General features: G+C 38.7%; 1 non-coding gene across 1 annotated transcript; it reads left to right on the top strand.

The window, feature by feature from the left end:
• The first annotated feature begins 65495 nt into the window (after positions 1-65495).
• Positions 65496-65601, top strand: LOC122018267. The gene has a single exon (XR_006121694.1). It is a non-coding gene; the product is annotated as a small nucleolar RNA R71 (small nucleolar RNA).
• Positions 65602-144179: the final 78578 nt, after the last annotated feature.

Raw genomic sequence — 144179 nt, 5'->3', positions numbered from 1 at the left:
TGAGAAGCAACTCCCTAGCCAGGTCTTGACAGACTGAAGCATAGGGATGTCCTTCCCAATGAGCAGTATGTCATCCACATACAATATGAGGAAGACAACTATGTCCCCTACAACCTTCTTATAGACACAAGGTTCATCTTCGTTCTTGATGAAACCAAACTGTTTGATTGCATCATCAAATCGAAGATTCCAGCTCCGAGAAGTTTGCTTTAGTCCATAAATGGACCTATGCAGCTTGCATACTCTACTAGTATGCTGTGGATCGACAAAACCCTCAGGCTGTGTCATGTACACATCCTCGAGTAGTTTTCCATTCAGAAACGCAATTTTGATGTCCATCTGCCAGATCTCGTAATCGTGGTAAGCTGCAATAGCAAGCATGATCCGAATAGACTTAAACATCGCTACTGGAGAAAAAGTCTCATCATAGTCAATACCATGAATCTGCTTGAAACCTTTAGCTACCAAGCGACCCTTATAGATAAGTCCATCCATGTCAGTCTTTCTCTTAAAGACCCACTTACACCCTATGAGTTTTACCCTTTCAGGTGGATCAACCAAAGTCCATACTTGGTTGGTGTACATGGATTCCATCTCGGATCTCATGGCTTCTAGCCATTTCTCAGAATCTGGTCTCATCATAGCTTCCTGATAGGTGGTAGGCTCATCCTCTATGAGCACAACGTCATCATGGTCAGACAAGAGAAATGAGTATCTCTCAAGCTGATGGCGTACCCTATCAGACCTGCGAAGAGGTATGTCTACTTGAACTAGTTGTTGTTCCTCAACTCTTTGTGGAACAACATCATCCACAACACTTTGTGGTTCCAGTTCAACTTCCATCGAGGCATCAGTGCTATTGTTCGTATCTTGAACTTCTTCAAGATCGAACGCGCTCCCACTAGTCTTTCTAGAAACAAAGTCCCTTTCTAGAAAGACCCCAGTCTTTGCCATAACTACCTTGTGCTGACTGGGAATGTAGAAGTAATATCCCTTAGTTTCCTTGGGATATCCAATGAAATGGCACTTGTCGAATTTGGGTCCTAATTTGTCTGAGACTTGACGTCGTACGTAAGCCTCACAACCCCAAATCCTCATGAAAGACACCTGGGCATCTCTCCCAGTCCATATCCTATATGGTGTCTTTATCACGGCCTTTGATGGAACTCGGTTGAGTATAAAAGCTGCCGTGTCTAGAGCATAGCCCCAAAGGTATGCCGGAAGATCTGTGTGACTCATCATAGATCGTACCATATCTAATAGGGTACGATTCCTCCTTTCGGATACACCATTTCACTGTAGTGTTCCAGGAGGAGTTAGTTGGGATAGAATCCCACACTCAGCTAGGTAGTCACGAAACTCATGGCTAAGGTATTCTCCACCTCGATCTGATCGAAGTATCTTAATACTCTTGCCAAGCTGGTTCTGTACTTCATTCTTGAATTCTTTGAACCTTTCAAAGGATTCTGACTTATGTGTCATCAAGTACACATAACCATATCTACTAAAATCATCAGTAAATGTGATGAAGTACCTATAACCACCTCTAGCAGCGACATTGAAAGGGTCACATACATCACTATGTATGAGTCCTAACAAATCAGTCGCTCTCTCACTGTGCCCACTGAAGGGAGTCTTGGTCATCTTGCCTCTTAGGCATGACTCGCATACCTCATATGATTCTAAATCAAATGAGTCCAGCAAACCATTCTTATGGAGCTGGGATAAGCGCTTGTCATTTATATGACCTAAGCGACAGTGCCAAAGATAGGTTTGGTTCAGGTCATTTGACTTGAACCTCTTGATATTTATGTTATAGATAGGGCTCTCAAGGTCTATAAAATAGAGTCCGTTTATCAGAGGTGCACTACAATAGAACATATCGTTTAAATAGACGGAACAACATTTGTTCTTTATTATAAACGAGAATCCTTTCTTGTCTAACAAAAAACTGAAATTATGTTCTTAGTCAAGGCAGGCACATAACAACAATCATCTAATTCTAGTACTAGCCCAGAGGGAAGAGATAGATGGTAAGTTCCTACAGCAATAGCAGCAACCCGTGCTCCATTGCCTACTCGTAGGTCTACCTCACCCTTCGTTAATGCCCTGCTATTTCTCAGCGCTTGTACATTAGTACAAATGTGCGAAGCACATCCGGTATCTAATACCCACGATGAAGAAATAGAGATGTTGACTTCTATAACATGTATACCTGAAGTAGAAATCTTATTTCTCTTCTTCTTAAGATCTTCCAGGTATTCTTTGGAGTTCCTCTTCCAGTGCCTTGCTTGTCCTTGATATAGGTGACAAAGATGTTCAACCATATCGTAAGCACTCATCAACTCATGTTGCTTCTAAAGCTCAGAGTTCATGGTCGCGAGCATAAGACAGGACACATCTAATGCGTCATCTTGATGCTTCTTGTAAGTATCTCGGTCTGCTTGCGTGGCTGTGGCAGGAGGAGCCTCCGGAACGTACAGTTTATGTTCTTGGGTGAGAACTATTCTCAGGTTCCTGTACCAGTCCAGGAAATTTGCTCCGTTGAGCTTGTCCTTCTTAAGGACAGATCGCAGAGAGAAGGTGTTCGTATTCGACGTCATGAAAATTCTACAACAGAAATAAATGCAGAAATAAGTATCATATTCTTAATCATTTAATTAGGCCTTTAACTAAATGATGCTCCCACTGAATTCTATAATTCATGTGGGACAAGATCCACATCATACTAACCCTTGAGTTAGCTTTAGCTAATACACCCAAGATTTAGTATGATCGGTAGGTAACGATTACCAATTACATCTCTATGCAACTCTTGTTTATAGGATGAAATCCGCATTTATATTAAAACTCGAGTTAGCTTTGGGTAATATGCCCGAGAATTAATATAAACGTGATTTGGTCCTACCTTTCCAACCATTGGAAGAATGTCTATAGTTGTACTCGATCCAACCGAGTAAACTAGGAATACTCAATCTAATTGGGTTTGTACTCGCCCATGCGTTGATAGGCGGGACCAAGATTGTCCCTCCGTACCCTATCAAGATAGTATGTGTTGCTCTGCTTTGGCAGATTCAACAACATCATGCGATCGAGGTAGTGGTAGGTATCATGGCATGGTAAGTATTTTGGGTTGTCGTGATTTAGATCTAATCTAAATGATGTTGTATCATATACATGAAATAGATCTAGTCTAATCGATAGAGTGCATCTTGTACACGATGTAGATCTAATCTAATCGTAAGGGTGCATCTTGTGCACGATTTAGATCTAATCTTAATCGCTAGGCACTAATTAATTACTTAATTAAACATGCATCATATAAGTAATTAACTAAGTTTTGTGATTAGTCATGGCCCTACTACGATCTTCTCAAGCCAATGAGAAGATCGGATGGTCAACCTAAGGTCAACTTCTCAAGCGCCTTCCTTTTGACCACCTTGTGTTGCTCGCGCCTTCCTCGTAACTCCGTCTCGAGTGGGCCTTCCACAGCTCCAATTTTGTACATTACAATTTTGAAACTCGAGTTACATTCGAGTCTAAATCTAATTTACAACCAGAATAAAAGAAAGGCACGACGCGCAGGTCGCAAAAAATAAAATAAAATACAACACGCACATCACATCACGGCGCGCAGGCCGTATTATGAATTACAACACAAATTGTCCAATCAAATTGGGTCTTTGGGTCATGACTATCACAAAATTAATATATAATTCAAAATTATATACTTTTCATAATTTTCTGCAATTTTTCATAATTTTACAGATTTTATGAGTAAAATTTTCCCGGCGGTCCCGATTAGCGATTTCGGGCGCAATCGCGGAGCAAATCCCCTTGCGGGGTTAGGGGAAGTACCCCTACCCGTGATCTAACCATCGCGAGTTGCTCCTAAGCGATCCTATAGCGCCTAAGTCCGCTGTCCCAAAACGATTTGGGTCGAAACATTGTCGTTTCGAAAAATTCTTCTCGGTAGTCGAAGCCTACAAGTGTAAAAACACTTGTGCTTCGCTTCTACGAGAAAAATACCCATAAAATCATAAAAATTAGGAAATTCACAGAATGTTACAGTATGCATATTTTTCATAAAAATATGAATCTATACTCGTACTCGCTTCGCACGTGACTCTGATACCACTGTTGGATTTTTCGGGCCGCGAAAACCGCTTTTTCGCGTCGCGGAAACCCCGAATCACCCTAGCCATTGGATCCGTGAGAAGAAAAATTTCGAAAACACGAGTATGAGTTTTAAACTATGATCTACAGTAGATCTACAAAGGAAAAACATTTTTACCTTCAAAGCGTGCCCTCGCAAATCCCGCTCGTCCAACGGTACACCGTATCTCGAAGTTGTCAACATAGACAACTCTCTAGTGATATCCACACGAACAAGAGGTGTTCTCTAACACTCAAGGATGGAGAAGAGAGCACCCAAGTGTGTTAGCACTCTCTAGGGCTCTCGGGTAGGATTTAAAAAGGGAAGAAAGGAGAGAAAGAAAAGGGATCTCACATAATCCACTAGGTACCCTCCTTTGTGACCTTCACTTCACCCTTTTCTTGGAACACAACTCATACACCTTCTTGCCTCCCTTGAAACTCACGGCAACAGCAAGAGAAAGGAGGAAGAGAGCTAGGAGGAAGGAGAAGCATTCAACACACTTGAATGACACAAAATGAAAACCACCTACACCATTAGTGTGGCCGACCACACACATGTAACCTCCCCATTTAATGTGGCCGGCCACATTAAATGGAATGGGAGGTGTAACCTCCATGAGGTGGCACACCTCATGAGGTGGAGATGATGTGGCTGCCATGTAGGATGAGTCATCCTCCATGAAGTGGCAATACATCAAGTCAAACTTGATGTTTCAACTTCCCATTTTGGTTAAGTCAAAATTGACCAAATCTCTTCCATGTTGAGTTGAATTCATTCTTTGATTCAAGCCAATTTCAATCTAATGAATCTCAATTCATTAATATAAATTGACTTAATGAATCAAATTTAAATTAGACTCATTCAACAATTGAATCTAATTGAGTCTAACTCAATAAGTCTAATTTAAATCAATCCGAATCTAATTGGTTCATCATATGAACCTAATCCAATTGGTTCATCATATGAACCTAAACTTCATCCACTTGTTCTTTGTGTGTGACCCAATAGGTTCTTGTAACGTTGACAATGTTTCTAAACTCCTTTAAAAACATAAGCAATGAGTGGCATCTAGCAATACATCATTGCTACCCAAGTTACAAGAAATGTTGAGATCCAACATCACCTTGTGACTATTAATTGTGACTTCTCACAATATATTGTTGGTGCAACCTTAGGTCAAGGTTGACCTGGTTGACCCGACTCGAGGTGACTTGACTCGAGTTGTATTTTGATGTTTGACTTGGGGAGATTGTCGGTGCAACCTTAGGTCAAGGTTGACCTGGTTGACCCGACTCGTGGAAGAATTGTATTCTTGATATGGGACAAGAATAGATGTTTGGGAGATTATTGGGGCAACCATAGGTCAAGGTTGACCTGGTTGACCTGATTCGGGAAAAAGTCCAAGTATGGAGACTTGGCAACGGAAAAGTCCAAGCAGGGAGCTTGGCATTAGAAAAGTCCAAGTATGGAGACTTGGCACTGGAAAAGTCCAAGCAGGGAGCTTGGCACGCGAAAAGTCCAAGTATGGAGACTTGGCACTAGAAAAGTCCAAGTATGGAGACTTGGCACGGAAAAGTCCTAACTGGGATGTTAGGCAGTGTGGAAAGTCCTGGTGAGTGAAGCTGTAAAGTACCGGAAATTAGGCGAATGTTAATAAGGGATTCTGAAAGGTTGGGAAAGTCTTCGGGATGTTTAGGAGCTCGTATAGTGAAGCTAGGTGAAAGTCCTGGTGAGTGAAGCCGGGCAAGGGAAAATCCAGATGGATCAAGGGTGATCGGACATCTGGTGATGGGAAGTCCAAGTAGGTCATAGGAGTGACCGGATACTTGGCACGAAGAGGAAAGTCCAAGTGGGTCAAAGGGATTGACCGGACACTTGGTGGGAGTCTTAGCAGGTCAAGGGAGTGACCGGATGCTAAGCATGATGTACCAATAGGTCAAGGTTGACCGGATATTGGTTTGAAAGATTTGGGACTTGGTTTGGGAAAAAACCAAGCTTTGGATCGGTCTGCAGACCGATCCAGCGATACGTGTGTATCTGATCGATCTGGTGACCGATCAGATAACAAACAGAAGGCAAAGCGCAGTTCTGTGAGCTTACTGATCGGTCTGGGGACCGATCAGCATGAAGCCTGATCGGTCTCCACGACCGATCAGAGACGCAGCCGAGAGAGGTGGGATCGGTCTGTGGACCGATCCAGCTGTGGCCTGATCGGTCCACAGACCGATCAGGAAACGAACAGAAAGTTGGGCACTTTCTGTGGAGCAATCTGATCGGTCTAGGGACCGATCAGCCCAGGGCCTGATCGGTCCCCAGACCGATCAGAAGGGTTCTGGACCGATCAGGGTGGAGCCTGATCGGTCCACGATTCGACCGTTGAGTCACAACGGGTCGCTCCGTCTTCTCCGCTGGCTTCTGTCTTCGCTGTGCAGGTTCGCAGGTTATAAAAGGAGATCAAGGCTTTGGTGCAACTTCTTCTTCTTCCTTCTTCCTGTTCTTGGTGCTGCTAAGCTTGCTGTTGAGCTTTGTTGAGCTGCTTTGAAGCTTCGCGTGAGCTTCCGGCTGGGTCACCTGCTGTTGTAGGCGCTTGGAAGCGGCTGCTTCTTCCAGTCGAAGAGAAGGCAAGAAAGTTTACATTTGTATTGTACTTTATTTCTTGTTTTCCTTGTACTCTTTTCTTGCTGTTGCAAGAAGTTTCTGTGGCGAGGTTTCTCCACCCAGAAGGAGAGTTTTTATTAGCTTGTTTTCCGGGGACTCATCCACCGACGGATTGATTGGGTTCGTCCACCTTACGGACACGCCGAGGAGTAGGAGCATCATCTCCGAACCTCGTACATCGCTGTGTTAAGGTTTGATATTCTTCCTTTCGTTTCTAGTTTATTTTTCTGCTGCGCTAACGAATTGTTGGAAGAAACGAGCGATTTGGGGCGGCTATTCACACCCCCCCTCTCTAGCCGAGTACGTAGGGTCCTAACAAGTGGTATCAGAGAAAGGTTTGCTCTTCATCGGATTAACACCCGGGGAGCACGAGCTAGAGGATGGATCTACTCGGAGAAGATGTTACCATTCCACCCTTCTACGAATGTGGCGACTTCGCGTATTGGAAGGTAAGGATGAAGTACTTTCTTATGACTAACATAATGAATTGGTTTTGTGTACAAGAAGACTTTTCTCCTCCGGTGGATAGGGAAGGAAAACCTCTTGAGAAGAAGGAGTGGACCGGAGAACAAATTCACAAATCCGAAATCAACGAAGAGGTAACGAGAATAATTGAATTTTCATTGCCTACTAACATCTTGTGTAAGATAGGTTACAACAATGCCAAGGAATTATGGGATAACTTGGCCAAGTACCATGAGGAGAGCTCCACTTCAAGCCATGAAGAGGAGACAAGTGAGTCATCAAGTAGCTCACATCATGGAGGAGAGGAATTAGAAGTTGAGGGTTACTCAACATCTAAGGACGAAGAGGAGGAGAGTTCTTCTTCAAGTTCGGAGCAAGAAGAAGAAGCTTCTACCTCCGAAAGGGATGAAGAAGAGAGCTTGCATCCACCCTCAATCCTAGGTAACTCAAGCAATTTAAGCTCAATTAAATTACACATTATGTGCTTTGAGTGTAGGGAACATGGACATTACAAGAGTAAGTGTCCAAAGAGGGTAAGAAAGACTCCACCGGCGCCAAAGGTCAAGGAAGCCGGAGTCCCGAAACGCAAGGGCAAGGAGCACATCGTGTGCTTCCAATGCAAGCAAAGGGGACACTATAGGAGTCAATGTCCAAGGGGGAGGCAACCTCACAAGGGCAAGAGACCGGGCACATCGATAGGGGGAGCTAAGGCAAACCCTAAGGTAACCTCTAAGGTTCGTTTTTGCAATCCTAATAAAATGCATGCTAGGAATTTTATTGCACGTGTCGATAATAACAAGCATGATAACCTTAGGAATCAATACATGTGCTTAGGAGCTAAACATGTGAATCTAGATAAGGATAATTCTAGAAAGGCTAACCCTAGGATCAACCCATCTAAGGCTAAGGATAACCTAGGTAGGAATCCCAAATCAACTAGACACATGCCGAGGAATGCCTCAAAGAACAATGACAAATTAAAACTTGAGGTATTAGGGAAGGAGAATCTAGTCTTGAGGTCAAGACTTGATACTTTGGAAAAGGCTCTTAAGAACTTGGAGAAGTCATCTCTAGGGTTTAAGGGTCAAAAACCAATGTCCAAGGACAAGAAAGGTTTGGGTCGCAAACCTAAGTCCCAAGTGGTCAAGCCCACTTACCACAATGTTCCATTCGATTATGGAACAAAACATAGGGCTAGGAAGACCATTACCAAGGTTACAAGGGGAGTCACCCCTATAGTTGACCTTGATGAGACCCAAATGACCAAGGCTTTAAAGCCTAAGAGGGTCATTAGGAGGGTTGCTAGGGAAGTTATCCCTAGTGAATATTTAGTGAACCCAATGAGCTCTAATAGGTATTGGGTTCCTAGGAGCATCTTCTCTACCCCATAGATGGGTTAGAGAGTGTCAACTCCAATAAGAAGGGTAGTTAACCCAACTTTGAGGGAATTGACACTCAAGGAGCATTTTCAAGGTTTTTGGGAACCTTTGAAAATGGAATGGAATAATCTTTATCATTCACTCCTTGGAAGAGTAAAGTGTGCCAAAGTGAGAATATATTAATCTTACTTTAAATTGACACAATTTGGAAAAACCTAGAGAAATATCAAATTGGGATTTTGATATTCTCTTAGGTAATCAAGGCAAACCGGGCCTTAATTTAGAAGTGCTACTCTTGTAGAATTTTTAAATGGTATAAATCAAACAAGAAATCAAGAAATGCCAATTTGGGTCTTGACATTTTCTTGGAGCACTTTGGGCAATCTAGGATTAGAATTTAAGTTAGCTAAGTGATTAAGGATACTTAGATAGGTAATCTAGGTATTTTATTTGTGTTAACTTACCATGGTTGTTTGCCATATGCCATGTCATGGCATCATATTTAATTTATGATCATTTGAAATGTCATGATAATGCTTAGGTTATTTATATGTCATGTTTATTTAAGTTTCAAACTTTATGCCATGACATCATGACATTGGCACATGTTTTCATTTATGATATTATTTCATGCCATGTCATCATCTCTTGCATTAAGAATCAATGAAATTGATTTAAGGATAAAAACACATTTTGATATTGAGATCAAAGTGTAGTTTAGAAAATGCATGAGAACTTAGCCTAAGATGACCTTAACCCATATCTCACATCAAATTGACTTGAATGTGTTTTGATACACCTTAGATGTGTGTGAGATATTAGGATCATGAGTTAGGATCAAGGTGCATTGTTCTTGTACCTAGATGGCCCTAATTCAAGAAATTGGGGATCATAGGGAAAGCTTGTGTACAAGTCATGTACATTTAGCCCTAAGATTATGGTCCTAAATTCAAATGGTTTTAAAAATATTTTAAAATTGATTTGAAAAACCTTGATGAAGCTTTCCTAGTGATAACATTCATCATTGAACATTGTGATACAAAGTTGAGTTAAACTTGAACTATTTCAAAGTTTTTGAACTTTGTATCAAGATTGAAAAATGGAAACTATTTTCATAGAAAACTATTTTTCCTTGATAGTGTATGTTATGAGGAATGTATCCTCAAAATTTTACAATTTTTGAAATTTTCTGTGATTTTCTAGAGGTTTCTGAATTTGGGGAGAAGAAATCAGAAATCTGATATCAGACTTGTGGACCGATCAGGAGGTTGCCTGATCGGTCCAGGGGATGCTGGATCGGTCACTGTGACCGATCCAGGGAATCCCTGATCGGTCTGGTGACCGATCAGGGCGTGCCAAATGCTGATTTTTCGACTGTTTTGTCTGAAATTTCAGCTGGGAGTTGGTGCTTTGGATTTCTAAAGGTTTGAAACTCACCAAGACATTGTTGGTGCAATGGTCAAGGGGAAGTTAACCTTTAGGGGGAGTTTTACCTATTAGTCAAGGGAGAGTTGACTTTTAGGGGGAGTTTTTACTCCTTAAGACTTTTGAGGATTAGTGATATGGGATTATCACTAAGTTGATTGTTGAGTTTAGTATCAAGGGGGATATTAAGAGTTTCAATGAAAGGTATGGGACTTTCATTAGGAAGAAACTCTTGACCTTGATACCCTCCTTTTTCTTTTTGATGTGTGTCAAAAAGGGGGAGAATTATTGGAGAACCCAAGTTAGGTTATCAGGTTAACCTAAGCTAGGGGAATAATGTCAAGGAATGTTCGAGAAAAGAACATTGGAATTCTTTTTGATGTGTGTCAAAAAGGGGGAGAATTATTTGAGAACCCAAGTTAGGTTATCGGGTTAACCTAAGGGGAGAATGTCCGGAGAATGTTCAAGGAAAGAACATTGGACATTGGAAGATGGATGGAAAACCTAAGTTAGGTTATCGGGTTAACCTAACTTGATTATGGGTTTTGTCAAACATCAAAAATGGGGAGATTGTTGGTGCAACCTTAGGTCAAGGTTGACCTGGTTGACCCGACTCGAGGTGACTTGACTTGAGTTGTATTTTGATGTTTGACTTGGGGAGATTGTCGGTGCAACCTTAGGTCAAGGTTGACCTAGTTGAGTTGCATGTTGATGTTTGACACTCGTGGAAGAGTTGTATTCTTGATATGGGACAAGAATAGATGTTTGGGAGATTATTGGGGCAACCGTAGGTCAAGGTTGACCTGGTTGACCTGATTCGGGAAAAAGTCCAAGTATGGAGACTTGGCAACGGAAAAGTCCAAGCAGGGAGCTTGGCACTAGAAAAGTCCAAGTATGGAGACTTGGCACTGGAAAAGTCCAAGTAGGGAGCTTGGCACGCGAAAAGTCCAAGTATGGAGACTTGGCACGGGAAAAGTCTAAGTATGGAGACTTGGCACTGGAAAAGTCCAAGTATGGAGACTTGGCACGGAAAAGTCCTAACTGGGATGTTAGGTAGTGTGGAAAGTCCTGGTGAGTGAAACCAGGCAGTGAGAAAGTCCTAACTGGGATGTTAGGCAGTGTGGAAAGTCCTGGTGAGTGAAGCCAGGCAGTGGGAAAGTCCTAACTGGGATGTTAGGCAGTTGGAAAGTCTTGGTGAGTGAAGCCGGGCAGTGGGAAAGTCCTGGTGAGTGAAGCCAGGTGAAAACCCTAGTGAGTGAAGCTAGGTGAAAGTCCTGGTGAGTGAAGCCGGGCAAGGGAAAATCCAGATGGATCAAGGGTGATCGGACATCTGGTGATGGGAAGTCCAAGTAGGTCATAGGAGTGACCGGATACTTGGCACGAAGAGGAAAGTCCAAGTGGGTCAAAGGGATTGACCGGACACTTGGTGGGAGTCTTAGCAGGTCAAGGGAGTGACCGGATGCTATGTATGATGTACCAATAGGTCAAGGTTGACCGGATATTGGTTTGAAAGATTTGGAACTTGGTTTGGGCAAAACCAAGCTTTGGATCGACGATCGATCCGATAGTGTATCTGATCGATCCGGTGACCGATCGATAACAAACAAGGCAAAGCGCAGTTCAGGAGCTTACCGATCGGTGACCGATCAAGATGAAGCCCGATCGGTCTCCACGACCGATCGGGACGCGCCCTGAGGGATCGTGCAGGACCGATCGGTTGTACCTCGGTCCACACACCGATCAGGAAACGAACAGAAAGTCGGGCACTTTCTGTGGAGCAATCTGATCGGTCTAGGGACCGATCAGCCCAGGGCCTGATCGGTCCCCAGACTGATCAGAAGGGTTCTGGACCGATCAGGGTGGAGCCTGATCGGTCCACGATTCGACCGTTGAGTCACAACGGGTCGCTCCGTCTTCTCTGCTGGCTTCTGTCTTCGCTGTGCAGGTTCGCAAGTTATAAAAGGAGATCAAGGCTTTGGTGCAACTTCTTCTTCTTCCTTCTTCCTGTTCTTGGTGCTGCTAAGCTTGCTGTTGAGCTTTGTTGAGCTGCTTTGAAGCTTCGCATGAGCTTCCGGCTAGGTCACCTGCTGTTGTAGGCGTTTGGAAGCGGCTGCTTCTTCCAGTCGAAGAGAAGGCAAGAAAGTTTACATTTGTATTGTACTTTATTTCTTGTTTTCCTTGTACTCTTTTCTTGCTGTTGCAAGAAGTTTCTGTGGCGAGGTTTCTCCACCCAGAAGGAGAGTTTTTATTAGCCGGTTTTCCGGGGACTCATCCACCGACGGATTGATTGGGTTCGTCCACCTTACGGACACGCCGAGGAGTAGGAGCATCATCTCCGAACCTCGTACATAGCTGTGTTAAGGTTTGATATTCTTCCTTTAGTTTCTAGTTTATTTTTCCGCTGCGCTAATGAATTGTAGGAAGAAACGAGCGATTTGGGGCGGCTATTCACACCCCCCCTCTCTAGCCGAGTACGTAGGGTCCTAACATATATGACAAATGTCCTTCTATCCTAGACATCTAGATTGATCAATATGAGGCATAGACCGTGTCATCCTCTGATCAATCTAAATCCTGAACTCCAAGTAGACTCACTAAATCAAATGAGCTTAATATCTCATATTGACTCATTTGGGCATGACCATGCACTTCGTGGTCTCACTCTATCAGGAATACCGATGTCTCTTCCGTCATATAGGAGGGATAGATCCCATCTACATCACTCACATCTCTCCGCATAATTTGTTACATACCCAGTAGTCGCCTTTATAGTCCACCCAGTTACGGGTGACGTTTGACGAAACCAAAGTACATAACTCCTTATGTAGGGAACCATGGTGATTTCAGGTCTAAGGACTAGTAGTCATACTAATAGTCACATGAGAAAGTATATGACACTCATATAACGATCCATGATACTTTCTCATGGCGGGTCATTCAGTATACATTCTCTAATATATACCCATGTGTCAACCTGATATCTCTATATCCATGACTTGTGAGATCAAGTCATCGAGTTGACCTACATGCTAGTCTTATTGCATTAACATTGTCCCTGAATATTAATACTCTACTAGGAATGATTAAGAGTAGTGTTCCCTATATCATCTCACTATCGGTTCAACTAACCGATTGATATAGGTGATAACCATCTACTCAAGGACATTACTATACTTAGTTTATTTGACACCAATACAAGTAAGTATAATAACCAAAATCCAAATGCCTTTATTTATATAGAATATGATACAATAAGTCCAAAATACAATCATCAAATGATTGGCTCTAGGGCTCTAGCTAACACATATAACGATCCATGATACTTTCTCATGGCGCGTCATTCAGTATACATTCTCTAATGCATACCCATGTGTCAACTTGATATCTCTATATCCATGACTTGTGAGATCAAGTCATCGAGTTGACCTACATGCTAGTCTTATTGCATTAACATTATCCCTGAATGTTAATACTCAACTAGGAATGATTAAGAGTAGTGTTCCCTATATCATCTCACTATCGGTTCAACTAACCGATTGATATTGGTGAGAACCTTCTACTCAAGGATGCTATTATACTTAGTTTATTTGGCACCAATACAAGTAAGTATAATAACCAAAACAAATGCCTTTATTTATATAAGAATATGATTCAACAAGTCCATAATTCAATCATCAAATGATTGGCTCTAGGGTTCTAACTAACATAAAGTACCTTAGAGGGACTAGAGATTATATGCTAGTTTATAAGGAAGATAATTTAATCCCTGTAGGTTACAAGGATTTTGACTTCTAATCAGATAGGGACAATAGTAAGTAAACCTCGGGGTTTTGTGTTTACTTTATGAGGTAAAGCCATAACAATGGAGGAGTGTTAAGCATATATGTTATCAGACTCCACCATAGAAGCTGAGTATGTAGCAGCCTCTGAGGCAGCTATAGTAGCTGTATGGCTCAAAAACTTTATGATGGACTTAGATGTGATTCCTAATTTGCCCAAAATTATTACAATGAATTGTGATAATAAGTAGTGCAGTAACAAACTCGAAGGAGCCATGAGTCCATAAGATAAGTAAACACAATAGAGCTCAAGGACCACCCAATATGAGACATCTTATAACGAGGAGAAGTTATTGCCGCCTAGATTGCATCAGGTGATAACCTATAGATATTTTCACTAAGGTCCTTAAGGCAAGAGCTTTTGTTAGACATGTTGAAGGGTTGGGAATCAGATGTATGCACTACAACAAAAACCTTCATAGACATCGGTTTTCCACCGGTGTCTATTTCATTTTCGACCGATGTCTATGAAGCCGATGTTAAAAGTCTGCCATTTTAGACATCGGGTTAAAACCGGTGTAGTATCACTTAACGACACCGGTCTTCGAATCGGTTATTAACCGGTGTAGAATCACGTAACGACACCATTTCATCAACGGTGTAAAACCGATGTAATATTGTATGTTAATAACACCAGTTTTGGTAGCGGTAAATGACCGATGTAATATTAGTTAATAATACTGGTTTTGCAGCGGTGGAAAACCGATGTAATATGTATATTTTTTAACAGCACAAATTTGATTTACGAAAAAATGAAAAACCGACAATAACAAAAAAAAAACACAAATATTCACAAATTATACAAATATTCTTCATTCAATAATATCCATAAAATACACAAATATTCACAAATTATATAAATAATCTTCTTACAAAAATATTCATAAAATACCCTAACATTCATTTTACATCAAAAGCTAGCTAATAGATATCAAAATCAAGGTAGAACATTCTTTTAACACATCAAGGTAGAACCGCACTTCAAATGTAATCTAGCATGCATTCACCCCACTCGAACCGCACTTCATCAATTTCAACTCTGGAGTACTTGAGATTTGTGAACTGTAAAAACACATAAATCCACCATATGTCAAATAACTAAAACAAATGTGTACATGTATCAAATAAAATAGAATACTGAGTTTTTAAAGGCTGTTGTGGAAGATTACAAATATAACATAGAATCTAAAACTTTCATATATGACACTTAGTATATGCTACTTAGAATATAACATAGATAATTTGCTCCTTCTAATTCAAGTGTACAGATTGATAATTAAGAACCAACAACATCATACAACAACTTACTAGGCATGATAATGGTTGAACAAAGAAATATGACTATACAACAAATCCAGTGAAGGAAGCATAGAAGAACAAAGCTATTATTAAAGCATACCAAACTCTTATAAGTTGATTGAAAAGAAACTTATATTCTTCTTATAATTTGCAGAAGGAAGAGAGAAAGAGAGAGAATACTCTAAATTCTACTAAAAATTCTCTGATGAATGTTGATTTAGGATTAGATTTGACTACTAAATATAACAAATATTCTACAGTATTCAGAAATCAGAAGTAAGAACTCAGAGCAATTGGTATTAATATAAGTAGAATTGTCATCCTCACAATAGCTGAATTCTGAATATAAAATCCATGTGAACAAGATTAGATAAGACGCAATGTTTTGACCAAAATGCTTAGTGATAGATATCCTGCAAAATTGTTCCATTGATCAAGAGAAGGATGCAAAACAAGCCATTGCATTGAGTTAGTACTTTAAAGTCGAACGCGTACCTTGGATGATGAAACATCATCAGCAGAACCAGGCAATTTGACCTCAATGTTAGATGTCGCGTAAACAGCAAATTCGAGTGTTATCAAATGGTTAGCTTAGAGTTATTATATAATCAACAGGTAAAGATGGGACTCAACTCCAAGACCTTGTCAACAATTATAGTAACATCAACACAACCAGTTAAATAAATTGGAGTCGACTGGTAATCTGATAACAAGGAATAAACTTAGACCATAGCTGATGTAACTAATCTCTCAAGTGACAAAGAAATACGTAACTATGAATAAACAAGAACAAAGCATTCTAGAAAAGATCAAACAAAGACCAATGCCACTGTGCTCAAAGCGACAATTAATCAAACAATACAAGTGCATCCAAAATAATGTACACAAACTAGAGGCACTGGGAACAGGGGGCATTAGCAACTCACCTTGCAGGCTTCAATCCCGAACTGGAAGAGCTTAATTCCCATATTGGTTGAAATTTTCATGGGAAAAGAGTTTGGCTTTTTGTCTTCAATGCTTTCTTTTCAATCAACTTATATGACTACACAACTTACTTCTTTTGACAATTCTTGTGGATGGTTAGGTTGTAAAGCAAAGCATGACTTGGGAAAAATTATTAAAATGAAGTTATTCAACAAGGAAAAAAAACTTAAGAGAATAAAAATCTCCAAATTAAAAAGTCACCCTATATTGTCCAACGTCTTTGAGAGCATGTCCAGCATCTTTAAGAGCATTCCCCTTTTAATGTGCAAGAAAGTCGATCATTAACTAACCTGGCTCACCATCAAGAAGGATACCACATTTTGACATATTAGACCATTATCAACTTACCAGATTATTGTAAGCTTCAATAAAAGTAGAATCACAGTTGATAGCTTGCTTGTAATGCAGAATTGCCATGTCAAGTTGACTTTGTTCATAATAGATGCCAGCAAGGTTTCCTGCGTCCAGATATCCCCAATGCATAGTTGACATAATAAACTCTCTTCAGAGCATAGTTTGCAGCAAAGTTATCCACAAAATCAAAAAGAGATTAACAGTCCAGTAGAAAAATAAGAGTTATTGAATCACGTAGCATATTCCAGTGAAAGTATTATGCAACAGTAATGTTATGAAGAACCTGAAATAAATAGAAAATGATTAAGAGTTCACACAAACAAGAACTACACATAGTAAATAAACTTCTCTTCTTTTGTATGCAAGTCAATAACAAATCATCATGTACTTCAAAACTCTACAATATCCACAGTTAACAACAAATTAACCATGCTTTTTTAGCGCATAACTTGTGGCAGAGAACAATACCACACAGCATCCTACCAAAAACTATTATATGATTCCTCAAGTCAAAGATGTCACAATAGTTCATATTTATACTCTATCAACCTGCATCCACAAGACCTACTAAAACAATGAAGAATGGCAATAAACCATGTCTTCCAAAAAAGAAGCAACTCAATCAAGACTTCAAACATCGAGGGCTTGTTCAGACTCCCAACATCATTAGCAGCTAATCGAATCACAGCAATCAAAGCTAACCGAATCTATTCATGATGAAAACAGGAGAAAGATTATGGAGGAGAATGGTTGTTTGGAATTAATAGTATATGTTCTGAGATATGGGTTAACTACTGAGGCAAGGGAAAATGCAGTTGCTACATTGTTCAGCCTCTTTGCTGTCCATGACTTCAAGAAGATGATTGTGGATGAGCATGGTGCTGTTACAACACTAGCTGATTTGCTGATGCAGGGAAGCCCAAGGGGAAAGAAATGGGCTGATTGTCTCAAGCAAGAGAGCAGTGCATCCTAGGTAATTCTCCAACCAAAAGTAAGATTAATTCACAAATTGTGCATAACACACAAAAAAAAGTATTGCAGAACATCTAGAAGCTCACTACTCTGAAAGTTATGTAGTGTGGTCAATAATAATGAAAATCCAGTGGCATTTCCAAATACTCGTTGTGCTGCATTATTTGCTCCAAGGATACACCAAAGTGAACCTAACATATCACATTTCGCATCATTTTGAAGTTTGTATTGAGATCCAGAAACACTTGTTATCATATCACTCTTGAGAATCTCAATTAGTGCGCCTAGCTCTTCTGGATGAACCTGGTAAGATATAAACTTCAACTTATGAGATGAAAGAATCAATTTGGGTAATATTCCAAACTTCTGTAAAGAATAGGGTAATTAAGTTCCACATGGAAACATTCATCCTTTTAAGAAGAATCAGATACTAATACATACCTGAAGAACATCTTCAATGATCAAACAAGATAACAGCCGAAGAACACCAGCTCGGTGGTGATCAGATATCAGGAATGGTAGAATGATGCTGACCCCATTAGATGCTCGAAATGCTTGTTGGTTGGCTTCGGCTTTCCTCAACAAAGAAAAAAAGACAATCCCATGCTATCAATATCGTACTCTCATCTTCAAATACAGAATATTTTCCTGAACCAGAACCTACCGGTTTTGGTGAAGAAAGAATAAGATCTTTGTTGTCAACGTGTTTCTTGAAGTTTGCAGTATTTGAGTTGGTCCCTAAGCCACTAGAAATCGTGTTTTGCTGCTTTGGACCAGAAAAATACCTATCCTTGATGAGCTGGATCACGGGGATGAAGAGGAGGTTCTCGTAGACTCCGTCGAAGATGATGCAGCAGCAGAGGCGCACGTCGCCGCGGACCTTGGAGGCGAGCGAGGCGAGCTCGACGTTGAATCCCATGGGAAACTTGAGGAAGCCGTAGGGGTTGGAGGGGTTGTCGGGAGGGCGAGGGTCCTCCTCCTGCTTTCCTTCGGCGAAGAGGGATCCGTACTTGATGTCGGGGTCCTCTCCGTAGTCGAAGGGGTCGAGCCAAGGGTTCTTCTTCTTCTTCACGGCGGTGGCGACGAATCGGAGCCATCCTCGCTGAGGATGGTACGCCGAGGAAGAGGATAGGGCATGGGTGTGGATTGGGGGAAGGGAATGTGTGGGAGATGGGGAAGGAAAAGCTACAGAATGAGAAGAAGGTGTTTAGGATTAGGTTTAGGCTGAGAGAGATGGTCGGAGGAAGGGGCGCGATATAGGTTTAGGTTTGGAGGGAACTTTGCAAATTTTGACTAGTGGAAAAATTAAAATATTTTATTTTGGTTTATTAACATCGGATTTTAAAAACCGCTGTTAAAACTGGTGTCTATTAACGAAAAAAAGGCGCTCATAGACATCGGCTAAAAAACTGATGTCTATGAGCGAAAATCTGCACTCATAGACATCGGTTTTTGAAAAAATCGGTGTAAAATACTCAAAGACATCGGTTTTTGCTTAAAACTGTTGTTGTTCTACCGATGTCTATGAGGATTTTTCTTGTAGTGATGGCAACATTGATGGTAGCATAGTCTTTTAGTATAAGTGGGAGATTGTTAGAGTTTATACTAAAAGCCTAGCTTTTGTATAAACATTTATTTAGAAATAAGAATCACATTGGTCAAATATCTACAATTATATATACTGAGTGTAGTCGTTCAATTAATTTATATTGTAGATAACACGGTGTGTGGTGTCACACACAAGAGATCGTGTTATCGGTTTTTTATAAATTATAAACAGTAGCTCACGACTAAGATGGAAAGGAACAAACTATTGGAATAGTCGTAGTGTAAATTAGGTATTAATTTATCTTGACTAATAAATTACACTAGTACACTCTAAGTGTATTGAGCAGAACCATTTAAGGAAAATTCTTTTTATACTGACTTAATAAAAGAATAAGTCCTTAGTTATTATGGAAGTATGTGCTCTTAATCCTAATATAATAACAAGCACATATATTTAGTATTCATTTCTTTAACTTATCAAAGGGTGAGATTTAGCTTGATAAATCAAAAGGGCAGATAAGTTGGGAAATGATATTACTTATAATGTGTGTTGTTGATTATAGAAGGAAACTATGTCCTAGTAATCTAGGTTGATAATGTCCCTAAGAGGGGCTTAGTCCGACATGACGATAAGGTTGAGTGGTACTACTCTTGGACTAAGATATTAATTAAAGAGAGTTGTCGGTAACTCATTTAATTAGTGGATATTCGACATCTTAAACACAGGGAGACTAACACACTCATAATCAGAAGGAGACCAAATTATAATTTGGGATTGGTGCGGTAGTTCAATAATAATTCTTTAGTGGTATGAATTATTATTGATGAAGTTAAGTTGTGTGTTCGGGGCGAACACGGGAAGCTTAATTTCATCGGGAGACCAAAACCAATTCCTCCTCTTGGTCCCTATCGTAGCCTCTTGTATATAGAGATTTATATTCACCGCATACGCACTCCTTACCCAACCCAAAGGGGCCGGCCAAGCAAGCTTGGAGACCAAGCTTAGGCCGGCCAAACAAAGGGTTGAGAAAAGATGGAGGGGCCGACCAATGCTTGGAGCCCAAGCATGATGTGGCCGGCCCTAATAAAATTAAAAGGATTTTATTTAAAAACTTTTCTTATGTGGAAAACATGGATTTATAAAAGAGAGTTTAAAATTTAAATCTTTCTTTTTAATAGTGTCTACAAAAGATTAAGAAAAGATTTGAAATCTTTCCTTATTTGTAGATTGAAAGAAGATTTTAATTTTGATAAAACTTTCCTTTTTTGTAACCATGTTCATGATTTAAAAAGAGAGTTTTAAAATTAAAAATTTTCTTTTATAAGTATCTACAAAAGATTAAGAGAAGATTTGATATCTCTCCTTATTTGTAGATTGAAAGGAGATTTTAGTTTTAGATAAAACTTTCCTTTTTGGAAATCATTCACATGTTTAAAAGAAATATTTTAATTTATAAAATTTCCTTTTACAACCCACCATGAAGGGGAAAATTATTGGAGAATTTTTTTATAAATTTTCGGAAATAAATTTGGAAGTTTTAATTCTTGTGTTAATTAAAACTTTCCTTGTTTAAGAGATTATAGGTGGCCGTCCATGTTTATAATGAAAAGAAAATTATTTTTTAATTAAATCAATTTTCCTTTTCATGGCAAAGGAATTAAAGAAGTTTTTATTTAAATTTCCTTATTTGCCAAGACCAAGGATTATAAAAGAGGGGGTAGAGGTGCCTTCATGGGTAACGACTCTATTCTATTTCTTCCTCTCTTTTCCTCGGTGGTGGCCAGCCCTATTGTTTTTCCCTCTTCCTTTTCTTTCTTATTTATTGGACGGACCCTATAATCTCATGGAGCTTGAAGGTGGCCGAATTCTAGCTTGGAGAAGAAGGAGAGAAAGGAAGCATCCCTTGGAGCTTGGTGGTGGTGGCCGAACCTCATCTATTCTTGGAGTACTTGTGGTGGCCGAATCTTGCAAGGAGAAGAAGGAGCTTTAGTGGTTCTCATCTCGGTAGATCGTTGCCCACACAACGTCCGGGATAAGAAGAGGAATACGGTAGAAGATCAAGAGGTTGTTGCATACAAAGGAAGGTATAACTAGTAATTATTTTCCGCATCATACTAGTTATTTTTCTTTGTAATAATTCCAAACACAAGAGGCATTAGATTCTAGTTTTTTGAATTCGTTATTCGAGTTTGTGTTTTTTTTTGTTTTTCAAATTTGTGATTCGATTGTTCTTTTTGGTTAAACCTAGAGTTATATAAGGAAATTAAATATTAACTTTCCTTAAAAGGCTTTGTCTAGGCGGTGGTGGATGTTCCCATACCCAAGAAGGCCATGTACCTCACCATGTAGTCCTGGAAGCCAATTTTAGAAATTAATATTTAATTGAATTTATAACATAGGTGGATTTGGATCAATAGTGTTAAGTTCCACTTGCGATCCAAGTCTAAACCATTAAGAACAGATAAGTTAAATTTGGAATCAATAATGTTAAGTTTCGTTTGCAATTCCTAATTTAACTTCTAAAGAACACAATAGGTTATTAGGAAAGGTTCGACACTTGTACAAAATTTTTGTATAGTGGAACCGGTACGATCTTCCTAGGACTAACCAACACCATAGGGCTGGAAAGAGCCTCCAGCCAGGCGCTTGTGGATAAAACTTTATCCACGGCCAACGACTCATTTCAGCCTGGTCAAAGGCGCCTTCCATAGCCTTGGAAGATGCCTTCGCACTGTTCATCAAAGGTGCCTTCCATCCATGGAAGGCGCCTTCTACAAAAGGTGTGAAAGCACCTTCAGTAGCCTTTGAAGGTGCCTCTAGCAGCACTTGCAGCTCTATTTCGCTCCTTTGCTATTGTGATCCTTGGGTGATTTTCGCCACCGGAATAGGGCTCACCCGAACCTAATTTTTGACCTTCTCATTGAGCAGCCTTTCTCCCGGGCTTCTCGTCCCTCGAACGTCGCGTATGTTCTTCTCTTCCACCGGTGTACTCTTCTGTGGCACCTCGTCCCTCAGACGCATCGAGCCTGTCAGCTCTCTCCCATGTCGTCCTTCTCGCTAGCCACATCTTCTGCTCGACTTCCTGTGCTCCTAAGCTCCTGCACACTTAGACACGGGGATCAGAACATAATAGGACCTAACTTAACTTGGTTGATCACACCAAAAACAACCTTAGGGTTCCAAGAATTTTATTACCTTGATTCTATTCATATTGTTCCTTGAACTTGATACTTATGTTGCTTGACATTAGAGATGATCCATTTTATATCTTTGCAGTCTCATTATTCTTCATGCTTGATTTTTATATATGTATGATATTACCATACCATAGTGTAGGATGTTTACTATTTTGCTAAACCCCTAGTTGATGACTTGAGCTTGTGCTTATTGTTAGATAAATCATACTGTAGTATAGGATATCAAGTGTCCTACTAGATTCTTGTTTTTTATTTAGGCTCATGTCTATACACTAGTAAGGTTAGACCAAGGTGTGGTTATAGAGTGTTTGTATTGGATATGATTATTCATTTTCTACTTATCGTTACGTGGTTATATGTAACGACCCACCTCCTATTGACTAGGCTGCGAGGCCGATCGTTACGTAATGCTGTGCTAAATTACTATTGCAAAAAATCTGGATTGATTAAAATTTTTACTAAACTAATTACTATAAACTGAACTTAATATTCTAGGTGTACCTAGGAGTCGTACACATGCTAGGGGAGATATTCTATGCCTTTCGGATGTCCTGCTAGCTGTAATCAGGCATTTCAATCGATCCATGGATCGATTGGGCTGTCGGATCGATCCCGTGATCGATCCAGCTTGATACTGGCACGGAAGGAGGCTCTGGATCGGTCGGCTGACCGATCCATGTACACTGATCGGTCGGTAGACCGATCCAGTAGCTTACTGATCGGTCGGCTGACCGATCAGTGAACCTCTGTACTCACTGTTCGCCTCTGGATCGGTCGGCTGACCGATCCATAAACTCTCTGTTCGCTCTTGGATCGGTCAGCTGACCTATCCAGCGGCACAACCCGGCTCTGATCGGTCTGCAGACCGATTTGGGTTCTGATCTCACCCTGAAACTCTGATTTCAGCACTCTGGCGTGTCAAAACCTCACACAACAATTCTAAAATCAATTGGAATATATTCTAGCAACTATTAACCAGCATTCTAACATAATTACTAACAAACTAAATAAATCTCCCATGGTTTAAACATTCTAAGGTCTAAAAATGCATGAAAGAAGAAATACTAAGAATTCAACTATTTAAGCTTGCTAAAACCCCTGAGGATCTTTTATTCCAGTTCCTGCCACACACACCATCTTTGCATTGAACTCCAGCTTCCTCTGCTAGTCCATTTTCCCTTTACCTTTATCTGCAGTATAAGGAAAGTAGAATATGTAAGCTTAAAGCTTAGTAAGAAACCAACTACCTCACTAAAACATGCAACGATGCAAACATGCTTTCAAAGAATGCTATTTGAAAACATGTACTGGCATGGCATACTATGGTTGCAAGCATAAACTGAAATAACTGAACATGTAAGCTGAAGCATGGCATAGCAGGCTAATCACATAGAACAATAATAGAGAACTAAGCTAACTGAAGCTAACCTGAAGCTGAAATCAAACTCAACTAACATAACTGATTTTATGAGTTTTGAAAACTAATAGCATAGTAGCTCAAAATAATAATCATGTGCTATTGGGCCCGACAACTGTACTTACTGTGCGCGCATCCCTAACTAAACCCGGATTTGCAAGTCCCAAATTTAGTAGGGTTTACTAGGTTATCTGAACCTAGGGACGACTGTGGGAGTCCAACCCAATGGATATCTAATCCGGTACAGTGCCAACTGAAAAGTAAAATACTGAATATAGCTAAACTGTTCTAATTTGCTGTTTCTAGGTTATCTGAACCTAGAGCTAGGTTATCTGAACCCAGAGGTGACTGTGGGAGCCCACCCATTGGACCGTAGTCCCATATAAGCTAGAATAAACTGATTTACTAATTTAGATGCTTCTAATGCATTCAACTGAGCTGTTAAAATGCCTAGTTTGCATTTTTACTTAACTAGCTATTTTATCGAACACTTAGTGTGCCCCAACTCTCCTCTCTATTAGGGAGACCACTTCTAGGCACCCGACAACGTCTAGAAACCCCCCCCCCCCCACTGAAGAGGGATTACATGTCCGGCCCATCTAGAAGTGCTCACTAAATCCCTAAACCTGCGAGGAGGGTCAATTTCACGCTATGCGTTGATAAAAATCTGCATATAGCTAAACTAATGCGTAGAAAACCCAAACGGAGCTACTTATACTGCAGGTGAGGGGTTTCTTACCTCGTACGCTAATTTTCTTACAATTCTATTCGCTAGAATTCCGGTGGAGACGACTTCTCGACGATCTTCTCGCGTCTAAGCGTTCCCCTCGCGAAGGAGAGCGTCCTCGTGCCGGAGTTATCGCCGGAAGATGTCCTTGGGGCCCTAGGGAGAGAACCCTAGGTCTTCCTTGTGGTTGGCGCCGAGAGAAGGAGAGAAGAAGGGTGTTCGGCGTGAGGGTTTGGAGGGGAGGAGTTTGTCGAACCAAATTCTAAAATAAACCAAACCCAACCTAACTCTTCTATTTATATTAAGTGGATAATTGAACCCAACTCTAATATAAATATAATTGATTACTCTTTCTTTCAGCACGGCCCTGCTGGGTTCACCGGTTACTAAGGCTAACTAAAAGTTATCGGAACCGAGAGGTTCCGGGTTCGATTCCCGCCTAAGCTATTTTGCGGTTCTAATTATTTTTTGCTGCTTCCGCTACTCGGAAAATTCCGGAAAAATATCTAAAAATTCCAGAAAAATCATAGAATATTTATAATGCAGTTTCGAGAATTTTCGGGCGTTACATTATATCCTGACGACCATTGTCTCCCTTTTGTGGTTGAGAGAGTCGTTAGAGAAGGTTGGTATATCTTGTCGACCATTGTCTCCCATTCATGGTTGAGAGGGTTGCCAACAATCATGATACATACAACTACCCATGGGACCATCCATGGTAGCGTGTTATCGCATACAGTCTGTATCCACTAGACCAAATAATGGTAGTGTGAGTTTGTACGCAAATAGTGACATTTATACGCTCTGACTACCCACTAGATCAGATTGTTGGTGCAATATCCCTTAGGTTAGGTTGACTAAGTTTGCGTTGGCTCAAGCTTGAGTCTTGATATTTGGATTTTGATGTTTGACAATATATGGAGATTGCAGGAATAATTGTTCGATTGGGGAGATTATTGGAGCAATTCTTCTCTGGTCAAGGTTTGACCAGTCTGATGTGAAGAAAAGTCAAGTAGGTTAAAGGGTTGACCGGATACTTGACTAGCAAAGTCCTAACTTGAGGTTAGGTGTTATGAACCGCAAGTGTACGGTTATGTCATCAGTAATAATAAAAGATATAGTATCCACAGGAATTGGTTATAATCACTAAAGATGTCTCAAAAGAGAATTAGCTAAACAAACGATTAAAAGATCATTTACAACTAAAGATTAGATGTAAGGGTTAAATGCAGAAATTTAGTTTTATAAAGGTTCTAGGAGTCTCGCTTTCTTTATTCATCGATGTAAAGCAATCTACCAATTCTTGTCCTCAATCGAAATGCATTCATAAGAAATCACCGGTTATCTTTTACAGAAAACACCGGTCAAGGACTCACATCTAAACCCTAAGAAATCAAAGAGTCATGATCCCTATGAAGTCCGTTAGCGGGGTCGCCCTGTCATGACGCCCCTTGGTCATACGACATAGAAACACATCACTAATCAATTCACCTTAAGATATAGAATTAAGCATATCAATCCGTCCTACTTCTTTGTATGTTCTTGCTTTATCCCTAAAGGTGATCCCCTAAAAAGTCCGTTAGCGGGGCAGCCCTGTCACGACGCCACTCGGTCATAAGATTTAGCGAATTCCTCGGCAAGATTCCACAAGAAATACAAACAACCAATCAAGAATGGTAATTAGGCACAAAACATAACAATCCATACAAAATCGATCGATACAAAACATAACAATATCCTTGAATCAAGAAGATGGCAAATCCATGAATGTTACATCAAATTACATCATAAATACTCCCTCCTTCCTAGAACAAAGGATCTACTCCATAGAGAACGAGGAAAGAATGAAGACAAGAAGATCCAAAACATTCCGATCCAAATCAAGAAGAAGAATAGAAAGGAATGCTTATCTCAATACGACGAGTGATCTTCGGAACCAATCCTCCACTCTTGGAGTCAAATCTCCTTCCGAACGCTGGAAATTCGCCCAAGAACAGATCTCCCCAAAGGGAGTGTAACGCCCCGCCCCCCTCCTGCTAAGGCCACGGGGGTTACTTTACTCTACTTAACAACTTATTAACTTATTACAGCGGAAGTCTTACTTGTAATTTTTGAAACATAGAACCCATATGTCATACCTTACATTATTTCAAAACATATAGGAACTAACATTATAAATGTCATGGAGTTACAATGATAAAAATATCAAACAAGCATAACTCATATATAATGAAAGCAGGTCTTTTCTTCTTTAGCCAGTCACTACCACACACATCCTGCTAGCCCCTCCTGCTGCTCCCCTAGTCCATCCAACCTTTGCCCTTATCTGTGGTACAAGAAAGTAAGTTGTGAGCACTCATGGCTCAGTAAGTTCCTTTCCTACTCACAAAATCCATATATCATGTCAACAATCACAAAGCATATATCAAAGCATAAAGTATCATAGCATATCATACATGATCATCATATATATCATGAGCACAATCATATATATCATGGCATAATCATGGTATAAACACAAGGTAGCATGGCATATCATAACATGATCATCATATATATCATGAGCACAATCATAGATATCATGGCATAAACACAAGGTAGCATGGTATATCATAACATGATCATCATATATATCATGACATATTCATAAAGCATATGCAAGGTGAACTTTTAAAACATGCATCATGACTTTTTAAAACGTATAGCATATATACTTAAACATAATCTCAACATAAGGGGATCTCGGCTTGTACCACGTACATACATGCGTGCGTCCTAGTAGGTCCAAGGTAGCAAGTCTTGAACCCTACAAGGCATATACTAGGCTCGTTTCTTAGTCCATCGACCTAGGGGCACATAGGAGCCCATCCCTAACGAGGTCCGTTTCTTAGTCCATCGACCCCAGGGCGCTTATGGTGTAACACCCCTAGAAAGCCTAGATAAAGTAAGGGCAATGAGAGTACGAAGGTAGTGAAAAGAAGGTGTAAATATTCTAAGTTGAATATTAAGATGGGAAGGATTTAGATGATTAAAACTTTATGAATAAAGTTGAGAATATAAATCATCTATGCATGATTTATAATGGATGGAATTAATGTAGACAAAAGGAAGAAATATGAGATAATATATATATGTATGAAATATTTATGCATAATGCATAATATTGTAATATATGAATTATTATGTACAAAAGAAAATAAAATGTTAGAAGAGAGATTGAACCTTGGATCTCTTGTAAGGAACATGTATAGGATATCAAAGGGGATAGGAGAATTATTGATAAGAAGAGAAAGGACTAAGTAGTTAAGAATAAGAAAGGATTCTTTTTACTTAAAAGGAAAAGGAAGTAAAAAGAAGTAAAAAATATGTTAGGAGAAGGATTTGATCCTTGGTTCTCTTGTGGATGCATGCATGTGTTAACCAAGTGGGATAGGAGAGGATATTGTAAGAGGAGAGATAGGAATTTGTATTAAAGGAAAGAAAAGAGAGAAATTAAGGGAGAACTCAAGAAGCATCTTCTCTAGAATATTCTTAACATTAAGAAGAGAAGTAAATAAGGAGGATGAATCAAGACAAGTTTCCTCCCCTCATTTTAGTATAAATAGGCATGGAGGGGTGACTTCAACTTCATCCTCACTCACTTTTCCTCCTCTCCTCCCTTGGGTGCCGAAAACCCTCTCCCTTCCTCCTTTCTTCTTCTTGTTGCCGAGCAACACAAGAGGAAGAAACCTCTTCTTCCTCCTCACTCCCTCCCTCTTTTCTTTCTTGTTGTTGCCGAGCAACACAAGAGGAAGAGGTCTCTTCTTCCTCCTCCTCTCCACCAAAAGACCTAGCCACTCTTCTCCTCCATTGGTGCCGAGCAAGCAAGCAAGGAAGAAAGGTCCACAAGCAAGTTATCAAACCTAGGAAACTTAAGCGAAGAAGGTAAGCTTCCCCTCACCTGTGGTACAAGGCTTTTATGTGATTTTCGATTTATAAGGATTAGAAAACCTAGGAAAGAATTTAAGAAAATTCGGCTAAAGAAAAGGTTTTCAAATCTAGGATGATTTAAACAAGACCTCATTTCATGATAAGATTTTCTATGCTATGTAGAAGGATTCCTTTCCATGATTTTATATTGATATGATGTATGATCAGAGGAGTATCTAACCTTAGGATTTCAACCAAAAATATTTTAAAGAGGTGAGTAAGATTATTGTCTAACCGAACTAGTACAAGGTTCCTTCTATGAAATGCTAAGAAAATGAAATTATGTTATATGCCATGATATGTGATAGCATAGGAAATGCTATACATAATGTTATGTAATATGCCATGATATGTGATAGCATAGGAAATACTAAACATAAAGAAGAGAAAATGAAATTATGTTATATGCCATGATATGTGATAGCATAGGAAATGCTAAACATAATGAGGAGAAAATGAAATTATGTTATATGCCATGATATGTGATAGCATAGGAAATGCTATACATAATGTTATGTAATATGCCATGATATGTGATAGCATAGGAAATGCTAAACATAATGAGGAGAAAATGAAATTATATTATATGCCATGATATGTGATAGCATAGGAAATGCTATACATAATGTTATGTAATATGCCATGATATGTGATAGCATAAGGAAATGCTATACAAAATAAAGAAATGAAATTATGTTATGTATATGCCATGATATGTGTTAGCATAGGAAATGCTATACATAATGGGAAAAAAATGAAATTTATGTTATGTAAATGCCATGATATGTGATAGCATAGGAAATGCTATACATAATGAAAAGAAATGAAAAATGAAATGCATGAAAGATTGTTAGGGATATGATATGATAGTTATGCATGATAAATTATTTTTGTATGGTTTGTACCAAGGGTGGGCTCCGTAAACGCCCCGGGGTCGATGGAATAAGACTCGGGCCTCGTCAGTAATGGGCTTCTGAATGCCCTAGGTCGATGGAGTAAGACTCGGACCTAGTATGTATGTATGGTAGGGTTCAAGACTTGCTACCTTGGACCTACTTAAGAAGCGCGCGCATTATGTATGTGGTACAAACCGGGATCCCCTATAATGATGAGATTAATTTCAAGTACTTATAAGTATAAGTTTTCAAATTCATGATGCATTGCCTACATATGTGCTTGAATTATCTGATGATTAGATATAATGTCATGATATGAATATGATACCCTTGTATGTCGTATGCTTATGATACTACGCATGATATTAATATACGATGATTTTCGGTTTTAGTGAGTAGGAAAGGAACTTACTGAGCCATGAGTGCTCACAGCTTACTTTCCTTGTACTGCAGATAAAGAAGCTGGATGAGCTAGAGGAGCAACAGGAGGAGCAGATAGTGATGTGTGTGGTGGTGGCTCGGCAAAGAACGATCCGGACAAATTAATATGATTAGTTATAAGTTCAATATATGCACATTTGAACAAATCAGAATATGTGATATTATGCTTAATAAATTAAATTCTTAAAGTTTTTTTTTTCTTCCGCTGCCATAGTATAACTGAAGCATGTACGAACGTAGCGCCGCCCTAGGGTAAGAAGGGTGGGCGTTACATATGGAGCCCACCCTTGGTACAAGCCTTAAAAGTAAAATAGCATGTCATATTTACATAATCCATATCACTCATGTCATATTCATGTCATGAAGAGTGCTCTTGATCCCACTTATAGGGAAGCAACTCTTTTAGGCATAGCTTAAAGCATGTATAATTGAGCACACAACATATCATGATTTTGAGCACACAGCATATCATGAACACATGCATAATTAAGCATACAACCTTTCATGATCTTAAGCACACAGCATATCATGAACTTGAGCACATAGCATATCATGAGTTTAGGCACATATCATGAGTTTAAGCACACAGCATATCATGAACTTGAGCACATAGCATATCATGAAATTTATCACACAACATATCATAGACTCAAGCACATAGCATTTCATGAAATTTAGCACACAACATATCATAAAAATAAGCACATAGCATATCATGAAACATAGCACACAGCATATCATGAATAGGACCTAACATATATAAATGAACCTCACAGCATGTCATACTCTCCACATATCATAAAGCATTGCATGTGAAGTTCATGGAAGAACACAAAATTAGGTCTCTATCCCTAGTGAAAAGTGGTGGCCGAAACATATAGAGGTGGGTTAGGTTATCAAGCAACAAAAGAACATGTGAACCCTAAACATCTATCATTTCTTATGACATAAGAAGCATCTTAAGCATGTTAGGTATAGGTTCCAAGCTTTCTAGGTCTCTTTTCATAACCTGGCCGAAACTTATTAAGCCTCCTTTTGGGTTATTAACAACATATAAGCATGAACAACCTTAACAATTTTCATATCATATTCCATAAGAGACCACTTGAACATATTTGATATAGGTTCCAAGTTCTCTAAGCCTTCAACCCTAACATGGACGGAACCCTAGCAACATGTTTATAGGTTACAAGCAACATGAAAAGGTTAAACTTTATACTAACATATCAATACATATCATGAGAATCACCATAAGTACATTTAGTCTAAGTTCCAAGCTTCTCAAGCCTTTTAATCTAATGAGGCCGAATCTTGTAAGCATGGGTATTAAGTTCCTAGTGGCATATTAGCATGAAGACCATAAGAACTTTCCTAGCATTCATTTCAAAGATTAACATGGACCACTTAGTTTAGAAATTTAAGTATCCTAGGTCTTAAAAACAATTGTGGCCGAATACTAAAGAACAAGAATTCAAGTTTCCAAGCAACATGTGAACATTAATTTATTTCATATCTCTTCATCAAGTAGAGCATAAGTATCTTAGACTTGATTTAAACCTTCCTAGGGTTCAAGTCTTGAAATGGCCGAACCATCATATATAAGAAATATTGTTCAACTTAACCTAAGACCATGGCATGTCACATTAGCTTCATATCTTGTCTTATAAGAATCATAGCATGCTTAAATTTTTATAGGTTTAAAGCCCTTCTAGGCTCTCAACTCTATCTTGGGAGAATATACATGAATATGGAATCAAGTTTAAATTGACTTACCAGTGGGGAAAAACATCAACAACACCACTTATCATTAGGTACATATCATAAAAACAAGGTAGCATGCTTGGTTTAGGTTTAGAGCTCTTCTAACTCTTTTGTTCCTTCTATGCCGAAAATCCAAGTTATAAATTTATGTTCTAGCCAAACATTCTAGCATGAAAATATTAGTTTATCTCTCCTACATAAGGTACATAACATAAGCAAAAAAAATCATGAACATATCTTAGTTGGTTTTCAAGGTTCTTTAAACTCTCTCTTTTTTTTTTCTTTGTTTGGCCGAAACCCTTATGAAATAACCATAGGTTTTTAAGCAATACTTTTCATAACAAACATATAGCTATTGTACCACAGGTGAGGGGAACTTACATCCTTTCGCTTGTGGTTTTTCTTAAGGAGGAAAGTGTTCTAGTTTTTAAGGAAGGGAGAAGTTTCTTCCTCTTGTGCCTCCTTTGATTTCCTTTTCTTGGGGAGGCTAGAACTTGAAGGTTTCTTCTTGAAAATTGGCTTCCTTGGTGAAGAACTTGACTTAGTGCTCGGATCAAGGAGTGGGTGGATCTCCTAGTCTCGGTGAAGAAAGAAAAGAAGGAAGGAGGAGGAAGAATGAGGAAAATGAGAGGTTTACTTCTCATTTTTTTCTATTTATTCATCATGAGAGAAATTTATGCCCTCATTAATGTTCCCTTTAATTCATCCATTATTCTTCTCTTGATTCCCACGAAAAGAATGAGGAGAGGGAAGGGTGAGGAAAACAACTTGCTTCTTCTTATTCCTTGTCTTAATCAAGAGGGAGTAGAGGTGAGCAATTTGGTTTTCTCTTGCTCCTTGTTTTATTTTTCTTCTCTCCTTTAACTAATATTTTTATTCCTTCCTATGCATATGTTACTTTCTATCCTAGTGGTGACCATGCCATTAATCTTTCTCCATTATTGGTGGGAGGTTCAAGGTTCAATCCTTGGCCTCCACCTCTTACCTCTTATTTTTATTTTGTTTCTTACTCTTCTTTTTCTCTTATCCTTTTTATTTATTTCCATGCTCTTAATGAGAATAATACCTATGTATTTATATAACAAAAATTCATGGGTGTTACAGGGAGAGCCTCCCCCTTTCAAAGAGAAAGAAGCTCTATATATAGAGGAGGGCATTTGGGCGCCACACGACCCAGGACACGGTCGTGCCATGTTCCATTCCTGCTTGCTTGCACGGCCATGTGAAACCACATAGCCTGGTTAATTCTTGCCTCTAGAAGTGTTGCACGGCCATGTGGCACACACGGCCATGCCATTCTTCCGCTCTGGAATTGCTACACGATCGTGTAATCATACATGGCAGGGCAATCTCTGCCATTGGAAAGGCTACACGGTCGTGTAACCATACACGACCGTGAACTGGCTGGCTGGAGAAGGTAGTGTTCGCTCTCCGTAAGTGTACGGAAATGTCACAAGTAATATAAAAGATTATCGTATCCACAGGGACTGTTGATTAAGCACTAGTTAACTTCACACGGCGAATTATCTAGACAATCTAAAGTTGTTAACAAACTCTAAAGAGAATGAAAAGAGAAATGAGAGAAAGAAAAGAGCGTAAATGAATGAAAGGGGAATAGATACTAGGATTTCAGTTTCTCTGTGATGTTATTCAATGTAAATGATATACCAAATCTTATTCCTCAATTGTCTAACATTTGTAGAAGGTTGTCGGTTCTCTCTTGTAATAGACAACCGACTTAGGACTGAAATATGCACCTAAATGTGATCAATTGGATATGAATCTACGTTGTCCTTATACAGGATTGCACCTATTACTATGCTTCCCTCGGATATCAACATAGGAATTCATAACTTCTCAACCCATTAAGAGATTAAACAAACAATCTATCCTACCCTCTTGAATAATCCATTTCCCTTTTTCAAGGTTATCCCTCAAACGTCTTTACACGGGCTTGCACCTGTCACGTGGATCCCTTAGAAAATTGAGTGAGAAATAATCTCTACGAGATCTATAGACATTCAAACATTTAATCAAGCATGGTCATTAAGCCAAATCACAACATTCCACAAAAGATCAAATAGATACAAACAAAACAACATCATAGAAATAGGAAATTGGCAAATCCACAAGAGTTTTACATCATCATCACATCACAAATACTTCCTACATCCTAGATCTAGAGATCTACTCCATTGCAAGATAATTACAATCAAAAGACAAGAAATAAAGCAATCTACAACTCAAAACATAAGGAGAAGAGAAGGGAAAGCTTATCCATGTAGCACCAGTCTTCTTGGATGCAATCCTTGCTCCAGAGGTGGACGGATCGGCGAAGGATGGAAGATCTAGGGATCCCCCAAGGGGGAGAACCCTTCCCCAAGCAATGGGGAAGAAGCCCCAAGCAAAGACCAACAAAAAGATGTGAAAAAAGGGGAAGAAAACCCCTTTTATAGGCTTGGCACGGGCGCCACACGACCCCGTGGCACGACCGTGTGAGGCTCACACAGCCTGCACCACTTCCTTCTCCGCCAACCTCACACGACCGTGTGAGGTTGGTACGGCCATGTCCTGCTCTGCCACTGCCCCCTTGCATGGCCGTGTAGATCTACACGTCCTGCACTGCCCCCAGTTCTGGTACCCTTACACGACCGTGTCTGGGACATAGCCATATTCTTCTCCTTCTCTGTCAAAGTTACACGGTCGTGTGGATTCACACGGCCATGCCATTCTTCTCCTCTGGAAACCTTACACGGCCTTGTGGCTCACACGGCCATGGGCCATGTGCCTCACACGGCCGTGTGTAGGTCACACCCCCTTGCATGGCCCTTGTCATAGCTCTAAATTGCAATGCTTCATTTCAGCGTCTTTTACACCATCAAGATGGGGTTTTCTCTGGTTGAATTCTTCATCAAAGTTGTAGCTCTTGAAGTTATCTACAAATCGGTATAAAGAACAGCCCAAAACCCCAACCGAGTACAAAGTTATGGTCATTTTACTTTTGGTCTGATGTGTAGGAAATCTCACACGGCCTTCACACGGCCATGTGAAGTTCACACGGCCTTCACACGGCCGTGTGAAGTTCACACGGCCCCAACATGACCCCTACACGGCCTTGACATGCCCATGTGGTCTCCACACGGCCAGAACTTGGAAGAACTTAGTTTTTACATGCCCATGACACTCTGGAAGCTCTAGACTTCATTTAAGTTCCGTTTTTGCTCCAAATCACGTCCTATCAATCAAAACAAGCAAAGAGTAGATCTCCGAACAAAATATAATGGAAATATGACATTACAATGAAATAGGGTGCAATAAACATAGATTATGCTAATGAAATATAAGTAGATGTGCGTTAAAGCATGCATAAAAGTGTATATAATCTACGCACATCAGGTAGCACGGCCGTATAACTTCACACGGCCTAGGCATACCCCCTTGCTGCCGATGCTACACGACCCTCTCATGACCACACGGCCAGGGCCATTCCCCTTTGCAAGGCTGTGTGACACTCATTGCCCAAGTCATTTTTCCTCCGTTTGGTTGTAGAATTCGCTACGGACATCAATTCTTCTCCAAATTCGACTCCTGAAAGCATAAAATGTACAAAAGCAGATATCCGAATAAAGAAAAGTATTTATTCTAAAATCAAAGCAAGGAACATGAAAGTGCATAGATAAAGCATGTATAAAACATAAGAATGTGTGTCAAAACATGTTAAACAAGTGTATAAAATATACACACATCACACCCCCAGACTTAGACTTTTGCTTGTCCTCAAGTAAAATGTTGCAATCAAGATTCATGTATTCAATAATGCATCATAATCCTTAATTCAATTTCCTAACTTTGTCTAAAAGTTTCAGTAATAAGCATGATCATAGAAACAAACCAAGTATGGCTTAAGCATATGTCTTTTGTGCACAGTGCAAATAAGTAACTCAAAACCCTTCAAGTTTCAATCTTTGTCCTAGTTAAGTTATCATCCCATTGAGTTCCTAATGTTTCCAGTGATAGGCACTTACCTACCACACACTTGGTTCATATTTCTCAATTAACCTAGGGTCTCAAAGGCGTGCTCAATATCAGGAGAACCATAGAAGTCATTTCCCCAGTAACTTAACTCGGTCTCAAAGGGGTGACATGCTAGTTTCCCCTCATGACAACTATTTTTTATATCCCCTTTTTTTCAACACTTTTTTTTTCTTTTTTTTTTCATCATCATGCACCTTTTTTTTCACTAAGTGATTGCATTGTGCAACACTTAAACACATAAGTTCATAGGCACAGAAGTTGGGATATTTTAATTTTTCCAAATGAGCTTTCAAGATTCGAGCCTCATCTAGTAACCAAAATGAAGTTTGAGAAATCACCATGGAAACCAAGTACTAAACAAATAGGATGAATCATGACTATTTCAATGATATCAACTATTCAAATTCAAGTAAAGTGAAGTGAAGGTAAGATCCTAAAGGTTAAGACAAAACTCAAACTTATTTCTATATGATACTTAGCTCACATCATGCTACTCAAGATAGAGAAAAGAGGTGAAAAGAGGTACACTAAATATACTAGCATCATTTATGTAAAGTACTGAAAATTAGCGAATAATGATAAGAGATTTTTTCGGAATTTTTGGAAATTTTTCGGGAATTTTTCGGAGCTCGTATGGAAGAATTAACGGGGATAAAAAATAGGCTTCCGAGAAAGCCTGTTTGAGTTTCCCCATTTAAATGAGGAAATGCTTGATTTCTTTTTATTTTCTTTTCTTTTTCCTTATTCCTATTTCCTCCGATCCCTTACTGTGCCATTTCCTTTCTCGCGTGCCCGTGCCCCTTCCCTCACCCGATCTGTGCCCTACGGCGCCGACGCCGACCAATCGACGTCGCCAACGCTCGCGACGGTTTGCTCTCTTCCCCTCCGGTACAAGAGAGTGGCCAAAGGAATCCCTAGCGATCTTCCCCACTGCCATTTCCCCTCTTCCTCACTTCTGCCGACGCTGACTTCATTGCCGGCACCAACTCCGATCGCCTCCTCTTTCTTTCCGAGACATCGCCGACCACAGGAGTCCTAGCGCCGACCCTCCTTCTCCTCTTCCACGCCGCTTCCCTCTCCCTCACTGCCGAACCCAAAGCCGCGTGCCCTAATCGTCGCTGACCCTCTCCGCAGTCCCCCTCTGCTGTCGGTGCGGGGCAGCCAACCTCAACACCTTATTACTCTGTTCCTTGTTTCCGCGAGCAACTAGGTTGAGGTAAGTTATGTTTTGTGAATTAGAGTGAGATCGGTGATGATTTGGAGTGGTTTGTAGATCTGATGTGCAATTTAGTGTGTAAATCTCAGACATCGCCGCACTACATCCTTTGTCGGGAGTGCATCGCAGCCATCAGCGCTAGAACTTGTAGTGTTTTCTTGCCGGCACTCATAAGGTAAACTGCTGCCACTTATTTTGTGGATGTTAAGTATGATCTTAGTACTAATCTGAGGTATTTTAGGTTGGTGGACAGCCGCTTGATCAGGGCAGTGCGGTTAGGAGAGGTTCTGTTCTGTGCTGTGGGATATTCTTGTTCTGGCAGCAACCCTTCCAATAGCAATAGCCACTTAGTTCCAACATCTTGTTCGGCTGTGAATCGAGGTAAGTGTAGGAATCTTATTACAGTTTGTAATTGATGTGGTCTATGAGTTTAGAGTGGAACATGTGGTTAATCATGTTTTAGATTCATGTATAATTGGATTTAGACTTTGGATTAATTAAAAAATGATTGAGGAGTTAGATGGTCCAATTAGGGTTTATGATTGGATCTGGATTTATGTTAGTTTCTCGAGGATTTGATTTAGCTAATTTATTCATATGTACTTAGCGGAATCTGTATATCATGTATTACAGGACTTTGATTTGAGACGGTGTCTCGACGAGGATTTATTCGGATACGATCTTCTTATTGGAGGCGGGTACCTTGACTTATCTTTTTGATATGTCCTGTTGATATGTCTAGTAGGTTATTGCCTTTAGTAATAATTATGTTCGTCCTTGTTTCGGTACGTCACTACCGGATACTCGTTACATGCTTGTTTGCTCACCTGTTATGCATTTTATGCTAGTATCCATATGATTATATATATGTTCAGTGAGGTAGTGACATACCATGCTTGTTATGTTCAGGACTTAGGTTTTTGATATCCTATCTGACCTGTGTACTTTAGTTCTTCGTATTTGACCATCGATACTACGATACTCATGTTATATATATGGATATGGTTATGCTGATCAGTTTATTGCTATGCTTAGTGTCATGCATCATGATTGCATGCTGCGCGATTGTCGGCTCCACTATGGTTGAGCACATCGCCAGTTACATGTACTGCACACACCACCACTCACGAATTAGTGGTATATCAGGCAGGTGTGTGGCCGTTCTGCTGTTTGGCTCCGTTGGTCTGAGGACTCAGCGTGGTAGCCGGCAGACAGTTCTGCTCTGTTTGGCTCCGCTGGCATTTAGTGTAGCAGCGTAGTAGCCGGCAGACGGTGGACTCTGTTTGGCTCCGTTGGTCAGGTGACTCAGCGTGGTAGCCGGCAGAGATACCTCCCCGTCATCGTGTACCGGGAGATGAGAGCATTGAGCTCCCCCATTTATGATTTGGGGTCAAAGGACAGGAGTACTCCGACAGCATCCCGTCCACTCACTCACTCATCAGGTGTAGTGATGGTAGAGTGCACGGTTGTCACAGCCCTACCTACGCGGTCTCACTATTGTGTGTGAGATGACTGACTAGCGTCAGGGGTGACCAGGACGCATCATTGGCATCATACACATTTATGCATTTACTGCTTGTGTTTGCTGCACTTATTTGCTGCATTTGAATGGATGCATATGTTTGACATGCATACAGGATTTATGACACTTCCGATCTGACGACCTGATTATTCTGATAGGTGGCCCTGGTGAGTTCAGTATTCTTCAGCCTTTTTTATTATGCATTACCTTCTTTTGTTCAGGAGACTGTACTCCATAGTTATTACTATTTGTTATAGTTTACTATACATGTCAACTAGGTATCTGCTAAGTTGTTGAACTCACCCCCGTGGACACTATCTTTTCAGGTACTAGGTTATTTATGGAGACGCTTGGAGTATCCTGGCTGCTGGTCCCCACGTCACATCAGAAGCCCTGTCTCTGCCTTTGTTTATTGTTATTTTTGGTATATGTATTTGTGTACTTAGCTTTGTGTTCCGGTTTTGTGTTCGGAGTGTTGTTTTGGTTGTGTGGTGTAAGCCTAGCTGGCTTGCAGTGTTTTATTTGGTTTTGTATGGGCTTGTATTTTATGTTTATCCGCTGTATTGGTTTTGTTTCAGCCGTGTAGGCTGATTATATATATTTAACTGCGTGGTTGTGTGTATATTCTAGCCGCCTGTGGCTGATGTATATTATGCCTGTAGAAATGCTTCAGATTGTCACCCGTACAGGGGAGGTGCTGTCGAAATTTCTTCGGACAGGGACTCCTCTGGGGCGTGACAATTTAGTGGTATTAGAGCGAGGTTATGATACTTGCTATGTGTTCTGGATTTTTGAGATTTATCTGATATCAATTTATTTGGTATCAGGGATCGACTTACGAGTCTTATTTTCCCTGTATTTCGGATTTCGTGTTTTGATCTTCTCGATGTGACTTTTCGGGTTTTGGGACCTGGCAACAGCAGGACATCTCCAAGCTATAGGAGGTATGTTGGTATATGTTATCCTACCTTTTTGATTAGTTTATGCCCTGTTCACTATTACAGTCTATGAAATGTATTAGTATTCTTTATTAGTACATATCTAGTTGATATAGAATATATTTTATGTGTTAGGTAAATCACTGATTATGGTAGACTTTGATAGAGATTAAGAGTGATTTTTCATATCATACACTAGTAGTTTTTAGTTTTTGTTATTTCTAGTTGGTTAGCAGATGGAGGCACATACCTGCCTCTGCTATTATTAGCTGTGTAGTGGATAGTATCTATATCTTTATGTTGATCTAGCCAGTAGTATACCATGTTATCTTAGTTAATTTCATCCGTAGATAATAGATTACTCTTGTTAGATCGGTCAGTAGAAGATAGATTGACGTTTGTCGACTTGGGTAGTCGTGATCGATTTACTTTAGATGCTTGTAGAGGCTTTATTTATTCTTGATTAGTTAGTAGATGACCGATTAGTTTTGTTGATCCGATCAGTAGGGGATTGACCTACTTTACTTTTAGATGTTTGAATCTTGGGTTATTCGTGCTTAGTTGGATATCTTGAGCACATCGAGTACCTAGCTTATACTGACGTGAGAAAGGATTGAATTAGCCATATACTATTGACGATTTGGTCAGTCGATAGAGGATCGATGTATCCTATTCCATGGGTACGTTAATTTTAACTGTATGTACCTAGTTGGATAACTTAGAAGGTGACCCTGCCATTTCAGAATGCAAGGTGGATTGGATTAAATATGCTGATTTTGCATATCTATGTGGTAGGTACATATGATTGTTATGAGTTGTAGGAGTTCTATGATGATAGTTCATATGCAAGTAGTGTGAGTAGTCACATCTAGATATGGTTATTGTAGGTTCCTTGTGGATTATAGTTTTTTTTTTAGTTAGCTGTACGTGTCTGATTGACATATTAGAGGTATCTTATCGATCTATATCTGTGTCGTGGTATGTGCACATGGGTGTGAGTGTCATATTGGAAGTATTTTATCGATTTAATTTGAATTGTGATATGAGCATATGTGTTCAGTGTAAGATTCGAGGTATCTTGTGGATTATATTTGGTTTATGGGTACACTTGTGTTTATTATGAATTGTTGGAAGTATTACGTTGATTATACTCTTGGCATAGGTGTATATATGTCATGTGAGTGTTGTTGAGGTGTATTGTTGATTATACCTATGTTGATATATGCATACGGGTTCGGTATGCATTGTTGGAGGTATCACGATCAATTATACCTATATTGTGAGTATGTGTGGTGTGTACAAATTGGAGGATTATGTCGATCATACATATGTTGTGTGAGCACGTGCGCCAGGTGTATTGTTGGAAGCATCATGATAATTCTACTTATGATGAATGTAGAATGTTGAGTGTCTATATTATGTCAATTGTTGCATTACCCTGTCAACTAATTCTCTTATCAGTGGGTGATCAACTATGATGTTGAGAGAGTTGACAAATGATTGGATATGTTTACTAGGTTGTTATACCCTTAATTACCCACAGTGACCTATGGTAGAGTGACCTTATGCAGTCTCTAGCTAAATAGTTAGGTGCCTTGGACACTTATATATGGTTTGTGGTGGAGTGTAGCTCCCACATATTATTGGTGTTTGTGGTAGAGCGTAGCTCCCACATATTTTGGATTGTTGTGGTAGAGCGTTGCTCCCATATGTTATGGATCGTTTGTGGTGGAGCGTAGTTCCCACATATTATTGTTTGTTTGTGGTGAAGCGTTGTTTCCACATATTACGGATTTATTTATAGTGGAACATTACTCCCCATGTTGAGGATTTCTTGTGATGGAGCGTTGCTCTCACACTGGAGGATCTATTCTTTGGTGATATATATACTGTTGGTGATTAGATCTCGAATTTATTATCGGGGATCTTATAATTAATAATGTCTGTGATACGGACATTATGTGTCGTGGTTTTACCATTAGGGCTTGTCGAGCCTTAGATGTTGTTTTCAGGGCCTCGATGATTCTGGTATTTCTAGGATGTTTGGATTAGTTTCCATTGTCTTTGTTGAGGATGTTGTGATCTATACCAGATCCGAGGTGAGTCACGTACACCATCTTCGCATAGCTCTAGAGATGTTTCAACGAGAACATTTATATGTGAAGATCAGTAGCGCGTATTTTGATTTTCTTGTGTGAGACGTTTGAGACACACGGTCACCCGTAGGGGTATACGTGGTTCCACAGGAGATAGAGGTTGTTATCGTTGAGAGTAGACAGAGTCTATACAGGAAGCTCGCAACTTCCTCTGTTTGGCTCGATATTTCCGGAGATACGTTGAGGGTTTCTCTTGGATAGCTATGTCATTGGCACGCCTGACCAAGAAAGGCGTGGAGTTCACGTGGTCTGAGGACTACGAGACCAGCTTTGAGGAGCTGAAGCGGAGACTAGTGTCGGCTCCGATTTGGTTTTACCTTCTGGAGAGGACAGATTCTTGTTCTATACCGACGCATCTCTACAGGGTTTGAGCGCTGTTTTGTTTCAGCACGACAGGGTAGTCTCCTACTTCTCGGCAGTTGAAGGAGCATGAGGAGAACTACCCAGTACATGATTGGTAGATGACCACCATTATTTTTGCCTTGAAGAATTGGCAGGATTATCTATACAGTGTGACATTTGAGATTTTCACTGACCATAAGAGTCTTAAATATCTGTTCACTTAGAAAGGAACTTAATCTCCGACTGAGGAGATGGATGAAATTTTTGAAGGATTACGATTGAATCATTAGCTATCACATGGGGAAAAGCTAATGTGCTTGCCGATGCACTTAGTCGGAAGTCTAGAGGGACTTTGGCTTGCCACCGAGTTGTGGTTACGGACTTGATTCAGGGTTTCTCCGAGTTAGGCCTTGAGGAGCAGGGACCTACAGAGTAGGGTATACTTGTTACCATGGTTGCTCAATAGTCGATCAGGACGAGGATCCGAGAGGCCCAGACTGGTGATCAGCATTTGCAGTTCATTAGCAGTCAGATAGCTTCCGGGCAGCAGACCGAGCTTACACGAGACGAGGAGGGTATTATATACTTCCGAGATAGATTATGCGTACCTCAGTCTCATCCGGTCTTACAGGAGCTACTTCAGGAAGTTCATCGCTCTCGATTTACGATCCACCCAGGCGGGACCCGCATGTATCAAGATTTGAGGCGTTCCTACTGGTGGAACGGTATGAAGACTGACATCGCGGAATTTGTAGCTAGATGTCTTGTCTGTCAGCAGGTGAAGGCTGAGCACAAGAGACCTGCTGGATTCCTTCAGCGGATTCCAATTCCCGTGTGGAAATGGGAACACATTACCATGGACTTGTGGTGGGTTTGCCGAGGACACGACGAGGTCATGACGCGATTTGGGTAATCGTTGATCGATTAATCCAAATCCGCGCATTCGTTAGCGATCCAGAAGACTGATTTCCTGGTTCGATTGGTAGATTTGTTTTGTCGGGAGATATTCAGATCACGTGGTGTTTGACTGTTATTTCGGATAGAGATCCCCGGTTTACGTCTTATTTTTGACAAAGTCTACAGCAGGTCTTGGGCACGCAGCTCTGTTTCAATACAACTTTCCATCCGCATACTGATGGACAGTCAGAGCGGACTATACAGACTCTAGAGGATTTGCTGAGGTCACGTGTATTGGATTTTGAGGCAGTTGGGAGGACCATTTTCCATTGGTAGAATTCGCCTACAACAACGGTTTGCTTTCGGCTATCCAAAGGCCACCGTTGAAGCGTTGTATGGTAGGCTCTGTCGGACACCCAACCTCTGGATGAGGTTGGGGAGGCCCAGTAGTTGGGATCTCATAGAGCTCAGCATGAGGCAGAGTTGGTCCGTACTATTAGACGGAGAGTGTCAGAGGTACAGGACTACCAGAAGAGGGTTATGCTGACCGGAGTCAGAGACTCTTAGAGTTCTCCATTTGCGACCATGTATTTCTGCGAGTTTCACCCACGAAAGGGGTGAAGAGATTGACCTCAGAGGTAAGCCAACTCCGCGATACATTGGACCTTTCCAGATCTTGGAGAGGATTGAAGCGGTAGCATACTGGCTAGTACTACCACCGTCCTTGGTAGGCGTGTACTATGTATTCCACGTATCTATGCTGAGAAGATACGCACCCGACCCGATGCATTGTGCTGACAGATATATCAGTTCCCGTTCGGCCTGACGTCACTTATGAGGAGGTTCTGGTACGGATTTTTGACCGGAGAGAGCGTCAGTTGCGGAACAAGACTATCCGGCTGGTTAAAGTCGGATGGCAGCATCATTCGGATAAGGAGGCTACTTGGGAGCTCGAGGATATTATCCGAGCTCGATACCCCTATCTTTTCACTTGAGGTGTGTGATATTATTTACCATTCAGTATTTATACTCTTTACCTGTTGTTAGTATTTGCTGATGGTAGATAACAAAATTTGGGGACCAAATTTTTATTAGTGGAGGAGAATGTAAAGTACTGAAAATTAGCGAATAATGATAAGGGATTTTTCTTGAATTTTTGGAAATTTTTCGGGAATTTTTCGTAGCTCGTATGGAAGAGTTAACGGGGATAAAAAATAGGCTTCCGAGAAAGCCTGTTTGGGTTTCCCCATTTAAATGAGGAAATGCTTGATTTCTTTTTATTTTCTTTTCTTTTTCCTTATTCCTATTTCCTCCGATCCCTTACTGTGCCATTTCCTTTCTCGCGTGCCCGTGCCTCTTCCCTCACCCGATCTGTGCCCTACGGCGCCGACGCCGACCAACCGACGTCGCCAACACTCGCGACGGTTTGCTCTCTTCCCCTCCGGTACAAGAGAGTGGCCAAAGGAATCCCTAGCGATCTTCCCCACTGCCATTTCCCCTCTTCCTCACTTCTGCCGACGCTGACTTCATTGCAGGCACCAACTCCGAGACACGGGAGTCCTAGCGCCGGCCCTCCTTCTCCTCTCCCACGCCGCTTCCCTCTCCCTCACTGCCGAACCCAAAGCTGCGTGCCCTAACCGTCGTCGACCCTCTCCGCAGTCCCCCTCTGCTGCCGGTGCGGGGCAGCCAACCTCAACACCTTATTCTTCTGTTCCCTGTTTCCGCGAGCAACTAGGTTGAGGTAAGTTATGTTTTGTGAATTAGAGTGAGATCGGTGATGATTTGGAGTGGTTTGTAGATCTGATGTGCAATTCAGTGTGTAAATCTCAGACATCGCTGCACTACATCCTGTGTCGGGAGTGCATTGCAGCCATCGACGCTAGAACTTGTAGTGTTTTCTTGCCGGCACTCATAAGGTAAACTGCTGCCACTTATTTTGTGGACGTTAAGTATGATCTTACTACTAATCTGAGGTATTTTAGGTTGGTGGACAGCCGCTTGATCAGGGCAGTGCGGTTAGGAGAGGTTCTGTTCTGTGCTGTGGGATATTCTTGTTCCGGCAGCAACCCTTCCAATAGCAATATCCACTTAGTTCCAACATCTTGTTCGGCTATGAATCGAGGTAAGTGTAGGAATCTTAATACAGTTTGTAATTGATGTGGTCTATGAATTTAGAGTGGAACATGTGGTTAATCATGTTTTAGATTCATGTATAATTGGATTTAGACTTTGGATTAATTAAAAAATGATTGAGGAGTTAGATGGTCCAATTAGGGTTTATGATTGGATCTGGATTTATGTTAGTTTCTCGAGGATTTGATTTAGCTAATTTATTCATATGTACTTAGCGGAATCTGTATATCATGTATTACAGGACTTTGATTTGAGACGGTGTCTCGACGAGGATTTATTCGGATACGATCTTCTTATTGGAGGCGGGTACCTTGACTTATCTTTTTGATATGTCCTGTTGATATGTCTAGTAGGTTATTGCCTTTAGTAATAATTATGTTCATCCTTGTTTCGGTACGTCACTACCGGATACTCGTTACATGCTTGTTTGCTCACCTGTTATGCATTTTATGCTAGTATCCATATGATTATATATATGTTCAGTGAGGTAGTGACATACCATGCTTGTTATGTTCAGGACTTAGGTTTTTGATATCCTATCTGACCTGTGTACTTTAGTTCGTCGTATTTGACCATCGATACTATGATACTCATGTTATATATATGGATATGGTTATGCTAATCAGTTTATTGCTATGCTTAGTGTCATGCATCATGATTGCATGCTGCGCGATTGTCGGCTCCACTATGGTGACATCGCCAGTTACATGTACTGCACACACCGCCACTCATGGATTAGTGGTATATCAGGCAGGTGTGTGGCGGTTCTGCTGTTTGCTCCGTTAGTCTGAGGACTCAGCGTGGTAGCCGGAAGACAGTTCTGCTCTGTTTGGCTCCGCTGGCATTTAGTGTAGCAGCGTAGTAGCCGGCAGACGGTGGACTCTGTTTGGCTCCGTTGGTCAGGTGACTCAGCGTTGTAGCCGGCAGAGATACCTCCCCGTCATCGTGTACCGGGAGATGAGAGCATTGAGCTCCCCCATTTATGATTTGGGGTCAAAGGACAGGAGTACTCCGACAGCATCCCGTCCACTCACTCACTCATCAGGTGTAGTGATGGTAGAGTGCACGGTTGTCACAGCTCTACCTACGCGGCCTCACTATTGTGTGTGAGATGACTGACTAGCGTTAGGGGTGATCAGGACGCATCATTGGCATCATACGCATTTATGCATTTACTGCTTGTGTTTGCTGCACTTATTTGCTGCATTTGGATGGATGCATATGTTTGACATGCATATAGGATTTATGACACTTCCGATCTGACGACCTGATTATTCTGATAGGTGGCCCTGGTGAGTATAGTATTCTTCAGCCTTTTCTATTATGCATTACCTTCTTTTGTTCAGGAGACTGTACTCCATAGTTATTACTATTTGTTATAGTTTACTATATATGTCAACTAGGTATCTGCTGAGTTGTTGAACTCACCCCCGTGGACACTATCTTTTCAGGTACTAGGTTATTTATGGAGACGCTTGGAGTATCCTGCCTGCCGGTCCCCACGTCACATCAGAAGCCCTGTCTCTGCCTTTGTTTATTGTTATTTTTGGTATATGTATTTGTGTACTTAGCTTTGTGTTCCGGTTTTGTGTTCGGAGTGTTGTTTTGGTTGTGTGGTGTAAGCCTAGCTGGCTTGCAGTGTTTTATTTGGTTTTGTATGGGCTTGTATTTTATGTTTATCCGCTGTATTGGTTTTGTTTCAGCCGTGTAGGCTGATTATATATATTTAACTGCGTGGTTGTGTGTATATTCCAGCCGCCTGTGGCTGATGTATATTATGCCTGTAGAAATGCTTCAGATTGTCACCCGTACAGGGGAGGTGCTGTAGAAATTTTTCGGACAGGGACTCCTCTGGGGCATGACAATTTATAATATCATGAATCAAGATAGAAAACATGCTAACAATTTTACTTTTGAACAAGTAAGCATAAAGTAAGGATTGATATTTTCTTCAATGGCGATGCCACAGAATTTTTCAAAAGATAGTCAAATGACTATCAAAAACAATCCAAACAAAGTAAAACTAGTGCAAAACAAAAACAAACTGAAAGTGCAGAAAAAGAAATGCAAAAATTTTTAGGTTACGAACCACCCCCCCCCAGACTTAAACTTTTCATTGTCTCCATGAAATCAATATAGTGGTGGAGGTGGACGATGGAAAGGAGGTTTGCGTGGGCGTCCAATAGGAAAGCTGGGAAAACCTCTCAGGATCCTATGATACTCATAGAGGGCATCTACTTGTTGACTAGTAATACTCATGCCCTGCATAAATTTTCTATTCTAACTTGAAAGTATCAAAGAAATGAAAAAATTTGGTTTGACCCTGAAAATTCCTCGTAAACTAAAAATCGATATAGTGGTGGAGGTGGACGAGGGAAAGGAGGTCTGCGTGGGCGTCCAATAGGAAAGCTGGGAAAACCTCTCAGGATCCTATGATACTCATAGAGGGTATCTACTTGTTGACTACTAATACTCATGCCCTGCATAAATTCTCTCATTCTAGATTGATCAGTATCATGTCCTACACAAATTCGGCCACTTGACCTTGAAAATTCCTCGTGAAATGAAAATGATTCAATACTTCTCTAAACTGGTCATCTGATAAAGAAAAATGACTCTCCAACATTACTTGTTGGGCATCTTGCTTCTCATGAAGCGAGTTTAGAGATGCACAAAAATCAGAAAAATCAAATCTGGAACTACTCGTACCATAGGCAAAAGAGTGACTAGCAGGTTCCGGACACTACAACAAAAACCCTCTTAGACATCGGTTTTCCACCGATGTCTATTACATTTTTGACCGATGTCTATGAAGGCGATGTAAAAGGTCTGCCATTTTAGACATCAGGTTAAAACCGGTGTAGTATCACTTAATGACATCGGGTGTAAAACCGATGTCATATTATATGTTAATAACACCAGTTTTGGCAGCGGTATACGACCGATGTAATATTAGTTAATGACACCGATTTTGCAGCGGTGGAAAACCGATGTAATATCATTATTGTTTAACGACACAAATTCGATTTTCGAAATAGTGAAAAACCAATATTATCACCAAGCAAATCATAAAATTAAGTTAATATTATTAATTCACTAAGAAAATCACAAATAAAAATGCACCGATGTATCTAAACACACCAAGTCAATATCTATATAACCAACACATAAATATTCTTCTTACAACATAAAAAGATAATAAATATTGTGCACATCAAGTCAGTATCCACAAATTACACATAACTATTCTTCCTGAGGGTGACAACTGATTGGTGATTCTTTGTAAAGGAGGCTTCCATCTTAAAGGAGCCACTGGAGGCTTTGGGAACTTTGCAACATCCTTCTTGGTTGTCCTCTCACCATTTAATTGATTCTCCAGTTCTCTTACCTGAATAAAATAAAACAAAATAATCTGTTATAAGGCATCTTAAAGGGTACCATGCCATTTGGTTAAACTCGCACCTTTGGTTCATCAGGAGGATCATATTGGCCAATCCAGTCCTATGGCCAATCAACAAGATGTGGCATTAAGATTAGACAATGCATGAATATAAAAGCAAAGTTTAACTTACCACAGCAGGAATATCAAGTCCACGAGCAGCAACATCAGTGCAGAGCAGTATATACCCTTTTCAGCTTTGCAGAACTCAAAGAATGTACTAGTTCATTTCTGCTGCTTCTGCTTTCCATGGATATCGAGACAATCAACATGAATGTATCTGAGAAGCTCAGAATGGTACTTGACTGAATTGCATGAGGAGAAGAAGACCATTATCTTCTTCGAAAGGTTCCTCTTAAGAAAAGCATACAAGACCAGAAACCTTTTATTGCTAGGCACGACACAATAGCCCTGCTGGAACCCTTCGACGGTCACCTGAGAAAGATGAATTCATGTCAACCTTGCTATTGACGAAACAACCGAGTAAAAACAATGATAAAATAATCTGGAGATTACCTTCGACCTTCCATCATCAACACCTACATATAGAGGCTTTTCCTTAAATGACAAGTTCGCAAAATCCTCAACCTGCAATTTTTTTTATAAGTTAAAGAAAATGAAAACCAAAATGATTATGAATAGTAGTTAGAAAGAAATAGAAACCTGCTTAGTTTGGGTAGCTATAAATAGAGCAGTTTGCCTTGTCTGCGTATTAGGGAGTGAATGTGATAATTATAAAACATGATGCCGACTTTGCAACACTCCTGTAATAACTATAAACCGAAGGGAACAAAATAGCATACCTTTGGCATTCGCTTAAATATTTGCTCCATGTCTTCCTCAAAGTTAGCCTCCAATATTCGGTCGGCTTCATCGATTATAAGAAACTACATTTGGTGCACCAACACCCAAAATTAGTATCTCAATGTCAAACAAAGGAACATATGAAAATAATTATTGATCTCGTGGTTAGGATTAAACATGCAAGCAAATAATCATTAGCATGGATATGCGATAAGATGAAACACGCAACTAGTTGGAGAACATAAGTAGAGCTCATTAAAGCAAAAAAGAAAAGAAACAACAGATCATTTAGTAAAGGAACTCAATGAGTACTGAGGGCATTCAATGGAAAGATATACAATTTCAGTATGCAACCACTTCAAACTACATCCAGTCACCTCCACTTTGCCATTCTAGTATCTTTCTCAATATGGCTAGCATGCTGTGCTTAGTTACATTCAATTTCCAAAAACAAATTTCAATAGAACAATGATAAATGAGATTTTCAAAAAACTCTACTGCCTAAAAATGCAATACTAGAGTTCTGGGTACTAAAAGAAAGAACAATTCCTCAATCCAATAGTCAACGGTTAAGGTATTGTTTAAATCAGTTCCTCACTTCTTTTTTTGCTATCATTCCATATAATTGCATAATTTATCAAAACATAAATGACCAGGAACCAAAACACTGAAAACAAGAATAAGCCAATAATTTAGGTACATGGGATCAAATGCTTTACAAAAATAAACCATTTACCATAATTTTACTTATTTGCTCAGCTTTTTTGATCTGCAAATTTGAAATAATCTATTATACGACAACTGATTTGAAAGAAGCTAAATATAGTGATGCATGGTGTATAGTAGATTATTATGATTTTTCTTGGAATATATAAAATAATTTATTCTCACTATCTTCAAAAAGATTATACTTATATTAACATAATAAATTTTCAAAAGAATAAAATGAAAGATTCTTCCTTCATTCTTAAATCTCATAAATCTAAGCAGCATGGAGGAGGCATGATTATAATTAAACTTCAACATAGTCAATAGATGTGAATTCACATTCTGTGATCCGAATACATTAACACTAATTTATTGAAAGGTTCATTAAACATGATATTGAAAAGGAACATGAATTCTTCCAAAAAAAACAATGCTCCAACTCAAAGGAGGTGCAAAATGTGGGCTAGAGAGCACCTAGAACCTTGGCCTGCATATTCCTTGACCTCTTAGATATAACTACAATCTTGGTAAAAATTAAACAGAATTCTTACAAATGCAGAAAAAGAGGAATAAGCATTACAATAGAATTCTTACAAACATAGGAAAATAGGAACAATAATTAAAATTGAATTGTTAATCACATCAAAAGGTCCAAACCAATTCAAGTTTATCCAGTACTGTATATAACACAAATAATCATTTAAGTAATCTTCATCGTGAAATCTTTGTAAACATGAATTGCTAAAATTGAATAACCACCTAAATAAAACCAATAGGGAGGAGCTTTAAAAAAAGGCAAATCTACTAAAACAAAGGAAAATATCTTTGTTTATGTAAAGTAGATACTTTTAATTCCACATTTCTTGCATGCTTGGTTGCTTTCATCTACTGGAAATTGACAAAGCAAAATCAATCAAATGAGAAGGTAAGCAGAAAATATTTTGTAGCATATAGTTGCTTACATGATCAAGAAGTGGAGATATTGCACAAGCATTCACTGGATGTTCTATCACATACGTCTGTAGAGACAATGAAGACAAGAGGGTAATTTTCAGTCCAGGGAGGTGAGAGTATTTATGTAATTAGCATAGCACACTACAAACAGACAAGACACTATGGTGTAATTTCTTATTTCACTTTTTCTTGTGAAGTTATAGTCAAAACACATGAACTTATGTTCAATATCCTTAAAAGCATAGCGAAAAATCTACTCCTAGACAAAGAACCCTAATTGTCCCTCCAAAAAAAAATGAAGCAGAAGCAAAACCAATCAAAGATTTGTACCTCTAACCTGAGAAGTGAAGTCAAAACCAAGAATAAAAGTAAATACTAAAAAATATTAGTAGATCTACACCATCACCATAATTTAACAAGCTTTAAACCCCTCAAAAGAAAGTCTAGCCATCAAAACAACCAGCGCGAAGAAATTCCAACAAGGAACTCAAAAGTCCCAATAGATCTAGCCCAGAGCCGACCGATTTCCTCCAAGAAAACACTAAGAAACAAGCTAAGCATACAAGGATCAATGAGGGATCACCTCCGTATTTGACGAGAGCCGCCATGAGTGCAGACGACGAAGGAGCAGCCCCGAGGAGCCAAATCCGAGCACCAGCAGCGAAAACAGCAACGGAATCAAGATGATTTCCGGGGAAAAGGCCGCCGACGAATGAACGGAGAAACCAGAAAGCATGAGGAGAAGAAACCCTAAGAGATGGAGCAACCCGCGAGAGGGCAATGACAGAAGGGAGAGGAGAAGAGAAGGGGAAAGAGGATATGGATGTGGTCGTTTGGGAAAGCGGGGCATTCCGCAGACCTCACAAGGGAGGGAGTCGTGTGTTGATCCTGATCGGGAGAGGAAGGGGCGTCAATTTAGGAAGGGGAAGGACGGCGCGATCTAGGAAGAGGAAGGTTTAGGTTTGGAGGGAAGAGTGAAGTGTTGTAAATTTTGGCTAAGTATTGGTGGAAATATTATTTTATTTATCATAGACACCGGGTTTTAAAAACCGCTGTTAAAATCGGTGTCTATTAACGAAAAAAAAGGCGCTCATAGACATCGGCTAAAAAATCGATGTCTATGAGCCAAAATCTGCGCTCATAGACATCGGTTTTTGGAAAAACTGGTGTAAAATACTCAAAGACATCGGTTTTTGCTTAAAACCGTTGTTGTTCCACCGATGTCTATGAGGGTTTTTCTTGTAGTGGGATGATCGGAAGGTTGCAGATGTCCAGATGACGAGGGCTCAAGGTGGGGCTTTATGTCTCCGGATATGGAAGAAACATTCTCAGGATCTCTATCAGTGATTACCCAATTAGCAGGGACGCGGATAGAAGTGTGTTCAGGATAGGGAAGAGGTAATGGAAAACCATTCTTCTTGGGAAAAGCAAAACCATTCTCATCCCGACAAATCATCTTCATAGCAAGACATGCATCAATATCAATCATGTCATTGCCATGAATGACCTCCAACCCATCTAGATCAAGTTCCAAATTTATAGCTATTTGAGTAATCAACCCACCAAAAATAATTGATCCCGAGGATGCCCTCCCGGCTCTCACCAAGGTTTGCAAAAAATGAAAATTGGAATCGAAGTCAACCTTATGTAACATAGCCCACAGAGCATAAAGTTCTACTTTCTTTATAACTCCATCACTTTCCCCTCTACCAAAAATAGTTTTACTCATAACACTATGCAAGTATCTAAAAATGAGGTTTTGCATGTGAGAAGCTTTAGCTCTTGAGAGTTCATAAGGTTGATCTAATCCAATAATCAAATTCCAAAAATGATTCACTACAACAAAAACATTAAAAGACAACGGTTAACAACCATTGTCGTAGGCCATTTAAAACCGTTGTAATTGGCAATGTTGTTAAAAGTGGGGGCTACGACAACGGTTTTAAACCGTTGTCTTTTAATGTAAAGACAACCGTTTTGCAATGGTTTTAAACCATTGTCTTTGAATGAAAAGACAACGGTTTAAAACCGTTGTTGTTTAGAGTATTTTTATTAACATTGCCAGTTTACAACCGTTTTTCGGGCTACGACAACGGTTTTTAACCGTTGTCTTTGAGGGTGATAGACAACAACAATGGTTTTAAATCATTGTATTTTAAATTATTATCTTTTAATACCAATATATCATATTTTAATATAAATATATAATAAAGAATCATAATCACAAAAGAAAAAATATTTCCCATATCAATGTTATTCAAAATGTTACTTATACAAGAATTACAATCACAAAAGAAGAAACATGTCTAATATTCAAATAAAATTTATCCCAATACAAATAAACAAATAAACTTCATTTACAACTAATGAACAATAGAACAATAGTCAAAAGACTAGAAACTTGTGATGGTGGTTCATGCCATGTAGGATTGCAAGTAATTTTTGTCAACCCAAGCCCCATCACAATCTTCAACTTGTAGAATTTCATTGGACTCCTCTTTCTCACTTGCTAATTCTTCCATGTCAACTTTTCCAACATTCTGGATTTTTGTGAAGCAAAGTATGTGAGCAAAGCACCAAAAATAAAAGGGAAGAATAGAATACCTGTAGAAGACATAAAACGAGGTTGATAGCTAAAATTTGGAGAAATGTAGTTGCTACAACCATAATAACAGATTTGATAAATCATATACTCTTCAAGTATCCCATTCATATTGGCAAATAAAACCACAACATAAAAGCTTACATGTAGAGGTGGTGGTGTTTTGGCATAATAACATGTTGGATTGCAGTACTCAAGCTCCCCCTTGGTAGGCTCATCAGACCATGGAGAACCAAATGTTTTATAAAGACTATCTATCAAGCTCAAGCTCAGTTCTACTGTTGTTAAATCAATTCCCAATGCAAGAGTTGTTAGATCTGGATCATTCATATTAATAACACTCAATAATCCACGCATGCCAAATGGACCAGGCGGTAATTGTGACTCCTGAGTGGAATTTACATTTTGATCTCTATATGACTGGCTAACATCAGACATCTGCTGTAGTCGAAGTTGAGAAAGACTTTGTGGTTGTTGATATTGCTGAATCAGTTGCTCATACATACTCATACCAGAGGCTGGTGTAGGAGAGTTCAATGGTCTCAACCCAATACTAAGGTCTCCACTGTTTTGAATCTGTATAAATGATGTGAACCCAACGAGAGAGATATCTCAAGAACCCACAACGAATTGAAAACAGAAAGAAGGAAGGTCTAAGTCGATAAGATGGATGAAAAGAAACCTCGACCCAATGCTTAGAAAAGCACGAACCTTGGAATAGAAGATGGAAGACGCCACAACCTTGGGATTGAGGTTGATAAGTCTTCGAACGCCACAAGGAGATGCCTTGATAAGTTCAAGTTCAATGAAGAACCAACAAGTGAGAGCCTCACCGTGTTTTAGATTGAAAAATATGTCAAAGATACATGTGTGGCCGTCACCCCCTTTATTTATAGCTATAAGGTGACCAAAAAACCCTAAAAGGCCAAAAGAAAGCCCATTTAGTAAAGGCCCATAGAGACTACTTAGCCATTTTAAGCATATGACATTATTACAACCCAAATAAAGGTAAAAATGAGTCCAAATTGAGCCAACATATCCATACTACATAGATATGAGACTTAAATACTAATTTAGCTCATCTAAGGCTCGAATTAGGTTGACTAAGCCGGATGACTTGCTCTTGGTCAAACCTTCTTCAATAGTAGCTTTGGCCTTCACATCTTCAATTAGCACATTAAGTGCTTCCTTCATCTTTTTAGCCCTAGCCCTTGTAATTGGTCCTCCATTGATGCATAATGGATCATCATTAATATCTGGAGTGGATTGAGCATGACCCATATCACTAGCTTGTTGCACAACTTGTTCTCTTTCATTTATTCCATCATTCCCCCTCTCCTCAAAAGGATTCGTCCTCGAATCTTGATCACCTACATCAAAAGGAGAAAGATCAGAAACATTAAATGTAGCACTCACATTATACTCACCTGGTAAGTCAATCTTGTATGCATTATCATTGATTCGAGCAATGACTTGAAATGGACCATCTCCTCGTGGATGCAACTTAGTACGACGTTTAGCAGGAAATCTTTCCTTCCTCATATGAACCCAAACCCAATCTCCGGGTTCAAAGATCACTTTCTTTCATCCCTTGTTGGCTTGCGCAGCATATTGTTCAGTCCTCTTTTCAATTTGCAATCGAACTTTCTCATGCAGTTGCCTCACAAACTCAGCTTTTCTGGTACCATCTAAACTGGCACGCTCAGAGATAGGCAAAGGCGATAAATCTAAAGGAATTAAAGGTTTGAACCCATATACCACTTCAAAAGGAGAAAAATTAGTAGTAGAATGCATAGATCTATTATAAGCATTCAACATGTGGTAAACAATCTTCCCAACCTTTTAAATTCTTTTGAATGATAGCTCTCAACAAAGTAGATAAAGTTCGATTTACTACCTCAGTTTGTCCATCTGTTTGTGGATGACAAGTTGTGGAAAACAAAAGCTTTGTTCCTAATTTTCCCCACAATGTCTTCCAAAAGTAGCTTAGAAACTTTGCATCACGATCTGAAACTATGCTCCTCGGTACTCCATGAAGTCGCACGATCTCCCTAAAAAATAGATCAGCAATATGGTTAGCATCATTTGTTTTCCTACAAGGAATAAAATGAGCCATTTTAGAAAATCTGTCCACAACCACAAAAATAGAATCCATACCTCGTTTAGACCTTGGTAGTCATAAAACAAAATCCATTGAAATATCAACCCAAGGTTCACTAGGAATTGGTAAAGGTGTATACAGTCCATGAGGTAAAGATCTTGATTTCGCTTGCCTACATGTAATACACTTCTAACAAAATTTAACTACATCCCGTTTCATTTGTGGCCAAAAGAAATGCTCTACCAACACTTCTAGAGTTTTTTTAACTCCAAAATGTCCCATTAGTCCCCCACCATGAGATTCTTGGATTAATAATTCCCTTAATGAACAATTAGGCACACACAACCTATTCACTCTAAAAAGAAACCCCCCATGTCTATAAAACTTCCCAAATGCAGTATGTTCACAAACTTCAAACACATTTCCAAAGTCAGAATCATTAGAATATAAATCTTTAATGTATTCAAATCCCAACAATTTAGTGTTTAAAGTAGAGATCAAGGTATACCTTCTAGACAAAGCATCAGCAACAATGTATTCCATACCTTGTTTATACTTGATCACATAAGGGAATGATTCAATGAATTCTACCCATTTTGCATGACGTCTATTCAACTTACTTTGGCTCTTCAAATGCTTCAACGATTCATGATCAGTGTGAATAACAAACTCTTTGGGCCACAAGTAATGCTGCCAAGTCTCTAAAGCCCTCACCAATGCATACATCTCCTTGTCATAAGTTGGATAGTTCAAAGCTGCTCCGCTGAGTTTCTCACTAAAATAAGCAAGGGGTCGACCTTCTTCTATTAGCACAGCTCCAATACCTATTCCTGATGCATCACACTCAATTTCAAAAGTTTTAGCAAAGTTAGGTAATGCAAGTAATGGTGCTGAACTTAGCTTCTCCTTAAGTAAATTGAAAGCTGAAACTTGTTCACTATCCCAACGAAACCCAACATTCTTTTTAACAACTTCAGTCAAGGGTGCAGCTATAGAACTAAAATTTTTAACAAACCTTCTGTAGAAACTTGCCAACCCATGAAAGCTACGTACCTCAGTTATCGTTTTTGGTGTTGGCCAATCACGTATTGCCTTAACCTTTTCTTCATCAACCGCTATTCCCTTAGCACTAACAATATAACCAAGAAACTCTATCTGATTAGTGCAAAAAGAACATTTTTGAAGGTTAGCATACAATTTTCCATTTCTCAAAACAAGTAGAACTTTTTGTAAATGATTAAGATGTTCATCTAAATTTTTACTATAAATCAAGATGTCATCAAAATATACTACAACAAAGTTCCCAATATAAGCACGTAAAATATGGTTCATTAATCTCATGAAAGTACTAGGTGCGTTAGTTAGGCCAAATGGCATGACTAACCATTCATACAAACCGTACCTAGTCTTAAAAGCAGTTTTCCATTCATCTCCCTCACGCATGCGAATTTGATGATAGCCAGACTTCAAATCAATTTTAGAGAAAATGCAAGAACCATATAGTTCATCTAGCATATCATCTAATCTAGGAATAGGATGACGATACTTTACCGTAATCTTGTTGATAGCCCTACAATCAACGCACATCCTCCAAGTTCCATCCTTCTTAGGCACAAGCAAAATAGGAACTGAACAAGGACTCAAACTTTCTCGGACATACCCTTTTCTCATCAATTCTTCAACTTGCTTTTGAAGCTCCTTCATCTTCATAGGATTGCTCCTATAGGCTGGTCGATTAGGGATAGCTGCTCCTGGGATGAAGTCAATTTGGTGCTCTATTCCCCTAAGTGGTGGCAATCCATCAGGAACTTCTTCAGGAAAGACATCATCAAATTCCTGCAAAAGAGTTTTAACAACACTAGGCAAAGAAGGGTTAAGATTGTTAGTGTTGAAATAAGCCTCCTTATACAAAAGTATAATCATCGGCTGTTGAGAATAAAAAGCTCTCTTAACTTCTCTTTCTTTTGCATAAAAGCTCCCTTTTTTACTCTCTAGATTTTTTGTTTCTTTTTCATTCTTTTTTTCACTCCTCTCATCCTCACTTTTTCTTTTCTCACACTCCTTTTCTTTTGCATTTTTTTTTCTCTCACATTTTTTTCTTTTTTCACTCTCATTTTTTATCCTCAATTGATCTTCATATACTTGCTTAGGAGTTAATGGTACAAGAGTTACAAGTTTACCATGCATCTTAAAAGAATATTTATTTGTGAACCCATCGTGTATGACCCTTCTATCAAATTGCCATGGTCTACCTAAAAGCAAATGACTTGCATGCATTGATACTACATCACAAAGAACATCATCATGATACCTACCAATGGATAATGAAACCAATACTTGCTTAGTGACCTTAAAAAACCCTAAAAGGCCAAAAGAAAGCCCATTTAGTAAAGGCCCATAGAGACTACTTAGACATTTTAAGCATATGGCATTATTACAACCCAAATAAAGGTAAAAATGAGTCCAAATTGAGCCAACATATCCATACTACATAGATATGAGACTTAAATACTAATTTAGCTCATCTAAGGCTCGAATTAGGTTGACTAAGCCGGATGACTTGCTCTTGGTCAAGCCTTCTTCAATAATAGCTTTGGCCTTCACATCTTCAATTGGCACATTAAGTGCTTCCTTCATCTTTTTAGCCCTAGCCCTTGTAATTGGTCCTCCATTGATGCATAATGGATCATCATTAATATCTGGAGTGGATTGAGCATGACCCATATCACTAGCTTGTTGCACAACTTGTTCTCTTTCATTTATTCCATCAATAAAGTTGAGGGAAAAATCATTTAATCCATAGCATTAATAAAGATTAAACTATCTAAAGAATTGCATAAGCCAGGGCAAGGTACCTGTGAACGATAATTATCATGAGAAGGAAAGAAATCAGAGCCATGTGAACGTAGGTCTTGAGTGTTTCCAGTGGCAAAAGGTAGCTCACCACTATGGGCTGTGGTATTATGCAGTTGCTGTTGCTAGCTGAAGGATAGATTGAAAAGTTCCTCCTAAGCTAAATTCGCCGGATCGCGTCATCTGGTTGCTATCAAACTACCAAATGAATGAAGAAACATGATCAACATAGATAAGCCAATTCCAAAAGTTCACCACAGTTCAACTCACGGGTAAATGTTGCGACTGCATGGTAGAAATATTTTCATGAAGTTGTTCCTTTTGATGCAAATCCACCAAAAAATTTGAGCTACCACCTAAACAAGAATAAAAAATAATAATGCCATGACATTCTAATGTAACTTGGAAGGAACAACAGTCCTTACAATTTACAGACACTATAGATACAATATGATTAACATCTCTGATGCTAATAACATTCACATGACTCTAGAATCGTAAACCCAAAATTTGAAAGTTAATGTAGAACAACAATCTCTCCTAGTATTTATCCCATATGACAGAAAAATTGTAACACTTGAACAAACATAACCCATGTTTGATGACTTCTCAGTTAGAGGCATCAGATCTTGTATAATATCATTTGTTCAAGCATGGGTAATATGAAGTGCACCTACAAATTTATGGTAAAGATCAAAGGCATATGTCATCATATATGCAATAATATAGACAGAATGCCCAATAAAATCAGGTTATACAGTAAGAAATGTGTTTAGAATTGTTTAGTATAACAAAAACATATGTTACAGCTAACTGATTGAGATTCATTGAGTGACCGGAAAAAATAACTTATGCATTACAAAATAAATAAAAAATGTAATATGAAATGATAATAACCTACATTACTGAGAGCATAATAATATAACATAACCGTCACATAAAAAAATCAAGAAATAACTAAATTTAATTAATAAAAGAAGAATTCCTAACATGGTAATTATACCATAGCCTTAGAAAGTAGCAGTGTAACTAAAGTTAATACCTCAATTTCATTTCTTTTAACATTTTCTAGTGAATCATCTCTATAACCTGAATGCCTTCATCAACAGATAAAAGGAGGAGATCTAATCCATAGTTGTGTCGACGATTTGACTGTGACATAACATATGCAAGAACAGTTGACTCTGCATAGAAGAAATTTGTTATTTGTGTGAGAGGAAATTTGAAAAAAAATCCATCTTTGAACTGAGATAATTCTAATTAACTGGAGAATGAAACTATTTACTCTTGGAACATGACAGTAAAAGTTTCCAATAAACTCCTGTAGAAGCATTGTGTTAATAGAGAAGCTTCACCTTGTATATATAAACACATTTTTTGTTAAAAGGGAAAAGAATAAATATGACTTGGCATTTGATACTTGTAAGAACTTGCCATTCACCTTTTCCTTCCGAATAAATGGCAATCAATGCTCTTATATATATATATATATATATATATATAAACACCCAACCAATCAAGCTAGAGAGTATTCTTTAACAATCTTGTGACATAATAAACTAGTACACATTTTTTCTTAGGAAATAATAGCATGCCATGATGTAACCACTAGTGATAAAGAACAAATTCTTAACCACCTTGTTCCAGTCCAGTTGGTATGCATCCTTGACATTTTGATTTGCAAGTAGAAAATCAACCACTGGTCTAGGACACACAGCCATAGTAGTAGAGACATCTATATTCAACAAATAAGAAAGATAATAATATTTTAAAACAATAAAGTGATTGAATGACAATGCAAGAAAAAGCAAATAGCAGAAGTGTACAGACATTGTAAGTTCTTACCAATAATCAAAGAAAGGCCTCCTTGTGAAGTCCTCAAATTACAAGGAAAACCTCCGCATCCTATGACTCCACCACCAATGTCAATAAAATTTTTAGGATTGTTTTGAAAAAATGATTGTCTCACAAGAAGACATTCCCTAAAAATGTATTTTTGTAACTATCAAAATGCAACAAACAAACCCATAATTATGTAATCCATAATGTCAACAATAAATGATTAGAACGAAATTCACATACTAGAACGAATTACATTGGCAGAAGAAAAAAAACATCCAGTCTCATAAGCATCATTTACATCCAAATAGATGAAAGGGAAGATGAGTTAGTAATGCACCTGCCCTTTGGGTTTGAACCCTTTCAGAACCAAAGGAGAATGGAATCTTCGGCGAGCACGTCCTGCTCATAAAGGGACCTAATAATGTCAGGGAATAACTTCATCAGTTTGGCATCCTCGTAGCATTGGATCTGGACTTTGTACATCAATTCTAGTTCCAGCTTCCCACTAGTACAAAAGGCATTCAGAAGGCCCATGAGCTATCATGGTAAATTAAAAACAAATCAAGTCATTCTTTGGTAAGTCCACATATTCATATCCGCATGCAGGAACACATAATTATTAGCACATTGTTTTTAAAAACAGATTATAGAAATCCAATATTGCAAAACAAGAAAATCTGAGAAAAAAACACTAGCAGATCACCTACAATTAGGGGAATAAATATTCCACCACAAAGTGTTAATCAACCATCACCAAATAATTGGTTGAGTGAATGTCTATTTCGGTACCAATATAATTCAATGCAATCATTAGTTGATTAAATGTCTATTCCGGAACCAATACAGTTATATGTTATTTAACTTGCGTTGCTTCAGTAAAAAAGGGGGGAAATAATAACAAGATAAACAAGCAACAAGTTTTCATTGGTAAAAAAAATATAATACAAAATCATTCTCATTTCTATGAAATTTGAAAATGAAAGAGAAAAATAAAACTCAAATAACTATACATAACCAAAAACGGACCCACCCCTTACATCGACCCAAGCGTAAGTATCATATTGAAATTACAAGAATATGCTCGATGGTTTGGTGAAAAATCAATCAAGTCATTCCTTCACATATACCAGTCGATGTTGTCAACAAAAGATAGCAATAACAAAGGGCTTGTTCAACAAATCTGCATTAGAATCTTGACCCGCTCTAGTGGTGCCATATACGTCTTCGAAAATGCTCCAACAACACCTCCAGCAATCAATTCCTTGACATATACAGGCATCCAATCCAGTGTGCAGACATCTACGTCTGCTGCTGCAGAGGTCATCGTCGACTTTGGGGAAGAATCCATCACTGCAGCTAGAAGCAGAGCAAAGCAATGTTCAGTTACCCAGCCTGCAAATTAGCGAATTCCTTATCCCATCGATCTTTATAGAGGCAAAAGAAGAGGTCTTTCCCAAGGGAAAGGAGCGAGCACGAGGATCGGATGTCAGGAAACTGGAAACACTCCTTCGGACCCGAATCGATCTCGGAGAAGAGAACATCATGGTAAATTAAAACTAGTACAAAAGGCATTCTTCACCTGATGAGGTAGAAAATTGGCCCATGAGCTACAATGGTAATTTAAAACTCTGTATTGAATTGCATGAGAATATAAAATAGATCGATAACACAGAAACTAGGTAAAAGATGGAGTCAACCAATATGACCGTGCCAGGAAAGCAGGAAAATGAAAGGAAAGCTTAGAGCAAACAATAGTTTAGGGATTATTCTTCTCCTTCTCCTTGGGTGAGGGTTCACCGGTGACTCCTTCACCAGAGACGTTTTTCGGTAGGAAGGCTAAGGGAGGAAAAGATCGTATGAGGAGAGGGGTTTAGGGTTCGGGAAGGTTAAGGGGGGAAAACACGACGCCAAAAAATTTTCAGAGAGAGGAAAGCAAAACATTGCTACAACAAAAATGACGGAGGGAAAAACAATGAAAAAATAAAGTCAAAGACAACGGTTTATTAAAACTGTTGTCTTTGACCCCTAAAAAAGCACTTAAAGACAATGATTTTAGAAAATCGTTGTAAAAGGTGTTGTTGATTTTACAAAAAGTCGCTCAACGACAACGGTTTTTGCAAAACTGCTGTCTTTTATTTTTTGGTGGAGCTCAAAGACAACGATTTTGTCAAAAACCGTTGTCTTTTACCAAATTAACAATAGTTCCTTCTAAAACCATTGTCTTTATGGTGTTGTCTTTTAACATTTTTGTTGTAGTGATTCCAATTAAATCTTGAGTCAAACCTACGAGAGTTGCCAGTAGACAATCCAAAACAATTATTGAAATCACTAAATGTCCACTGAAACTTTTGGTTCATGAGTCTAAAAGTTATTTTGCCAACAAAATCATTTTCATTAGCAAAGTGAACATCTAGTGAGCTCAAAAACTCCAGTATGATATGAGGATATGTAGGTTGATGTGTATACATAATATCGTTCCAATCAAGGGACCCAATCATCCAATCTATATTGTCCCTAATTCCAAGCATGTCCAAAATAGTTGGGTCCATATAACGTGTACACGCAATATTGAATTCAAATCTAGACTTATGATCTTCATTTCTAAAAATAATATTGAATTCATTGTCGTTACCTTCGTCACGTGCTATCCTTTTTCCTTTGCTTTTTGTTGGTTGCTTCCCTTTTTCCTTGGTTGGCTCTTTTCCTCCGCTTGATCCACCGCTTCCATTGCGAAGTCTCTCCAAAATATTAGACATGTTTTCAAGCTTGAGTAAGGAAAGGTGCTGTTTGTTGGAGAAGTAAATTCTTGTGAGGATAGATCTTGAAGATAGGAGAAGAGAGAAGTGTTCTTACAATCCAGATCTTGATGAAGTTTGTGGAGAGAAACAAGTTTGAGATCTAGATCTGAGAAGATTTAGAAGAGAGATTGAAGAAGAGAGGAGTTTGGGAGAGAGGAATGTCTTGAGGATGAGGGGTGTGTATGGCCGACACAGCCTAGGTCTAGTCGTGTCTTCTAGACACGGTTAAAGTAAATAGCTCAACACGGGTCGTGCAAATCTACACGGCCCCGACCCTCTTCTTGTCGGGTTGGTCAGCACGACCGTGCCAATTGGCATGACCACATCCATCTTCTTCTCGGTCTAACTCACACGACCGTGTGTGAGGCACAGCCTCGTCATTTTCCTCTTCGGGTAGCCTTGCATGGTCGTACTGGATGGCATGGGCAGTGTAGACTCCTCTGGATTTTTACACGGCCGTGTGTGGGCCATGACCGAGCACATTTCCTCTTCTGGAATCATCACACGCCCGTGTCTGGTACACGGCCGGGCAGTTTTTCTTCTCGGGACTCCTTACACGGCCGTGTCTTAGAGACATGACCCATGCATCCTCCTTCTCTGCAAGTCATACATGACCGTGTTTGACACACGACCGAGCACTGTTTTGCTCCAAAGGATAGTTCTACTCCTTCCCCCAATGCTTCCATGCCCATGAAATAGTCATGGCCAGCTCATGGAAGCAAAATTTCAACTTGAAAACAAAAGTAACACAATTTTAAAAGTACTACTAAAAAAAACTAAAATTAAAAAATACTAAAGAAACCCTTGGGTTGCCTCTCAAGAAGCACTTGTTTAAGGTATTTAGCTCGACCGATCTTCTTAGTTCCCTTCCCTTTTACTTGCCCTAGGAGGGCAGACATATTTCTCATTTTTATTGGGAGGCCTCCTCCCAATATTGCTCGCCGTATCATGTTCCTCATCTGGTGGCCTCCTATGAAGATGGAAATTCCACTCCTCAAGTTGATAAGCGTCTGCCCCACTGCGAATACTTAATAAGAAAGAAGAGACATGGTTAGAAGAGTTAGACAAGTCATACTCCAACCTTTCCTTACCGATTACCAATGAAAGCTTATGATTTTTAATATTGATTATTGCTCCAGCAGTTGCAAGGAAGGGTCTTCCTAATATGATTGGAATCTTTGGGTCTTCTACCATGTCCAGAACTACAAAATTTGTGGGAATTGTAATCCCACCAACCTCTAACGGCACGTCTTCAATAACACCCATAGGATATCTGCAAGAATGATCAGCTAATTATAGTGTCATAGTAGTAAGTTTCATGTTTTTGAGACCTAACTTATTACAGATTGAATAGGGAATGAGGCTAACACTTGCCCCCAAATCACAAAAAGCTTTTTCTATGAATTCAGATCCTATGTTGCAAGGAATGTAAAAGCTTCTTGGATCTTTAAGGTTTGGGGACATGTTCTTCTCAAATAAAGCTCTGCATTCCTCAGTTAGTGCAATGATCTCAATATCTCCCCTTCTTCTTTTATTCGACATAATGTCCTTCAAAAATTTGGCTTTTGTAGGATTGCATCAATTAAAGGCACTTCAACACAAATTTCTTTGACTTTATCCAAAAATCTGCCAAACTCTTCATCCTTCTTTAGCATTACTAATCTCTGAGGAAAAGGAATTACTTGACTCTCTTGGTTTAGTGGAAGAGTCTCTTCAACCTTAATGGTACTCTCCTCATTTTCTTGAATTTGATTTGGTTCAAGTGCTGGAGGAGAGAGCTCTTCTTCAGCTTTCATCCCTTTTAGAGCAGTCACTTGAGAATCCCCAAGGTTCGTCCGCTCCTAAGCTCAATCCGATTGCAATGCTTTATTGGATTAACATCAGGTTTTCCAGGAAATTACCCTGGTGCTCTTGAAGATGATGAGGCTAGCTGGGCAATTTGGCTATCTTGAATCTTTTGATGCTTTTCAGAATTATCTATTCTCTGAGTTAGCTTCAAAATGTCTTGCTTCATTTCAGTTTGATTGGAGATAATTTCTTCAAGCATCTTCTCAATTTTAGAAAACTGATAGCCTTGAGAAGATTGTTATTGTTGCTGAAAATTCTGTTACCCGGATTGGAAATTCTGTTTGCCTCCCATGGATGGTCCTTGTTCTTGATTGTTTCTATAAGAGAAATTAGGATGATTCTTCCACCTAGGGTTGTATGTGTTAGAATATGGATTGTTCTGCCTTTGATTAAAACCCATGATAGCGCCACATTGCTATAACTGATTTATTTGTGCAGAGATAGCTCCCAAAGGACATGAGTCTTGAGAATGATCAGAACTTCCACATGTTTCACAACAACATACTATGGCATTTACTATATTGGTGCTAGTCCCCATGTGTTTCTAGTTTCTTTGTAAGAGCATCTAGCTTTGAAGTCATTAGAGTGACTGCACCTACATCAAATTTTCCTGATGCCTTTGTTGGGTTTGAATAAGAGTAGCCTCCACTTCTCTCTGTTTCCCATTGGTGATGATTCTGTGCTATACTCTCAATGATTTCTTCAGCTTTATCTAAATGTTTGTTCATAAGTGCCCCTCCAGCTGCTGAATCTAGGGACACTTTAGTATGATAGTTAATTCCATTATAAAAAGTGTGTAACACCAACCATTTCTCTAAACCATGATGTGGGCATTATCTGAGCATATTATTATATCTATCCCATGCTTCAAATAAAGATTCGGAATCGGATTGTCTGAATCTTGTGATAAGATTTCTCATATGAGCTGTGTTGCTAGGAGGATAGAATTTATCTAAGAATTGCTGCTCACATTGTTCCCAAGTGGAAATGTTATTTGGGGGGTAAGGAATTCAACCATTGTTATCCCTTAAAGAAAACCCAAACAGTAATAGTCTAACTATTTTTGAAGGAACACCGTTCATTTTCATGGTACCGCAGATTTTATAGAAGACCTCCAAATGCTGATTAGGATCTTCATGTGGCTCACCTCCAAACTGATTTTGCTGCACCATATTGATTATTGCAGGCTTGATCTCAAAGTTATTTTCTTCAACAGAGGGTCTTGTAATGCTTGAGCGAAACCCTATAGCATAAGGTGCTGCATAATCCTTAAGTGGTCTATTAGCCATTGTTGATTGTTCTTCTTCTTCTTGATGTCTTTGCAAGATTTTCCTTCTGTGAAATGTTCTATCAATTTCGGGATCAAGAGGAAGTAGTTCTCCTGCAAAGTTAGATCTTCGCATACAAGAACAGGATCAAAGAATTTGATACAAAGAAAAGAAAAGAATACAAGAATAGAAAGAATGTAGTTTACAAAAAGAATTAAAGAACAATGTAATGAATGAATGAAAGAATGAATGCAATGAAAGAATGTAATGAAAGAATGCAAAACAGAACAAGAAAACTATTTACAAGTTAGATGGAAAAGAAAAGAAAAGTTTAGTCTAACTCAATTGATAATCTCTAATGTTATAAGCGCAGTCCCCGGCAACGACGCCAAAAACTTATTACGAACCGCAAGTGTATGGTTACGTCGTCAGTAATAATAAAAGATATCGTATCCACAGGGACTGGTTATAATCACTAAAGATGTCTCAAAAGCGAATTAGCTAAACAAACGATTAAAAGATCATTTACAAGTAAAGTTTAGATGTAAGGGTTAAATGCAGAAATTCAGTTTTATAAAGTTTCTAGGAGTCTTGGTTTCTTTGTGATATTCATCGATGTAAAGCAATCTACCAGTTCTTATCCTCAATCGAAATGTATTCATAAGAAGTCACCGGTTATCTTCTGCAAAAACATCGGTCAAGGACTCACATCTAAACCCTAAGAAATCAAAGAGTCATGATTCCTATGAAGTCCGTTAGCGGGCAGCCCTGTCACAACGCCCCTTGATCATACGACATAGAAACGCATCACTAATCAATTCACCTTAAGATATAGAATTAAGCATATCAATCCGTCCTACTTCTTTGTATGTTCTTGCTTTATCCCTAAAGGTGATCCCCTAAAAAGTTCGTTAGTGGGGCAACCCTGTCACGATGCCCCTCGGTCATACGATTTAGCGAATTCCTTGGCAAGATTCCACAAGAAATACAAACAACCAATCAAGAATGGTAATTAGGAACAAAACATAACAATCCATACAAAATTGATCGATACAAAACATAATAATATCCTTGAATCAAGAAGATGGCAAATCCATGAATCTTACATCAAATTACATCACAAACACTCCCTCCTTCCTATAACAAAGGATCTACTCCATAGAGAATGAGGAAAGAATCGAAGACAAGAAGATCCAAGACATTCCAATCCAAATCAAGAAGAAGAATAGAAAGGAATGCTTATCTCAATACGACGAGTGATCTTCGGAACCAATCCTCCGCTCTTGGAGTTGAATCTTGGACAGAAATCTCCTTCTGAACATTGAAAATTCGCCCAAGAACAGATCTCCCCAAAGGGAGAGCCTCCACCTTTCAAAGAGGAAGAAGCTCTATATATAGCGGAGGGCATTTGGGCGCCACACGACCCAGGACACGGTCATGTGAGATCCACACAGCCAGGGCGTTCCTCCTCTTGGCCAAGGTCACACGGCCGTGTGATCCTCGCATGGCCATGCTATGTTCCATTCCTGCTTTTTTGCACGACCGTGTGAAACCACACGACCTGGTTAATTCTTGCCTCTGGAAGTGTTGCACGGGCGTGTGGCACACAAGACCATGCCATTTTTCGGCTCTGGAATAGCTACACGACTGTGTAATCATACACGACCAGGGAAATCTCTGTCACTGGAAAGGCTACACGGCCGTGTAACCATACACGAACGTGCACTAGCTGGCTGGAGAAGGTAGCACGACAGTGTAACTTCTATTACGATTCCGTAAGTACACAGATTCGTCATTAGTAATAAAGATTATCGATCCCACGAGGACTGGTTATAAGCACTAGCAATGATTCACTTAGGATTAGCTAAGCTATCGATGGTTATAAGTTATCTAAAGAAAAGAGATTGAGAAGCAGAAATGAGAACTAGTAAAGAGAAAGTAATCAACTTGTTTTATGAAGAGTTCTAGGAGTTCGGTTTCATTGTGGTGGTATTGATGTATTACGTTCTATCCTTTACTCATTATCCATCAACATGCATTCACCGGAAGATAAAGCAACTATCCTTAAGCACTAAATAGAGAAGATCCCTGTGAAATCCTGTTCCAGTTAACCCTTGTCACTAGGGCACCTTGGTAGATCACAAGAATACAACTCTAATTGGTGTCATTAAGGATAGAAATAAGGGATTGGTTTGGTCTTTTACTTCCTTGCGGAGAAGTTGCCTCTCCTTTCAATGAAATACCCTAGATGTCCATGAACGAGTTACCCCTATCACTAGGGCCCCTCGGGTACATGATCTAAGATACTCTTTCTATGAGGTTAGCAATCCCTACACAATCAATTAATACGATATGGAAATCTAGCAACAAGTCTCATGCATAGTAGTTGAAACAAAGCAAGCGAAATCATCCAATGAATAAAGGCATAAATATAAGTCTTACATCAAAACCAATCCACAACTATTCCCTAATCCTAGAACAAGGAATCTACTCCATAGACGCTAGAGCAAAACCCGAAGACATAATGTAATTAAGCATACAATCCTCAATCAAGAAGAGAGAAAGAGAAAAGATGCTTATCCAACGACGACGAGTGATCTTCAGATCCAATCCTTTGCTTATGGAGTTGATGTGGTGATGAAGGATTGCTGGACGGAAGTCTTGGATGGCGTGGAATGGTACTAAGGTAATTCTCCCTTTAACAGCTTGCTCCCCCTCAAGGAGTGTAATACCCACTAAGCTTGTAAGATAAATATATGAATGTGAGATTTTTCCTTAGAAAAATAATAGGAAGTGAGTTGAAGCAAAAATAAATAAAATGAAATAAAAAGAAGAGGAGGTCAAGGATTGAACCATGAACCCCTTATATTATATTTCATAGAATTAATTAGTAGAAACCAATTGGGATAGAGAGAAGATGTTGATAGCAAAGGAGGGAAACTCATGATAAAGGTAAGAGTAAAAGCTAGCCAAAAGAAAATAAGAAAAGAGCAAGAGAAGGGCAACTTGCCTTCCTTCTTTCTCTCCCCCTTTCTCTCTTCATTTTGCCGAAAATTTAAAGAGGGAATTAAGAGGATTCATTTCCCCTTATTTCATCATGAATGGTGAGAATAAATTAGGAAATAAAATAAATAAAATAAAAATAGAAAATGGGTTAAGGGAGAAGGAAAGCATAAATCAATTTTGCTACCTCTTCCCCCTTAACATAAAAGGGAGCAAGAAAAGAGAAAGTTATTTTTCTCTCATTTCCTCATCCTCCCTCTTCCTCACCAAGAACACCCACTCCCTCTCCTCCATCTTCGGCCCCAAAGCTAAGGGTTTTCTCCTAAGAAAGCTAAAGATACAAGGAGGACTTAGCAAGGGAATCAAGGGAAAGGAACTAGAAGAAGAGGCTACTTCTTCCATCACTATACCTTAAATCCACAAGCGAAAAGGATGTAAGCTTCCCCTCACCTGTGGTACAAGGATTTTTATGTGATTTTCAGATTTTATAAGGATTAGAAAACCTAAGAAAGAATTTAAGAAAATTCGGCTAAAGAAAGGGTTTTCAAATCTAGGAAGGTTTAAACAAGTCCTTATTTCATGATATGTTTTCTATGCTATGTAGGAAGGATTTTCTTCATATTTTTATACCTAAATGATGCTTGGTCAGAGAAGTACCTAACCCTAGAATTTCGGCCAAAAATATTTTAAAGAGGTTAGAGAAAACATTGTTTAACCAAACTAGTACAAGATTTCCTCTATGAACAACTAAGGGTCTTTTATTGGTTTTCTTGCTTGAAAGTTACTTGGAACCAAAGGAAAATCCATTCATATGTTTCGGCCAAGAAAAGGGTTTAGGGTTAGGTAGACCTTTAAATTTAAGTAACCATGTTTGTAAGATAGAATATAGAGTTCTCGTAAAGAATTGCATGTTGAACATTGCTAGAAATTCATGAACTCTTATGTGAGATTTTCGGCTATGATAAGATGGATAGTTTAAAAAAGCTTAAACAAAATTCTAATGTGCTCAAGACCTCTGTGATATTATGATATGAAAGTTGTTTAATGCTCTTATGTTTAAATTGAGTATAGAAAATTAGTTACATGATATATGACATGTAAGAGCACAAGGGTCCTAGCTTGTTTATGGACCAACTTTGTATATGATGTTCTTAGTAATTTTTGCCATGAAACTTACTTAGGTTTTCCATGATTTAGGCCACGTAAAACCTAGTTTAAAGATTAGTAGGTTTCGGCCATGAGGAAAAATAAAAGATAAAGGGAAAGAAACCTAGGAAGCCTAAGACACAATTCACATGTATGTTTATTATGCTTGTCTTTATACATGCTATGAAACTTGTATGATTTCTTATGCTTTTAGACTATTTGAAGCAAGTTTACATACTGTTGAGTTTCGGCCAAGTAGGGTTTAAAAGACCTAGAGGCCTTAGAAATGAAACCAAATGTGTTAAAAGTGCTTCTTATGAAAATAGGATAATGTGTTGATTGTGTCACATGCTTGTATAATTTTTCCATGACCTAAATGGACCATTGTATGTTTCGGCCATGAAGGAATAGATGCCCTAGAAACCCTAGAACAAGAATTAAATATGATTATGTCACTTTACATGGAATATGATAAGTAGAAAGATAAAGTTCCCATGCTATATGTTGTTTAATGACCTAATTGAGGCTAGGGTAAGTTTCGGCCATACATGTTGTATAATGTTTTGTTATGAATTTATACATGATGTTAGTTCAAGTTCACATGCTTGTATGTTTGTTTTTAGCCCTCATGATCACTTGTTAAAAGTTTGACCATGACATATGATTTAGGGCTTGAAGGACTTAGGAACTAGCTCAATATGCTTACTATGTTACTTGGAAAAAATGCTATAAATATGGGTTAAGGTTTCCATGCTTTCATGACATTTGGGACCTTGTTTATATACTGATAGGGTTCGACCACATGAGTTTAAGGTCTTGGAGAACTTAGAAACCAAGTAAATCATACTTATAATGCTTCCTATGAAATTCACGTAATGATAATTTAGGTTTCACATGCTTGGAGGTTGTTTTTACCTAAATTGAGACCTAAGGGGGTTCGGCCATGATAGGAACCCAAGGGTTTAGGAAGCTTATAACCCAAGTTAACTATGTTACCATGTTTCTTATGATAGTATAATCACATGATACACCCTTATGCTTAACCATGTATGCTTGTGATTTATACCTTTTTATGATATGATATGTGGATAGAGATATGCATATTTTAATGATATGTTATGTGCTTAGAAATATGCATGTTTTAATGATATGTTATGTGCTTAGAAATATGCATGCTTTAATGATATGCTATGTGCTTAGAATATGCATACTTTTATGATATGCTATGGGAGTAGAAATATGCATGCTTTAATGATATGCTATGTGCTTAGAATATGAATGTTTTTATGATATGCTATGTGGATAGAAATATGCATGCTTTAATGATATACTACGTGTTTAAGTGATGCATACTTTCTATGATATGATGTATGCCTAAGTGATGCATACTTTCTTAAGACATGATGTATGCCTAAGTGATGCATACTTTTTATGATATGATGTATGCCTAAGTCATGCATACTTTCTTAAGACATGATGTATGCCTAAGTGATGCATACTTTTTATGATATGATGTATTCCTAAGTGATGCATACTTTTATGACATAATGTATGCCTAAGTGATGCATACTTTTATGCTATGCTATGTGACTAAATGATGCATTTTTATACATGCTACTTTACTTTGTAAGGCTTGTACCAAGGGTGGACTCCTAATAAGTCTATAGGCCTTGCTTTGTGATCTAGGCTAATAAGGGATGGGCTCCTTAGTACGCCCCTAAGCCTTGCTTTGTGATCTAGGCTAATAAGGGATGGGCTCCTTAGTACGTCCCTAGGCCTTGCTTTGTGATCTAGGCTGATAAGGGATGGACTCTTTAAGTATGCCCCTAGGCCATGCTTTGTGATCTTGACCTAGTTCCTAGTATGATTCAAGACTTGCTACCTTGGATATACTTAGGACGCGCGCATTTATGTTATGTATGTATGGTACAAGCCGGGGCCCTGAATATGTTGATATTATGTTCAAGTATATATATGTAAGAAGAAATGGTTTTAAAGATCATGAGACATATACATGTTTTTCGGATACGTGTTTTCAAAATCATATTGCATATACTTTATGATTATGTTGTGATAATGCAATGATTTATGATATGCCATGATTAGATATGACTATGATATGTGCCATGCTATGCTTTAAGGGATGAGATGTCATGATTAGATATGATTATGTTATATTTCATGCTATGCTTTAAGAGATGATATGCCATGACTAATTATGATTTTGTTATGTTGCATGATATGATTAAAGAGTATGATATGTTATGCCATGACTAGTTGAGATCATGTTATGTTGATATATTCTTTGATTATGTAATGATTTTTGATTTTAGTGAGTAGGAAAGGAACTTACTGAGCATGAGTGCTCACAGCTTACTTTCCTTGTACCGCAGATAAAGGAAAAAGCTGGATGAGCTAAAGGAGCAGCAGGAGAGGCAAGGAGATGTGTGTGGCGGTGGCTAGGCAACCAAATAAGAACCTGCTTTAAGAACCTTTTAAGAATTACGCTTTGGTTTCGTTTTTATTTATCTTGTTATCATGTTATGGAAACCATATTAGTGTAGTTCGGTTTTATTAATCTAAGAAAAAAATTATTTTAAGTCTTCCGCTGTAGTATGTACGTAGAGTATCGTAGCCCCGTCCCTTAGGGTTAGCAGGGAGGGCGGGCGTTACAAGGAGAAGGGTTAGAACCCTTTTTATAGGCTAGGGCACGGTGCCGCGGCACGACCGTGCAGATGTGGCACGGTGCCTTCTTTTACCTCTGGCCGCATCTGGGCACTGCTCTTGGGACACGGCCGTGCAGGATTACATGACCATGCATGCCTTGGCAGGTCATGGGGGGCATGACCGTGCAGATTTGCACGGCTGTGTGCGGATCCATCTCTGTTTGGCTGCACGGCCGTGCAAGAGTTGCACGGTCGTGCACTATTCTTCCTTTGTTTGCCCACATGGCTATGCGAGGTTGCACGGCCGTGTTCTCTGCCTCATTTTGGTGCGTCGACAATTGCTGTTTTTGCTCCAAAAGTTGTCCCTGTCAACATAAAACCAAACAAAGAGCAGATCTCCGAACAAAAGAGTATTTATGATAAGTATATGGTAAGAGAGACAATCATGCAAAGACTATATACACATAAAGAAAGTGAATGTTCATTAAAACATGCATAAACGATCATAATATTTATGCACATCACACCCCAGACTTGAACCTTTGCTTGCCCTTAAGAAAAATGCTACAAACTATGTTCATGAGTTCCTGCAGTGTTTAATAATCCCTATTGCATTCGCCTAACTCTATCAGTAACCTAAGTATGGCCTAAGTATAAGTTCTTTGTGCTCAGTGCAATAAGTAACTCAAACTCTTCAAGTTTCAATTCTTTGTCTTAGTTAAGTCGTTATACAATTGAGTTCCTAATATTCCCGGTGATAGGCACTTACCTGCCACACACTTGGTTTATTTTCCTTAAATTACACAAGGTCTCAAAGGATACCACTCGGAATCAAGAGAAACATAACATTTATTTCCCCAGTAACCTAACTCGGTCTCAAAGGGGTAAATTGTTAGTTTCCACTCACGATAACTATTTTTTATCCCTTATTCAACACATTTTTTTTGGTGTTATGGAGGTGTAGAACTAATCACAAATGCGAGATGCATATGTCGGGATTTAGATTTTTCCAAATGACCTTCCATAATCCGAGTGTTGGATGTTACTCGAAATTCCGTTCTGCTTCCCCTGTACAAAAATTTGTACAAGCACAGAACTTTCCTAACAACCTATGTGTTCCTCATGAGTTAAACTTGAATTGGAAATGGAACTTAACATTTTTACTTCAAGTTCAACTCATGTGTTCTTCAGTAGTTAAAACTTGGATTGCAAATGATACTTAACATTATTAATCCAAGTTTATCTCATGTTACAAAAGTTGATTAAATATCTATTTCAAAGATTGACTTCTAGGATAAACATGGCGAGGCACTCAGCCTTCTTGGGTATGAGATCATCCACCACTTCCTAGACAAAGTCTTTCAAAGAAAGTGGATATTTAAACTTCTTACAGTAACCCTAGGTTTAACTACAGAGATCTCAATAGAAGCACAAGATCAAAACACTAAATCAAAACATAAAACTGAAACACGAAATCGCTAGCCTCTTGTATTGGTATTTCAGGATCCATACAAAGAACACAAACTAATTAATTTGAAGTGGAAACAATTAATTAGTTATACCTTTCTTTGTATCTAAAAAACCTCTTGATCTTCTATTGTATTCCTCTCCTTCTCTTGGACGTCGTGTGGGCGACGATCAACCAAGATGAAATCCGCCCAAACAACTTCTCCTCCAAGAAATTCAGCCACCAAGGGAAACCAAAATAGGAAACTTCCTACTCTTCTTCTTCCTCTCCAAGCAACCGACCACCAAGGAGATACCACTTGATGTGTCGCCGACCCTAAGGAAGCAAAAAGAAAAAGAAGAGAAGAAGAGAGAGTGTCAGCCACCAAGGAATAGAAGAGGAAGAGTCGACCCTTATGGAGCAAGAGAATTAAGAGATGTGTGTATCATAAGGCACCCTCTACCTCTATTTTATAATCCTTGGTCATGGCATAAAAGGAAATTTTAATAACAATTAAAATCTCTTTCTTTTAAATTTCTTATTGTAATGGTTACAAAAGGAAAGTTTCAAAATTAATCCCTTTCTTTTAAATATTGTAGATGACTACAAAAAGGAAAAGATTAAAATAAAAACTTTTCTTTTAAATCATGGTTACAAAAAAGGAAAGTTTTATCAAAATTAAAATCTCTCTTTTAAACACTACAAATAAGGAAAGATTTTAAGAAAATTAAAATCTCTCTTTTAATCCTTTGTAGATAGCTATAAAAGGAAAGATTTTAAAATTTTAAAGTTCCCTTTTAAAACCACGTGGATGACTATAAAAGGAAAGATTTTACCAAAATTTAATTTTAAATAAAATCTCCTTTTCTATGATGTTATGGCCGACCCCTTGCTTGGGCACCAAGCAAGGCTTGGCCGGCCACATGTTGGACACCAAGATGGGCTTGACCGGCCCCTTTCTTGGGCACCAAGCAAGGATGTGGCTAACCCCTAGCTTGGGTAAGAAGCTGGGCTTCGAGTGGATAAAAAAACTTTTAATTAAGAGGCTACAATAGGGACCTAGAGGGAAAATTGGTTTTGACCTCCTGATGGACTTGAGCTTCCTGTGTTTGACCGGAACATCCAACTCAAGTTCATCAATAATAACTTATACCACTAAAGAGTCATTATTGAACTACCGCACCAATACCATATTATATTATGGGCTCTTTCTTATCATAAGTGCATTAGTCTCCCTGTGTTTAAGATATCGAATGTCCATTAATTAATTGAGTTATTGACAGCTCACTTAATTAATATCTAGTTCCAAGAGTTGTACCACTCAACCTTATTGTCATATTGGACTAAGTCCACCTGCAGGGTTTACATGACAATCCTTATGAGCTCCTTATGGGGACATCATCAACCTAGATAACTAGGGCACAATTTCTTTCTATAATTAACAACAGACCATATAAATAATATTATTTCCTAACTTATCGGGCCTATTGATTTAACGAATAAATCTCACCCATTGATAAATTAAAGAAATAAATATTAAGTATATGTGCTTGTTATTATATCGGGATTAAGAGTACACACATCCATAATAACAGGAGTTATGTTCTTTTATGTAGTTAGTATAAAAGGAACAACCTCAAATGGTCCTACTCAATACACACATAGTGTACTAGTGTAATTTTTTAGTCAAGATAATCTAATATCAAATTACACTACAACCATTCCAATGTTTTGTCTTAATCCATCTAAGTTGTGAGTTACTATTTATAATTTATTAGGAACTGATAACATGATCTTCTATGTGACACCACATACCATGTTATCTACAATATAAATTAAATGGACAACTACATTTAACATAAATACATACATTTGACCAATGTGATTATTATTACAAAATAAATGTTCATTCAATAAATGGTTATACAAAAAGCTAGGCTTTTAGTATACATTCTAACAATCTCCAACTTATACTAAAAGACTATGCTGCCATACATCTAATTCCCATCCCCTCAACATGCCTATCAAAATCTCTCGCTGGAAAGGCCTTAGTGAAAGGATCTGCCAGGTTATCTTCTGATGCAATCTTGGCGAAAATAATTTCTCCTCGCTTCACAATGTCTCGTATTAGGTGGTACTTGCGCTCAATGTGTTTAATATCCTTATAGGCTCGTGGTTCCTTCAAGTTTGCTACTGCACCACTATTATCACAATAAATTAGGCTCGTGGATAAACTAGGAATCACATCTAAGTCCATTAAAAGTTTCTAAGCCATACATCTTCTTTGGCTGTCTCAGAGGCTACCACATACTCATCTTCCATGGTGGAGTTTGAAACACATTTCTGCTTAACACTCCTCCATGTTATGGCTCCACCTCCAAAAGTAAACACATACCCTGAGGTTGACTTACTATTGTTCCTATCTGGTTGTAAATCTGAATCCGTGTAACCAACAGGGAGCAAATCATCTGCCTAGTAAACTAGCATATAATCTCTAGTCATTCTTAGGTACTTTAATATATGTTTTACGGTAGTTCAATATCCCTGTCCTGGATTACTTTGATATCTGCTAACCATGCCCATGGTAAAACAAATATCCGGTCTCGTACATAGCATTGCATACATTAGGCTTCCTACAGCCGAAGCATAAGGAACTGACTTCATGTCCTCTATCTCCTTTGATGTTTTAGGACACATCTCTTTAGACAAAGGTACTCCATGCCGAAAAGGTAGAAAACCTTTCTTGGAGTTTTGCAAGCTAAAATGAGCTAGGATAGTATCGATGTATGAAGCTTGAGATAATCACAACATTCTTTTCTTACGATCCCTTATTACTTTGATCCCAAGAATATATCCACATTCTCCCAAGTCCTTAATATCAAACTGTTTGGACAACCATACCCTACGTTTGACAACATTTTGATATTGTTGCTAATGAATAAAATATCATCTACGTATAGTACAAGAAATACCACCACATTTCCGTCACTCTTCCTGTATACACAAGACTCATCCAGACACGGAATGAATCCATAAAACTGGATCACTTCATTAAACCAGATGTTCCAAGATCTCGAAGCTTGCTTCAGTCTATAAATAGACTGATTGAGCTTACATACAAGATGCTCTTTGCCCTTCGCAATGAATCCCTCTGGTTGCTTTATATGGATGTTTTCTTTAACACTTCCATTAAGGAAAGCTGTCTTGACATCCATTTGCAAAATTTTATAATCCATATGAGCGACAATAGATAAAAGAATCCGGATAGACTTAAGCATGGCTACCAGCGAAAATGTTTCCTCATGATTGATTCCCTCTTTCTGAGTATACCCTTTTGCAACAAGCCTTGCTTTGAAGGTTTCCACCTTCCCGTTTGTCCTTCTTTTTCTTTTGTAGACCCATTTACACCCAATGGATTTTATATCATTTGGTGATTCTACAAGCTCGCAGACCTAATTAGAATACATAGATTATATTTCAGAGTTCATTGCACTTTGTCAAGATACTGCATCTTTATCATGGAGTACTTCATCATATGTGCAAAGATCAAGTTAATGTTTACCAGGGATCAAATCAGAAGACTCTCCCCAAAATATGAATCTATCAGGTTGCCTAACAACCCTCCCACTACGACGAGACATTACTTGTAATTATGCATCATTTTTGACACGTGTTACAGATTCATGTAGTATCTCATCTTGTACCGTTGGTACTAATGTAATGCCCAACAATTTCAAATGAATTTCTTTTAAGAATAAGAGAAAATGGAACCAAAAAGAAAATAGAAAAAAAAGAAGAGTGGTCAAGTCTTGAACCTTGAACCTCTTAACAAGTAGCAAGCTTTAAGTAGTATGGGATAACCAATAGGCCAAGGGAAAGCAATGGTAGGAAGGAAAAGGGAATTGTAGTTAAGAGTAGGGATGGTGAAGGGACACCTTTCTTCCTTCACTTAGAAGAAAAGTTTATCTTTTCTTTCTCCCCTTTCATTTAGCATGAAGAGTTCATTTTCCCTTCATTTAGAATAAATGAAAGGAAGAATAAAAAGGTATTTTCCCTTCTCCCTTTCATGGAGAATAAATAGAAGAAAGGGAAAGAAAAATTATTATTTTCCTTCTTCCTCCTTCTCCTTCCTTCACCGAAAATCCAAGCTCCTTGTTTCTCTAATTGTCGAATTCAAGTAAGGGCTTCATCCCTAAGAAAACTTCACAAAAGGAAGCACTTGAAGCATACTTCTCATTACAAGAAAAGAAAAATAAGGAAAAGGGAATTCTAGAAGCGAAAAAGGGTTTCTTTCTTCTTCTTCACCAAGGGTATTCTCTTAGCAAACCCAAGCAAGAGGATTTAAGTATCTCCCTCACCTGTGGTACAAGTAGTTTATGAGTGTTATTCATGTTTTATGTTGCTTGAAAACCTAGAAATCATGCTCATAGGTTTCGGCCAAGAAGATATTAAGGGATTATGAAAGTTTAAACTCCATTTAGGTTTGCTTATGTATTTTCTTATGATGCCTAATAAGTTAGATGGTGTTAATAAGATGTTTTCCATGTTTTATGTTGCTTAAAAATCTAGAAATCATGCTCTTAGGTTTTGGCCAAGAAAGAATAAGATGAATTTAAGAAAGTTTTTAAACCTAAACTATGCTTGTTTATGGTTCCTTATAGTATGTGATTTACTATGTTATGTTAGTTAAGGTTTTCATGTTTTATAGTTGCCAACAACCATAGAACCATGCTCTTAGGGTTTCAGCCAAGAAGGAACAAAATAGATTTAAGAAAGTCTTTAAACCTAAACTATGCTTGTTTATGGTTCCTTATAGTATGTGATCTACTATGTTATGTTAGTTTTGGTTTTCATGTTTTAAAGTTTTCCAAAAACCCTAGAACCATGCTCTTAGGGTTTCGGCCAAGAAGGAACAAAATAGATTTAAGAAAGTCTTTAAACCTAAACTATGCTTGTTTATGATTCCTTATGGTATGTGATCTACTATGTTATGTTAGTTAAGGTTTTCTTGTTTTAAAGTTGCCAAAAACCCTAGAACCATCTCTTAGGGTTTTGGCCAAGAAGGAACAAAATAGATATAAGAAAGTCTTTAAACCTAAACTATGCTTGTTTATGATTCCTTATGGTATGTGATCTACTATGTTATGTTAGTTAAGATTTCCATGTTTTAAAGTTGTTAAAAACCCTAGAACCATGCTCTTAGGGTTTCGCCCAAGAAAAAAATAAGATGAATTTAAGAAAGTTCTAAACCTAAACTATGCTTGCTTATGATTCCTTATGGTATGTGATCTACTAGATTATGTTAGTTAAGGTTTTCCATATTTTAAAGTTGCAAAAAAAAAAAAAACCCTAGAACCATGCTCTTAGGTTTCGGCCAAGGAGGAATAAAATGGATTTAGGAAAGTTTTAAAACCTAACTATGCTTGCTCATGGTATGTAATCCATTATATGATGTTAGTGTAAAGTTTTCCATGTTTTATGTTGCTTAACACCTAGGATGACACCTCTTGTAAGTTTCGGCCAACTAAGAAAAAAAATTGGGTAAGAAGTCCTTCTATGTTGCTAAGGGTCTTCCATGTTAGGATGAGTACCAAGTGATGCTAGTATGATACTTTCCTTGTTTTAAAAATGCTTAAAACCTAAGGCCATACCTTGTAAGTTTCGGCCAAGAAGCAAGGAAGGGAATTAGGGAAGCTTAATTTCAACTAGACTTGCTTATATTTTCTCCCATGTTATGCTATGTTATGATGCGATGCTAATATGTACTTTTCTTGGTTAAAGTTGCTTAAAAATTTAAGTTCATGTTCATGCAAGTTTCGGCCAAGATGTGGATTAGGAATTATGGAAAGTTCAAAACCCTAACCATGCATGATAATGACTCTCTATGTTATGCTATATGATATGCTTCATGATATGACAAGAACATGATATGCTTCATGGTATGACAAGAACATGATATGTTTCATGATATGACAAGAATATGCTATGTTTCATGATATGACAAGAACATGATATACTATTTTACTTTTGTATTGGCTTGTGCCGGACCCTAAGAATGGTCCATGGGATGGACTCCTAAGTTTCCCCTAGGTCGATGGTCAAGGAAACGGGCCTAGTTCCTAGTAGGTTCGAGATTTGCTACCTCGTATTTATTTAGGATGCGCGCAATTCATGTATGTGGTACAATGCCGGGCCCTCATGTTGAGATTTATGTTTAAGTACCTATATGATATATGTTTTCCAAGAACATCTTGCATATGTTTGTTTCATGCTATATGATTATGATATATGTTTTCAAAGAACATCTTGGATATGTTTGTCTCATGCTGTATGATTATGATATATGTTTTCAAAGAACATCTTAAATATGCTTATCTCATGCTATATGATTATTATGCTTCATGAAAATGCTATTGTGTGATATGTCTATGATGCCAAAATGAACTTGCTACTACCTTATGCTTATGCTTGTTTGATTAGATGAACATGTCATTACTTTATATCAACTTCATGATGTATGTTTTTGTGAGTAGGAAAGGATCTTACTAAGCCTATGTGCTTATAGTTTTATTTTCCTTGTACTGCAGAAAAGGGTAAAGCATGGTTAAACTAACGGGAGCAGCAGGAGGGGCAGAGGATGTGTGTGGCAGTGGCATGGTGGAAGAGATCTGTTTTTTGTTTTCAGGACTTATATATATTTTAAGCTTTAGCATGTGAACTATTTCTTCTTGCTACTTTTGATGATATTAGCTTGACTTGTTGGGTGCTTTATACTTAAGTTGAACTATACTTACCTTTGCTTCCATGATACCTCGAAATGCTAAGTACTTGTTATTTAGAGAAGTGTTAGTGATCACTAGCTCTAGAGAGACGTATACATGTTTAGTTTTCTTATTATCTTAGTACACTTTATGCTTTAGTTAAGACAAGCATGTATCATGTTTGAAGTAATAGATAGTAAATAAATTTTTATATACATGAATGCTAGCATGTTCACATGTTTTGGTTATATGATTAAGTTTTAAGTTGTAAAGAATAAAAAGAAAAAGAGAAATTTTTCTTCCGCTGTAATGATTTCTTATGCATATATGTATGTATGTTCGCGTAGCACCGCCCTTGCCGACAGTAATGGAAGAGCGGGCGTTACAGTTTGGTATCAGAGCAGGTCTACCTTCCCATTACACACACACATCAAGCCTCCATCCTGCCGCTCCAAGTAAGAACTCTATACCTACTTTATTTCTTTTATGTATGATAAAGAAATATTTTTAGTCTAAGCATGCATGAATGTAAGTAGGAGTGATAATAATCTTATGCTAGCCTGGTTAGGAATAATGATAACTTATGCTAGCCTTATTGTCATACATGAAGATAAGCATGGCCAAAAGACGCAATAACCGAGTCGATGAGACAGTACCCCTACCTTATCTGATGCATGTAGTTACTGAGCTTCAGCGTCAGGTTACAGAGCAGCAGCAAGTAATTAATGCTCTGATGAATCAGCAAGGAAACCCTACCACCCCACCATGAATTAGAATCAGATGCCAGTCGTGCCTACAGCTGCACCAGTACCACCGAGAGGCCCAGCCCCGGTGGTTCGACAAGAGGCGTATCTAATTCAGTGGTAGAGGTTGAAGCCGGAAAATTTCTCTGGCACTTGTGAACCATGGGACGCTCAAGCCTGGTTCAAGATTGTAGAAAGCATAGTAGAGCTACTGGACTAGCCTGAACATGAAAAGGTCAAGTGTGCATCATTCTGCCTTTCAGGAGATGCCAGAATGTGGTGGGACAGAGTTAAAGCAAAGAGGCAAGTGAACCAGATGAGATGGACGGACATTGAAACCGAATTTTTCAAAGAATTCTTCCATATGCGTGTTACGAACAAGCACTACGACGAGTTCATCGAGTTCCGGCAAGGTGACCTATCAGTTAATGAAGCGGTGAAAAGATTCAACCGACTAGCACGCCTATGCCCAGAGTTGGTCAGCACAGAAAGAGAAAGAGTCAAACTCATGCTGAAGATGCTTAGACCCAAGATAGCTCTGAATGTGGCTGGAGGAGTTAATAGAACGTAGACCGCCGAAGAGCTGATCAACAGTGCCCTAATCACCGAACACTATCTGAAGGCGCTGAACGAAGGCAAGGGTAAAGCCCAATCGGGAGGACAGAAATCTCAAAGTATCAAAGCCGGCTGGAAAGGAAACCCCAATGGTAAGAGAAAACAATGGAACAATCCTAAGGGTAGTCCAGCAAACAAACAACCCACGTACCCTCAGTGCACTGCATGTGGGAAGAAGCATTTCGGGGTGTGTCATAAGGGCACAAATAGGTGCTTCAACTATGGACTGGAAGGACATCGAGCCAAAGACTGCCCTACCCAGGTTCAGACACCTCCTCAGCAGTACATTCAGAATAGGGGTGCTCCCTCACAGCTACTCCAGATGCAAGCTGCGATAGAAGGTACTCAGATCAACCAAGGGAGATTGGATGCCCCGCCAGTCATGACAAATGCCAGGGTTTTTTCCCTCACCAAGGAAGACGGAAATTATATTCTTAGTCAAGGCAGGCACATAACAACAATCGTCTAATTCTAGTACAAGCCCAGAGGGAAGAGATAAATGATAAGTTCCTACAGCAATAGCAGCAACTCGTGCTCCATTGCCTACTCGTAGGTATATCTCACCCTTCGTCAATGCCCTGCTATTCCTCAGCGCTTGTACATTAGTACAAATGTGTGAAGCACATCCGGTATCTAATACCCACGATGAAGAAATAAAGAGGTTGACTTCTATAACATTTATACCTGAAGTAGAAATCTTATTTCTCTTCTTCTTAAGATCTTCCAGGTATTCTTTGGAGTTCCTCTTCCAGTGTCTTGCTTGTCCTTGATATAGGTGACAAAGATGTTCAACCATATCGTAAGCGCTCATCAACTCATGTTGTTTCTGAAGCTCAGAGTTCATGGTTGCGAGCATAAGACAAGACACATCTAATGCGTCATGTTGATGCTTCTTGTAAGCATCTCGGTCTGCTCGCGTGGCAGTGGCAGGAGGAGCCTCCGGAATGGGCTGCTCCAGAACGTACAGTTTACGTTCTTGGGTGAGAACTATTCTCAGGTTCCTGTACCAGTCCAGGAAATTTGCTCCGTTGAGCTTGTCCTTCTTAAGGACAGATCGCAGAGAGAAAATGTTCGTATTTGACGTCATGGTTATCTACAACAGAAAATTTGCTGAAATAAATATCATATTCTTTTAAAATCATTTAATTCGGCCTTCAATTAAATGATGCTCCCACTGAATTCTATAATTCTTGTGGGACAAGATCCACATCATACTAACCCTTGAGTTAGCTTTGGCTAATACGCCCAAGGCTTAGTATGATCGGTAGGTAACGATTACCAATTACATCTCAATGCAACTCTTGTTTATAAAATCAATATCCGCATTTATATTAAAACTCGAGTTAGCTTTGGCTAATACGCCCGAGAGTTAATATAGATGTGATTTTGATCTATCTTTTCCAACCGTTGGAATAATGCCTATAGTTGACTCGATCCAACCGAGTAACTAGGAATACTCAATCTAATTGAGCTTTGTATTCACCCATGCGTTGATAGGCGGGACCAAGATTTTCCCTCCGTACCCTACCAAGATAATATGTATTGCTCTGCTTTGGCAGATTCAACAATACATGTGATCGAGGTAGTGATAGGTATCACGCAGTTAGGCATTTAGAGTTGGTTCGATCGAGATCTAATCTAATCGAAAAGGATGCATCTTGTGCACACTTAGATCTAATCTAATCGCAAGGGTGCATCATGTGCACGACTTAGATCTAATCTAATCGTAAGGCACTAATTAATTAATTACTTATTAAACATGCATCACATACACAAGCAATTAATTAATTTATTTGTGATTTAGTCATGGCCCTACTACGATCTTCTCAAGCCAATGAGAAGATCGATTGGTCAACCTAGGGTCAACAGCTTCTCTAAGCTCCTCCCTTTGACCACCTTGTGTTGCTCGTGCCCGCCTCGGAACTCCGTCTCGTGTGGACCCTCCACCGCTCCAATTTGTACATTATAATTTGAAACTCGAGTTACATTCGAGTCTAAATCTAATTTACAACAAGAATATAAGAGAAAGGCACGACGCGCAGGTCGCGAAAAAATAAAAACATACAACACGCGCAAACACATAACGGCACGCAGGCCGTATTATGAATTACAACACAATCCAATCATATTGGGTTTTTGGGCCATGACTATCACAAAATTAATATATAATTAAAAATTATATATTTTCATAATTTTCTATAATTTTAAAAATAATTTTTAAAATTTTACGAGTAAAATTTCCCGGCGGTCCCGTTTAGCGGTTTCGGGCGCAATCGCGGAACGGATCCCCTTGCGGGGCCCAGGGGCAGCGCCCCTACCCGTGATCTAACCATCGCGAGGGTTTGTTTGCGATACAACAGCGCCTAAACCCGCTGTCCCAAAACGATTTGGGCCGAGACATTGCCGTTTCGGAAAAATCTTCCCGGCGGATTAGTTTTAAGCGAATTCGGGTGCGATCGCGGAGCAAATCCCCTTGCGGGGTTAGGGGCAGTACCCCTACCCACGATCTAACCATCGTGAGTTTCTCCTTTGCGATCTAATGGCACCCAAGCCCACTGTCCCAAACGGATTTGGGGCGAAACGAAGCCGATTTTGAAAGATCTTTCCGGTAGCCGAAGCCTACAAGTGCCGAGACACTTGTGCTTCGCTTCTACGGAAAAATTACCCATAAAATCATAAAAAAACTAATTTTTACAGAAAATCACAGAAGGGTTTTATTTTTCATAAAAATAAAAACAAACTCGTACAAGCCTTGCACGTGGCTCTGATACCACTGTTGGGTTTCGCGTCGCGGAAACCCCGAATCGCCTAAGCCACGGATCTCGTGCAAGGTAAAACTTTCAAAAAATACGAGTACGAGTTTAAAACACGATCAACTCTTAGATCTACGAGGGAAAAACATTTACCCTTGATGCGTGCCCTTCGTAATCCCGCAACGTCCAAAGGTAACCGGATCTCGAGACCGTCAAGCGAACGGTCCTCTAGCGGTATCCACACAAACAAGGAGTGGTCTTCTACCACTCAAAGATGGAGAGGCGAACCCACAAGTGTGCTAGCACTTTCTAGGGCTCTTGGATTGGATCTAAAAGGTGAGAAAGGAGAGAAGGGAAAAAGGAACTCACACACTCCTCTAGGTACTCTCCTTTTGTGACCTTCACACCACCTAGTTGCTTGGAATCAACTCTCACTTCTTCTCCACCATGAAGCCACGACCATCAGCAAGCTAGAGAGAGGGAGAAGCACCCAAGGAAGAAGAAGCATTGAACACCATTCAATTGCCACCAAATGAAACCCTCTCCTCACTTAGTGTGGCCGGCCACCACATGTGTAACCCCCACATTAATGTGGTTGGCCACATTAAGAGGATTAATGGTGTGTAACCTCCATGAGGTGGCACACCATTATATAAGGGGATGATGTGGCATGCCATGTAGGATGAGTCATCCTCATGATGTGTCAATTCATCAAGTCAAAACTTGATGTGTCAACCTCTATTTGGTCAAGTCAAACTTGACCAATGCTCTTCCTAGTTGAGTTAAATCCAAGCTTTGATTCAAGTCAATTTTAATTTAATGAATCTCAATTCATTAATATAAATTGACTCATGAATCAAATTTAAATTAGACTCATTCAACAATTAAATCTAATTGAGTCTAACTCAATAAGTCTAATTTGAATCCAATCTTTGATTCATCATATGAATCTAATCCTATTGGTTCATCATATGAACCTAATCTCCATCCACATGTTCTTTGTGTGTGACCCAATAGGTTCTTGTAACGTTGGCAATGTTATAAACTCCTTTAAAAACATAAGCAATGAGCGGCATCTAGCAATACATCATTGCTACCCAAGTTACAAGAAATGTTGAGATCCAACATCACCTTGTGACTACTAATTGTGACTCCTCACAATATGTGAAAAGTGTCCTTCTATCCTAGACATCTAGATTGATCAATGTGAGGCATAGACCGTGTCATCCTCTGACCAATCTAAATCTTGAACTCCGAGTAGACTCACTCAATCAAATGAGCTCAATATCTCATATTGACTCATTTGGGTATGGCCATACACTTCGTGGTCTCACTCTATCAAGAATATCGATGTCTCTCCCGTCATATAGGAGGGATAGATCCCATCTACATCACTCACATCCCTCTGCATAATTTGTTATATACCCAGTAATCGCCTTTATAGTCCACCCAGTTACGGGTGACGTTTAACGAAACTAAAGTACATAACTCCTTATGTAGGGATCCATGGTGACTTCAGGTCTAAGGACTAATAGTCTTACTAATAGCCACATGAGAAAGTATATGACACTCATATAACGATCCATGATACTTTCTCATGGGGGGTCATTCAGTATACATTCTCCACTGTATACCCATGTGTCAGCTTGATATCTCTATATCCATGACTTGTGAGATCAAGTCATCGAGCTGACCTACATGCTAGTCTTATTGCATTAACATTGTCCCTGAATGTTAATACTCGACTAGGAATGATTTAGAGTAGTGTTCCCTACATCATCTCACTATCGATTCAACTAATCGATTGATATAGGTATGAACCTTCTACTCAATGACGCTATTATACTTAGTCTATTTGGCACTAATACAAATAAGTATAATAACCAAACAAATGCCTTTATTAATATACAAGAATATGATACAATGAGTCCATACAATCATCAAATGATTGACTCTAGGGCTCTAACTAACAGACCGGACAACTCTCTACCCTGACAATAACATCGACACTGTTTGATGATATACAAGAAAAGCAAACAGGTGACCCAAGCATCCAAAGGATCAAGCAAGAGGTCCAAGAAGGAAAGAACGAGGGATTTCATATCGCTGACAGCGGAATACTATACCTCAAAGATCGCTTATGTATTCCCGACGATCCAGAGTTACGAAATAAGTTATTGGAGGAGGCTCATAGAACACCTTATGCGATGCATCCTGGATCCACCAAGATGTACCAAGACCTGAAAGAGATGTTTTGGTGGTTTAGTTTGAAAAGAGATGTGGCTCGGTATTCCAGTACCTGCTTGACCTGCCAAAGGGTTAAAGTAGAACACCAGAGACCTGGAGGAGTACTACAGCTAATTCAAATTCCAGAATGGAAATGGGAAGACATTTCTATGGATTTCATCTCAGGACTACCCAAAATGACGAATGGATATGATGCTATATGAGTAATCGTGGACAGATTGACAAAGCCTGCCCATTTCTTAGCAATCAAGATGACTTACTCGACTGAGCAACTAGCTCAATTATATGTCAAGGAAATTATTAGATTACATGGGATTCCTAAGACCATCATTTCTGATAGAGGCGTGCGCTTTATTTCACATTTCTGGGAATGTGTTCAGAAGGCCCTTGGCACGAAACTGTTATTCAGTACGGAATTCCATCCTCAGACCGACGGACAAACAGAAAGGGTGAACCAAGTGCTGGAAGATATGTTACGCGCTTGCGCCTTAGATTTAAAGGGAAGCTGGTGCCGATATCTATGCTTAGCGGAATTCGCCTACAATAATAGCTACCAAGCTACTATTGGAATGACACCATACGAGGCTCTGTATAGAAGGAGATGTAGGTCTCCGATATGCTGGTAAGAAAGTGGCGAAAAGAAGGAGATGGGACTTCGAACAGATTTCATTGACGACACCACCCGTGCCATACAGAACATCCGTCAAAGAATAGAAACTGCTCAGAGCTGGCAAAAGAACTATGCAGATAAGCGGCGTAGGTCGTTGGAATTCAACGTCAGGGATTCAGTGTTTCTCAAAGTAGATCCTATGAAAGGAGTGATGAGATTCGGGAAGAAGGGAAAGCTAAGCCCGCGCTATGTGGGACCGTATCCGATCCTGAAAAGAGTTGGCAAGGTAGCTTACGAACTAGAGCTGCCTCAGGAGATGTCAGCTATTCACAACGTGTTCCATGTTTCAATGCTCAAGAAATGCATTCCCAATATAGACCAAGTGATCGAGCCGCAAACAGTGCAAGTTCAAGGGGACCTAAGTTATGAAAGTCGTCTTGTTCAGATACTGGATCGAGAAGTCAAAAGACTAAGGAACAAAGAAGTGCCTTTAGTAAAGGTTTTCTGGCAAAATCAATGATCTGAAGAAGCCACCTGGGAACGTGAGGACGATATGAAACAAAGATACCCAAAGCTATTCTATGTTCGAGGACGAACTTTTTAGAAGGTATGGGGATTGTAACGCCCAACAATTTCATATGAATTTCTTTTAAGAATAAGAGAAAATGGAACCAAAAAGAAAATAGAAAAAAAAGAAGAGTGGTCAAGGCTTGAACCTTGAACCTCTTAACAAGTAGCAAGCTTTAAGTAGTATGGGATAACCAATAGGCCAAGGGAAAGCATTGGTAGGAAGGAAAAGGGAATTGTAGTTAAGATTAGGGATGGTGAAGGGGCACCTTTCTTCCTTCACTTAAAAGAAAAGTTTATCTTTTCTTTCTCACCTTTCATTTAGCATGAAGAGTTCATTTTCCCTTCATTTAGAATAAATGAAAGGAAGAATAAAAAGGTATTTTCCCTTCTCCCTTTCGTGGAGAATAAATAGAAGAATGGGAAAGAAAAATTATTATTTTCCTTCTTCCTCCTTCTCCTTCCTTCACGGAAAATCCTAGCTCCTTGTTTCTCTCATTGTCGAATTCAAGTAAGGGCTTCATCCCTAAGAAAGCTTCACAAAAGGAAGCTCTTGAAGCATACTTCTCATTACAAGAAAAGAAAATTAAGGAAAAGGGAATTCTAGAAGTGAAAAAGGGTTTCTTTCTTCTTCTTCACCAAGGGTATTCTCTTAGTAAACCCAAGCAAGAGGATGCAAGTATCTCCCTCACCTGCGGTACAAGTAGTTTATGAGTGTTATTCATGTTTTATGTTGCTTGAAAACCTAGAAATCATGCTCATAGGTTTCGGCAAAGAAGAGATTAAGGGCTTAGGAAAGTTTAAACTTCATTTAGGTTTGCTTATGTATTTTCTTATGATGCCTAATAAGTTAGATGATGTTAATAAGATGTTTTCCATGTTTTATGTTGCTTGAAAATCTAGAAATCATGGTCTTATGTTTTGGCCAAGAAAGAATAAGATGAATTTAAGAAAGTTTTTAAACCTAAACTATGCTTGTTTATGGTTCCTTATAGTATGTGATTTACTATGTTATGTTAGTTAAGGTTTTCATGTTTTATAGTTGCCAAAAACTATAGAACCATGCTCTTAGGGTTTCAGCCAAGAAGGAACAAAATAGATTTAAGAAAGTCTTTAAACCTAAACTATGCTTGTTTATGGTTCCTTATAGTATGTGATCTACTATGTTATGTTAGTTAAGGTTTTCATGTTTTAAAGTTTGCCAAAAATCCTAGAACCATGCTCTTAGGGTTTCGGCCAAGAAGGAATAAAATAGATTTAAGAAAGTCTTTAAACCTAAACTATGCTTGTTTATGATTCCTTATGGTATGTGATCTACTATGTTATGTTAGTAAAGGTTTTCTTATTTTAAAGTTGCCAAAAACCCTAGAACCATGCTCTTAGGTTTTCGGCCAAGAAGGAAGAAAATAGATTTAAGAAAGTCTTTAAACCTAAACTATGCTTGTTTATGATTCCTTATGGTATGTGATCTACTATGTTATGTTAGTTATGGTTTCCATGTTTTAAAGTTGTTAAAAACCCTAGAACCATGCTCTTAGGGTTTTGGCCAAGAAAAAAATAAGATGAATTTAAGAAAGTTCTAAACCTAAACTATGCTTGCTTATGATTCCTTATGGTTTGTGATCTACTAGATTATGTTAGTTAAGGTTTTCCATATTTTAATGTTGCAAAAAAAAAAAAACCCTAGAACCATGCTCTTAGGTTTCGGCCAAGGAGGAATAAAATGGATTTAGGAAAGTTTTAAAACCTAACTATGTTTGCTCATGGTATGTAATCCATTATATGATGTTAGTGTAAAGTTTTCCATGTTTTATGTTGCTTAACACCTAGGATGACACCTTTTGTAAGTTTCGGCCAACTAAGAAAAAAATAGGGTAAGAAGTCCTTCTATGTTGCTAAAGGTCTTCCATGTTAGGATGAGTACCATGTGATGCTAGTATGATACTTTCCTTGTTTTAAAAATTCTTAAAACCTAAGGCCATACCTTGTAAGTTTCGGCCAAGAAGCAAGGAAGGGAATTAGGGAAGCTTAATTTCAACTAGAATTGCTTATGTTTTCTCCCATGTTATGCTATGTTATGATGTGATGCTAATATGATACTTTTCTTGGTTAAAGTTGCTTAAAAATTTAAGTTCATGTTCATGCAATTTTCGGCCAAGATGTGGATTAGGAATTATGGAAAGTTCAAAACCCTAACCATGCATGATAATGACTCTCTATGTTATGCTATACGATATGTTTCATGATATGACAAGAACATAATATGCTTTATGATATGACAAGAACATGGTATGCTTCATGATATGACAAGAACATGATATGCTTCTTGATATGACAAGAATATGCTATGTTTCATGATATGACAAGAACATGATATACTATTTTACTTTTGTATTGGCTTGTACCGGACCCTAAGAATGGTCCATGGGATGGGCTCCTAAGTTGCCCCTAGGTCGATGGTCAAGGAAACGGGCCTAGTTCCTAGTAGGTTCGAGATTTGCTACCTCGGATTTATTTAGGATGCGCGCAATTCATGTATGTGGTACAATGTCGGGCCCTCATGTTGAGATTTATGTTTAAGTACCTATATGATATATGTTTTCAAAGAATATCTTGCATATGTTTGTTTCATGCTATATGATTATGATATATGTTTTCAAAGAACATCTTGGATATGTTTGTGTCATGCTGTATGATTATGATATATGTTTTCAAAGAACATCTTAAATATGCTTATCTCATGCTATATGATTATTATGCTTCATGAAAATGCTATTGTGTGATATGTCTATGATGCCTAAATGAGCATGCTACTACCTTATGCTTATGCTTGTTTGATAAGATGAACATTTCATTACTTTATATCAACTTCATGATGTATGTTTTTGTGAGTAGGAAAGGATCTTACTAAGCATATGTGCTTATAGTTTTATTTTCCTTGTACTGCAGAAAAGGGTAAAGCATGGTTAAACTAAAGGGAGCAGCAGGAGGGGCAGAGGATGTGTGTGGCAGTGGCATGGTGGAAGAGATCTGTTTTGTGTTTTCAGGATTATATATGTTTTAAGCTTTTGCATGTGAACTATTTCTTCTTGCTACTTTTGATGATATCAGCTTGACTTGTTGGGTGCTTTATACTTAAGTTGAACTATACTTACCTTTGCTTCCATGATACCTCAAAATGCTAAGTACTTGTTATTTAGAGAAGTGTTAGTGATCATGAGCTCTTGAGAGCCGTATACCTGTTTAGTTTTCTTCTTATCTTAGTACACTTTATGCTTTAGTTAAGACAAGCATGTATCATGTTTCAAGTAATAGACAGTAAATAAATTTTTATATACATGAATGCTAGCATGTTGACATGTTTTGGTTATATGATTAAGTTTTAAGTTGTAAAGAATAAAAAGAAAAAGAGAAATTTTTCTTCCGCTGCAATGATTTCTTATGCATATATGTATGTATGTTCGCGTTGTACCGCCCTTGCCGATAGTAGTGGAAGGGTGGGCGTTACAACTAAGGTAGACGTGTCTTCTCTTATTTCTTCAAGAATAATAATAGTCATGGGCTTGTGGTTCATTACATAGTCCTCTTCTAAAAATCAGGTATTGGTGCTAAACAATGACCTTCTGATCTTTAGGACTATAAAATAAACCGCCTTTCGTTACTTTATGATAACCCACAAACAAGCGAATTTTTGTATGTGATTCCAACTTATCAGTGTCTCCATTCAGCACATGTGCTGAATTACCCCAAATCTGAACATGCTTCAGATTAGGCTTACGCCCATTCCATAATTCTGTAGGAGTAGAGGGTACTGACTTAGAAGGTACCAAGTTTAGAATGTACACTGCCGTTTTTAGAGCATATCCAAAATGAATTTGGTAATTATGAATAACTCATCATTGATCTAACCATTTCCATAAGAGTCCTATTCCTTCGTTCTTCCACACCATTCTGTTGGGGTGTACCTGGTGCAGATAGTTGGGATTGAATCCTTGCCTCTGATAAGTAACTCCTAAACTCACCACCACGATCAGACCGTAGTGTCTTAATACTTTTACCATGGCATTTTTCTATATCAGCCTTGTACTCTTTGAACTTATCAAAGCACTCAGACTTGCGGCGCATCGAGTAAATGTACCCGTATCTCGAATAGTCATCTATAAAAGAGACAAAATATTTGAAACCACCTCTTACCTGGATAGTCATAGGTCCACACAAATCAGAATGAACCAATTCCAACACATCTTTGGCTCTATACCCCTTGGCTTTAAAAGGTCTCTTGGTCATTTTTCCTTCCAAGAAAGATTCGCAGGTTGGAAAAATTTTCACCACTAATGAACCCAATGGTCCATCAGCTATTAACCTTTGAATCTTACTTAAGTTAATATGACCTAGCCTTAGATGCCAAAGATATGCTTGGTTCATTTCCGAAGGTTGCTTTCTCTTATTAGAAGATGTGCTATTAATTTCCATTTGTTGCATCGTGGGAGTTATTGAATTAAGAGTATACAAATTGCCAACCAAGGTACCAGAATAGATAACTTCCCTATTTTTCTTGACAACTACTTTGTCATAAAAAAAAATAGAATATCCATCCATAAAGTGCTTAGAAACTGAAATTAAGTTCTTTCTAAAACTTGGTACATAAAGATAATTTCTCAAAATCAATCTTTTATTCTTATCAAAAGACAAATAAACATCTCCCACTACAACAGCCACCACTTTTGTAGCATTGCCCATGTGGATGGTAATCTCCCCTTCATGTAGTCGTCGAGTTTCCTAGAACCCCTGCAATGAATTATAGACATGATCAGTGGCTCCCGTATCTACACACCAGGTACCAGTTGATAACACCACTAAACATGTTTCAACTACTAGAGAATAAGATATACCTTTATTGTTCTCCTTTATATGAGGATAGTCCACCTTCCAATGTCTAGACTGCTTGCATGTGAAGCACTTGCCCTTCGGCTTCTTCACACCTATTTTTGATCCAGTCCCTAGAGATCGATTCACTTTCTTTGTTGAGCCAACTTATTTGTTTTTCTTCTTTCTACCTTTCGGTTTAGAAGCAGAAACATTTTCAGCAATATGAATTTGAGAGCTTTGACGAAATAACCCTTCTGTTGCTTGAAATTCTGTCAGAAGTTCCGCCAATAAATAAACCCTTTTGTTCATGTTGTAGTTCAAGCGGAACTGCTCAAAACTTTTAGGCAATGTTTGGAGAATGATATCGACCTAGGTTTCCCCATCGATTTCAACCCCAAGGATATCTATCTCATTTAAATGAGCTATCATTTTAAAGATATGATCCCTTACGGGTGTCCCCTCAGTCATGGTGGTTGTCATCAAATTTCTCATAGATTGTTCCCTAGCAACCCTATTCTGGTATCTGAAGAGTTCATTGAGATTGCACATCATATCATAAACAGTTGGCATGGAGAAGAAGAAGAAGCCCTTTAGTCCGCCTTCCAATGTCCTGCCGGCTTGCAAATGAAGCACTTGCCTTTCGGCTTCTTCACTCCAGCTTTAGGTCCAATACCTAGAGATCTATTCACCTTCTTTGTGTAACACCCATGAATTTCTTAAGCTAAGTATGTGAAGATTTTCTCTTAGAAAAAAAAAAAGATAGAGCCAAAAATATATATAAAAGAAAAGGAATTGGTCAAGGATTGAACATTGAACCTCTTTAAGCTAAGGATTATGGATTGACCACTAGGCCATCATAAATTATTGTTGAATAGAGAATGGAAATTGTAGATAAAGGTAAAAATATGATTAAGAGAAGGAAGCAAGAAAACATCAAGTAGCTTTCTTCCTCCTTCTCATGATTAAGAAGAAAACTAGCAAAAGACAAGTTGTCTTTTCCTTCCTCCTTCTCTTCCATTTTCGTGGAGATGCATGAGGGAATGAGATGAGAGGAATTAAGGGGATGAATGGGGACACCTTGCCTCATTAAGGATAATTAGGAAGGAGTTAATGAGAAAGGGAAGGAAAAAACTTATCTTTGTTTCTTCCTCCCACTTAGCATAAGAGAGAAAAAGAGAAAGAGATTTTATTTTCTTCTTCTTTTCCTCACCATTACCGAACCTAGAGCCTCCCCTCTCCCAAATTTCCGAAACCCAATCTTAGTTTTCTTCCTAAGGAAAGCTAAACCTCAAGAAGAAAGCCTCAAGACCTACTTCTTACAAGCAAGAGAAGCGAAGGAAATACTAGAAGGAGGAGCTTCTTCTTCTTCTTCTCAAGGGTATCTTTATCTTAAGAAAAGACCAAGCAAGAGGATGTAAGTATCCCCTCACCTGTGGTACAAGTTGTTATGTGGTTTTTCTTCAAGTATAGATGGCTTAAAAACCTAGGGTTTCCCTTGAAACTTTCGGCCATGATGAGTTGTAAGGCTTATGAAAGCTTAAAACCAAAACCAACATGCTTAGGGTTTCACTCATGATATGGTATGAATAATTCCTTGATATTTCATGATTGTTTGTTGCTTAGAACTAAGTGAATCCTCACCTTAGGGTTCGGCCATGAAGAGATTAAAAACCCTAGGAAAGCTCAACCTCAAAACTAACATGCTTATAATCTTTCTCATGATATGTTATGAATGTTTCTTTGAGGTTTCATGTTTGTATGTTGTTTGGAACTAGGAGAACCTTACCTTAATAGTTTCGGCCATGAAAGGAATAAGAACCCTAGAGAAGCTTAAAACTCAAACTAACATGCTTATGATCTTTCTCATGATATGTTATGAATGTTTCTTTGAGGTTTCATGGTTGTATGTTGTTTGGAACTAGGTGAACCTTACCTTAGGGTTTCGGCCATGAAAGGATTAAAAACCCTAATGAGGCTCAAACACAAATCTAACTTGCTTATGATCTTCCTCATGATATGGTATGAAGATAACTTGATGTACTTAAGATTTCATGTTGTTTAGAACTAGGTTTCCACCTTGAGAACTTTCGGCCAAGATAGATTTTAGGGCTTAGGCAAGCTTAAACTCAACTCTAACATGCACATGTTTTTTTCCCATGATATAATATGGAATTAACATGATATTCTTATGCTTGTATTTGGTTGAGAACCTAGCTTCACATTTAGGACATTCGGCCACCTATGGTTTGTAAACCTAGGAAGCTTGAAACCTAAATTCAATATGCTCATGTTGTTGCTTAGAATAAATGTCATGAAAATTGTTTAGGGTTCACATGTTTATATGCTATTGTAACCTAGATATAGGCCTTGCATGTTTCGGCCCCATTATGAAGTTTAGACCTAGGAAGCTTAGAACCAAAAATTTAATATGCTTATGATGTTCCTTGGGATAAATGTTATGAAATTGATTTAGGGTTTATATGCTATTATGATTGCTTGCAACCTAGGTGGACCTTTACATGTTTCGGCCACCCTTAGTAGGTTGATATTGAGACCCAATTATGACTCTCTAGGTGCTTCACCTTGCCATGATATGAATTAAGAGATGCTAACTTATGTTCCATGCATTCTTATGTGTTCCATGTTATGTTAAATGTTCATTATGTATGCTTATGAATCATGCATAAAAATGTCTTCTATAATATGTAAAATGTTCAAGTATGTATGCTTTATGAAATGAAAATAAAAGGCCTAAGAGATGCTTCCCTATTGTTGGGACTAAGAGCACTCTTTATGACAAGCTAAGTGAAAGGCCTAAGAGTTGCTTCCCTATCAAGTGGGACTAAGAGCACTCTCCATGTTATGAAAGGTTATGAATGACATGTACATGATATGTATGAATGACATGAATATGATATGCTATGAATGACATGTACATGATATGTATGAATGACATGAATATGATATGTTATGAATGACATATATATGATATGCTATGAATGACATGAACCTGATATGCTATGATATGATATGTATATGATATAATATTTTACTTTGTATGGCTTGTACCAAAAGGGTGGGCTCCTTATGCGCCCCTAGGTCGATGGACTATGAAACGGGCCTAGTAAAGGGTGGGCTCCTTACGTGCCCCTAGGTCTAGCTACGGGCCTAGTTTCCTAGTAGGTTCAAGACTAGCTACCTTGGGTCTACTTAGGATGCGCGCATTTATGTATGTATGTGGTACTAAGCCGGGCCCCCTCATGTTGAGATTATTTTTAAGTACTATATGATATTGTTTTTAAGACATTGGCACATGACATGAAGCATGTTTTGAAAAGAATCTTGCACATGACATCATCCATGATTTAAAGGACATCTTGCATATATGTTTATGATATGGAATGATATGATATGTTGCTTACTCACATGCTATGATAGGATGTTCTTCATACGATGATATGATATGTCATGATGCTTATTTTTTTTTACGATATGACATGATATGTTATGATGCTTACTTTACATTATGATATGAATGCCACTTATGCCATGATAAGTTTAGGTCATGATATGATGTTTACTTTATGCTTGATATGATAAGTTTATGCCAAGATATGATGCTCACCTTATGCCATGATATGATTGTTATTTATGCCATGCTATGATTTCCATTTATGCCATGATATGAGTTTCATTCATGCTATGATATTGATATGATTACTTTTATATGATATGTACGGTTTTTGTGAGTAGGAAAGGATCTTACTGAGCCTTGTGTGCTCATAGCTTACTTTCCTTGTACCACAGATAAAGGTAAAGGATGGATAAACTAAAGGAGCAGCAGGAGGGGCAAAAAGATGTGTGTGGTGGTGGCTTGGCTAAAAGAAATAAATGACCTGCTTATGCTTATTTTATGTTGATGACTTGAATGACAATTTTTATTTACGCTTATGTTAGGAATGGATGATTATGATTCTTTAAGTTTATAACCATGCTGAGCATATTGGTATGATTAGTTATGCTATGATTTAAATACTTCCGCTATTTTGAAAAGAAAAATCAATAAGTAAATTATTTGTACGTACGCTATGTAAAGTAGAAAGTAAGTTACCCCGTCATCACTAGGCAGGAGTGGAGGGTGGGCGTTACACTTTACTGAGCCAGCCTGTTTCTTCTTCTTCTTGCCTTTCGACTTAGAAGTAGAAACATTTTTAGCAAAGTGAATCTAAGAACTATGATGAAATATACCTTCTGTTGCTTGAAGTTCTGTCAGAAGTTCCGCCAACGTATAAGCCCTTTTGTTCATGTTATAGTTCAGGCGGAACTGCTCAAAACTTCTGGGTAGCATTTGAAGAATAATATCGATCTAGGTTTCCCCATCGATTTTAGCTCCAAGGATTTGTATTTCGTTCAAATAAGCCATCATCTTTAGGATATGATCCCTTACGGGTGTCCCCTCTAACATGGTAGCTGTCATTAATCTTCATATTGCCTCTTTCCTAGCAGCCCGATTCTGGTGTCCGAAGAGTTCCTTGAGATTGTTCATCGTATCATAAGCAGTTGGTAAGTCCTGATGCTGATGTTGCAGCACATTTGACATTGAAGCCAAAATGTAACACCGCGCCATCTCATCTGTCTTACCCATTTCTTATGATACTCAATCTCCTCTTCACTAGAATCACTATTAGGCACATTAGGGCAGACCTCTAACACTATAAACTTATAGTCTTCAGTAGTTAGGACAATGTCCAGGTTTCTTTTCCAATCTATGTAGTTAGGACTAGTAAGTTTGTTCTCTTTCAGTATAATAGCCAGTGGGTTGAAAGTCAACCTAAGAATCACAAAATAAACTTTTGGTCAAAATTCTAAATTTAGAATAATATTGATTCCACAAATAATAATAGTTAAATTTACCAACACCTCAAAACACCGTAAATTTTACATGCCACCTTAGTGTGGACGTATACAAATTCAACATTTGTAAGAGGAGGTTATATCCATTAATTTTATTATCTTGTCATCCTAACTATATGACAAATAAAATTAATAGTTGATTTTCCTTTGGTCACACAAATAATAGCAGTGACTCCGTTGGTGAGGATACTATTAAATGCGCCTAAGTGTATACCATTACTTGATCTTAGTCCATTAAATAGGATTGTGCCTCTTCAGTTGGAGAAGATCACACGCTCCTAAATAATTTCCTATAACCATCCATAAAGGAAGTTTGATCTAGTGATCCGCAAACAAACTCATCCGTTGTGGAGGGAGACACTCAGAGCCAACATGCAAGTTTGTTGCATCACTTACAAACCAGTAATGGAGACCGTGGAATTTATTTACTAATCCCTCTCCAACTTAGTTATTTAAGGTAAGGAATTTTAACCATGCACACACACATCACAGCAAATAAAGCAATAAATATGGAAAAATAATTTTCCAACTATTATGGCCTTTTCCATCATTGTCCTCCGTGTGCTGCCAACCCTAGCTGCTTCCATCTTTAGCCACCACAATCGGGTTTAGTCGCCACATCTATCTTACTTCTTATTCCGCTGCTCCTCTGGTCCTCAAATAGTACCATGCCTTGCAAGGATACAATCCGCGACAAAAATAGAATTTTACATATATCGATCCTATATTTCACAAAAGAATGTACATGTAATCTGGATCGAAACAAAAATGTAAAATTCTAAAACTAATATAGCTCCTACTGTATTTAATACAAACAATCGTGCACACACATAAAATGTCCTCGACATGTCCGAGGGTCCAATCACACAATCACATTAGGGCCATAATAGTTGGATCTAGGATGCCTGTAACCACGGAGTTAAATCTATTTGCACATCCTACTATTATCCTGCCTAAAATATGTATGACATGTGCATAATTAAACTAAAAACCAAACACACAGAGGCAAACCCTAGCTCTGATACCAATTGTTGGTTGCTACTTGAAATATCGTACTAGTTCCCTTGTACAAAAATTTTGTACAAGTCCTGAACCTTTCCTAACAACCTATTATGTTCTTTGAAAATTAAATTTGGAATCGCAAACAAAACTTAACATTATTGATTCCAAATTCAACTTATCTGTTCTTAGAGGTTTAGACTTGGATCACAAACAATACTTAACATTATTAATCTAAATCCACCTATGATACAAATTCTATTAAATATTTATTTCAGAGATTGGCTTCCAGGTTAAACATGGCGAGGCACTAGGCCTTCTTGGGTATGGGATCATCCACCACTTCCTAGACAAAGTCTTTTAACGAAATTCAATATTTAATCTCCTTATAGTAACCCTAGGTTTAATCATTAAGAACAATCGAATCACAAGATCGAAAAATGAAAAGAAACACAAAGTCGAATCATAAATCTGAAACCTAGAATCGTTAGCCTTTTGTGTTTGGTATTTCAAGATCTAAACAAAAGAATAAACTAGTTATGATGCGGAAACTAATAACTAGTTATACCTTTTATAGCTTATAGACCTCACAATCTTTTATCGTATTCCTCTTCTTATCTCGGACGTCGTGTGGGCGATGATCTACCGAGACGAGAATCCACCCAAGCCTCCTTCTTCTCCTTGCAATTTTCCTCCACCAACAATCTCCTTGAGATGAAGAACTTCGGCCACCAACCAAGCTCCAAGGGATGCTAGGAAACAAAGTCTCCTTTCTCTACTTCTTCTCCAAGCAAAATTCGACCACCACCCAAGCTCTAATGGTTGATGCCGCCGGCCACCAAAGAAGAAGAAAAGGAGGAGAGGAAGAAGATGAGGGCTGGCCACCACCAAGGAATAGAGGAGAGGAATAATTGATGTGTTGTTGAGGTGAGGCACCTCTACCCTCTCTTTTATATTCCTTGGTATTGGCAAAAAAGGAAAGTTTTAAACATTAACACTTCCTTATTTTCCTTGCCAATAAAAGAAAATTTAATTAAATCTCCGTTTATTCTTTTAATGGCCGGCCACCTTAAATCCTCCAAACAAGGAAAGTTTTAAACACAAAATTAAAATTTCGTAATTTATTTTCGGAATTTTTTTTAAAATAAAAATTTCTCTTTAAAAAATTCCCTTCATGGTTTGTTATAAAAGGAAACTTTTATAAATTAAAATCCCTCTATTAAAATATGTGTATGATTACAAAAGGGAAAGTTTTCTCCAAAATTAAAGTCTTCCTTTTAACTACAAATAAGGAAAGATATCAATCCTTTCTCTTAATATTTTGTAGAAATTATAAAAGGGAAATTTTAATTTTTAAAGCTCTCTATTAAATCATAGCTTCCACATAAGGAATGATTTTTTTTTATAAAATAAAATACCCTTTTATTTTTATTGTGGCAGGCCACCTATGCTTGGGCTCCAAGCTAGGGCCGACCACCACTTGATCCATCCAAGGCTTACCTTGCCCGACCCTTTCTTGGGCTCCAAGCTTGGCTTGGCTGGCCACCTATGGATGGGTAAGAAGGTGGGTTTACGTGGGTATAAGACTTTATAAATAAGAGGTTACGACAGAGATCGAGAGGAGGAATTGGTTTTGTTCTCCCGATGAACTTGAGCTTCCTGTGTTCGCCCTGAATACCCAACTCGAGTTCATCAATAATAACTCATACCACTAAAGAGTTATTATTGAACTACAGCACCAATCCTATATTACTATATGGGCTCATTCTTATCATGAGTGTGTTAGTCTCCCTGTGTTTAAAATATAGAATGTCTACTAATTAAATGAGTTACTGACAACTCACTTAATTAATATCTAGCTCCAAGAGTAGTATCACTCATCTTCATTGTCATGCCGGACTAAGTCCACCTATAGGGTTTACATGACAATTGTAACGCCCACCCTCCCTGCTACTAAAAGGGACGGGGCTACTTACTTACTTAACTATTCCAGGATACACATGCATATTTAAAATTTCTTTCTAGTAACATAAAGCAGCGGAAATGTCATGAAGTTATACTGGAATGTAACATAATACACTTGGTTCATGTCAGACATAACAAAAATAACATAGCAGGTCTTTATTTGTCTTAGCCGAGCCACTGCCACACACATCTCCTTACTTCTCCTGCAGCTCCCTTAGATCATCCATTCCTTGCTTTTATCTGAGGTACAAGGAAAGTAAGCTATGAGCACACAGGCTCAGTAAGATCCTTTTCCTACTCACAAAAACTGAATCTCATAGCATAGTCATATAAGCATATAATCAATGGAGACATAATCATCTAACATTATATCATGTGAACATAGCCTCCTATCATATCATATCATTAAGAAACATCATACTCTAACATGTCATAAATAAAGGAATCATGTAATGTGAATCATAGAAGCATAACATATCATCAGGTCATATGAATCCTAAACAAAACATCTCATAACATCATGTCCTATAAGTCATAAGAGTATGGCATAACATCATGTCATATAATTCAAAAAAATGAAACATATCATATCATGAATGGGTGTATCATGCGGAATGTCTTTTTTAAAACATATGCCATGTCAAGTGCAAGATGTCTTTAAACATATCTTTTTAATACTTAAACATAATATCATCATCATGAGGGCCCGGCTTCTACCACATACATACATAAATGCGCGCAATCCCTAGGACAGGGTAGCTAGCCCCGAACCTACTAGGGATCTAGACCCGCTAATAGTCCGTCGACCTAGGGGCGTACTAAGGAGCCCATCCCTTTTTACTAGACCCGTTCATAGTCCGTCGGTCTAGGGGCGCTTATGGAGCCCACCCTTGGTACAAGCCATACAAAGTAAAATACATGTCATGCATATCATATCATCATAACTGTCATATCATATCAACATAAATGTCATGCTCTTGTCTTAACATGAAGAGTGCTCTTAATCCCAACTTAAGGGAAGCAACTCTTAGCCATTTTCTTATCATATCATAAGGCATGCATACTTGGGCACATAGTCATCATAAAAATCATTTCATGCATGGTTTATAAGCATACATAAATGGCATGTTACTTGTCTTATCATAAAGCATGCATACTTAAGCATAAAACACATCATAAGAGTCATCATCATGCATAGTTCATAAGCATACTTAAATGAGCATAAAAACCATCATAGGAAAACATAATTATACATGGAAAACATTTACTAGCATCTCCTAATTCATATCCTAGTATGTGAGACACCTAGGAAAATCATAATTGGGTCTCTAACCCTAATTCCATATAGTGGCCGAAAGTCACCATGCTTGGTTCTTGGTTACAACATCATTTAAGCTTGTGAACCTTAGATAAATTTCATATCATAAACTATAAAGAATATCATGAGCATAAGAAGTTTAGGTTCTAAGCTTCCTAGGCCTTTTAACTTAGTTGTGGCCGAACCTTTAAGAACATGAAACTAAGTTCTATACAAGCATAAAAATACCAAGATAACTCCATATCATATCATAAGGGGATCCATGAGCTTTCTAAGTTTAAATTTAAACTTCCTTGAACCCTAGAATATAGTCATGGCCGAAAGTTTCATGAAAAGGAAAAGTAAGCTCTAACAACATACAAGCATGAATATTGAATTGCATTCATATCATATCATGAGAAGATTCATGTGCATGCTAGGCTTTAATTTAAACTTCTTGGAACCCTAAAATCTATCATGGCCGAAACTTCAAGGAAAGGAAATTAAATTCCAAGCAACATACAAACATGAATACCTAGCGAAGTTCATATCCTATCATAAAGAAGTCTATGAGCATGTTACATTAGGTTTTAAGCTTCTTGAAACCCTATACCCTATCATGGCCGAAACTTCAAGGAAAGGAAATAAAACTTCCAAGCAACATACAAACATGAATACTTAGTCAAGTTCATATATTATCATAAAGGAATCTATAAGCATGTTAGATTAGGTTTTGAGCTTCTTGAAACCCTAGATCCATCTTGGCCGAAACTTCACAATAAAGGAAATAAAATTTCAAGCAACATACAAACATGAATACTTAGTCAAGTTCATATCTTATCATAAAGGAATCTATAAGCATGTTAGATTAGGTTTTGAGCTTCTTGAAACCCTAGATTCATCATGTCCGAAACTTCACAATAAAGGAAATAAAATTTCAAGCAACATATAGACATGAATACCTAGCCAAGTTCTTATCATATCATAAGGGAGTCTATAAGTATGTTAGATTAGATTTTTACGCTTCTTAAAGCCCTAAAAATATTCATGGCCGAAACATATAAAGAAGAAGATCATGCTTTAAACAACATCCAACATAAATCTTTAACTAAGTTCATATCAGAACATAATGAGATCCATGAGCATAGGTTTCTTTCTTTTATTTTTATTTTTAGGCATTCTAACCTCACGGAAATTTCGTAAGCGACTTGTACCACAGGTGAGGGGATACTTACCTCCTTGTGCTTGATTTCCTTAGGGAAGTAATCTTGATTGTGGAGCCTTCCTAAAGAGGAGTCCTCCTTTGTTTTTGGGTTTCGGCAATGGAGGTGAGGAGAAGGTTTGGTCACGGTGAAGAGAAGGAGGGAGAAGGAAGAGGAGAAAATGAAATCTCTTCTTTAATTTCCCCTTTCATTCTTCATGAGAGGACGAAGGGAAAATGCACTTTTCCTTCTCCTTTCTTTTACTCCTCCTTTAATGAAAAGAGGAAGCAAGAATCCTCTTTTCTTTTGAGAGGAAGAAGGCTACTCTAACTTCTCCTTCTACATGAAAGAAGCTCTTTTCTTACTCTTAACTATATTGTCACTTCTCTCTCTAACAATATCTTCTCTTGGTCTATTGGTTAACACATACATATATCTAGTAAGAGATCCAAGGTTCAAACCTTGGTCATCTCTTTTTGGTTCTATTTTTTATTATTTTTTTGCAAATTTACACATAAGGCCTATTTTTATTCATGATAAAAAAATATCTAAAATCTTGCTAAGTACCCTATGGGTGTTACAACAATCCTTATGATCTCCTCAAGGAGACATCATCAACCTAGATTACTAGGACACAAATTCATTTTATAATATACAACACACCACATAAATAATATCATTTCCCAACTTATTGGGCCTATTGATTTAACGAGCTAAATCTCACCCTTTGATAATTTAAAGAAATAAATATTAGGTATATGTGCTTGTTATTATATCATGATGAAGAGTACACACTTCCATAATAACAGAGGTATTGTTCTTTAATATAGTCAGTATAAAAAGAAAATACCTCAAATGGTATTGACATCCATTTGCCAAGCCTCATAATCGATATGAGCGGCAATGGATAAGAGTATTCGGATAGACTTAAGCATGACCACCGATGAAAAAGTTTTCTCATAATCGATTCCCTCTTTCTGAGTGTACCCTTTCGCAACAAGCTTTGCTTTGAAGGTTTCCGCCTTCCCATCTGTCCCTCTTTTCCTTTTGAAGATCCACTTACATCCATGGATTTTACACCATTTGGTGGTTCTACAAGCTCCCAGACCTTATTAGAATACATAGATTCTATTTCAGAATTCATCGCTCTTTGCTAAGATGCTGCATCTATATCTTAGAGTGCTTCGTCATATGTTCTGGGATCAGGTTCATGTTTACCTGGGACCAAGTCCGACGACTCTCCCAAAAAATGAATCTTTCAGGTTGCCTAACAAGCCTCCCACTACGGCGAGGCACTGTCTGTTGTTGTGTATCATTTTTGATACGTGTTGCAGTTTCTTGTGATATTTCATCTTGCATTGTTGGTACTAAAGTAGACGTGTCCTCTCGCATTTCTTCTAGAACAATTTCACTCATGGGCTTATGGTTCATTACATAATCTTCCTCTAAAAATCGAGCATTGGTGCTAACAATGATCTTCTAATTTTTAGGATTATAAAACAAACCACCTTTCGTTCCCTTAGGATATCCTACAAACAGACAAACTTCTGTACGTGATTCCAACTTGTTAGTATCTCCCTTCAGCACATGTGCTGGACTATCCCATATCTGAATATGACTCAGACAAGGCTTACACCCATTCTACAATTCCATGGGAGTAAAGGGTATTGATTTAGAAGGTACCATATTCAGAATGTACACTGCTGTTTCCAGAGCATATCCCCAAAACGAATTTGGTAATTCTGAATAACTCATCATCTATCTAACCATTTCCATAAGAGTCATATTCATTCGTTCTGCCACACCATTCTGTTGGGGTGTACTAGGTGCAGACAATTGGGATTGCATCCCCGCCTCTGATAAGTAATTCCTAAACTCTTCAAAGTGGTATTCGCCATCACGATCAGACCGTAGTGTCTTAATACTTTTACCATGACGTCTCTCCACATCATCCTTGTACTCTTTGAACTGATCAAAGCATTCAGACTTACGGCGCATCAAGTAAATGTACCCATATCTCGAATAGTCATCTATAAAAGATACAAAAAATTCAAAACCACCTCTTGCCTGGATAGACATAGGACCACACAAATCAGAATGAACCAGTTCTAACACATCTTTGGCTCTATACCCCTTAGACTTAAAAGGTCTCTTGGTCATTTTACCTTCCAATCAAGATTCACAAGTTAGAAAGTTTTCCATCACTAATGAACCCAAGAGTCCATCGGCTATAAGCCTTTGAATCCAACTCAAGTTAATATGGCCAAGCCTTAGATGCCAAAGATATGTGTGGTTCATTTCTGAAGGTTCCTTTCTCTTATTAGAATTAGAAGATGTGCTATTAATTTCCATATGTTACTTTATGGGAGTTATTGGATTTAGAGTATACAAATTGCTAACAAATGTACCAGAATAGATAACTTCCCTATTTTTCTTGATAACACCTTTGTTATCAAAATAGATCGAATATCCATTCTTGTATTATTTAGAAACTTAAATCAAGTTCTTTCTAAAACTTGGTACGTAAAGACAATTTCTCAAAACCAATATTTTATTCCTATAAACATCTCCCACTACAGCAGCAGCTACTTCTGTAGCATTGCCCATGTAAACAGTGATTTCTCCTTCATGTAGTTGTCGAGTTTCCTAGATTCCTTGCAAAGATTTGCCGACATGATCAGTGGTTATCATATCTACATGCCAAGTACCGGTAGATAACACCACTAATCATGTTCCATCTACTAGAGAATACCTATATTGTTCACTTCCTATGAGGACAGTCTGCCAATAAATGTCCAGACTGCTTGCAAATGAAGCACTTGCCTTTCAGCTTCTTCATTCCTGCTTTTAGTCCAGTACCTAGGGATCATACTGTCTTGCCTGTCAGCCCGATTATAGTGTCATAATATCTTGTCCAATAGGCATGGTCTAATGCTGATGTTGTCGCACATTTAATATAAAAGCCAAATGTAACTCCGTGCCATCTCATCTGCCTTGACCCATTTCCTATGATACTCAATCTCCTCTTCACTAGAATCGCTATTAGTCATATTAGAGTAGACCTCTAACAGTACAAACTTATAGCCTTCAGCAGTTAGAACAATGTCCAGGTTTCTTTTTCAATCTATGTAGTTGGGACCCGTAAGTTTATTCTCTTTCAGTATAATAGCCAGTGGGTTGAAAGTCATCCTAAGAATCATAAAATAAACATTTGGTCAAGACTCAAAATTTAGAATAATATTGATTCCTCAAACAATATTATTTAAATTTACCAACACCTCAAAATACCATGAATTTTGCATGCCACATTAGTGTGGACGTATACAAATTCAACATTTGTAAGAGGAGGGTCTTACCCATTAATTTTATTATCTTGTCATCCTAACTTTATGACAAATAAAATTAATAGTTGGTATTCCTTTGGTCACACAAATAATAGCAGTGACTCCGTTGGGAAGTATACTATTAGATGTGCCTATGTGTATACCATTACTTGATTACATATAGGATTGTGCTCCTTCACCAAGAGAAGATCACACAAACCTAAATAATTTCCTATAATTACCCATAAAGGAAGTTTGATCTAGTGATCCGTAATCAAACTCATCCTGTAATATCCACTAAGCTTGTAAGATAAATATATGAATGTGGGATTTTTACTTAGAAAAATAATAGGAAGTGAGTTGAAGCAAAAAAAAAGAAATAAAATGAAATAAAAAAAAGAAGAGGTCAAGGATTGAACCATGAACCTCTTATATTATATTTCATAGAATTAATTAGTAGAAACCAATTGGGATAGAGAGAAGATGTTGATAACAAAGGAGGGAAACTCATGATAAAGGTAAGAGTAAAAGCTAGCCAAAAGAAAACAAGAAAGGAGCAAGAGAAAGGCAACTTGTCTTCCTCCCTTTCTCTCCTTCTTCCTCTTTGTTGTTGCCGAAAATTTAAAGAGGGAATTAAGAGGATTCAATCCCCCTTATTTCATCATGAATGGTAAGAATAAATGAATAAATAAAATAAATAGGAAATAGGAAAAAAAAAGGCTAAGGGAGAAGGAAAGCAAAAATCAAATTTGCTACCTCTTCCCCCTTAACATAAAAGGGAGCAAGAAAAGAGAAGGTTATTTTTCTCTCATTTTCTCTCATTCTTCCTCTCCCTCACCGAAACCATCAGTCCCCTCTCCTCCATCTTCGGCCCCAAAGCCAAGGTTTTCTCCTAAGAAAGCCTAAGATACAAGGAGGACTAAGCAAGGGAATCAAGGGAAAGGAACTAGAAGAAGAGGCTACTTCTTCCATCACCATACCTTAGATCCACAAGCGAAAAGGATGTAAGCTTCCCCTCACCTGTGGTACAAGGCTTTTTATGTGATTTTCAGATTTTATGAGGATTAGAAAACCTAGGAAAGAATTTTAGAAAATTCGGCTAAAGAAAGGGTTTTCAAATCTAGGAAGGTTTAAACAAGTCTTTATTTTATGATATGTTTTCTATGCTATGTAGGAAGGATTTTCTTCATGTTTTTAAACCTAAATGATGCTTGATCAGAGGAGTACCTAACCCTAGAATTTCGTCCAAAAATATTTTAAAGAGGTTAGGGAAAATATTGTGTAACCAAACTAATGCAAGATTCTCTCCATTAACTATTAAGGATCTTTTATTGGTTTTCTTGCTTAAAAGTTACTTGGAACCAAAAGAAATCCATTTATATGTTTCAGCCAAGAAAAGGGCTTAGGGTTAGGAAGACCTTTAAATTTTAAGTAACCATGTTTGTATGATAGAATATAGAGTTTTCTTAAAGAATTGCATGTTGAACATTGCTAGAAATTCATGAACTCTTATTTTAGATTTTCGGCCATGATAAGATGGATAGTTAGAAAAGCTTAAACAAAATTCTAATATGCTCAAGACCTCTGTGATATTATGATATGAAAGTTGTTTAATGTTCTTATGTTTAAATTGAGTATAGGAAAATTAGTTACATGATATATGACATGTAGGATCACAAGGGTCCTAGATTGTTTATGAACCAACTTTGTATATGATGTTCTTAGTAATTTTTGCCATGAAACTTACTTAGGTTTTCCATGATTTAGGCCACTTAAAACCTAGTTTAAAGAATGGTAGGTTTCGTCCATGAGGAAAAATAAAAGAAAAAGGGAAAGAAACCTAGGAAGCCTAAGACACAATTCACATGTATGTTTATTATGCTTGTCTTTATACATGCTATGAAACTTGTATGATTTCTTATGCTTTTAGGCTATTTGAAGCAAGTTTATATACTGTTGAGTTTCGGCCAAGTAGGGTTTAAAAGACCTAGAGGCCTTAGAAATGAAACCAAATGTGTTAAAAGTGCTTCTTATGAAAATAGGATAATGTGTTGATTGTGTCACATGCTTGTATAATTTTTCCATGACCTAAATGAACTATTGTATGTTTCGGCCATGAAGGAATAGATGCCCTAGAAACCCTAGAAGAAGAATTAAATATGCTTATGTCACTTGACATGGAATATGATAAGTAGAAAGACAAAGTTCCCATGCTATATGTTGTTTAATGACCTAATTGAGGCTAGGGTAAGTTTCGGCCATACATGTTGTATAATGTTTTGTTATGAATTTATACATGATGTTAGTTCAAGTTCACATGCTTTTATGTTTGTTTTTAGCCCTCATGAACACTTGTTAAAAGTTTGACTATGACATATGTTAAGGGCTTGAAGGACATAGGAACTAGCTCAATATGCTTACTATGTTACTTGGGAAAAAATGCTATAAATGTGGTTTAAGGTTTCCATGCTTTCATGACATTTGGGACCATGTTTATATACTGATAGGGTTCGGCCACATGAGTTTAAGGACTTGGAGAACTTAGAAACCAAGTAAATCATACTTATAATGCTTCCTATGAAATTCATGTAATGATAATTTAGGTTTCACATGCTTGGAGGTTGTTTTTACCTAAATTGAGACCTAAGGGGGGTTCGGCCATGATAGGAACCCAAGGGTTTAGGAAGCTTAGAACTCAAGTTAACTATGTTACCATGTTTCTTATGATAGTATAATCACATGATACACCCTTATGCTTAACCATGTATGCTTGTGATTTATACCTTTTTATGATATGATATGTGGATAGAGATATGCATGTTTTATGATATGATATGTGTTTAGAAATATTCATGCTTTGATGATATGTTATGTGCTTAGAATATGCATGCTTGATGATATGCTATACGCTTAGAATATGCATGTTTTTATGATATGATATGTGTTTAGAAATATGCATGCTTTGATGATATGTTATGTGCTTAGAATATGCATGCTTGATGATATGCTATATGCTTAGAATATGCATGCTTTTTATGATATGCTATGTGGAAGGAAATATGCATACTTTGATGATATGCTATGTGCTTAAAATATGTATGCTTTTATGATATGCATGTTAATATGATGTATGCCTAAGTGATGCATACTTTTATGACATGATGTATGCCTAAGTGATGCATACTTTTATATGATGTATGCCTAAGTGATGCATACCTTTATGACATGATGTATGCCTAAGTGATGCATACTTTTATATGATGTATGCCTAAGTGATGCATGCTTGTATGATGTATGATATGTATAAGTATGACATGTATTTTACTTTGAATGGCTTGTACCAAAAGGGTGGGCTCCTTATGCGCCCCTAGGTCGAATTACGGGCCTAGTAAAGGGTGGGCTCCTTACGTGCCCCTAGGTCGAGCTACGGGCCTAGTTTCCTAGTAGGATCAAGACTAGCTACCTTGGATCTACTTAGGATGCGCATTATGTATGTATGTGGTACTAAGCCGGGATCCCCAATATGTTGATATTATGTTCAAATATATATGTAAGAAGAAATGGTTTTAAAGATCATGAGACATACACATGTTTTTCGGATACATGTTTTCAAAATCATATTGCATATACTTTATGATCATGTTGTGATAATGCTATGATTTATGATATGCCATGATTAGATATGACTATGATATGTTCCATGCTATGCTTTAAGGGATGAGATGCCATGATTAGATATGATTATGTTATATTTCATGCTATGCTTTAAGAGATGATATGCCATGACTAATTATGATTTTGTTATGTTGCATGATATGATTAAAGAGTATGATATGTTATGCCATGACTAGTTGAGATCATGTTATGTTGATATATTCTTTGATTATGTAATGATTTTTGGTTTTAGTGAGTAGGAAAGGAACTTACTGAGCCATGAGTGCTCACAGTTTACTTTCCTTGTACCGCAGATAAAGGAAAAAGCTGGATGAGCTAAAGGAGCAGCAGGAGAGGCAAAGAGATGTGTGTGGCGGTGGCTAGGCAACCAAATAAGAACCTGCTTTAAGAACTTTTAGGAATTACACTTTGGTTTCATAAATTGTAGTACTACATGGTTGACTTGATGTTATGTTTTTATTTATCTTGTTATCATGTTATGGAAACCATATTAGTGTAGTTCGGATATGCAAACAAAAGAAAAGTTTTTATTAATCTAAGAAAAATTATTTTAAGTCTTCCGCTGTAATATGTACGTAGAGTATCGTAGCCCCGTCCCTTAGGGTTAGCAGGGAGGGCGGGCGTTACAGGTTGGTATCAGAGCCAAGTTATTGCCAGCTCACTACACACACATCAAGCCTCCTACCTGCCGCTCCAAGTAAGAATGTTTATGCTAAATTTACTTGTTATATGCTTATGTTTAATTTTCTTGTTACATGTTTATGCTTAATTTTCATGATTATATGACTTATGCTCTATTTTTTTCTTTCTTGTTATATTGCCTATGCTTCATTTTCTTTACTACATTGCTTATGCTTTATTTCCTTATGTTACATTGTTTGTCATTATATTCCTTATTTTTCCTTATGTTGTTTATGCTTTAGTTTCATGTTCTACTTGCTTATGCTTTATTCTATACTTTTAGTTATAAATTAGATTAGGATTACATATTGGTAGGTTAGGAATAATACCAGAACAAATAGATAGAAACAAAACAATAGGTTAGATTGGCTAAAAACGATAACCACTTACACTAGTCTGTTTGTCCTTATTTAGATAAACATGGTTAGGACACGCAATGCCCGAACCGGAGGAATAGTGACTCCACCAGATCTGACACAGGTAGTCGCAGACCTCCAGCATCAGATCGCAGAGCAACAGCAGCTGATCACTACCTTAATGGGTCAGCAAGGCAACCCAGTCACCCCACCGGTGAATCCACTACCTGTTGTACCTACAGCCGCACCAGTGCCCCCGGCAGCCCCTACTCCGATGGTCCGACAAGAGGCCTATCTGATTCAGTGGCAAAGGCTTAAGCCGGAAGCATTCTCGGGAAACTGTGAACCATGGGATGCGCAAGCCTGGCTCAAAACCGTGGAGAACATAATGGAATTATTGGATTGGCCTGAACACGAGAAGGTCAAATGCGCGTCGTTCTGTCTTACCGGAGATGCCCGGATGTGGTGGGACAGAGTAAAGGCGAAAAGACAAATAAACCAAATGCAGTGGACAGATTTTGAGACAGAGTTCTTAGAGGAATTCTTCCATATGCGAGTGACCAACAAGCACTATGACGAGTTCACTGAGTTCCGGCAAGGTGATCTGTCAGTTAATGAAGCCGTTAAGAGGTTCAACCGCCTAGCCCGACTGTGCCCAGAACTGGTTTGAACTGAAAAAGAAAGGGTCCGGTTAATGTTAAAGATGCTCCTACCCGAGATAGCTCTGAACGTAGCCGGCGGAGTTAATAGACCGCAGACTGCAGAGGAGCTAGTCAGCTGTGCCCTGATTACCGAGCACTATCAGGAAGCAATGAACAAGGGCAAGAACCAAGCACTGACCGGAGGGCAAAAATCGCACAATACCAGAACCGACTGGAAAGGAAACTCAGGTGGAAAGAGGAAACAGTGGAATAAACCAAAAGGTGGTCCGGTCAATAAGCAGACCAAGTACCCTCAGTGTGCCACATGTGGGAAGATGCATTCTGGAGTATGTCTTCTGAGCACCAGAAAGTGCTACAACTGCGGAATGGAAGGTCATTTGATAAGAGATTGCCCTACTCAGCCTTAGGCACCACCTTCGCAGAACTTCCAGAATAGGAGTGCCCCCGCACAGCTTCACCAGATGCAAGCTGCCATAGAAGGGACTTCAATCAGTCAAGGAAGATTGGAGGCCCCTCCCACTATGACCGATGCCAGAATCTACTCACTTACCCAGGAAGACATGGCAAACGCCTCTACTGTTGTCACAGGTCAGCTACTTATTTACAATCAGTATGCTGTAGTATTATTTGATACCGGGGCAACACACTCGTTCGTCTCAACGCCTTTTATGAAGAAGCTAGATATTCCACTCCGAACTCTAGAGGACACATTCTTAACAACCTTACCATCCGGGGAGATTATGCCATCGGACCACATGCTGCAAGCAGTACTCATTCGGATCGCAAACAGAGAACTCTACTGTAATTTGATAGTACTCGATATGCAGGATTATGACATAATTTTGGGCATGGATTTCCTTAGCAAGTACGGCGCTTCAATCGAGTGCCGCAAAAGAAAAGTAATTTTCCGACCCAAAAATGAACCAGAGTTTGAATTTTACGAAGAATCAGAAGGAACGGAGAAGGTATTGTCATCTATTAAAGCACAAAAGATGTTAGATAAAGGATGTATGGGGTTTCTAGGACACGTGGTTGATACCAATCAAGTCAAAGACCCGAAGTTAGAAGACGTCAGAGTAGTATGCAACTACCCAAAAGTATTTCCTGATGAACTACCAGGGTTGGCCCCTGACAGGGAGATAGAATTCGGAATCGAATTGATTCCTGGTACTCAGCCGATCTCGAAAGCACCTTATCGTATGGCTCCGGCTGAATTAAAGGAACTTCAGGAATAGTTATCCGAATTACTCGACAAGGGACTTATTCGTCCTAGTCACTCTCCATGGGGAGCTCCAGTGCTATTCGTAAAGAAGAAGGATGGGTCTATGCGAATGTGTATAGACTACCGATCGCTGAATAATGTGACGATCAAGAATCGGTACCCACTCCCACGGATCGATGACCTGTTTGATCAACTGAAGGGTGCAACTGTTTTCTCAAAGATAGATCTACGATCCGGTTATCATCAAGTGAAGGTGAAACCAGATGATATACCAAAAACGACATTTCGAACCCGATATGGACACTATGAGTTCATTGTTATGCCTTTCGGAGTAACCAACGCTCCTGCAGTATTTATGAACCTGATGAATCGAGTATTTACGGCATATCTTGATAAATTTATGATCGTTTTCATTGATGATATACTTATCTACTCGAGAACTCCAGAAGAACATGCCGAACACCTGAATACTGTACTACAGATCCTTTAAGAGAAACAACTATATGCAAAATTCTCCAAATGCGAGTTTTGGCTTGATCGGGTAATATTTCTAGGTCATGTCATCTCCAAAGATGGAGTCATGGTGGATCCAAGTAAAATCGAAGCTGTGAATAGCTGGAATCGACCAAAGAATGCCAGTGAAGTCAGGAGTTTTCTCGGTCTAGCAGGTTATTACAGGAAATTTGTAGAGAATTTCTCTAAAATCGCTGCCCCTATGACAGCCCTCACTAAGAAAAATACAAAGTATGAATGGACAGAAGCTTGCGAGGAGAGTTTCCCGGAATTAAAAAGGAGACTGACCAGTGCTCCGATTCTTACTCTTCCGGAAACCAACAAAGGCTTCGATATGTACAGCGATGCTTCCATCACAGGACTTGGAGCTGTACTCATGCAAGATGGTAAAGTCATTGCCTACGCTTCTAGACAACTTAAAGAACATGAGAAGAATTATCCCATTCACGACTTAGAACTAGCAGTCGTGGTCTTCGCTCTAAAAATAAGGAAAGATATCAAATCTTTTCTTAATCTTTTGTAGAAACTATAAAAGGAAAGATTTAAATTTTAAAACTCTCTTTTAAAATCATGAGGATGGTTAAAAAAGGAAAGTTTTATCAAAAATTAAAATATTCCTTTTAACTACAAATAAGAAAAGATATCAAACCTTTCTCTTAATCTTTTGTAGAAAACTATAAAAGGAAATATTTAAATTTTAAACGCTCTTTTAAAACCATGGCTTCCACATAAGAAAAGATTTTAAAAAATAAAATCCTTTTATTTTAATGTGGCCGGCCAATTAAGCTTGGGTTAAAACTAGGGCCGGTCACCAACTCACCTTGGTTTGGCAAGCCCTAGCTTGGACACCAAGCTAGGCTTGGCCGACCACCTTAAGGTGGGTATGGGTGGGTATAAGACTTTTTAAATAAGAGGCTACGACAGGGACTGAGAGGAGGAATTAGTTTGGGTCTCCTGATGAACTTGAGCTTCCCGTGTTCCCCCCGAACACCCAACTAGAGTTCATCAATAATATCTCATTCTACTAAAAAACTATTATTGAACTACCACACCAATCCCATATTACTATATGAGCTCCTCTTTATCATGAGTGTGTTAATCTCCCTGTGTTTAAGATATCGAATGCCTACTAATTAAATGAGTTACTGACAACTCACTTAATTAATATCTAGCTCCAAGAGTAGTACCAATCGACCTTATCATCATGTCGGACTAAGTCCACCTACAGGGTTTACATGACAATCCTTATGAGCACCTCTTGGGGACATTTTCAACCTAGATTACTAGGACACAATTTTTAACACCCCACCCTCCTCAATAGTAGTCCGTGAGGGAGCGGAGCGTTACTGGACTACTAAATTATCTTAACTAACATTGCACACATGTAATGTTCTATACTTAAAACTCTTTAAACATTCAAAACATGCAATTAACTGGCAGCGGAAGACTAAATGACTCATCTATACACACTACTCAGACTTATGTTCACAACTAAATCTATACATCAATCTAATCATGCCGAAATATATGTATTAATCTGAACATGCATGCAACCATTATACAACTTAGATAATAGGTCTAATGTGCATAACAATTTAAATGAAAGAATTCTAAATACATGGCAATCTTAATAAATTCTTATGCTAGGTCCCAAGGCTTCTATAGTCCAGGCATCACACATCCATCCGTACCTCCTTGTCACCTTTCTTTACTATAACTTTTCCTTTCCTTTATCTGCAGTAAGAGGAAATGCAACTATAAGCAAAATTGCTTAGTAAGTGCTATCTAACTCATAAAACTTGAATATGCATGTAACTGGAAGAAGTCTAAAACTGAATGCTCATAAAGAAATACTACTCATACTCATCTAACAGCAATGGAAACAAAGCATACTGGAATGCTAAACATGTAAAGTAAATCCAAGCAAACATGCTAGCATAAAAGAAAACTAAACTTGATGGATTTTAAACTTATGTGAAGCTTGTTTTACTTGTTTAAAAACTTATACTTTAATACTTCGGAATAATAAGTTTAACTGAGCTGATACATATGCTGAGTTAAACTGATGCTAGGCTAATGCTGAATCTGAACTGTATTTGCGTAACTGATTTGTGAAGTTTGGAAAACTATTTTCATAATATATAAAAATACTAATCAAACTGCTGATGGGCCCGGCAACTGTACTTGCTATGCGTGCATCCCTAAATAGACCCGAGGTAGCTAGTCCCGAATCTAGTAGGGTTTACTAGGTTATCTAAACCTAGGGACGACTATGGGAGCCCAGCCCAAGGACAACTGAGAGTCCAGCATACTAGGTTATCTAAACCAAGGGACGACTATGGGAGCCCAACCCAAGGACAACTAAGAGTCCAGCACAGTGCCACTGATAAAAGTAAAATATTGATTCATAAGCTAATTTATCTTATCTTGCTCTTACTAGTTTATCTGAACCTAGAGCTAGCTAGGTTATCTGAACCTAGGGGCAACTATGGGAGCCCACCCATTGGACCGTAGTCCCATATAAACTTAAGCAAGCTATATATAAGAATTGTAGATTAATTAAAAAGAGAAAATCTGCATACTATACTTATAAAAATCAACATTTTAAGCTCTAAGAAATCTGCATACAAACTCAAACTAACATAATCTGCACTACATTATGCTAATCCAAATCCTGCACTATAAGCTCTAAAGCTGGTATAGAACTAATCAACTGTTCTTGTTCATTGTATAGCATAACCGAAACCCACAGTAAGGGGTTGTTCGTGCCCACTTCGTAGCGCAACAAACTATACAACAGCTCTAAATTAACAGTAAGCAACAGTAAGGTGACAAAATAAAGGAAACTACATGCTATTCAACAAATCTAGGCCTTCATATGTTCAGCTAAGTAGCCGAATTGCACAGTAACCCAAAGGGAGTTACTCGTGCCCCTTTTTCTTTGCATAAGATCAAATTCAACTTGCTGTAAAGTTAAAACAAACCTATATAACAAATTCACAGCTTAACCCTCTTTGTAAAGCAACCCAAAATCTCCAATCATGCTTCATCAGATTGGCAAGGAAGCAAGCAAAACTTTGAATCTATTCTATGATCCCTAAACAACAAAATTCTCTACAACTATAATTCCGGAAAACCAAAAGAAGCAATTCCTCCCGGAATTGTGGCACGGCAGGTGACCAAAAGGAACTAAATGTTCCTCACACTTATATTTTTTTTTCCATATTCTTCCTTTCAACCTCACGGAAGAAAACTTTGAACTCATCCCGCCTCACGACATACCCAAAAAGACACAAAGAAAACACCAAACTGAACTCAAACAACTCTTACCGCAGGTGAGTAGCGACTTACCTTGCTTCTATGACTCACAACCGAACAAGAAGGGCTTCTAGGCCCTTGGCCGGCCGCCGGAGACGATGCCCTACTCCCTTTTGTTTTCAGCCCGAGCTCCGCCATCGTACGCAGAAGAGAAGGAGAGAATAGTTTAGGTCACCGGAAAACAGAGCATCAACTTATCCCTTTTTATAACTTAATATTTCTATTAACTCCTTAAATAAATTTTTCTATCTTTACTAAACAGATCCGTCCGCTTGGATTCTTGGTCTGCTGGACTCTGACAGGGTCAGATGTCGCGAGTTCGATTCCTCATCCGTCCCTTTTATTCCCATTTATTTTATGTTTCCTATTAACTATTACTTAAATAAATTTCATTCCCCTTTTTAATCGGCAACGTTCGCTGGGCCACCTGGTTAGCCGCGTTTTGCTAAATCTTGACCGGGTCAGAGGTCGCGGGTTCGATTCCTCAGCCGCCCCTTTTTATTTCAATTTATTTCCTATTCCTCAAATACTGCTTAAACATATTTTTGTTCCTTCTTTAATCAGCAACACCCGCTTGGGCACTTGGTCAACCAGATTTGCTTAAAACTTGGTTCGGCCGGAGGTCGCGGGTTCGAATCTCGGTCGCAACCCTTTTATTCCTATTTATTTTCTGCTTATTAACTACTACTTAAATAATTTTCACTCCTACTTTAATCAGCAATGCCCACTTGGGCACTTGGTCAGTCTTGCTTTGCTAAGTCTTTGACTGGGTCGCGGGTTCAATTCCTCAGGCGAACCCTTTTACTCCTATTTATTTCCTATTTATTAACTACTGCTTAAATAAATTTTCTCCTTCATTAATCAGCAACGCTTGCTTGGCCACTTGGTCAGCCAGATTCGCTTAAGAGTTGGCTCGGCCGGAGATCGTGGGTTTGAATCTCGGCTTGGAAATTATTTTTGTCGAAACTTCTTTCGTTTAGTAAAAATACTAAACTAACTCCAAAAATTGCATAAAAATACTCTAAAAATTTTTAAAAATCTCTAGAATTTTTCTAAAGCATTTCTAAATATTTTTAAATGCTTTTAGGACTTGGAATGAGGAATTTTGGGTCGTTACAATCCCCCATATCTTATAAAATGTTCGTCCTCGAACTTAGAATAATTCGGGATATTTCTGCCTCATGCTGTCCTCACGCTCCCAAGTAATTTCCTCGTGCTTCTGGTTCTGCCAGATGACCTTTACTAGTGGTATTTCTTTGTCCCTTAGTCTTCTTAACTTCTCGGTCCACTATCACTCATATCGCATCGTACCCATTAGTGGTCCTTAGAAGACCTGCTACAAAGTCCCTGGTGGTCGTAGGTGTATTAGTCACCCCAAATGGCATGACTACGAATTCGTAGTGTCCATATCTGGTTCTGGAAGCTGTTCTGTGTGTATCACTTTCTTAAACATTCAACTGATGGTACCTAGAGCGCAGGTCTATTTTAGAGAACACTATTGCCCCCTTTAACTGATCAAATAGATCATCTATTCTGGGAAGACGGTACTTGTCCTTAACTGTTACTTTTCTCAGTGCTCAAAAACTTTTATCTCACTTTAGCACTTATAAACAAATATTTCTAAGGGTTTCTCTATGCTACAATTAATAAGGAAAAACATACTAATAAAAGAATTTAAATACTTTCTTACTTGAAGATGGCAAGGTTGGTGCTGATGTGTGATGCTGGAGAATAGGAACTGCTCTGATACCAACTGTAACACCCCACCCTCCTCACTACTAGTCTGTGAGGGAGCGGAGCGTTACTGGACTACTAACTTATCTTAACTAACATTGCACACATGTAATGTTCTATACTTAAAACTCTCTAAACACTTAAGACATGCAATTAACTGGCAGTGGAAGACTAAATGACTCATCTATACATACTACTCAGACTTATGTTCACAACTAAATCTATACATCAATCTAATCATGCTGAAATATATGTATTAATCTGAACATACATGCAACCATTATACAACTCAGATAATAGGTCTAATGTGCATAACAATTTAAATGAAAGAAATCTAAATACATGGCATTCTTAATAAATTCTTATGCTAGGTCCCAAGGCTTCTATAGTCCAGGCACGAACAACCCCTTACTGTTAATTTATCTGCAGTAAGAGGAAATGCAACTATAAGCAAAATTGCTTAGCAAGCACTATCTAACTCACAAAAATTGAATATGCATGTAACTGGAAGAAGTCTAAAACTGAATGCTCAGAAAGAAATACTTCTCATACTCATCTAGTAGCAAAGGAAACAAAGCATACTGGAATGCTAAACATGTAAAGTAAATCTAAGCAAACATGTCAGCATAAAAGAAAACTAAACTTGATGGATTTTAAACTTATGTGAAGCTTGTTTTACTTGTTTAAAAACTTATACTTTAATACTTCGGAATAATAAGTTTAACTGAACTGATACATAAGATGAGTTAAACTGATGCTAGACTAATGCTGAATCTGAACTGTATTCGCGTCACTGATTTGTGAAGTTTTGAAAATTATTTTCATAATAGATAAAAATAATAATCAAACTACTGATGGGCCCGGCAACTGTACTTGTTATGCGCGCATCCCTAACTAGACCCGAGGTAGCTAGTCCCGAATCTAGTAGGGTTTACTAGGTTATCTAAACCTAGGGACGACTATGGGAGCCCAGCCCAAGGACAACTGAGAGTCCAGCATAGTGCCACTGATAAAAGTAAAATACTGATTCATAAGCTAGTTTATCTTATCTTGCTCTTGCTAGGTTATCTGAACCTAGAGCTAGGTTATCCGAACCTAGGGGCTACTATGGGAGTCCACCCATTGGACCGTAGTCCCATATAAACTGAAGCAAAACTAAGCATTCTATATATAAGAATTGTAGATTAATTAAAAAGAGAAATCTGCATACTATACTTATAAAAATCTGCATTTTAAGCTCTAAGAAATCTGCATACAAACTCAAACTAACATAATCTGCACTACATTATGCTAATCCAAATCCTGCACTATAAGCTCTAAAGCTGATATAGAACTAATGAACTATTCTTGTTCATTGTATAGCATAACCAAAACCCACAGTATGGGGCTGTTCGTGCCCACTTCGTGGCGCAACAAACTATACAACAACTCTAAATTAACAGTAAGCAACAGTAAGGTGACAACATAAAGGAAACTACATGCTATTCAACAAATCTAGGCCTTCTTATGTTCAGCTATGTAGCCGAATTGCACAGCAACCCAAAGGGAGTTACTCATGCCCCTTTTTCTTTGCATAAGATCAAATTCACCTTGCTGTAAAGTTAAAACAAACCTATATAACAAATTCACAGCTTAACCCTCTTTGTAAAGCAACCCAAAATCTCCAATCATGCTTCATCAGATTGGCAAGGAAGCAAGCAAAACTTTGAATCTATTCTATGATCCCTAAACATCATAATTCTCTACAACTATAATGTCGAAAAACCAAAAGAAGCAATTCCTCCCGGAATTGTGGCACGGCAGGTGACCAAAAGGAACTAAATGTTCCTCACACTTATATTTTTTTTTCCATATTCTTCCTTTCAACCTCACGACAGAAAACTTTGAACTCATCCCTCCTCATGGCATACCCAAAAAGACACAAATAAAACACCAAACCGAACTCAAACAACTCTTACCTCAGGTGAGTAGCGACTTACCTTGCTTCTTGGACTCACAACCGAACAAGAAGGGCTTCTAGGACCTTGGTCGGCCGCTAGAGATGATGCCCTACTCCCTTTTGTTTTCTGCCCGAGCTCCACCATCGTACGCAGAAGAGAAGGAGAGAATGGTTTAGGTCACCGGAAAACAGAGCATCAACTTATCCCTTTTTATAACTTAATATTTCTGTTAACTCCTTAAATAAATTTTTCTATCTTTTCTAAACAGATCCGTCCGCTTGGATTCTTGGTCTTCTGGATTCTGACCGGGTCAGAGGTCTTGGGTTCGATTCCTCAGCCGCCCCTTTTATTCCCATTTATTTTCTGTTTCCTATTGACTATTACATAAATAAATTTCATTCTCCTTTTTAATTGTCAACGTTCGCTGGGCCACCTGGTCAGCCGCGTTTTGCTAAATCTTGACCGGGTCAGAGGTCGCGGGTTCGATTCCTCAGCCGCCCCTTTTTATTTCAATTTATTTCCTATTCCTCAAATACTGCTTAAACATATTTTTGTTCTTTCTTTAATCAGCAACGCCTTCTTGGGCACTTGGTAAGCCGGATTTGCTTAAAACTTGGTTCGGTCGGAGGTGGCGGGTTCGAATCTCGAACTCAACCCTTTTATTCCTATTTATTTCCTGCTTATTAACTACTACTTAAATAATTTTCACTCCTACTTTAATCAGCAACGCCTGCTTAGGCACTTGGTCAGCCCCGCTTTGCTAAGTCTTTGACCGTGTCGCGGGTTCGATTCCTCAGCCGAACCCTTTTACTCCTATTTATTTCCTATTTATTAACTACCGCTTAAATAAATTTTCTCCTTTATTAATCAGCAACACCCGCTTGGGCACTTGGTCAGCCGGATTCGCTTAAGAGTTGGCTCGGTCGGAGGTCGTGGGTTCGAATCTCGGCTTGGACATTATTTTTATTGAAACTTCTTTCGTTTAGTAAAAATACCAAACGAACTCCAAAAATTACATAAAAATACTCTAAAATTTTCTAAAAATCTCTAGAATTTTTCTAAAGCATTTCTAAATATTTTTAAATGCTATTAGGACTTGGAATGAGGAAATTTGGGTCGTTATACAATTTCCTTCAATAATCAACAACACACTATAAATAATATCATTTCTCAACTTATCGGGCCTCTTGATTTATCAAACTAAATCTCACCCATTGATAAATCAAAGAAATAAATACTAGATATATGTGCTTGTTATTATATCAGGATTAACAGCACACACTTCCATAATAACAAAGATCTTATTCTTTTATTAAGTCAGTATAAAAAGAACTTACCTTAAATGGTCCTGCTCAATAAACTCAGAGTGTACTAGTGTAATTTTATAGTTAAGATAAACTAATACCAAATTACACTACGACCATTCCAATGGTTTGTTCCTATCAATCGTAGTCATGAGCTACTGTTTATAATTTTTAAGGAACTGATAACATGATCTTCTGTGTGTGACACCACACACCATGTTATCTACAATATAAATTAATTTAACAACTACACTTAGCATATAAATGTAGACATTTGACCAATGTGATTCTTATTTCTAAATAAATGTTTATACAGAACGCTAGGCTTTTAGTATACATTCCAACATTTAAAACTCTCTTTTAAAACCATGGGGATGGTTACAAAAAGGAAAGTTTTATCAAAAATTAAAATCTTCCTTTTGACTACAAATAAAGAAAGATATCAAACCTTTCTCTTAATCCTTTATAGAAAGCTATAAAAGGAAAGATTTATAATTTTTAAAACTCTCTTTTAAAACCATGGCTTCCACACAAGGAAAGATTTAAAATTTAAAACTCCTTTTAATCTAATGTGGTTGGCCACCCTACTTGGGCTCCAAGCTAGGGCTGACCACCGCTTGAACCCATCTTGCCTTGGTTTGGCCGGCCCTAGCTTGGGCTCCAAGCTAGGCTTGGCTGACTACCTTAAGGTGGGTAAGAAGTTGGGTTTGGGTGAATATAAGACTTTATAAATAAGAGGCTATGACATGGACCGAGAGGAGGAATTGGTTTTGGTCTCCCGATGAACTTGAGCTTCCCGTGTTCGCTCCGAACACCCAACTCGAGTTCATCAATAATAACTCATATCATTAAGGAGTTATTATTGTACTACCCCACCAATCCCATATTACTATATGGGCTCTTTCTTATCATGAGTGTGTTAATCTCCCTGTGTTTAAGATATTAAATATCCACTAATTAAATGAGCTACTAACGACTCACTTAATTAATATCTAGCTCCAAGAGTAGTACCACTCAACCTTATCATCATGTCGGACTAAGTCCACCTATAGGGTTTACATGACAATCCTTATGAGCTCCTCAAGGGGACATCATCAACCAAGATTAGTAGGAAACAGTTTCATTCTATAATTAACAACACACCATATAAATAATATCATTTCCCAACTTATTGGACCTATTGATTTATAGAACTAAATCGCACCCGTTGATAAATTAAAGAAATAAATATTAAGTATACGTGCTTGTTGTTATATCATGATTAAGAGAACACACTTGGATAAAAACAGAGGTATTATTTTTTATATAGTCAGTATAAAAAGAAACTATCTCAAATGGTGCTGCTTAATACACTCAGAGTGTACTAGTGCAATTTTATAGTCATGATAAAGTAATACTAAATTACATTATGACTATTCCAATGGTTTGTTCCTTTCCATCTTAATCGTGAGCTACTTTTTATAACTTATAAGGAACTGATAACATGATCTTCTATGTGTGACACCACACACCATGTTATCTACAATATGAATTAATTGAACAAGTACACTTACCATATAAATGTAGACATTTGACCAATGTGATTCTTTATTTCAAAATAAATGTTTACAAAAAGCTAGGCTTTTATTATACACTCTAACAATCTCCTAGTTATACTAAAAGACTATGTTGTCATATACCCTACCATACATCTAATTCCCACCCCCTCAATATGTCCATCAAAAGCTCTTGCTTTAAGGGCCTTAGTGAAAGGATCTTCCAGGTTATCATCTAATGCAATCTAGGTGACAACAACTTTTCCTCGTTATACGATGTCTCGTATTGGATGGTACTTGCGCTCTATGTGTTTACTTGCCTTATGGGCTCGTGGTTCCTTCGAGTTTGCTACTGCAACACTTATTATCACAATACATTGTAATAATTTTTGGGCAAACCAGGAATCACATCTAAGTCCATAATGAAGTTTCTGAGCCATACAACTTCTATGGTTACCTCAGAGGATGCCATATACTCAGCTTCCATGGTGGAGTCCGAAAAGCATCTATGCTTAACACTCCTCCATTGTTATGGCTTTACCTTCTAAAGTAAACACAAAACCCCGAGGTCGACTTACTATTGTCCCTATCTGATTGGAAGTCAAAATCCGTGTATCCCATAGGGAGCAAATCATCTGCCTTGTAAACTAACATATAATCTCTAGTCCCTCTAAGGTACTGTAATATGTGCTTTACGGCAGTCCAGTATCCCGATCCTGGGTTACTTTGATATCTACTAACCATGCCCATGTCAAAACAGATATCTGTGTTGGGTTTTTCGGGCCGCGAAAACCGCTTTTCGCGTCGTGGAAACCCCGAATCGCCCAAGCCACGGATCTCGTGCAAGGTAAAAATTTCGAAAAATACGAGTACGAGTTTAAAACACGATCGACTCTTAGATCTACGAGGGAAAAACATTTACCCTTGATGCGTGCCCTTCGTAATCCCGCAACATCCAAAAGGTAGCCGGATCTCGAGACCGTCAAGCGAACGGTCCTCTAGCGGTATCCACACGAACAAGGAGTGGTCTTCTACCACTTAAAGATGGAGAGGAGAACCCACAAGTGTGCTAGCACTTTCTAGGGCTCTCGGATTTGATCTAAAAGGTGAGAAAGGAGAGAAGGGAAAAAGGAACTCACACACTCCTCTAAGTACTCTCCTTTTGTGACCTTCACACCACCTAGTTGCTTGGAATCAACTCTCACTTCTTCTCCACCATGAAGCCACGACCATCAGCAAGCTAGAGAGAGGGAGAAGCACCCAAGGAAGAAGAAGCATTGAACACCATTCAATTTCCACCAAATGAAACCCTCTCCTCACTTAGTGTGGCCGATCACCACATGTGTAACCCCCACATTAATGTGGCCGGCCACATTAAGAGGATTAATGGTGTGTAATCTCCATGAGGTGGCACACCATTATATAAGGGGATGATGTGGCATGCCATGTAGGATGAGTCATCCTCATGATGTGTCAATTCATCAATTCAAAACTTGATATGTCAACCTCTATTTGGTCAAGTCAAACTTGACCAATGCTCTTCCTTGTTGAGTTAAATCCAAGCTTTGATTCAAGTCAATTTTAATTTAATGAATCTCAATTCATTAATATAAATTGACTCATGAATCAAATTTAAATTAGACTCATTCAACAATTGAATCTAATTGAGTCTAACTCAATAAGTCTAATTTGAATCCAATCTTTGATTCATCATATGAATCTAATCTTATTGGTTCATCATATGAACCTAATCTCCATGCACATGTTCTTTGTGTGTGACCCAATAGGTTCTTGTAACATTGGCAATGTTATAAACTCCTTTAAAAACATAAGCAATGAGCGGCATCTAGCAATACATCATTGCTACCCAAGTTACAAGAAATGTTGAGATCCAACATCACCTTGTGACTACTAATTGTGACTCCTCACAATATGTGACAAGTGTCCTTCTATCCTAGACATCTAGATTGATCAATGTGAGGCATAGTCCGTGTCATCCTCTGACCAATCTAAATCTTGAACTCCGAGTAGACTCACTCAATCAAATGAGCTCAATATTTCATATTGACTCATTTGGGTATGGCCATACACTTCGTGGTCTCACTCTATCAAGAATATCGATGTCTCTCCCGTCATATAGGAGGGATAGATCCCATCTACATCACTCACATCCCTCTGCATAATTTGTTATATACCCAGTAATCGCCTTTATAGTCCACCCAGTTACGGGTGACGTTTGACGAAACTAAAGTACATAACTCCTTATGTAGGGATCCATGGTGACTTCAGGTCTAAGGACTAATAGTCATACTAATAGCCACATGAGAAAGTATATGACACTCATATAACGATCCATGATAATTTCTCATGGCGGGTCATTCATTATACATTCTCTAATGCATACCCATGTGTCAGCTTGATATCTCTATATCCATGACTTGTGAGATCAAGTCATCGAGCTGACCTACATGCTAGTCTTATTGTATTAACATTGTCCCTGAATGTTAATACTCGACTAGGAATGATTTAGAGTAGTGTTCCCTATATCATCTCACTATCGATTCAACTAATCGATTGATATAGGTATGAACCTTCTACTCAAGGACGCTATTATACTTAGTCTATTTGGCACTAATACAAATAAGTATAATAACCAAACAAATGCCTTTATTAATATACAAGAATATGATACAATGAGTCCATACAATCATCAAATGATTGGCTCTAGGGCTCTAACTAACAATCTGGTCTCGTGTATAACATACATTAGGCTTCCTATAGCTTCCTGGAACTGCCTTCATTTCTTCTATCTCTTTTGATGTCTTCGGAGACATCTCTTTAGATAAATATACTCCATGCCCAAAAGGTAGAAAAATCTTTCATAGAGTCTTGCATGCTAAAACGAGCTAGGATAGTATCGATATATGAAGCTCAGGATAAGCACAACATTCTTTTCTTGTGATCCCTTATTACTTTGATCCCGAGAATATGTGCGCATTCACCCAAGTCCTTCATATCGAATTGCTTGGACAACTATACCCTTACTTCCGACAACACTTTGATATTGTTTCCAACTATCAAAAATGTCATTACGTATAGTATAAGAAATACCACCACATTTCCATCACACTTCTTGTATATACAAGACTCATCCGGATACTGAATAAATCCATACGACTGGATTACTTCATTAAATCGGATGTTCCAAGACCTTGAAACTTGCTTCAGTCTATAATTAGATCAATTGAGCTTACACACTAGATTCTCTTTGCCTTTTGCAACGAACCCCCTAGTTGCTTCATATGGATGTTTTCTTCAAGACTTCCATTAAGGAAAACTGTCTTGACATCCATTTGCCAAATCTCATAATCTATATGAGCAGCAAAAGATAAAAGAATTCGGATAGACTTAAGCATGGCTACCGGTGAAAAGGTTTCCTTATAATTGATACCCTTTTTCAACAAGTCTTGCTTTGAAAGTTTCCACCTTCCCGTCTGCCCCTCTTTTCTATTGTACACCCAATGACTTTTACACCATTTGATGGTTCTACAAGCTCCCAGATTTTATTTGAATAAATAGATTCTTTTTTTGAATTCATTGCTCTTTGTCAGGATGCTGCATCTTTATCTTGAGTGCTTCGTCATATGTACGGGGATCAGGTTCAAGTTTACCTAGGTTCAAGTTTACCTAGGATCAAGTCCAACGACTCTCCCAAAAACATGAATCTTTCAGGTTGCTTAACAACCCTCACACTACGACGAGGCACTGCCTGTAGTTGTGTATCATTTGTGACACGTGTTGCAGTTTCTTGTGGTATCTCATCTTCTACTGTTGGTACTAGATTAGACGTGCATTTATTATTTCCTTAAGAAAAAATTTACTTATGGGATTGTGGTTCATTACATAGTCCTCTGTTAAAAATCGGGCATTGGTGCTAACAATGACCTTCTAATTTTTAGGACTATAAACCTCCTTTCGTTTCTCTCGGATAACCCACAAACAAGTGAACTCCTGTTCAGTGTCTCCCTTCAGCATATATGCTGGACTACCCCAAATCCAAATATGCTACAGACTAGGCTTACGCCCATTCTACAATTCTATGGGAGTAGAGGGTTCTGACTTAGAAGGTACTATGTTCACTTCCGTTTCCAGAGTATATCCTCAAAACAAATTTGGTAATTCTGAATAACTCATCATTGATCTAACTATTTCCATAAGAGTCATATTCCTTCGTTCTACCACACCATTCAGTGGGGGTGTACCAGGTGCTGTCAGTTGGGATTGAATCCCGACTTCTAATAAGTGACACCTGAACTCTCCTATGAGGTACTCGTCACTACGATCTCACAGTAGTGTCTTGATACTTTTACCTTGACGTTTCTCCACATCAGCCTTGTACTCTTTGAACTCATCAAAACACTCAGATATGCGGCACATCAAGTAAATGTACCCGTATCTCGAATAGTAGTCTATAAAAGAGACAAAATATTCGAAACCACCTCTTTCCTGGATAGTCATAGGTCCATACAAATCAGAATAATTCCAACACATCTTTGCCCCTATACCCCTTTGTCTTAAAAAGCCTCTTGGTCATTTTTCCTTCCAAGTAAAACTCGCAGGTTGGAAAGTTTTCCACCACCAATGAAACCAAAAGTTCATCGTCTATTATCCTTTGAATCCTACTCAAGTTAATATGACCTAGCCTTAGATGCCAAAGATATGATAGGTTCATTTCTGAAGGTTGCTTTCTCTTATTAGAGTTAGAAGATGTGTTATTAATTTCCATTTGTTGCATCGTGGGAGTTTTTGGATTTAGAATATATAATTGCCAACCAACGTACTAGAACAGATAACTTCTAAATTTTTCTTGATAACAACTTTGTTATCAAAATAGACAGAATATCAAGTTCTTTAAATAGTTTTAGAAACTGAAATCAAGTTCTTTCTAAAACTTGGTACGTAAAGACAATTTCTCAAAATGCATGTTTTATTCTTGTCAGAGGATAAACATCTCCCACTGCAACAGCTGCTACTTTTACAGCAGTGCCCATGTAGACAGTGATTTCTCCTTCATATAGTTGTTGGGTTTCCTGGAACCCCTGCAATTAATTGTAGACATGATCAGTGGGTCCCGTATTTACACACCAGGTACCGGTAGATAACACCACTAAACTTATTTCAATAACTAATGAATAAAATACACCTCTATTGTTCTCATTTCTAAGAGGACAACCCACCTTAGTGTCTAAGTTTTTGTTTCTAATCATTATAATAGGGACTACTAAGTCTGTTCTATAGTATAACAGCTAGGTAACTGAAAAAGATTTGAGATCATAAGAATCACAAAAATATTTGGTCAAGACCATCACCTTAAAATCCCCATGAATTTTATATGCCACGTTAGTGTGGACGTATACAAATTCAAACATTAAGAGGAGATTTTATCCATTAATTTTATTATCTTGTCAACCTATCTTTATGAGAAATAAAATTAATAGTTGGTCTGTCTTTGATCAAATATTTGGTCAAAACTTTAGAATTAAAAATAATAATGATTCCTCAAAACAATATCATTTAAATTCACCAACACCTCAAACACCATGAATTTTGCATACCACGTTAGTGTGGACGTATACAAATTCAACATTTGTAAGAGGAGGTTTTACCCATTAATTTTATTATCTTGTCATTCTAACTTTATGACAAATAAAATTAATAGTTGATTTTCCTTTGGTCTCACAAATAATAGCAGTGACTCCGTTGGGGAGGATACTATTAAATGCCCTAAGTGTATTCCATTACTTGATACTTAGTCCATTAAATAAGATTGTTTCCCTTCAGTTGGAGAAGATCACACACTCCTAAATAATTTCCTATAACTATCCATAAAGGAAGTTTGATCTAGTGATCCGCAAGCAAACTCATCCGATGTGGAGGGATGCACTCAGAGCCAACACACAAGTTTGTTGCATCACTTACAAACCAGTAATGGAGATCATGGAATTTATTTACTAATCCCTCTCCAACTTAGTTATTTAAGGTGAGGAATTTTAACCATGCAAGCACACATCACACACATCACAGTAAATAAAAGAAATAAATATGGAAGTATAATTTTCCAACTATAATGGCTTCTTCCATCACTATCCTCCGTGTGCTGGCAACCCTAGCTGCTGCCATCTTTAGCCACCGCAATCGGGTCTAGTCCTCGCATTTATCTTGATTCTTATTCTACTGCACCTCTGGTCCTCAAATAGTACCACGCCTCGCAAGAATATGATCCACGATAAAAATATAATTTTACATTTATCGATTCTATATTCCACAAGGGAATGTATATGTAATCTACATCGAAACAAAAATGTAAAATCCTAAAACTAATACAACTCCTGCTGTATTTAATACTTACAATTATGCACACACATAAAATACCCTTGACATGTCCAAGGGTCCAATCACACAAAATCACTATAAGCCATAATAGTTGGAGCCTACAACCACAGAGTTATCATATCTTACTATTATCCTGCCTAAATTATGTATGACATGTGTGTTAATACAGTCTAACCTGGCTGTTGTTTTGATGTTGACACTGATTTAAGTTTGTATCAGATATTAATTAAACTCAGACTGATTAATGATCAAGGTTGATCATGTGGAGAGGAAAAGTCCAAGTACGGATACTTGGCACGCAAAGTCGGAGAGGGCTCGGTAGCTCGTTCTCTGGACCGGACGAAGTCGGAGAGGGCTCGGTAGCTCGTTCTCTGGACCGGACAAAGTTGGAGAGGGCTCGATAGCTCTTTCTTTGGACTAGGTCATAGAGGGCTCGGTAGCTCGTTCTCTGGACCGGACGAAGTCGGAGAGGGCTCGGCAGCTCGTTCTCCGGACTAGGTCAGAGAGGGCTCGGTAGCTTGTTCTCCAGACTAGGCCAGAGAGGGCTCGGTAGCTCATTCTCTGGACCAGGAAGACATTAGGGTTTAGGGCTGGGAAGCTCTAAAACCAACAGAGGCATTGGATCGGTCTGTTGACCGATCCAGTGATACTTTGGCTGACTGGATCGGTCTGTCGACCGATCCAGTGATACATTAGTTATCTGATCGGTCTCGTGACCGATCAATAACCACACAGAAGCATTCTGTGGATTATTTGATCGGTCTCGTGACCTGCACAGAACATTCTGTGGATTATCTGATCGGTCTGTGGACCGATCAGTAAGTAGCGATAGGATTCAGAGCAATAGTGGGGATCGGTCTGTGGACCGATCCACCCATAGGCTGATCGGTCCACAGACTGATCAACATCATCCCAGACCGATCTGGATGTGTCCTGATCGGTCCAGAAGGCTATGGATCGGTCTGTTGACCGATCCACAACGATGTCGTTTGTCTTCTGCTGTTTCTCTGTGATTTTTGATTCACCTGATCTAACCATCTGCTGCAAGCTTTTTGAGTTATAGGTTTCAGGTGTCGTGCCAATGCTTAATTTCAAATTAAGCTCCATCAGAAGAATAAAGCCAAGTGCTCTTTCTGCTGTGTTTCGCTGCAAATGGTGCAATTGGAGCGTCAACGTTCACTGGCTGCGATCAGTTGGCAACAGCTTGACTCTTGCTTATTGGTTCGAGCTCAGAGACACCAATGAAGACCATGGATGGTATTGGTGTGAGTTCAGAGAACTAGATGGGAGGAAGAGTGATTGGCGATGCCTGAGTTGGTCGCAGTGATTCGATACAGGTGATAGTGATTCGGCTCTGGCTGAAGACAGTGAGAAAGAAGCAGAATAAGAAGAAGGCAGAAGAGAGGTTTGGTAAGGATTTTGAAAAACTCTCTCTTGATCAAGCAAGAGTGCAGTGTTGTTGAGCTCTTGGCTGAGGAATCCCTTCTGACTTTCTTTGCGTTTTGCTCCGTGGCTGTAAGTTTTATTGTTCATTCCTTTTGGGCACTGAACTCTGTAAGTTTTGTGCTTCACTTCAAATCTTTTCTGTGACTTTGTGGAGAGGTTACTCCACCGAGAAGGAGAAATACTTAGCCGGAATTTGTCCGAGGTGTGATCTACCGAAAGATCAAGGGATCGTCCACCTTACGGACACGCCGAGGAGTAGGGGCAAGTTATCCCCGAACCTCGTACATCTTTGTGTGTTAGTGGTGGGTTGTTTCTTTTCCTTGCATTAGTTTTCCTTTTGCTTATTTCCGATGTGCTAACAAATCTTTGTGAGGAAATTGATTGAGTTTTAGAGGAGGCTATTCACACCCCCCCTCTCTAGCCATCCAAAGGTCCTAACAAGTGGTATCAGAGCTTGGCGCTCTTCATCCAGATTAACACCCTAAAGAGCAAGAAGATGGCTATGAAGGAAGGTTTTAGCACCAATCGTCCACCCTACTTCGACGGAGCGGACTTCCAATATTGGAAGAGCTGTATGGAGTATTATCTCAAGACCGACATCTCCATGTGGTTCTCGGTCAAGGAAGGGTTCACACCTCCAAAGGACGAAGAAGGTAAGGAACTAGAGTCGTCAAGGTGGTCCGCCGAGCAAACTCGCAAAGGACAAGCCGATGCCAAGGTGGTGGTCACTCTACAATGTGGGATAGCCAAAGATCAACTCGTCAAGGTAGGTCCATTTGTGAGCGCAAAGGATTTGTGGAATAAGCTCATCGAGCTCCAAGAAGGAACCCGAGACTCTCGGATCGCCAAGAGAGACTTGTTCCTAAACCAACTACAAAATCTCACCATGAAGGAGAACGAAACGGTAAGTGAACTACACGGAAGGTTTAAAGAGATCATCAATGGTCTTCATTCCGTAGATGAACGCGTAGAGAATCGCGATCTTGTAAGGTACGCTCTCAAAGCCTTTCCGAGGAATGCTTTGTGGTCATCTATGGTGGATGCCTACAAGGTCTCCAAGGACCTTTCAATTGTTAAATTAGATGAATTCTTTTGTGAAATGGAACTTCATGAACTTGCTAACACGGTTCAAAAAGAGAAAGGTATTGCCTTAGTTGCAGGAGAAAAGAGCAAGGATGGAAGAAGGAAGAAAGAAAAGAAGAAGGAGAAAGAGATTCCTACATCTTCATCCTCCTCCGAGTCCGATGATGAAGGTGGATCATCATCAAGCGAGATGGCCAACTTCGTAAGGAGAATCATGAGAAGGAGCCGGAGATACAAAGGGAAAGGTAAGTCTATTGATCAAAATGTTGATAAGACTAATGTTACGTGTTATGAGTGTAGCAAGAAAGGACACTATCGGAGCGAGTGTCCAAAACTCAAGAAGAAGGAGGAAAGGGCCAAGAAGAAGAAAGCTCTCAAAGCTACTTGGGATGAACCCTCCTCAAGCTCATCGGAGGAAGAGAAGGAGAAAAGCACTCGTCAATTAGCGCTCATGGCAAGGGAGGAATCGGATTCCGGAAGTGATACATCAGCCGCGGCTTCATCATCTTCGGATGATGAAGAGGTAACTTCTCCTCACTTAGAAAAATGCTATAAAACTATTGCACATTTATCTACTTTGCTTAAGAAATCAAAAACTGAAATCAAATCATTAAAAGATGAAGTAGAACACTTGAAGACTCTTAGGGAAGATGAGGTTGATGACCTACATCAAGAGCTTCTTGAGGATGAAAACAAAGCCTTAAAGAGTGATGTTGAGAAACTCAAGAAAATGCTTGAGAAATTCTCAACTAGCTCTAAGACCTTAGATATGATTCTAAATGCCCAAAGGGTGGTCTACAACAAGGCTGGGTTAGGATATCAACCTAAGGAGTCTAGTTTCATTTCCCTAGTGTCTAGAACCCAATTTCATAGATCACATACTTCTAGGGTTCATGAGACTAGGAAGGGTGTGACCAAGGCATGGGCTCCTATGTCTTTCATTGTAGATGCATTAGGTCCCAAGATTTGGGTACCTAAAACATCGATCTTTCGTGTCTTGTAGGCATTTGTCAAGGGGGAGCATCTATCAACTTGGTTTGTTGATAGTGGATGCTCCAAGCACATGACCGGGGACAAGTCACTCTTTACTACCCTTCAAAATAAAAATAGAGGTAATGTGTCCTTTGGTAATAATGGTAGCCTTAAGGTTATAGAAGTTGGAGATATTCATATATCCGAATGTCTCCAAATCAGAAATGTCCTTCTAGTCAAGGGGATGACCTTTAATCTCCTAAGTGTCAGCCAATTGTGTGATACGGGTTACACAATTGAGTTTCATTCAAGTCAATGTCTGGTCACACACATTGACACACTTGACACGGTACTAGTAGGCACAAGGGTAGATAACATTTATCAAGTATCTTTTAAAAGTGCTACTAATGCCTCTGCTAAGTGTTTCATGTCAAAAGAAGAAGAATCATGGCTGTGGCATAGGAGGTTGGCCCACGTAAACATGAAGAATATTCGAAAGCTGGCCAACAAAGGATTAGTGCGAGACTTACCAAGCATCAAGTACCAAAAGACAAAATTATGTGATGCATGTCAAAAGGGTAAGCAAACAAAAGCGGCTCATAAAGGTAAAAGCGCTGTAAGTACATCTACTGCTTTAGATTTATTGCATATGGATTTGTTTGATTGCAGTAATGTTATTTCATTGAATGGAAGTTGATACTGCTTAGTGATCATTGATGATTTTACTAGATATACATGGACTTTCTTTTTGAAAAATATGGATCAAATCATAGATATTTTTATTTCTTTTTGTAGAAGAACTGAAAATGAAAAATCAACAACAATTAAAACAATTAGGAGTGATCATGGTGGAGAATTTCAAAACCATAGATTTTTAGAATTTTGTAAAGAAAAAGGATATATGCATGAGTTCTCTACTCCAAGGACCCCACAACAAAATGGGGTTGTGGAGAGAAAGAACCGAGTCTTGCAAGAGGCTGCATGAAGCATGCTCAATGAGTACTCACTACCGAGCTACTTATGGGCTGAAGCTGTAAATACCGCTTGCTATGTGCAAAATCGAGTCTTGATACATAGGTTTTTAGGAAACACTCCCCATGAACTTTGGTTTGGGAAACCCCCTACAATTAAACATCTTAGGGTGTTTGGTTGTAAGGTGTTTATCTTGAACACCAAGGATCATCTTGGAAAGTTCACGGCTAAGGATGATGAAGGGATACTGGTCGGGTACTCTCTCATCAGCAAAGCCTATCGAGTCTACAACAATAGGACTAAATTGATTGAAGAGTCCTCGGATGTAGCATTTGAAGAAATTCCTAAATCAAATGATCAATCAAGGAATGTAGGAGAAATTCAATTTGAACTTAGAAATTTAAGTTTAAATGATCAAAACATAGAAAGAGTCGAAATTGACTCCGATGATGATGAGCAAAGGCAAGAGAGGGCTCAGTCTGATCCTTTACCTGATACTGAGCCCTTGCCGGTGTCTAGTGAGACCACTCATGAGGCACCGCCAACACCAAGGCAATCTAGGATAGCCTCTAGTCATCCCCATGACCAGATTGTGGGAGACATTCAACAAGGGGTTAGGACTAGATCATTCTTTAGAAATGAGTCTAATGAGGTCGCCTTGATCTCATAAATCGAACCAAAATTAGTTGATGAGGCATTGCACGATCCTGATTGGATCATAGCTATGCAAGATGAGTTAGGTCAATTTGAAAGGAGCCAAGTATGAGACTTAGTTCCTAGACCTAAGAAGACCACCATTATTGGAACCAAATGAGTCTTCAAAAATAAGTTAAACCAAAAGGGAGAAGTCTTAAGAAACAAGGCAAGACTTGTGGCCAAGGGCTATAGTCAAGTCGAAGGCCTCGATTATGATGAGACTTATGCTCCCGTGGCCCGACTAGAGTCCATTCGTTTAATGCTAGCTTTTGCTGCACATAGAGGCTTCAAGCTCTATCAAATGGACGTTAAATCGTCCTTCTTAAACGGTTTCATTAAAGAAGAGGTCTATGTTTAACAACCACCGGGGTTTGTGAATACCGAAGTTCCAAACCACGTGTACAAGCTCAAGAAACCTCTTTATGGGCTTAAACAAGCACCTCGAGCTTGGTACGAAAGGTTGTCAACTTACTTACTAGAAAAGGGTTTTGTAAGAGGTCAAATAGACCCAACACTATTTCTGCGTAGAGATGGTGAAAACATATTTGTAGCCCAGGTATATGTCGATGACATAATTTGTGGCTCAAATAACAAGGGCTATTTGAATGAATTTATCACTCACATGGAAAGTGAGTTTGAGATGAGTCTGGTGGGAGAATTGACATTCTTCCTTGGGCTTGAAATCAAACAAACTCGAGATGACATTTATGCCCATCAGACAAAATACACTCAAGAGATGCTCAAGAAATTCAAAATGAGTGACTCTAAGGAAGTATCCACTCCAATGGCGATGAACACTCGCCTTGACAATGATGAGAGTGGAAAACCAGTTGATCTAACGCAATATAGAAGCATGATCGGTAGTCTTCTATATCTCACAGCTAGTCGATCGGACATACTTTTTGCTATGGGCATGTGCGCTAGATATCAAGTCTGTGCCAAGGAATCTCATTTAATTGCAGTTATGAGAATCCTGAGATACCTTAAGGGCACAATTAGAGTAGGTCTTTGGTACCCTCGTACGGAGTCTTTTGACTTGATAGGTTATACCGACTCCGATTATGCTGGGTGCAAATTGGATCGGAAAAGCACTAGTGGGGGTTGCCAATTTTTAGGTTCATCATTGGTTAGTTGGTCAAGTCGGAAGCAACATTGTGTTGCCCTCTCCACGACCGAGGCTGAATACATTGCCATGGGAGAGAGTGTATCACAATTGTTGTGGATGATCCACACCCTAGAAGATTATGGGCTTTCATATAAGGGAGTGCAAGTGTTGTGTGATAACATCAGCACAATAAACCTAACAAAAAATCCAGTCCATCATTCAAGGACCAAACATATTGAAGTGCGTCACCACTTCATTAGGGATCACGTAGCTAGGGGAGACATTGCACTCACATATGTTGAGTCAAAGTCAAACCTAGCCGATATTTTCACCAAACCTCTTCCGGAAAATGAGTTTAGTCATTTGAGGAGAGAATTGGGAATGTGTTTGGCTCAATAGGTCATTAGGACCACGTCATGATCAATAAGGACAATTAAAACAATAAGAGAAAAAGGGGAAATTAATTTGGGCAACTTGGGAACATCTCACACAAACTATAAGGTTTAACAATTTTTTTTTTTTTGCTAGAAATGGGGTGAGATGCTAGGATCAGCCGAATTATTCAAAATGTATCATGCATCCCTTGAATAATTAGGTTGAAGACATAAATTGAGTATGGGGAAGACCATTACATAATTCATGTGTATTTGGTTCCTAGATCGTACTCATATATTCCAACCAAGGAAACTTGGTTGGACCTTTATCTAGAAATTATGTAACTATGGTTGATGAATTGTTTGATACCTTTGATCGATACTTTTCATGATTTTGATTGAAACTAGGACAAGTCCTTGAAATAATGATAGCAATTTGGTTATATTTTGACAAACTTGAAACTGAACATAACAAGGTCGAAAATTTCAGTTTTCAAGCCTTGAGTTGTCTGCTTTTCTAAATGTCTGAAACTTTCGGGCTATAAACAATTTCAGACCATAATCTTTAGGAAATAGGTATGCTTGTAGATTCTTCAGGTTCTAGGTACTGAACTTGGAAGTTTTACTGAAAAACTTCTACGAATTATCGAACATCTCTACGAATTTCAGACACTGAAATTACTGGAGAAATTTCAGTATCAGACACTGATCGGTCTATAGACCGATCAGGAGGTTCCTGGATCGGTCCAGGGACCGATCAGCAGTCTACTGATCGGTCTACAGACCGATCAGGAGTTCCCTGATCGGGCCGGGGACCGATCAGGTCAGTCTGGTACGCAGAGGGCTACTGATCGCCTTCTGATCGGTCTACAGACCGATCAGAAGGTTCCCTGATCGGTCCATGGACCGATCAGCAGTCTTCTGATCGTCTTCTGATCGGACTATAGACCGATCAGGAGGTTCCTGGATCGGTCCAGTGACCGATCAGGAGGTTCCTGATATCTCCTGATCGGACAATCGTCCGATCATTTCAACACCTGGACACCCATCTCCCTTAAATCTTCCCGATCCTTTCTTTTCCCCTTTCACGTGGAAGCCCTAGCCGACTCTTCCCTACACCTCAACTCTTCTCTTCTCTTTGGACGCCGAAGCCCTAGCCAAGCCCTAGCCAAAAGATACTTCAATGGCACCCAGGTAACTCCATACTTCCCTAGAACTACTCACCTTAGCATTTTAGTTCCATTTCTCACCGTATCTGTGCATTTTGTTTTGGCTTTCGGTTGTTGGTGGCTCCGGTGCTCACTTATTTGCCCCATTATATCACATTGTTAAACCTTAGGAAGAAACAAGTGGGTGAAGGAACCTCTAAGTCACCTGAGAAGTCTAAGTCTAAGGCTCCCTCCCGACCTCATCCATCTGTCTCCGGGAGATTCCCAAACCACCATTATGAACAAGCCTTTAAACAACGGACTTTCAAATTGCTCCCTTGTAGATCTGTGGATCGAAAATTCATGGACGAATTTTGTCCAACTGTGTCTGAAATCATTGCTTATTACAAACTTGATTCACTGGTCTATTTAGAACGAGATATCAATTTTGACTTAGTATCTGAGTTCTATAACAATCTTCATCAAACTAATGATGTAAGTTATAAAACAAAAGTTGCTAAGCAGACTCTTGATTTCAGTTTCTCAGCTTTCTTTGAGTATCTAGCTTGCCGTAGGTGTTCTGGAAATGTCTTTTCCATATATCCTGACTTACCAGATCCCTTACCTTCTCCTTTTGATATCTCATCTGACTCCGTCTATGAGTATTTCTTCAGACATCTTAGACAAGGTGGGCTAGATGAATTAGATGTTGATTTTCCTACTTTTGCAGCCTTGAGATTATCTGCCCCAGATTACATTCTTTTCAAGATTGTGACCAACTGTCTTCTGCCAATCACATCTAAACCCTTGTCTGAGATCCGACCATATCATTGCCTGATGCTTTATGGATTGCGTTGGCGTCTCGACTTTGACATCATGTCTAGCATCTATTCTTCGATCATCTCCTATAGTGAGCCAAACAGCTTCACTGTTTATATGCCTTATGGGCATATAATTACAGATTGACTCGAGACCCTTCAGATTGATGTCTCCAAGGGTAGAATAGTCAAGATGGTCAGGCAGGACTGCAGACTTGGGAAACGGGAATTTTCCAAGTCTGGCATCATAGGAAAGAATAGGGAGGTTCGGTGGAAGGATGGGAGAGCACTAGGTGAGCTACCACGGGCACCTCCATGACAGGTTGCGGCTGCTCCTGTTGCTACTCCTCCTGCTGCTGCTGTTGACGATGGAGAGGCAGATCTTGATCTGCGCTGGCAAATCGCCGAGCTGGAGAGTCGCATTGATCGGCACGATGAGCTGCTGGTTGCTGAGCTCCACGGGCTGCGCGTTCGGATTGACCAGCGCTACGATGATCTACGCAGTCAGTAGTTGGCGACACATCAGGCGATTATGGGATGGATGGCCAGATACCCACCTCCGCAGGATTTCCCGGGCTATCCATCCTCGAGCAGCGGCATGCCACCTCAGGGACCCACTCCACCAGCTGATGATGCTGATGCTCCTCGTGATGAGGAGGCTGATTGATGCACATTGTTCTGTGCTGTCATTTTGATTTTCTATATTTTGGATGTTGTTTGTTAGATACTTATGTCTGACCTGGATACTTGCTGATTTCATATATTTATGCTGCTCATTTTCTTGTTTTTCTTTATGTTTCACTTCCTATTAGCAATTAATATGTTGTTCATATGCCATGTCCTGTATGTCTCTTATTTCATTATTACTGTCTTATAATGTACTTAGAGGGCATTCTAGGTGGATTAAGAAAAAGACAGTATGGGTTAAGGGGGAGTCCTTTAACGTTTTCTTACCTTATTCGCACCTTTTCGGTGTTTGACAAAGGGGGAGAAGACAACTAAGTTTAGAGATAAATAAAAGTTTGGTTTTAGGGGGAGGATCTGGATTCCCCTATCCTTACATGGTGTTGTATCTGTCTTAGGGGGAGGATCTTGATTTCTCTAAAATTAGGGAAATATGAACATTTCTGATCTAAACTTAAATCGTGTTGTCAAACAACAAAAAGGGGGAGATTGTTAATACAGTATGACCTGGCTGTTGTTTTGATGTTGACACTGATTTAAGTTTGTATCAGATATTAATTAAACTGAGACTGATTAATGATCAAGGTTGATCATGTGGAGAGGAAAAGTCCAAGTACGGATACTTGGCACGCAAAGTCGGAGAGGGCTCGGTAGCTCGTTCTCTGGACCGGACGAAGTCGGAAAGGGCTCGGTAGCTCGTTCTCCGGACTAGGTCAGAGAGGGCTTGGTAGCTCGTTCTCTGGACAAGACGAAGTTGGAGAGGGCTCGATAGCTCGTTCTTCGGACTGGGTCAGAGAGGGCTCGGTAGCTCGTTCTCTGAACCAGACAAAGTCGGAGAGGGCTCGACAGCTCGTTCTCCGGACTAGGTCAGAGAGGGCTCGGTAGCTTGTTCTCCAGACTAGGTCAGAGAGGGCTCGGTAGCTCATTCTCTGGACCAAGAAGACATTAGGGTTTAGGGCTGGGAAGCTCTAAAACCAGCAGAGGCATTGGATCGGTCTGTTGACCGATCCAGTGATACTTTGGCTGACTGGATCGGTCTGTCGACCGATCCAGTGATACATTAGTTATCTGATCGGTCTCGTGACCGACCTGTAACCACACAGAACATTCTGTGGATTATCTGATCGGTCTGTGGACCGATCAGTAAGTAGCGATAGGATTCAGAGCAATAGTGGGGATCGGTCTGTGGACCGATCCAGTGATACATTAGTTATCTGATCGGTCTCGTGACCGATCAGTAACCACACAGAAGCATTCTGTGGATTATCTTATCGGTCTCGTGACCGATCAGTAACCACACAGAACATTTTGTGGATTATCTGAATGGTCTGTGGACCGATCAGTAAGTAGCGATAGGATTCAGAGCAATAGTGGGGATCGGTCTGTGGACCGATCCACCCATAGGCTGATCGGTCCACAGACCGATCAGCATCATCCCAGACCGATCAGGATGTGTCCTGATCAGTCCGGAAGGCTATGGATCGGTCTGTTGACCGATCCACAACGATGTCATTTGTCTTCTGCTGTTTCTCTGCGATTTCTGATTCACCTGATCTAACCATCTGCTGCAATCTTTTTGAGTTACAGGTTGCAGGTGTCGTGCCAATGCTTAATTTCAAATTAAGCTCCATCAGAAGAATAAGGCCAAGTGCTCTTTCTGCTGTGTTTCGCTGCAAATGGTGCAATTGGAGCGTCAACGTTCACTAGCTGCGATCAGTTGGCAACAGCTTGACTCTTGCTTATTGGTTTGAGCTCATAGACACCAGTGAAGACCATGGATGGTATTGGTGTGAGTTCAGAGAACCAGATGAGGAGGAAGAGTGATTGGCGATGCTTGAGTTGGTCGCAGTGATTCGATACAGGTGATAGTGATTCGGCTCTGGCTGAAGATAGTGAGAAAGAAGCAGAATAAGAAGAAGGCAGAAGAGAGGTTTGGTAAGGATTTTGAAAAACTCTCTGTCGATCAAGCAAGAGTGCAGTGTTGTTGAGCTCTTGGCTGAGGAATCCCTTCTGACTTTCTTTGCATTTTGCTCCGTGGCTGTAAGTTTTATTGTTCATTCCTTTTGGCCACTGAACTCTGTAAGTTTTGTGCTTCATTTCAAATCTTTTCTGTGACTTTGTGGAGAGGTTACTCCACCGAGAAGGAGAAATACTTAGCCGGAATTTGTCCGGGGTGTGATCTACCGAAAGATCAAGGGATCGTCCACCTTACGGACACGCCGAGGAGTAGGGGCAAGTTATCCCCGAACCTCGTACATCTTTGTGTGTTAGTGGTGGGTTGTTTCTTTTCCTTGCATTAGTTTGCCTTTTGCTTATTTCCGCTGTGCTAACAAATCTTTGTGAGGAAATTGATTGAGTTTTAGAGGAGGCTACTCAAACCCCCCCTCTCTAGCCATCCGAAGGTCCTAACAATGTGCATAATTAAACTAAAAATCAAACACACAGAGGCAAACCCTAGCTCTGATACCAATTATTGGTTGCTACTCAGAATATCATACCAGTTCCCCTATATAAAAATTTTGTACAAGTCCTGAACCTTTCCTAACAACCTATTGTGTTCTTTAGAAATTAAATTTGGAATCGCAAATAGAACTTAACATTATTGATTCCAAATTCAACTTATCTATTCTTAGAGATTTAGACTTGGATCACAAACGATGCTTAGCATTATTAATCCAAATCCACCTTGTTAGTTACAACCCTAGAGCCAATCATTTGATGATTGTATGGACTCATTGTATCATATTCTTGTATATCAATAAAGGCATTTGTTTGGTTATTATACTTATTTATATTAGTGCCAAATAGACTAAGTATAATAGCGTCCTTGAGTAGAAGGTTCATACCTATATCAATCGATTAGTTGAATCGATAGTGAGATGATATAGGGAACACTACTCTAAATCATTCCTAGTCGAGTATTAACATTCAGGGACAATGTTAATGCAATAAGACTAGCATGTAGGTCAGCTCGATGACATGATCTCACAAGTCATGGATATAGAGATATCAAGCTGACACATGGGTATACATTGGAGAATGTATACTGAATGACCCGCCATGAGAAAGTATCATGGATCGTTATATGAGTGTCATATACTTTCTCATGTGGCTATTAGTATGACTATTAGTCCTTAGACCTGAAGTTACCATGGATCCCTACATAAGGAGTTATGTACTTTGGTTTCGTCAAACGTCACCCGTAACTGGGTGGACTATAAAGGCGATTACTGGGTATGTAACAAATTATGCAGAGGGATGTGAGTGATGTAGATGGGATCTATCCCTCCTATATGACAGGAGTGACATCGATTATCTTGATAGAGTAAGACCACGAAGTGTATGGCCATACCCAAATGAGTCAATATGAGATATTGAGCCCATTTGATTGAGTGAGTCTACTTGGAGTTCAAGATTTGGATTGGTCAGAGGATGACACGGTCTATGCCTCACATTGATCAATCTAGATGTCTAGGATAGAAGGACACTTGTTATATATTGTGAGGAGTCACAATTAGTAGTCACAAGGTGATGTTGAATCTCAACATTTCTTGTAACTTGGGTAGCAATGATGTATTGCTAGATGCCGCTCATTGCTTATGTTTTTAAAGGAGTTTAGAAGCATTGCCAACGTTACAAGAACCTATTGGGTCACACACAAAGAACAAGTTGATGGAGATTGGGTTCATATGATGAACCAATTGGATTAAATTCATATGATGAACAAAGATGATTAGATTCATTTGATGAATCAAATTCGATTAAGAGTAATCCAAATTGGGCTAATTGAGTTGGACTCAAGTTGATTCATGTATTCAATGAGTCTAATTTAGATTATGACTCATTAAATCAACTTAATTTAATGAATTAGATTCATTATATTAGATCAAATGGTTAGATTAGATCAACCATGGAAGAGATTTGGTCAAGTTTGACTTGACTTGAGAGGGAGAGGAAGAGTTAAGTTTGACTTGACTAATTTCCACATCATTAGTGAGATGGCAAGATGTGGACCAATGATAATGCTCCACATCATCATGGTATGCCACATCATGGAGGTTACAAGCCTCCATTCTCATTAATGTGGCCGCCCACATTAAATGAGTAGGAGTTACTCATGTGGCCGGCCACACAAGTGAATGAATGGGAATGAATTTTCATTCATTGGTCTCATTCATTTCATCTCCTTCCTCTAGCCATTCTCTTCTCCCTTTCCTCCTTCTTGGCCGAGAGTTTCAAGCAAGGTGAAGAGGAATGTGTCAAGGTCCAAAGAAAAGGGTGAAGTGAAGGTCACAAAGGAGGACACCAAGAGGAGTATGTGAGATTCCTTTCCTTTCTCTCCTTTCTCCCTTTTCAAATCCTACCCGAGAGCTCTAGAAAGTGCTAGCACACTTGGGGCTCTCTTCTCCATCCTTTGAGTGTGAGAGACACTCCTTGTTCGTGTGGATATCATTAGAGGAGTGTCTACGTTGAC

The sequence above is a fragment of the Zingiber officinale genome, chromosome 8B, assembly GCF_018446385.1.
Source record: "Zingiber officinale cultivar Zhangliang chromosome 8B, Zo_v1.1, whole genome shotgun sequence".
Taxonomy (NCBI): domain Eukaryota; kingdom Viridiplantae; phylum Streptophyta; class Magnoliopsida; order Zingiberales; family Zingiberaceae; genus Zingiber; species Zingiber officinale.
The sequence above is the reverse complement of the archived record's forward strand: the minus strand, read 5'-3'. Positions and strand labels throughout refer to the sequence as shown.